Raw genomic sequence first — 128,398 nt, 5'->3', positions numbered from 1 at the left:
TCATCTTCCTCCTTTCCTACTTCTAGGCCTCCCTGGAGTTTGGCTCATCTGGTCTCTCCAGGGTGGAAACGGGTGTGTGGAAGGAAAATAAAATAAAATAGTAATAATAAAGTTTAAAATAATAAACATAGGTAATAGTCAACATTTAGTATAAGCTAGTTAGAAGTAAGACATAGGCTTAAATTTTAAGCAGCCTCTCCCAGCACTGCTAACAAGTTGCAGATGCAAGCTTATCTCGAAAGCTTATCACCTGCCTCCGGACCCCAGCCTTGTCCAGCTTAGAGGATGACTAGTCAAGATAACTAAATCGCCAATTTCCTCAGAATTGTCACGGGTTAAGTAATTTACTGTCTTTGTCTGAAACCTGTATCCTACCTTGTTTTTCCTGTCTCAAAGGACAAATAAGCAAGCTGCTTTCTTTGTTGGGGTCGGCAATCATTTGGGGCATGAGCCTGCTGTGAGCCCCGGTGCCTGAATTAAAAGTTCTCTTTTGGTCTCCAAAGGTCTCTTTGTCTTCCTTGGATAGAGTTTTACTGCAACAAGTGAAAGGGGTTGGGGAGGGCTGAGTCAAGCAGACCCATGGGTGGCCCTCCCTTTGGGAGCTCCCATTCCCGGCTAACTGGCTGTTGAGTGGGAGATGGCATTTCCCTTTGGGAGCGGTTGGCATCCCACCTCCATTCTCCTTTGCTCAGCTCAGAGTCCCTTACAAGCCCCCGCTAAAGACTTCCATGATGGGACTTCCTACCCCAGCTTTAGGTCCTGGGGTCAGGGGCAACCTGGATGGAATCAAATTCAATACTGCTGTACCTACAAGTGGGGGAGGAGCCCCCCAGCCCGCTCCCTGTGCTGAAGTCTATTTTGCTTTGCAGGATCCACTCCTAGGGCTGGGCAACCCCATTCAAGGGGTTCTTCATCCAAGGGGTTCATCCAAGGGGAACACAAGTTCTCCCAGGAATCAGCAATGACCTCACCTCAACACACACACACACACACTCATCCTCTCTAGGCCTGTTACTTCCTGTTCAAGAACCCAGGCAACAGCACATCCTGGGGGGCTGTGAGCAGGCTGGGCTGATGCTTTCTGAAGCAGGAACAGTGCCTTGGGAATGCAGGGTAGGTGTGAGCAGAGCTGGCACTCGTGAACAGACATTTAGTGATGCTGCTGCCGCCTCCAACAGTGGGAAGCTTCCCTCAGGGCCCTTGTTCACAAACAAAATCAGTAAGAGCTGCAGGCAACTGAAAATCAGATAGAGGCACAGCTTCAGCCAGGGCAGGACGCGGAAGGGCAGTGAGGCACCTTGCCCAGGAAAGAGCACACATAGCTCACTCCCAGTTGGTGCAATGCCTCCTTAAGTTTTAACGCCCTAGGCACTTCCCTTGACCACCCCAGTCCCTCCCTGGCCTTAGATTTTGGTGCTTCATTGCCTCTAATATGCATATGATATGGCAGGGCCCTGGGGAGCACAGGTGATTGTTTTGGGGTGTAATTCAGCAGTCATACAATAATAGCTCATGTCTACTGAGCATGTAGTATGTGTTGGGTGTCAGAGAGAGACAGGACTAGCTGGATTTCCTAGGCCAACTAAGAATCCCTAAGCCTAGCTGGGAAAGTGACCATGTCCACCTTTAAACACGGGGCTTGCAACTTAGCCCACACCCAACCAATCAGGTAGTAAAGAGAGTTCACTAAAATGCTAATTAGGCAAAAACAGGAGGTAAAGAAAGAGCCAATCATCTATTGCCTGAGAGCACAGGGGGAGGGACAGTGATCGGGATATAAACCCAGGCATTTGAGCTGGCAATAGCAACCCCCTTTGGGTCCCCTCCCATTTTACGGGAGCTCTGTTTTCACTCTATTAAATCTTGCAACTGCAGTCTTTTGGTCATGTTTGTTATGGCTCGAGCTAAGCTTTCGCTTGCCGTCCACCACTGCTGTTTGCCGCCACCCCTCCAGATCCAGCAGAGTGTCCCCTGTGCTCCTGATCCAGAGAGGCGCCCATTGCTGCTCCTAGTCGGGCTAAAGGCTCGCCATTGTTCCTGCATGGCTAAGTGCCCCGGCTGGTCCTAATCGAGAACACTCACCGCATGCCCCAAGATTCCATTCCTTGGAATCTGTGAGGCCAAGAACCCCAGGTCAGAGAACAAGAGGCTTGCCGCCATCTTAGAAGCGGCCCGCCATCATCTTGGGAGCTCTAAAAACAAGGACCACCGGGTAATATCAGCTAGAGGGACTCGTGTGCACTCACTCACCTTAACAGCCACCCTCCCAGAGGAGTAGGATTATCACACCATGTTCTCCATGAGAAGACTGAGGCCTAAGGAGCTGGGTTCTATACTGGTAGAGCTATGGTTCCAATCCAGGTGATTATTCTCCAAACCTGTGCTCTTCAGCACCTCCTCGCTGTGCTGAAATCAAGAGGCAGCTTCTGTACTTAGGAAGCTCACAACCTCCCACCTGAATTGCAGGGGGTGTGCGCTCTACTAAACAAACAACAGTTACTCTTTTTTTTTTTTTTTTTTTTTTTTTTCCTACCAGCTAAGTTTCACACTCTTATACTTTGAGAATGGCCCTCTGTTCTTCCAGGCAACTTCTGATCCAGTCTCAGTCCTCCCTTGCCATCCCTGAACTCAGCACCCAGGTCACACTCAGAGGCTTTGTTGATGCCCGTCCCTCTGCCAGGCTGCCCTCTGTCCACAGGCTCAAAGGGAAATTTCTCTCCCTTGCCTGAAGTAGAGGAGTAAGAGAATGGCTACTCCACAAAGCAACCCTGAAGGCTGCTGGTTGACCATTTTTATGGTTATTCTTGATTATATGCTAAGCAAGGGGTGGATTATTCATGCCTTCCCTTTTTAGACCATATAGGGTAACTTCCTGATGTTGTCATGGCATTTGTAAACTGTCATGACGCTGGTGGGAGTGTAAAGATGAGCACCACCACCGGTCACTCTTGTGGCCATCTTGGTTGGGGTGAGTTTTTGACCAGCTTCTTTATTGCAACCTGTTTTATGACCAAGGTCCTTATGACCTTTATGACCTTGTGCTGACCTCCTATCTCACCCAGTGACTCAGAATGCCTTACCCGTCTGGGAATGCAGCCCAGTAGGTATCAGCCTCGTTTTACTAGCTCCTATTTAAGATGGAGTTGCTCTGGATGCGCCTCTGACAACAGGGATCTGTTTGGGAAAAAGAATGGCAGTGTTGATGGCTCAGTTCCCAGGCTTGATGTTTCCCTTGGCATAAGGGGTTTGGGGGTCCTGAGATGTTATTTTCTTTTGCACACCTGTCCTCCTCCAGGCCCAGGTGGACTTACATGCCTGACACCACAGGCTCCTGGGCGGGCAGGGCCCAGTGGAGCCTGGCCTTGTGGCACCGGCCTGGCCTTTGCTACCAGGCTGAGGACCGGGTCAACCGGCAGCCCCAGGCCCACGCTGGGTGCCACTGCACTTGGGATCCAGGCACAGCATGGTTTGGTGCTCCTGGAATGAATGAATGGGGAATCGGAAGGCCGGCCCTGGTCCTGCAAAACGGGCCTCAGGGTTCTCCACTGGGCTGGCTTCTCCCTGCGCTCCCTGCCCCCATCGCGAATTTCCCAGACAATTCAGTTTCGGTTTCATTTCTGCTCCCTGGTTTCCAGAAAAGAAAAGTCAAATTGTATGACTTCAGGCTTCAGAATCCAGGGGGCGGGGAAGAAGGGGGCGGTGCCACGAGGAGGGGGTGGTGTTGCTCACAAACGCCACTGGCACCTCCCCCAGCTTGGACTCTGTTGTGCTGGGCCGAGGAGGGGGGCGGTCGCGGAACGGTGGAGCATCCCATAACCTGCCAACCTGCCCATCCTCCTGGCTGCATTGCCTGCAAGTCCGTCCGCCTGCCAGCACCCCCGGCCCCGCCTCTGCCCCCACCCCTGCCCGCTTTGTCCTGCCTGGGCGCGAGTACAGGGACTGGTTTCCTTTGCCTCGTTTCGTTTCCTCTTCTGTGCGTGTGGTATAGATCCGTGCTTCTCAAAGGGTGGCTCCTGGAACAGTAGCATTGGCTTCACCTGGGAAATTATTAGAAATGAAGGGTCCGGGGCCATCCCAAGACCCCTGCATTAGCACCCGTATTTTAAGGGCCTGCCTCAGGTGACCCCTTGGCAACTGGGCATGAGACCGCTGGCGTCTGCTGCGGTTGCTCTTGGCCCTTAAGGTCAAGGTGGGACTGTTTCTTCATGTCTGCCTGGGGCCCACCAGAGAGCCCTGCCGGGAGGAGCAGAGGCTGAAATCCTTTCATACTGGTGAGCTTTAGAGAGCCGAGCTGGGGGCAGCAGGACCTGGGTTCAGGCATTGTGTACAAGTGGCCCAGCTACTGAAGGAAAGTAAAATATTTTATCCCAAAATCTTTAAAAAAAATTTTTTTTTTTTTTATTTTGAGATGGAGTCTCACTCTGTCATCTAGGCTGGAGTGCAGTGGGGGTGATCTCGGCTCACTGCAATCTTGACGTCCTGGGTTCAAGCGATTCTCCTGCCTCAGCCTCCGGAGTAGCTGGGACTACAGGTCTGCGCCACCACTCCTGGCTAGTTTTTGTATTTTTAGTAGAGACAGGGTTTCACCATGTTGGCCAGGCTGGCCTCTAACTCCTGACTTCAGCTGATCCACACGCCTCCTAAAGTGCTGGGATTACAGGCATGAGCCACCATGCCTGGCCCAAAAGCTATTTCTTTCACATATTTTGAGATGGCTGCTCAGAAAGCCAGCCCACAGAAGCACCCCTGCGGAACTGTCTTGCCTGGGGAAGATTTGCATCTTAGAGGGTCTGCACTGAGGTGGCCAGGCTTGCTTTCCTTTCCCTTATCGGGATCTAGGAAGGGAGAACTGAAAGCCTGACCCCTTTAAAGGTCTGATAGAGGCTGGACATGGTGGCTTACCCCTGTAATCCCAGCACTTTGGTAGGCCAAGGTGGGTAGATCATGAGGTCAGGAGTTCAAGACCAGTCTGGCCAACATAGTGAAACCCTGTCTCTACTAAAAATACAAAAATTAGCCAGGTGTGCACCTGTAATCCCAGCTACTCGGGAGGCTGAGGCAGGAGAATCATGTGAACCAGGGAGGCAGAGGTTGCAGTGAGCTGAGATCACACCATTGCACTCAAGCCTGGGCGACAGTGCGAGACTCCGTCTCAAAAAAAAAAAAAAAAGAAAAGGTCTAATAGAAACAGTCACCATCTATTCTCCCTGAGGGTTGTTCCCTGGTGGGTTTCTCCTAGGTAACAAGACCACCTTTGCCAGCCAGGCCTCCTCTTCTCCCTCTCCCTTAGACTGTTTTGCCACCATCCAGGCACATTCTTTTTTCTTCTTTTTTTAAGGATTTTTTTTTAAACTTATTTTATTCAAGGGCACATGTGAAAGTTTGTTATATTGGTAAACTTGTGTAAGAGGGTTTGTTATACATATTTCATCAACCAGGTATAAATTGTTCCTCTTTCCACTCCCACCTCCACCCTCAAGCCGACCTCAGTGTCTGTTGTTCCCTCTGTGTTCGTGAGTTCTCATTTCACTCCCACTACTAAGTGAGACTGTCTGGAGTTTGTTCCTTCCAGTAGGTTTGTGGTCTCGCTGACTTCAAGAATGGAGCCGCAGACCTTCGTGGTGAGTGTTACAGCTCTTAAAGATGGCACAGACCCAAAGAGTGAGCAGCAGCAAGATTTGTTGTGAACAGCAAAAGAACAAAGCTTCTACAGCATGGAAGGGGAGCAAGTGGGTTGCCGCTGCTGGCTAGCGGGTGGCCAGCTTTTATTCCCTTATTTGTCCCTGCCCATGTCCTGCTGATTGGTCCATTTTACAGAGCACTGATTAATCCATTTTACAAACCTCTAGCTAGCTGCAGAGCACTGACTGGTGCATTTTTACAAAACACTGATTGGTAAATTTTACAAACTTCTAACTAGCTACAGAATGCTGATTGGTGTGTTTTTACAGAGCACTGATTGGTGCATTTTATAAACCTCTTGTAAGACAGAAAAGTTCTCCAAGTCCTCACTGGACCCAGGAAGTCCAGCTGGCTTCACCTCTCAAGACCACGTGGTATTTGGTTTTCTGTTCCTGCATTACTTTCAAGCTACCATTCTTCTGTAACCTCAAGATGGTGTGTAAGCTTCTGCACGCCATGGCTGGAGAGGTAGCTGGCGGGGAGGTGGCAGGGCGAGGTGGAGATAATCAATTTGTGGTTCTCCCCTGTGAGCACCTCCGTAAATGAGTATGCCTTTTCTCCAATTCATCTGCCTTCTCTGTGTTGATGTTTCATGACTCTTCAGAGGGTGGAGGGGGAGTTTTCCCTTGGCCCCTGACCCATCAACACTGGTGTTTACAATACTGGGAAAAGTCTGCTGGCCCTTCCCAAATCATTTTTTTCCCAGATAGGAGCAGCTGTCCACTGGCATTCACGCAAAGGAAAGAAGTAGTGCACTGTGGTAAATCCCATTACATCAGGATTCAGTGAGCACAAAAACATCCCCTCCCTTGCCTTTCTTTCCTTGCTCTGTCTCCTCCCTTCTTCACCTCTTCCCTTTCTTTCTCTACAAACACTTACTGGGCCCCATGCTGGCTTCAAGGCTGGATGTTCATGGTATGCAAATGAGTAAGACAAAGTTACTGCCCCTAAGGAGACAGGTGGGGGGCACGGGTGAGCAAGGAAGGAAGTGAGTTGCTAGGAGCTGGAGCTAAGTACCACTCTTGGGGCTCATTCCAGAAGCTGGGAGCTCAGGAGACAGACTTTGAGGGGGTCCTGGGAGCAGTGGCCAAGAGGAAAGTGTTCAGGAAGGATTCATGGAGGAAGTGAATAGCCCACTTCAAAAGCTCATTTTCCATTTCCTGATACACAGGAGTTACGGTGAAAAGTAGAGCATGTTAATGCTTTCCTTGAGCTGGGCTTCCAGCTACTCTGGAGGCCAAGGTGGGAGGATTCCTTGAGCCCAGGAGGGTGCAATGAGCTATGTTCACACCACTGCACTCTAATTTGGGCTACAGAGTAAGGCCCCAAATTAGAAAAATAAAAAATAAAAATAACAAAAACAAAACTTTCCTTGATCCTTGTTCGTGTCACAGATGTGAGGGCAACTAAGCCCTGAAAGCTCAGCTCTGTGCTCTAGATTTCTGTACCCTGCAGTGCCAGGCACATGCTAGGCACTCAGCAGCATGTTCGAGGGGTGCTCAGGTGAGGTTGAGCTTGAAGGCTCACAGTGATGAGAGAAGAGCTCAGCTAAGGGTCAGGGTCTTGCCCCCAGGGAGATCCAGAACTGATATTTCAGATTGTGGCCATCTCTTCTTTATTCCTGCTCCTTCTACCTGAAATATAAGTGCCTACAGGTGCCATCCCAAGTTTGGTATTTCACAGCATTCTCCAGTACTAATATGGATGAATGCCCATGAAGTTTATCCAGTAGAAATTGGGCTTACCTAACCAGTTTCCAAGCAGCTACAATCAGAGGTGCTGCAGGCACAGGCAGCCAGGCAGCCTTTCTCCGTTGTTCTTGAAAAAAAGAAAAGAACTTGTATCCAAAGAATGCAAGGCTTTTTAAATTGTCAGGCCCAGAGAGACATTAAAATAAGACAGCAACCTCGTCCCTACTCCCCGCTTTCAGCTGTGTGTTCATCTCTTGAAACCTCTTACTATTGCCACAGGTATTAATAGCTATGGATTAACCTAATAATGCCACACTGGACACTGTAACCCACACCCTTTAGCTTAATAACGTATAGCCAATCACTCTAGTATGGTTTGGCTCTGTGTCCCCACCCAAATCTCATCTTGTAACTCCCGTAATTCCCTCTGGTTGTGGGAGGGACCCAGTGGGAGATGATTGAATCTTGGGGGCGGGTCTTTCTGAAGGGGTGGCCTGCCCCTCCACACCTTTGGGTGCTTCTCGTTAGGTGGAACGAGAGACTTGAGAAAAGAAATAAGACACAGAGACAAAGTATAGAGAAAGAAAAGTGGGGCCCAGGGGACCGGTGCTGTGCTTACAGAGGACCCACACCGGCACCGGTCTCTGAGTTCCCTCAGTATTTATTGCTCAAAAGATAAGGGAGTAAATCAGCAGTAAGACATACAGATACACGGAGATGTTCCATTTCCCAGGGACGGGCAGGAGACAGATGTTTTTCTTTTACTGAGATTTAAGAGAATGGTGATGGCCTTTAACCACAAGCAGCCTTTAGGCATTTGTTTAACAAAGCACATTCCTTACAGCCCAAAATCCTTTAAACCTTAAATCACCACAGCGATGTCTCTTGCAAGGACAAGGTTGGGGGTGGAGTCACAGATTAACAGCATCTCAAATACAGAGCCAAATGGAGTCTCTTAAATTTACTTCTTTCTATATAAACACAGTAACAGGCTGACCTCTCTTTTCCCCACACTTTCCTGTGCTGTTCTCATGATTGTGAATGGGTCTCACAAGATCTGATGGTTTTAAAAAAAGGAGTTTCTCTGCACAAGCTCTTTTTACCTGCTGCCATCTGTGTAAGATGTGACTTGTTCCTCCTTGCCTTCCACCATGATTGTGAGGCCTCCTCAGCCATGTGGAACTGTAGGTCCAATAAACCTTTTGCTTTTATAAATTGCCCAGTCTCAGGTATGTCTTTATCAGCAGCATGAAAACGGACTAATTCACACTCATCAATGTTATTCCTGTAAGCCAATGAGAATTCCTGACAAACAGCTTTGTATCAACCCTCTCCGTCTCCCCTTTTTGCCTTTAAAAATCCACTTATAAATGCCACTTATCACAGTGTAGATTCAGGGCAACTTAAATCTGTGCTCCAACGTTGCAATCCTCAAGCTTGACCCAAATGCACTCCCTACTTAATTTAACCTTAACTTTTATTTATTTTTTATTTCAATAGTTTTTGAGGAACAGGTGGTGTTTGGTTACATTGACCAGTTCTTTAATTGTGATTTCTGGGATTTTGGTGTACCCATCACCCAAGCAGTGTATACTGTACCCAGTGTCTAGTCTTTTATCCCTCACCCCGTCATCACCCTTCCCCTTGAGTTCCCAATGTTTATTGTATCATTCTTACGACTTTGCATCCTCATGGCTTTGCTCCTGCTTATGAGTGAGAACATACAATGTTTGGTTTTTTATTTCCGAGTTAATTCACTTAGAATAATGGTCTCCAACTCCATCCAGGTTGCTGTGAATGCCATTATTTCATTCCTTTTTATGGTTGAGTAGTAGTAGTCATATATATATATATATATATCACATCACATTTTCTTTATCCACTTGTTGATTGGTAGGCACTTGGGGAATTGTGCTGCTATAAAGGTGTGTGTGCAAGTGTCTTTTTCATATAATGACTTATTTTCCACTGGCTAAATACCCACTAGTGGGATTGTTGGATCAAATGGTAGATCTACCTTTAGTTATTTAAGGAAACTCTACTGTTTTCCATTGGTTTTACTGGTTTACATTCCCATCCAGCAGTGTAAAAGTGATCCCTTTCACCACATTAATGCCAACATCTATTATCTTTTGATTGTGGTCCTTCTTGCAGGAGTAAGGTGGTATCCCATTGTGATTTTGATTTGCATTTTCCTAATAATTAGTGATGTTGAATTTTTTTTTATATGTTGGCCATTTGTATATCTTCTTTTGAGAATTGTCTATTCATGTTCTTAGCCCACTTTGTGAGGGAGTATTTGTTTTCTTCTTGCTGATTTGTTTGAGTTCGTTATAGATTCTGGATATTAGTCCTTTGTTGGCTGCATAGTTTGCGAAAATTTTCTCCCACTCTGTGGGTTGTCTGTTTACTCTGCTGATTATTTCTTTTGCTGTGCAGAAGCTTTTCAGCTTAATTAAGTCGATCCATTTGTCTTTGTTTTTGTTGCATTTGCTTTTGGGTCCTTGGTCATGAAGTCTTTGCCTAAGCCAATGTCTACAAGGGTTTTTCCAACGTTATCTTCTAGAATTTTTATGATTTTAGGTCCTAGATTTAAGTCTTTGATCCATCTTGAGTTGATTTTTGTATAAGGCAAGAGATGAGGATCCAGTTTCATTCTCCTACATGTAGCTTGCTAATTATCCCAGCAGCATGTGTTGAATAGCGTGTCCTTTCCCCACTTTATGTTTTTGTTTGCTTTATCAAAGATCAGTTGGCTGTAAGTATTTGGCTTTATTTCTGGGTTACGTATTCTGTTCCATTTGTCTATGTGCATATTTTTATCCCAGTACCATGCTTGTTTTGGGGACTATAGCCTTTTAGTATAGTTTGAAGTTGGGTAATATGATGCCTCCAGTTTTATTCTTTTAGCTTAGTCTTGCTTTGGCTATGCGGGCTCCTTTGTTGGTTCCATATGAATGTTAGGATTGTTTTTTCTAGTTCTGTGAAGAATGATGGTGGTGTTTTCATGGGAATTGCATTGAATTTGTAGATTGCTTTTGGCAATGTGTTCATATTCACAATATTGATTCTATCCATCCATGTGCATGGGATACGTTTCCATTTGTTTGTGACATCTATGATTTCGTTCAGCAGGATTTTGTAGTTTTCCTTGTTAGAGGTCTTTCACTTCCTTGGTTAAGTAATTCCTAAGTTTGTTGTTTGTTTGTTTTTGCAGCTGTTGTGAAAGGGGTTGAGTTCTTGATTTCACTCTCAGCTCTCAGCTTGGTCGCTGTTGGTGTATAGAAGTGCTACTGATTTGTGTACATTGATTTTGTATCCTCAAACTTTATTGAATTCATTTGTCAGATCTAAGAGCTTTTTGGACAAGTATTGTAAGGTTTTCTAGGTATATAATCATATCATTGGTGAACAGTGACAATTTGACTTACTCTTTACTAATTTGGATGCCTTTTATTTCTTTCTCTTGTCTGATTGCTTGGGCTAGGACTGCCAGTACCATGTTGAATAGATAGAAGTGGTGAAAGTGAGCATCCTTATCTTGCTCCAGGGGGAATGCTTTCAACTTTTCCCCATTCAGTATAATGTTGACTGTGGGTTTGTCATGGATAGCTTTTATTACCTTAAGGTACGTCCTTTCTATGCTGATTTTGCTGAGGGTTTTAATCATAAAGGGATGTTGGATTTTGTCAAACGCTTTTTCTTCATCTATTGAGATGCTTATGTGATTTTTGTTTTTAATTCTGTTTATGTGGTGTGTCACATTTATTGACTTGTGTATGTTAAAACATCCCTGCATACATGGTATAAAACCCACTTGACCATGGTGGATTCTTTTCGATATACTGTTGGATTTGGTTACCTCGTATTTTGTTGAGGATTTTTACATATTTCATCAGGGATATTGGTCTATAGTTTTCTTTTTTTGGTATGTCCTTTCCTGGTTTTGGTATGAGTAATACTGGCTTCATAGAATGATTTAGGGAGGATTCCCTCTTTCTCTGTGTTTTAGAATAGTTTCAAGTTTTTAAATTGCCAACATTTCAATCTCGCTACTTGTTATTAGTTTGTTCAGTTTCTATTTCCTCCTGGTTTAATCTAGGAGGGTTGTATATTTCCAGTAACTTATCCATCTCCTCTAACTTTTCTAGTTTGTGTGGATAAAGGTGTTCATAGTATCCTTGAATGATCTTTTGTATTTCTGTGCTATATCGGTTGTATTATCTCCTATTTCATTTCTGATTGAGCTTATTTTGATACTCTCTCTTCCTTTCTTGGTTAATCTTGCTAATGGTCTATGAATATTGTTTATTTTTTCAAAGAACCAGCTTTTTGCTTCATTTATCTTTTGTATTTTTTTGTTTCAGTTTCATTTAGTTCTGCTCTGATCTTTGTTATTTCTTTTCTTCTGCTGGGTTTGGGTTTGTTTTGTTCTTGTTTCTCTAGTTCCTTAAGGTGGGACTTAAGATTGTCCATTTGTGCTTGTCTATTTTTGATGTAGGCATTTAATGCTATGGACTTTCATCTTAGCACCACTTTTGCTGTATCCCAGAGGTTTTGACAGGTTGTGTCACTATTATTATCATTCGGTTCAAATAATCTTTTAATTTCCATCCTGATTTCATGCTTCACCCAACAATCATTCAGGAGCAGATTATTTAATTTCCATGTGTTTGCATGATTTTGAGGGTTCCTTTTGGAGTTGATTTCCAATTTTATTCCACTGTGGTCTGAGAGAGTGCATGATATAATTTCAGTTTTCTTAAATTTATTGAGACTTGCTTTGTGACTGTCATATGGTCTACCTTGGAGAATGTTGCATGTGCTAATGAATATAATGTATATTCTGCAATTGTTGGTTAGAATATTCTGTACGTATTTAAGTTCATTTGTTCTAGGGTATAGTTTAAGTCCATTGTTTCTTTGTTGACTTTCTGTCTTAATGACCTGTCTAGTGCTGTCAGTGGAGTATTGAAATCTCCCACTATTATTGTGTTGCTGTCTATCTCGTTTCTTAGGTCTAGTAGTAATTGTTTTACAAATTTGGGAGCTCCAGTGTTATGTGCATATATACTTAGGACTGCGGTATTTTCCTGTTGGGCTAGTCCTTTTATCATTATATAATGTCCCTCTTTGCTTTTTGTTTTTTTAAAACTGTTGTTGCTTTAAAATCTGTTTTGTCTGATATAAGAATAGCTACTCCTGCTTGCTTTTGATGTCTATTTGCATGGAATATCTTTTTCTACCCCTTTACCTTAAGTTTGTATGAGTTTTTATGAGTTAGGTGTTTCTTTTGAAGATAGCAGATACTTGGCTGGTGAATTCTTATCCATTCTGCAATTCTGTATCTTTTAAATGAAGCATTTAGGCCATTTACATTCAACATTAGTGTTGAGATGTGAGATACTATTCTATTTATTGTGCTAGTTGTTGTCTTGAATACCTTGTTTGTTTTTTCCATTGTGTTGCTGTTTTATAGGCCATGTGAGATTTATAATAAGGAGGTATTATTTTGGTGTATTTCCATGTCTTGTTTCAAGATTTAGAATTCCTTTTAGCAGTTCTTGTAGTGCTGACTTGGTAATGGTGAATTCTCTCAGCATTTGTCTGTCTGAAAAAGACTATTTCTCCTTCATTTATGAAGCTTAGTTTTGCTGGATACAAAATTCTTGGCTGATAATTATTTTGTTTCAGGAGGCTACAGATAGGACCCCATTCCTTTCTAGCTTGTAGTCATTTCTGCTGAGAAATCTACTGTTAATCTGATAGGTTTTTCTTTCACCCTAATGCTTTTGCCTTATAGCTCTTAAGATTCTTTCCATTGTCTTAACTTTAGATAACCTGGTGACTATGTGCCCAAGTGATTATCTATTTGCAATGAATTTCCCAGGTGTTCTTTGAGCTTCTTGTATTTGTATGTCTAGATCTTTAGCAATGTCAGGTAATTGTTTCTCAGTTATTTCCTCAAATACGTTTTTCAAACATTATATTTTTCTTCTTACTCAGGAACACTAATTATTCTTAAGTTTGATTGTTTAACATAACCCAAACTTCTTTGAGGCTTTTTTCATTACAATTATTTTTTTCTTTGTCTTTGTCAGATTGGGTTGATTTGAAAGCCTTGTGTGTGAGCTCTGAAGTTTTCTTCTGCCTGTTTCATTCCGTTGTTGAAACTTTTTCCAGTATATTTCCCATTTCTCTTTAAGTGTGTCTTTAACTTCTAGAAGTTGTGATTGTTTTTATTGATGCTATCTAGTTCTCTGAAGATTTTTTCATTCATATCCTGTATTCTTTTGTAAATTTCTTTCAGTTGGTATTTACCTTTCTCGTGCCTCCTTGAGTAGCTTAATAATCAACCTTCTAAACTATTTTTCTAGGAATTCAGAGATTTATTCTTGGTTTGGATCCATTGCTGGTAATCTGGTGTGATCTTTTGAGGGTGTTAAAGAGCCTTGTTTTGTCATATTACCAGAATTGTTTTTCTGGGTTCCTTCTTATTTGGGCAGACTATGTCAGAGGAAAGACCTGGGACTCGAGGGCCACTGTTCAGATTATTTTGTCCGAAAAGGTGATCCTTTGATGTGGTGTTCTCTGCCTTCCCCTAGGAATGGGGCTTCCTGAGAACTAGACAGCAGTGATTGTTATTGTTCTTCAGGGTCTAGCCATCCAGCAGAGCTACCAGGCTCTGGGCTGGTACAGAGAGTGTCTGAAAAAAGCCCTGTGATGTGATACGTCTGTAGGTCTCTCAGCCACGGACACCAGCATCTGCCCTGGTGTAGGTAGCAGGGGAGTAAAGTGGACTCTATGAGCGTCCTTGCTTGTAGTTTTGTTTAGTGTGCTGGTTTTCTCAAATGCTGGTTATGCTAGCAGTGAAGTTGTCATGGGGACAGACTCAGGACCTCTGGCTAGCCAGGATATTACAGGCAGTGGAATTAGCTGTTGTTTTCTTTTTCTCTTGGGGCAGGATTGTTCTGAGTTGCTGTAATGGCTTGAGTGGGTTGGCCTCCAGCCAAGAGGTGGTGCTACAAAGAGGGCAATAGCTGCCATAGTATAGGAAGGATATAAACTTGCCCTAAGGTGGCCTGGATTAAGTATTTCTGTTTCTTAAGTGATGGGTGGGGCCATAGAGCTCCCAGGAGATTATGTCTTTTGTCTTTGAATACCAGGGCAGGTAAAGAAAGACCATCAGGTGGGGGCAGGGTTAGGCTTGTCTGAGCTCAGACTCTCCTCGGGCAGAGCTTGCTATGGCTGCTGTGGGTGATGGGGGTGTGCTTCTCAGGCTTATGGAGATATATTCCCAGGGGGATTATGTCTGCCTCTGCTGTGTCATACAGGACACCAGGAAGGTGAGGGAAAGCTGGCAGTGACAGGCCTCATCCAGCTTCCATGCAGCCAAGAAGGCCAGTCTGGCTCCCACCATGCTCCCCCAACATCCAACAGAGCCGAATTTATATCCAGGCCTCTAGTGCACAGGACTGAGATCTTGCCCCAGGCTACAGCCTCCCTGCTGAGAAAGCAAGCTGGGCTTTCAGGCCACATCCCTCCCTGCCTGTCATGGCTTCTGTGCTCCTGGCTGTACTTCCCATTTCCCCTTCTCCCTGCCCTGGATGCTGCCCAGGCAAATTCATGATCAGTCAGAATTATTACAAAGTTCAGCTGGAAGTCTCCTCCCTGTGGCCCTTCCCCACTTCCACTGGCTGCCCTCCCCAGGGACCCCTTTGAGATTAAAGTCAGAAACGGCTTCCCTGGGTTTCCCTGGGGACCAGGAGTGCCTGGAGGGCTCTTCCCACTGCTTCTACTCCTTTTTTTTTTCTTTTTTTTTGAGACAGAGTCTCATTCTGTTGCCCAGGCTGGAGTGCAGTGGCACGATCTCGGCTCACTGCAAGCTCCGCCTCCCGGGTTCACACCATTCTCCTGCCTCAGCCTCCTGTGTAGCTGGGACTACAGGCGCCCACCACCGTGCTCAGCTAATTTTTTTTGTATTTTTAGTAGAGACGGGGTTTCACGGTGTTAGCCAGGATGGTCTCGATCTCCTGACCTCGTGATCCGCCTGCCTCAGCGTCCCAAAGTGCTGGGATTACAGGCATGAGCCACTGCACCCGGCTGCTTCTATTACTTTTATATTTCACTCAGCTCTCTAAATTTATTTCACCTCTAGGTACTGTTAAATCCTTCCCACATGATCTGGGATTTTGGGTTCCCCAGTGAGGATGTGTGTTTGGAGGTGCTTTCCCCTCTTACATCTCGGGCGCTCACAGTTTCTCGGCTGTCTCACAGTGTTTGCAGTGACAAGCCACTTCTTTCAAAGGGTCTGTGAATTTCTTTGGTTTTCCTGCTGTGTTCTTGAGGTAGTTCTTGGAGAAAAAGCTCACAATGTGAGTCTCCACATGCTGTTCTGTCCATCCAAGTGGGAAATGTACATGAGTCCTGCCTCTTAACCACCATTTTCCCTCTGGAAAAAAAAAAAAAAAAGCCAGCTTCTTCCTTTTAGGTTGACATTCTTAATTTTGGAAATCAGAAATCAGTGCTAATGAAACCCAAGTGTTCCTTATGGAAATGTAGTTTGAAGAGTGAGGCTCCCTTGGACCTCCCAGCCTCATCTAGCTTCTGTGTGACTATGATGCACAGGTGAGACAAGCAGAGGAACAACACAGACTTCCCACAGAATCCAGAGAAAGATACATCTGCTGTTTTAAGCCACTAAGTTTTGGGGTGATTGTTACACAGCAATAGATAACTGGAACATATCCCCGAATTCCATGTTTGGAAGATTGCAAGTAATCGATCAATGTCAGTCTTTCCAAATCATTTGGTTTGCTTCAGGCCAGATCTGCTGCCTTTTGAATTAGAGATACCATTTTCCAAGTTTTTGGTCATTGCTCGAGTTTTGTGTTCAGAATGCACATGTCTATTTTCTTACTTGCTGTAATGGACCAAATTATGCATCCCCCGCCCACCCCCCACCGGCGCCACACAAATTCATATGTTGAGGTCTTAACTCTCAATGTGACTGCATTTGGAAGTAGGGTCTTTAAAGAGGTGATCAAGCTTAAATGAAGCCCTGAGGGTGGGGACCTGATTCAAGAGGACTGGTGTCCTTGTAAGATAAAAGAAAGATGCCAAGCATAGACCTCGTGAAAAGGTGGCAGTCTGTAAGCCAAGGAGAGAAACCTCAGGAGAAACCAAACCTAGCAACACTTTGATCTCAGACTTCCAGCCTCTGGAGGTGGGAGGAAATAAATTTCTGTAGCTTAAGCCACCCAGCATGTGATATTTGTTATGGCAGCTATAGCAGACTAATACACTAACATTTGAACACAAATCAAAGAGACATCTGCAAGAGACCTCTTGGGGATGCTGGTCAAGCTGTGATTTTTGACTTGAACTTTCTTTTCCAATATCTTTTACAGCAAATGAAGAAAGAAATTCATATAATCTTTCTAAAATTACCCGTAATGATGATCACTGGTGTGAAGTTCTCTGTGTGTGTGTGTGTGTGTGTGTGTGTGTGTGTGTGTATTCAGAGACAGTCCGCTCTCACTCTGTCACCCAGGTTGTAGTGAATGGTGCAGTCATGGCTCACTGCAGCCTCAAAGTCCTGGGCTCAAGGGATCCTCCTGCTTCAGCCACCTGAGTAGCTGGGACTACAGGTGTGCACCACCATGTCTGGCTACTTACAAACAAATTTTTTTAGAGACAGGGTCTCACTATGTTGCCCAGTCTGGTCTTGAACTCCTGGGCTCAAGCAATCCTCCTGCTTCAGTCTCCAGAGTCACTGGGATTATAGGTATGAGTCACTGAACCTGCCTACATTTTTAAAAAGTTTCTTTGCTTTATTAAAATCCTCTTCAAGACTTAATAGAGCAATGGTAGCTCATCATAATCAGGGAAACAAGAAGAAAAGAGAATCACTCAGGCTCCTTTATAGGGGGGAGTGGAGAAGCCGGGAAACACAATGACAGTGACCCATGGGAAGCAGGGGGCATGGCCAGTGGATCTGAAAGGGACCAGCTAACGGTCACTAAATGTCCAAGGCCTGGGCTTCAGCAATAGCCTCAGGTATCTCTGTCACTCCACGGCACTCATTCGTTCAGTGAGATGTCATTTATTAAGCAGTTACAACGTTGCAGGTGCTGTGCAAAAGACTGGACATACAAAAGAATTTGACCTGGACCTTCCCACTCTGGGGTCTATAATCTTGTAGGGGGAAGGGAACACAAATGCAAATTAGTAAAGAATGAGAGCAGTAGCTTAGGACACTGCAACTGTGTGCTACAGGGCCCAAGGACTGGAGACCCACCCCTTCATGAAGGTCAGGGAAGAGCTGGGTGGTGGAGAGAGCTGAGCCTGTGTAGAGCCCTGATGTATGCTCTGATGCTGAGGGAGCACGGTAGAGATGGACACAGATAGTAACAGAAGACTGTGGCCCCGAAAGCAGAAGCAGCACCCTGCACCATCTCCCCTTAGAATGAATATGTACAAGAAAACAAGCACAGGCACCGCCGCCCTTCAGTGGCTCTCTTTGCTGGAGAACTGACAGAGCGCGTGCCGTGCCTGAGTGAGCCGGTAAATTCTCTCCTTAAGGATTTTTCTCTTGGTGGCGGTCTCACTGTGCTCTTGAAGCAGCCAGGAATAGCGGTTTTTTTCCTGTAGTATCTGCATCATGGCTTTCTGCAAGGAGTCACCATTCTCTCGGAGCATAAAATACTGAATTATAAATGGGATCTGGTTGGCGAGACGTTGGCTGGTTTCCTGGAAGAGGGAGAAAGAAGGGTTTGCTGGAGTGGTCTCAGCCCAAGGCCTGTGGTTGCAGAGAGAAGGCCTGGAGTTCTTGGATGGGCATATGGTTGCCTTACGAAGCTCTGGTGGGCCCGCCCACCTCCACTCCAGTGGTCAGCATCAAGCCCACGAAGGTTCCATCTGCACTGACCCCTCTTTACTTCCAGGCATCCCCTCTAGCACTAAGAATCCCCCTGCTAGGCTAGCAAGCCCATACCACCGCCGGGCATCCCCACAGCTCCTCCCTGCTAGAGAGAACCCCCGGCCCAGGACTCCCCTGGCTCCCTTCTGGGTATGCATCAGGGCCATTTCGAATCCTCCCCTCATTCCATCTTCATAGATGCAGCCAGTGTGTCTGGCAGCCAGGTGCCCATGGCTGGGAAACCACTCTATTCTGATTGAGAAAGGGCTTCGGGAGGTGGGTGTCTTTGCAGTTTAAAAGCTATTTTTCCTTCCTGGGCACAGTGATACTTGCATACTGGATAGAAAGTCAGAGGCCAAAAAGTTCATTGGGTCACAAAATCTAGGGAAAGGAAATTTCATTCCTATCTTGTGGGGCTGGCGAGTGTGGCACGTTAGTGCCTTCTGAACACCAAAGAAAGCTGATTCATAGCCATTATCACTGACGTTTGTTGTATTTTGCTGTATTCTGATCATAGTAATTTTGTAATTCATGGACTGCATATGAAATATAAAGAATTTTGGGGTCGGAATTAATTTTGAGTACACGCTCTGCTCACTTTAAAAACTGATTGTGGGGAAATTAATTAAACATGCCTTCGCAGGGCTCGTGTAAAATTATAAATGAGAAAACACATAAGTAGTTTATCATAGTACAAAAGGGCTTAATACATTGTAGTGGTCCCTCCCTCCTTCCCTCAGCAAAGCCTCTCTAGGTTAGCATAGTCCCTGCTCAACTCCACAAATGCCAGAGAGCACAGATCCTGCCCCCCGGGGAACTCACGGAGAAGTAGGCGTGCAGGTGGACACCTATTTCATTAAAGGAGGAAACTGAAGACTCATTAATGGGAAAATGCGAGTTCAACTTCATATTCTGTGAAGGCTTCGCCACAGGGTTAAAAATATCTTCTCGGACTTTCTTCACAACAACACTGTAAATCTGATCTTGACAAAAAACAATCTGCTCCATTCTGAACTGAAGTTGGATCATGTTTTCTGCCTTTTCTGTGTGTCTCACTTTTATGTCTTCAATCTTGCTCTGGTTAGATAAGAAAGACAAGCACATTACTTCTTTTTCTTCTTTCCTGGTGGCTTAAACACATTTGGAAGTACTATGATGCTGAACTCAGAATTAAAATGAATCTGAGGTCAAAGACGTCCTGAGACTTGAAATGGTGATTTTTAGAAAGTCCCACTTCGCCCTTTCTCTCCTTATGAACCTGGCTTCTTCACTCCCCGCTTGCAACATACCTTCTGTCCTGCCCTTTCTTCCTCTACGGCCATCCCCAGTCCCTCCCACACCACCAGCTTTCTGCTCCTTCATCAGGAACAGGCTTAGTCCATACTGTTGGGACGGTGTCAGTCATTCCTGGAGTTCTACTTCTGCTGGAATGGTTCCAGTGCTGACACTGGGATAACAGTGTGATATACCTGTTTCCCAGGAATCCCAGGGCTCCTACGTCACCCATGCAGTCAAGGAAGAAAGAGGTTGACTGGGCACGATGGCTCACGCCTGTAATCCCAGCACTTTGGGAGGCTGAGGAGGGTGGATCACTTGAGATCAGGAGTTCAAGACCAGCCTGGCCAACATCGTGAAACCTCATCTCTACTAAAAATACAAACTTAGCTGGGTGTGGTGGCGAACGCCTGTAATCCCAGCTACTTGGGAGGCTGAGGCAGGAGAATCACTTGAATCCGGGAGGCAGAGGTTGCAGTGAGCTGTCACACCATTGCACTCCAGCCTGGACAACAAGAGCGAAACTCTATCTCTTTTTTTTTTTTTTTTTTTTTTTTGAGACGGAGTCTCGCTCTGTCGCCCAGGCTGGAGTGCAGTGGCTGGTTCTCAGCTCACTGCAAGCTCCGCCTCCCGGGTTCACGCCATTCTCCTGCCTCAGCCTCCCGAGTAGCTGGGACTACAGGTGCCCACCACCTCGCCCGGCTAGTTTTTTTGTATTTTTTTTTAGTAGAGACGGGGTTTCACCATGTTAGCCAGGATGGTCTCGATCTCCTGACCTCGTGATCCGCCCGTCTCGGCCTCCCAAAGTGCTGGGATTACAGGCTTGAGCCACCGCGCCCGGCCCGAAACTCTATCTCAAAAAGGCTGGGTGCGGCGGCTCACACCTGTAATCCCAGCACTGGGAGACTGAGGCAGGTGGATCACCTGAGGTCAGGAGTTTGAGACCAGCTTGGCCAACATGACAAAACCCCATCTCTACTAAAAATACAAAAATTAGCTGGGATGTGGTGGCAGGCGCTTGTAATCCCAGCTACTTGGGAGGCTGAGGCAAGAGAATCGCTTGAACCCGGGAGGCAGATGTTGCAGTGAGCCGAGATGGCACCACTGCACTCCAGCCTGAGTGACAGAGTGAGACTTCATCTCAAAAACAAAAAAAAAAAAAAAAAGGAAAGAAAAGAGGTGATGTAGCAGAGAACGGGGATCACAGGGTCACTGCTACGGACTGAACATTTGTGTCCCCCACCCCCGAATTTACATGTTGAAAACAAAGTAGAAAGGTAATGGTATTGGGAGGTGGGAGGCAATTAATCATGATGGTAGAGCCTCATGAATGTGACTGAGGCCCTTATAAAGGAACCCCAGAGAGCTCTTTCCACCGTGTGAGGGTACACAAGAAGGTGGTGGCTGTCCGCAACCTGAAAGAGAGCCCTCACTGCCACCTGACCATGCCCATACACTGATCTCAGGCTCCCTGCCTCCAGAACCATGAGAAACAAATTTTTATTGTTAATAAGACACATCCAGTTTGTGGGACTTTGTGATAGAAGCTTGAACTAAGACTGTTATGTCCTGGCTTTGAGTTTCTTTTTCTTTTTTTTGTTTTTGAGATGGAGTCTCGCCCTGTTGCCCAGACTACAGTGCAAGTGGCATAGTCTCGACTCACTGCCACCTCCGCCTCCCAGGTTCAAGTGATTTCCGGCTAATTTTTGTATTTTTAGGAGACACAAGGGTTTCACTGGGTTGGCCAGGCTGGTCTCGAACTCCTGACCTCAAGTGATCTGCCTGCCTCGGCCTCCCAAAGTGCTAGGATTACAGGCGTGGGCCACTATGCCTGGCCTAGGCTTTTGAGTTTCAAACAGACTTTTTAAAACTGAAAGCAGAAGCAGTGGCTTGAGAGTAAGAGGGTGAGTTTCAGAGGTGAAGTTTCACAGGTGCTGGTTCTTTCTCTCTCTCTTTCTTTTCTATTTTTTTAAGTATATGTGACAACTGTGAAAGAAAAGTAGAATCTTGGGGCCACAAACTTACTATACCAAAGGGAAAGTTAACTCTTTCTTTTGTTCCCAAACAGAAGCTGTGATTTCACATGCACACTTTATCCGATGTAAAATGTAGATTTACTGAGCGCAAGATGAATGCATGATTGACTTGCCCTCCACGCCTTTCTTTTCACATATAACGTGTAGATTCATTGAGTGCTGGTCAGAGTCTTACAAGAGTGTGACCTCTGCCTCATTGCCTACCCTCCTTCTTTCTTCCCCGCTTGCTCTTTCCTTTTCAAATACTGAGGTTCCTCTAAAACCCTCGATAGGAAAAGCACAGGTCACAGATCGCACTGGGACTTGTGTTTCTTTTTCCCAGGTACATCCTCGACCTGGGCAAAATAAACCTCGGATCGAGGCAGATCTGCCTCAGTCACTTTTCGGTCTACACAACGATGGACGGTAGACCCTCTGGGAGCAGAAGTGGCCTGTGCTGCACTCCTCAAGATTTGTGACCCAGGAGGCAACGCGCCCCCCAGGCTCTGATGTGGCTCTGGGGAGTGCGCAGGCCATGGCCTTGGAGAGCCCCATAGTCCCTGGTATGGAGCCGGGAGCTGTTGCAAGGCTGTGTCTATCCAAGGGCAGCACAAAAGAGGTGAAGAGCCTTGGTTAATGCCAGAGTTCCCACGGCCCAGAGCAGTTGGACATGCAGCAGAGTGCTTCATGTGTCCCGGTGGGGGTTGGCAGGAGCTCAGGGACCAAGGCACCAAGGCCTGGGAAGGACAATGGACATCTTGGTGACTGGGGACCAGGCAGTTCACCCACCCCATGAGCAGGCACCTGGGACTCAGACACAGCCCCTGAGAAAGTGGGCGAGAGTCAGAACTGAGATTTAATTTTTACCAACAGGCCAAAAGGGTGAAAGAAGAAATTAATTTACATGATGGAAAAATGACAGAAATTGTCCTTCTTGCTTGCCTGTACTATGGAATGAGATTTCAATCCACGAGCCCAGGCCTGGGCAGAAGAGGAATTTTATTTAGAGTCCATGTGGCACATGTCCTCTCTTGCCTTTGCTGAAGGTAACTCAGGGAAGAGTTGCTAAGTAGAAACCCACAGAGCAACATCTTTGAGTCAAACATACAAACTTGGGAGTAGGACTAGTGAACAATGCTGTGCTTTATGCTTGAAAAAGATTCAGCCTACCAGCTCATCCTTGGTGGAGCCCCACGTCCTGCGCGAGGTCATGCAAAACAGATGGCAGGGCACGGGCCTCCTTTCATTTCTCCTGGGGAGTGAAGCCTCCTCCTGAGCAGAAGCCAAGCAGGCAGGTGCTCCTGGAGTCGCCAGCCCCGCCAGCCTGCCATTGCATCCCTGGCCTCATGGTTCCAAACGACAGTGAACATATCCAGCTTCTCTCAAGGTTAAACAGCCAGTGGTCCAGGTGACTAGCAAGTGAACTCTGGGCGCTTACCTGAACAGTATGGTTAAGGTTGAAGAATTCACCAAAATGTTTTTCGGCCATGTTAATGAAAGCTTGCCAGATAATTTCTGACCAAAAAAAAAAAAAAAAAAGAAAAGAAAAGAAAACATCAGTAAAACACAAGCAGAAATAAAATGGTTAAAGACACAGGGAGGATGACTGATGATACCCTGACCCATTCCAGGAGACTGAGTTTCCTAGGCCGGCAGACCAAGATAGGAGAGGGTAGGACGTCATTCCAGGGACATGCAATCCAGCCCTCGTGCAGCCTGGGCAGGTCCCATCCACTTCCCGTGCCTGTGTGCATGTTAACCTCTGACTATTCTTTACATCATCAGGGGTCCGCAACTTCCGGGCTGGACCAATTCCAGTCCACGTCCGGCAGATGTGCAGTGAGCTAGTGAGCATTGCTGCCTGAGCCCCACCTCCTTTCACATCTGCGGTGGCACTAGATTCTCACAGGTGCACAAACCCTGTTGAGAACTGCACATGCGAGGGATCTAGGTTGCATGTTCCTCATGAGAAACTCATGCCTGAAGATCTGTCACTGTCTCCCATCACTTCCCCGGTGGGACCGTCTAGTTGCAGGAAGACAAGCTGAGGGCTCCCACCATGATGAGGATTCTACATTATGATGAGCTGTGTAATTATTTCATTATATATTACAGTGTAATAATCATATAAATAAAGTGCACAATAAATACAATGCAGTTGAATCATCCCAGAGCCATCCCTCTCACCCCTCACCGGGCCTGTGGAAAAATTGTCTTCCATGAAAGCAGTCTCTGGTGCCGTAAAGACTGGGGACCGCTGCCTTACACAGCTGTGTTGGGGACTGCGTATGATACAGATGAAGCACGTGTGCACCCTCTGCCTGCCCCCTAAAGACAAGAGAAACCATCTTCCCCGCCTCCTCCGTGTGTTTGAAGGACAGTGATGGAAAGCGCCTACAGCACTCAGCATGCTTCCCCATCTCCTCAAAACCTCAGTACGAGTTCTCAGGCAGAAGGGCAGAATCTGCAGCTCTGACCGGCTCCCAGGCCTTGCCAGTGCTGCTGGCTCACAGACCACACCAAGTAGCAATCTAGCACACCAGTGAGCTGGTCTGCAGGCTGTGTTTGGTAACTCCATTCCAATCTCTTCCTCCAAGGCATTGGGGTCTATGGAAGGTACGAGAGTGATGGTTTGGGAGTCCTGCATGAAAGTCCTCACCTACGGCTTTCTGGAGCATGCTAAGGGCGGGCTCCACCAGCTGCTGGATGTACTGATGCACGATGGTCTCAAATGTCTTGTAGTTGACAAATCCCAGAAGCTCCTTGCCTCGATACTGCTTTTCATATTTTTCAACTTCTTCGTGGATAATATTTTTAACTGCAACATTGAACAGACCTCCATGGTGAATTCTAATAATTCTGCAGACGTTGTAAAGCTAGCAACAGTTTTTTAAAGTCTTGCTCCCCACTGTACGCAGAGGCAGTGTTGCAAAGTGGAGTTTTGTTCACAATGAGAAAAATATTCATGGTCTAATAACAGGAGTTTAAGAAATACTGACTTTTGGGAAACAAAAATCTTATTCTATGAAAATGTGTTTCAATTGAAAGTCATCACCCCAAGAGAGAAGTTACTATTTCTAAATGGTAGGAAAACAAAAACAAAAACAAAAACAAAACAAACAAACAAAAACCTGATCAGAGGCCAGGTGTGGTGGCTCACACCTGTAATATCATCACTTTGGGAGGTCGAGGTGGGAGGATCACTTGAGGCTAGGAGTTTCGAGACCAGCCTGGGCAACATAACAAGATCCTGTCTCTACAAAAATAAAAAAAGATTAGCCCGGCATGGTGGTGTGTGCCTCTAGTCCCAGCTATGTGAGTGATCGCACCACTGCACTCCAGCCTGGGTGACAGCAAGAGCCTGTCTCTGAAAAATAAAAACAAAACTAAACACAAAAATCTGATCAGTTAAATGAATATGGAAAATTAATCTTGTACCCCTCACCTCCTAAGCATATAGCCACAGATTACAGTTGGAGGGATCTTACCACAGAGGTAAATAGTGCTGTTTTCTCCAAGTGCCAGAACAAAAACACAACAGCATACACACAATGAGATGGTTTGGCTCTGTGTGCCCACCCAAATCTCATCTCAAATTGTGTTTGGCTTTGTGTCCCCACCCAAATCTCATCCCAAATTATAATCCCCATGTGTCAAGAGAGCAGGTGAAGACACCTTGGGGAGCAGTGACCCCAGGTCCTGCCCTGGTGGACGAGGATGCTGCAGCCCCTGGGCAGGGGGAGCTCCCTGGGACTTGGAGGTGGTTTGTGGGTTAGCATGTCAAGGCAAGATAGGTCACGCCAGGAAATTGATAAGGTCTCCTGGTGGGAGGTGACTGGATCATGGGGGTGGTTTTTCTCATGCTGCCCTCATGATAGTGAGTTCTCACGGGATCTGATAGTTTAAAAGTGTTCAGGGGCTGGGAGCGGTGGCTCATGCGTGTAATCCCAGCCCTTTGGGAGGTGGAGGAGGGCAGATCACCTGAGGTCAGGAGTTCGAGACCAGCCTGGTCAACGTGGTGAAACCCCATCTCTACTAAAAGTATAAAAACCAGCTGGGCGTGGTGGCACGCAACTGTAATCACAGCTACTTGGAAGGCTGAGGCAGGAGAATTACTTGAACCTGGGAGGCTGAGGTTGCAGTAAGCTGAGATCACACCACTGCACTCCAGCCTGGGCAACAAGAGTGAAACTCCGTCTCAAAATAAATAAATAAATAAAGTGTTTGGCAGCTCTCCCCTTGCTCTCTCTCCTGCCACCTTGTAAAGAAAGTGCTTGCTTCTCCTTTGCTTTCTGCTATAATTGTAAGTTTTCTGAGGCCTCCCCAGCCATGTGGAACTGTGAGTCCATTAAACCTCCTTTCTTTATAAATTGTCCAGTCTTAGGTAGTTTTTTATAGCAGTGTGAAAATGAACACACACACACATGCCCTACTGGCACCTGGGCTGGAGCACATGGGAAATGAAACTTTGCCAGGTGAAGCCAGCAGGCTCTTGTCAAACCAGGGATCTCCCTGGTCTTGAATTAGGGGCAAAGAGAAGGAGGATTGGGATGAGTGGAATTGTTTGGGTGACCTGAGCACATTTTAGCACTTAAAAAACTGCTACTTCATCTAGTCTTTACTTATTGTTGAAACCAGATCATCACACCCTAGACCTTCCAGAGGGGGAGATGGTAAACGATTTCATGTAGACTCCCCCCTCCCACGGTCCCCTGGCACCCACGCTGAGCTCTGTCTTAATACCACCAAAATAAATAAGTATCCCAGGTCACTTTTTCTACCAGGCTGAGGTTTAGCTGCTACTAACGAAGGCTTCGTGTCTGGTGTGTCCACAACAGGCACCATGGCCAGCCAGCAGTTGTGCACTCAACTCAGTGGCTGGAGAGCCTTCATGTGGGGCTGGCCCCCAGAGTCATCTGGACCTCTGCTTTGGGCACAGGCTTCCCTCCAGGCACTCAGAATAGCGGCCCTGAGGTACCCTGGGCTGCTCTGCGAATTCCTCAGATGGGCATGGAATACCATTTAGCCTCAAAACTAAGAAGCAAGGCCAGGCACAGTGGCTGACATCTATAATCCCAGCACTTTGGGAGGCTGAGGCAGGTGGATTGCTTGAGCCCACGAGTTCAAGAGCAGCCTGAGCAATGGTGGTGAAAACCTGTCTCTACCAAAAAGTACAAAAATTATCTGGGTATGGTGGTTCACACCTGTGGTCCCAACTACTCGGGAGGCTGAGGTGGGAGGATCACGTGAACCCGGGAGGTTGAGGCTGCAGTGAGCCATGATTGCGCCACTACACTGCAGCCTAGGCAACAGAGGGAGACCCTGTCTCAACAAAACAAAACAAAACCAAGATGCAAGAGGACGTCAGAGGCAGTGGAATTGCCCTGTGTTGAGTTGCTGAGGTCAGTGCCCCATATTTCTGGGTCTTGGTCCTTGAGGGACAGTTGCTGATTACCAAGCGTTCCAGGGTCTTGGATGGGCGTGTTCTGCTCTGGGCACACTTATGTGCTGGACATAGCCTCCAGTCTAGGTAAATACCACCCTGTTTTGCGGGCAGCCCTGCCCAGAACTTACCTTTTTGGGTATTAGTTGTAAGTATGACTACCCAGTTTTTAAAATCCTCTCTGATTTTGTTGTATAAACGGGTCTCATTCTCCCTTACAACTTCTTCTCCTTCTACTAACTTTTCGATGTCCTGATTAAACATCTTGATTTTCTGAAAATGATATAAAGTCAACAGTCTGTGCTGAAATCATATGAAAGAACTGGGACCGGCGTTGCAAGGAGATGTCCACCCACATGCCTCATCTCATGGGTGAGGAGGGGGAAGGACGCAGTGTCACGTGGAGGCCCGCGGAAATCCTCACCTCAATCAGAAAGAACATCTTGTCGGCCTCCTGGCTGGGGATGTCAGCCCCGCAACGTCGCAGCTCCTCGGTCGCCTTCTGGTGGCTCTCCCTTATTTGTTCTTCTAACAACGGGAGCGATTTCTAAACAAAACAATTGCAAACAATCAAACTACGGTTTAAGAGATTGGCCAACATATTTCTTTGGTATATGGGTAGGAACCCTTTAAAGCATGCAGGAAGATCTGGAATTTTTGTTATTTTGTGAATCCCAGTGAGATAGAAACTGGCCAAGGAGCCCAAAGAGAGTTTTGCATGCAACAGGCACGTCCCACAGCTTGGATGGCTTGGCTCGGAATTTTGCATTCTGCTGTGCAATTGTGGAGTGGTGAGGAATCGGGTGGTGGACAGTTTTTACTTTTGTTTTGTGGTGGTTGTTTGATTTGGCTTGGTGCCTTGTAATTCCAGAATAAGAACACTTGAATATAATGTGCAATGTCTTAGTAAAATGGGATTTTTGGTGACAATGTGAGTGTTATAAACTGATAAATACTGTGTCTTGGGGTTGGCAACACACTCCACACCTCATTTAATCCCCACACTGTCGTATGCTGCCAGTTTTTTTGTCAGAGAAGTAACTCAGGCTCAGAGAGTCCAATTACTTGCTATCTTCACAGACCTAGTGAGTAGCAGTGCCCATTCGCACCCTGCCTACCAACTCCCCAACCCTGCTCGTAAACACTGCAGGTGAAGACACCTTGGGGAGCAGTGACCCCAGGTCCTGCCCTGGTGGACGAGGATGCTACAGCCCCTGGGCAGGGGGAGCTCCCTGGGACTTGGAGGTGGTTTGTGGGTTAGCATGCCAAGGCAAGACAGGTGATGCCCAGAAACTGATAAGGTCTCCTAGGCTCTTTTTTGGGAGATAGTTTTTATCTGTAGGCAAAGTGTATTACCTTCTGATATTTCAAATTGTCATTGTTTTAATTCAGTCGATTTAACATTTAAAAATTAATTTAAAATATTATAAATTTTAAATTAAAATATTTGTGTTGAAAAAAGTTATAAAAATACAACATTTTTATGTTTGCAAAAACCAGATGTTTTTCTCAATTAGACACGGATATAGCTTTCAGAAACCTCTTCTGCAAACTTAGTGAATTCCACTGGAATCAGTGATTCTCAAAGTTTGTTTCCAGGAAGACCTGGGAACGTAGAAATGCAAATCCACGGGTCTTACTTCTAAGTCAGAAACTCTGGGTCTGGGACCCAGGAATCTAAATTTTTTTTTTTTTTTTTTTTTTGAGACAGAGCCTCACTCTGTCGCCCAGGCTGGAATGCAATGGCGTGATCTCAGATCACTGCAACCTCCCCCTTCTGGGTTCAAGCCATTCTCCTGCCTCAGCCTCCCGAGTAGCTGGGACTACAGGTGCACAACAGCACGCTGACTAATTTTTGTATTTTTAGTAGAGACGGGGTTTCACCATGTTGGCCAGGCTGGCCTCGAACTCCTGACCTCAGGTGACCCACCCGCCTCAGCCTCCCCAATTGCTGGGATTACATATGTAAGCCACCGTGCCCGGTGTGCCCAGCAGAATCTAAATTGTAACAAACATTCCAGGTAATTCTTGTGTGCCTTAAAGTTGGAGAACCACTGGCTCCTTCCAACCAAATTTTCTTTGAGTATGTGCTTCCTGGCTCAAGTAAGTCATTGCTTTTGTTTAATACACAATTTAGCATGGGCCAAGTCCTAGGATCTGGAATAATCTTTGCTCAAAGGGTAAACTTCAATCTTCCCATGTTGCTTGGCCTCATTTGTGAAGGTTTAGGCAAGCACTAAAAATATTCAATTTCTCAATAACCACCAGACCAAAGTTTTTCTATAATTGATGATGTCATGAGGCCCTTGTCTGTAGTTGTCTGCTTTTGAGAATCCATAAAAATGGATTTATTTCTTACAAACCAATTATTTCTTAGAAGTTTGAGGCTAGAAGAATTTTTTTTTTTTTTTTTTTTTTTTTTTTTTTTTTAAGACAGAATTTCGCTCTTGTTGCCCAGGCTGGAGTGCAATGGCACGATCTCGGCTCACTGCAACCTCCACCTTCCGGGTTCAAGTGATTCTCCTGCCTCAGCCTCCTGAGTAGCTGGGATTACAGGCATGTGCCGCCATGCCCAGCTAATTTTGTATTTTTAGTAGAGATGGAGTTTCTCCATGTTGGTCAGGCTGGTCTTGAACTCCCGACCTCAGGTGATCCACCGGCCTCAGCCTCCCAAAGTGCTGGGATTACAGGCATGAGCCACCATGTCTAGCAATAAAAATTTTTTTTTACCAGGAAGTATTAACAACATTGAAAAAAGAGAACTTGCTCGCTCAGTGGTCAGTCCTTTTTATATTGCTCAACTGGTATTACAGTTTGTTGCCTTCTCTTCCCCCTCCCCACCTCTGTTGACCAATTCAACCCTTTGTTTTAACACTATGTACTTGTTGCTTCCCCAGTTTGGAAGTTCTTCCTGTGAGCCTATGACGGTGAGTGAGACAGTTTTCAGAGGGTACTTGTTTGCTTGTTTGGACAGAACAGTGGGGCATCTTAGCCAATTCCAGAGCAAGAGAGTGACTTGGGCATGCTGTATTGATCACTTGTCACCCAGCCCACGTGGCTCACTTGGATGTGCGTGATGAGTTCAGCGGTAAGTCTTTCTGCCAGTCGGGGAACCGTGGCTGATCCCTCCTCCAGGAGAACTCTGAAACGAGACAGACACTCATGCATTCAGGAAGGACTTGTGTACCATCTTGCTAGCACCGGGCTTTGTATGTGGTAGGTGAGCCCAGCTCCCTGGGGCAACACATGCCATCAGAAAAGCCAGGTGGTGCATGAGCAAGACGCTTGCCACCAGCCTGTACCCAAGCAAGTGTGGGCCAGGAAGCTTCCTTCCCTTCTCCCTTTCTATCATCCCCACAAACCCATGAGGTAGGTCATCTTAGCTACAGGAAAACAAACCCAGCCTCATAGAGATTAACTGAGTTGCCCAGATTAGTATTTTATTTCTCATCACAAAAGTACAGTGCTTACTAAGTGCCGGGCACCAATCTAAGGGCTTTATAAATATTAACACATTTAGTCATTTAACAACCCACTTTAGAGCAAGAAAGACTGAGACACAGAAAGATTAAGCAGCTTGCTGCATTTGCTTGCTGCAGCCACACAGCAGGCAGCGTGGCTGCAGCGTGTTTGCCAATAGCAGGAATTTAGGATGAAGCACACAGGATTATCCCCTAGCACTGCAGGTGCCTCTCACTGCAAGGGCCAGCTCTCAGCAAGTAGGCACTCAAGGATTTCAGATTTCCCAAAGACCTTGAGAAGTGGTTCGCAAAGGGAGGTCCCTGGACTGGCAACATTAGCCTCAACCAGGAAGAACCTGTTAGAAGCAGAAAGTCTTGAGCCCCTCCCCAGACCTCAGAGCAGGGCAGAGCTAGCGCTATTTTAAGGAACTCTCCAGAGAGTCTGCTGCTTACTCAGTATGGAGAACCGTGGGCCTGATTATTTTGAAATCTCCCAGCTAGGGGAGGAGAGTTTTCTTCTCATGTCCTCTAGTGCTATTGAAAACAGTATGTTTAATCCACTCAGAGCAGGAGCAGAGAGGAAGAAAGAAGGAACCGGGTGGTATTTACTGAGTGCTGGCTGCTGGCGCTCAAGACCTTTGTGTGTGTCGTGTTATTTAATCCTAATCACATCTTGGAGAAGATGGGAAAGACAAAATTCAGAGAAGGCGGCCCGTATTGTAAGATCACATAGTTAGCAAGCAGCAGACCTGCTCCGTCCAAATTCACTGTTTTCCCATTAGCTCTCCTTCAAGCAGGAGTGACCCGTGTGCTACTGGATCATTCAGGAATAACAAGTTCCAGAATGAAGGGGAAAAGAGCTCCATTCAATGGGGGAAATCCCAGCGTCCTACAAACTACAGCGTCTCTATAGGATAATTTCTATTTAATAAAACCAGTTATTATTAAATTTCTGTGTAATAAAAACAAGTGATGTGCTGGCGAATGACTGTGGGCACTGGAGGCTCTGAAAACGTGGAGACTTCCATAGAGCAGGTTTTCCTGTGTGCCGCTTACAGTGGTAAACATGGGTTTCTGGAAGTTAGGAGCTCTGTGTTCAGTCCTGCTCCCATTCACTGTTGGACCTCATTATTCTTATCTATGAAAATGGGGGAAACGTCACCTGCCTTATGTATCTCTTAATAAAAGGACTCAAATCAGAAAGCAAGTGAAAACATTTTGGAAAACCAAAGTGTTCTATGCTTTACGTCATGATACATTCCAGTTTTTAATCAGCACCATCATTAGAATCTAAAAAACAATAATGTGTCTAAATAAGCCAAGAAATTTAATACCAAAATAAGGTGAGGCTAGGTTATACTACTTTGTGTAATTTGTGCATATACTTTGGTCATCATCCGGTCAACTCTGGCAGACGGGCTGGCTTTTCATGGAGACTAATTCCAGGGCTTTCCTGAAGAGTCTCACCTGAAACATGGATGTGTTTGGAAGAATGTAATCTCTTTCTTGGTTGCCTCTGCCAAACTCAGTCTGTTCATGATCTCCTGCTGGCCCCGGCACTTCACGATCATGTAGCCCTTCTTGAGGGGGTATGTGAGGTTTCGTACCACATTAATGATGCTTTTCTCGGTGCCCTTGTCCATTAGATCTGGTTTGGTCAGGATCCCTGTGAGATGGTTAAAGAAGGGAAATGAAAAGGTCATTGATCCCCTCAAATAGATTTGACTCCTACTGGGCTATGGGCTCCTTTTTTGGCCAGCAAGGTCTTCTGCAGTCTTGATCCTCCAGTGCCTCGTTCCCTCCTCATTCTCTCATCGCCCCTCTTCTTTGCATTTCTTTTGGCTCAGTATCTCACCCTCTCACTCAGTTCATTCGTCCTGGATAGTTGACTTAACAAATAGTTCTTGGATGCCTACTGGGTGCCCAGCACTAAGGCAGCACACATGGTTAGAATGAACTGGCTCCACGCACCATGTTTCCAAGAACGCCTCATTCCCTACTGAGGGGAGTCCCTCTCTAGTGTCTCCTGAACCGACTCTCTGGGCTCCTTCTTGTGGGTACCGCCTCTGATCTCCTCCTCCCCATTTTCCTCTCCCCCTCCTCTGTCCCCACTCCTTCCTGCTTACACTGGATTGAAAACTTTGAATTCCAAGTGCTTTTTTTTTTTTTGTTTATGTTGCTTGAGTGTCAAATAACCACTGCATTTCTTGTTTGTGTGTGTTGAAAAGCCCCTTCCTTCCCTCCTTCCTTCCTTCCTTCCTTCCTTCCTTCCTTCCTTCCTTCCTTCCTTCCTTCCCTCCCTCCCTCCCTCCCTCCCTCCCTCCTTCCTTCCTTCCTTCCTTCCTTCCTTCCTTCCTTCCTTCCTTCCCTCCCTCCCTCCCTCCCTCCCTCCCTCCCTCCTTCCTTCCTTCCTTCCTTCCTGTCTTTCTGACAGAGTCTTGCTCTGTCACCCAGGCTGGAGTGCAGTGGCTCGCTGCAACCTCCACCTCCCTGGTTCAAGCGATTCCCCTGCCTCAGCCTCCTGAGTAGCTGGGCACAAGCGTGTGCCACCACGCCCAGCTAATTTTTGTATTTTTAGTAGAGATGAGGTTTCACCATGTTGGCCAGGCTGGTCTTAAACTCCTGACCTCATGATCCACCCACCTCAGCCTCCCAAAGTGCTGGGATTACAGGCATGAGCCACCGTGCCTGGCCTTATTTTCTGCTATTTTGTCCTTCGTTTTAATTTGTGGGTAAGTCTGGCTATCTGGTCTACTATTCCTGAACCTCTCTCTCTCCAGATAAATTAATCTAGTAATATACAAGAAATAAAGAAGAGTGGATATTGATAAGGGCTACACAGAGAGTTAAATAAAGTGATGTGCTAGCAAATGACTGTGGGCAGAGATGCATGGCGCAGTCTCAGGTTGGGTGGACAGGGAGGGCCTCTCTCAGAAGGCAACATTTGGACTGAGATCTGAATGAAGGAAGGAGTCAGCCTAGTGGAGATGGAGAAGGAGCACTCCAGACCCTGGGTGAGAGGGAGCAGGGATGGCAGAGCCATACTGAACCGTCATGAGCAAGGCAGAGAGCGTGGGAACTGAGATCAGAGAGGCAGGCACCTGGGGCTCTGCTTTCTAAATAAAGGAGTCCGGGGTTCATATGCATATGAAACAGCAGCAGGAGAGAATGTAAACAGGGAAGGGCATGACTTGATTGACATGTTTGAAGGCCAGTGGAGAGGGCACTGCCGTGGGCAAGGTGAGTGCTAGAACAGCAGGAGAATGTTTGAGCAGTACAGGCAGGAGACCATGGTGGCTTGGTCCAGGCAGTGACAGTGGGGATGGAGAGGAGTGGATGGATTTGGCACCCGTTTTGGAGGCAGAGTCACCAGGACTTCAGATACATTGGACTTGGAGGCAAGGGGAGGGAGGACTCAAATGGGACTCTTTGATTTGGCTTTAGAACTGGGTGGGTGGATGGGTTCTGTGAATGAGGTGGGGAAGCCTTGGGGAGGAGGAGAATCAGGATGGAGTATGAAACCAAGAGTTCTGTTTTGGTCATGTTTAACTGGAGACATCGGCCAGACAGCCAAATGGAGTTGTCCAGTTAAGCAAGGTCAAGGTTATAGATACAGCTTTGGGAATCACTGGCATGTAGATGGGATTACAAACCACAGCCAGATAAGATCACTGAATGTGATGATGTGTTGATAGAAGGAGAGCTCAAACCAAGTTTTCCATACTTAGAGGCCTGAGAATTGAAGAGCCATGAAAACAAGGAGTCTAAGAATGTGACTTCTAGCTGGCCAGTGATGGAAGCGACCTGAGAGAGAGAATGGTGAAGGAAGGAGGGAGGTTCAGGAAGGAGGGAGTGGGCAACTGGGGTGACTGCTGCTGAGAAAGGAAAGGCGAGGACAGAGATGTGACCATGTGCTCCTCAGTGCAGAGGGTGTGGGTGACCTCGACAGAAGCAGTCTCTGTCCCAAGAGGGGACAGGAGCTCGGCTGAAGCTGAGGGAGTAGACAGCATCCATCTAGCAATGGATGGGTGGGGAACCAGCTTAGTGAGGGCCTGAAAGTATTGACCCACTGTTCTTTTTGAAACTTGATATTCTCTAAGCCACTGTTATCTTATCATCAAATTTGCTCTATTCTCATCCTTTGGGAGTATTGTGTAGATAGTCATTCAATTTTCTTTTTTCTTTTCTTTTCTTTTCTTTTTTTTGAGACAGAGTCTTGCTGTTTCACCAGGCTGGAGTGCAGTGGCATGATCTGGGCTCACTGTAACCTCCGTCTCTCAGGTTCAAGTGATTCTCGTGCCTCAGCCTCCCGAGTAGCTGGGATTACAGGCATGCGCCACCACGACTGGCTAATTTTTTGTATTTTTAGTAGAGATGGGGTTTCACTGTGTTGGCCAGGGTGGTCTCAAACTCCTGACCTCAGTTGATCCGCCCGCCTTGGCCCCCCAAAGTGCTGGGATTACAGACATGAGCCACCGCTCCCGGCCTCAATTTCCTTTTTAAAAGAATTGTAAAATACATGTAACTCAAGTCTGCAAGGGAATAATTCAACTAATAAAAATAGGATGTTCCCCCCTACTCTGTCTTTAGCTACCCTGTTTTTTTTTTTTTTTAAATGTTCTTTAAAAAATGGTAATAAAATGTACATAAAGTGAATTTTCCTATTTAGCCAGTTTATAGTTAGGTATAATTAAGTACATTTACATTGTTGTGTAACCATCACCACCGTCCATCTCCAGAACTTTTCCATCTTCCCAAACTGAAGCTCTTCACCCGTTAAACAACAATTTCCCACTTCCCCTCCCTCCAGTCTTGGGCAACCACCATTCTACTTTGTCTGTATGAGTCTGACTACTCTAGGGACCTCAAATAAGGTAGAATCATCCTGTGATTGTTCTTTACTTAGTGGAATTTCACTTAGCATAATGTCCTTGAAGTTCACTCATGTTGTTGTGTGTTTCAGAATTTCCCTCCTTTTTAAGGCTAAATAATACTGGTTTACGTATATGCCACGCTTTATTGATCCATTCATCCCTCTGTAAACACTTGGGTTGCTCCCACCTTTGGGCTGTTGTGAACAATGCTGCTATGAACATGAGTCTCTTTCTCTTTTAAGCCTAGCACACTTTTCTCTATTTCTATGCTCGAGCTAGAATGCACAGAAAATTTGCATTTCTGTGGGATGGAGCTGGAGGCCATTATCCTTAGTAAACTAACCCAGGAACAGAAAACCAAATGCCACAAGTTCTCACTTATAAGTGGGCGCTAAATGATGAGAACACATGGACACGCAGAGGGGGGCAACAGACACTAGGGCCTGTCAGAAGGTGGAGGAGGGAGAAGATCAGGAAAAATAACTAATGGGTACTAGGCTTAATACCTGGGTGATGAAATCATCTGTACAACAAACTCCCATAACACGTTTCCCTGTGTAACAAACCTGCACATCCTGCACATGTACCCCTGAACCTAAAACAAAAGTTGACAATAAAATAAAATACCCCAACTTAAAAAAAAAAAAAAGAAAACTGTGCATTTATTTTACAATATAGTTTTGGGCTATACTAAGAGCAGATCGTGTATATCCCATGACTATAGTGATGACTGAATTTATAATCATAACAGCTGGCTGGGGGCTGTGTTTCACACCTGTAATCCCAGCACTTTGGGAGGCTGAGGCAGGTGGATCACCTGAGATTGGGAATTTGACACCTGCCTGGCCAAGACAGTGAAACTCCATCCCTACTAAAAATACAAAAATTAGCCAGGCGTGATGGCATGTGCGTGTAGTCCCAGCTACTTGGGAGGCTGAGGCAGGAGAATCGAACCTGGGAGGCAGAGGTTACAGTGAACCTAGATCATGTCACTCCACTCCAGCCTGGGGGGCAGAGCGAAACTCTGCCTCAAAATAATAATAATAGCTAATATTTATTGATAACTATTGATTATCTGAGTTTGTGGCAATGAGAGGACCAGAAAACTGACTATTAAAAAGTAGTACTAAGTTTCCTTGGAGATGTTAATATTCAAATAGATCCTTTTTTTTTTTTTTTAACTTTTATTCTTTTCTTTCTTTTCTTCAGCGTTAACTTTGTTGACATGCTCAGGTCCATCTACTGAGTAGATGGTATTATATACTTCAGCCCTCAATAAGCCATTCCTAAGGAACAAGCACAGTAGCCTTGTATTCAGCACAGGACACACGGCATATGATACGTTCCAGGATCTTCCAAAGACATGCGGCAACCCTCCCTCCCTTCTCATCCATGCCCTGGAAGCTTGGTTCTTTTTTTTTTTTTTTTGAGATAATCTTGCTCTGTTGCCCAGGCTGGAGTGCAGTGGTGTGATCTTGGCTCACTGCAAGCTCTGCCTCCCGGGTTCATGCCATTCTCCTGCCTCAGCCTCCCGAGTAGTTGGGACTACAGGTGCTCGCCACCACACCCGGCTAATTTTTTTTGTATTTTTAGTAGAGACCAGGTTTCACCATGTTAGCCAGGATGGTCTCAATCTCCTGACCTCATGATCCACCCGCCTCGGCCTCCCAGAGTGCTGGGATTACAGGCTTGAGCCACCGCGCCCGGCCGCTTGGTTCTTTTCTCTTACCGATGGTCCTGTCCCCTTCCGGGTCCACCTCGTGAGCCATACTCAGTGCCTCCGTGGTGGCAATGTCCACGTTACAGGGAACCACCACCAAGTTGATCGTCTGCTGCCTCTGGATGTACCTCTTGATGAGAGCCTTGATCTGATGCCAAAGAATCACACAAAAAAAGAGCACACGTCTCACTTCTGGTCACCCAGCCACACGGCCAGGCAGACAGGCATGATGGCGCAAAGGCAACATTGTCCCACAGCGTGACTCTGGGCTTTGCTGGGCCGAACCCCATCCTGGGAACACCTGCCCCAGTGGCCCTGCCCTGGTCTCTGATGATCTCCCACTTGTCCTTCAAGGCCCATGGCTGGCGTATCTTCTTTCCTGAAGACCCCCTGCATTGAGCATACGCCCCCAGAGCCTTACAGCCCAGGAGGTGAGATAAGCCATAAACACAATGGAGACATATCAGGGAGGGCAAGTGGAATGGAAAGGGCCAGGCACCCCTGGTAGGGCAGCCCTGCAGCAGAAACCTGGGAGGAATGAGGGATGCCTTCTTCAGAGAGCCAGGTGCACAGAGCCCTGGGCAGTGGGAAGCGTGTGTGCACATGCAGGAGTCCGGGCAAAAGTGGGCCGGAGGGACCAAGGGCCGCAGAACCAGATGTGGTGGGGTGGAGTGAGGGGCCATGGTGCAGTGACATGAAATGTGGTCCATGAAGTAGGGGCCTTGGATCGCATGGGACCTTGGAACTTTTACACTGATTGACATGGGAGCCACTGGGGAACTTTAAGGAGTGACAGCATCGGACTTGAGCCTTAAAACACAAGAGCTATGTGGGGAACACTCTTGGGAAGGGTGCTGCCCAGAAGGGCAGAGGCAGAGAAACCCAGCAGGAGGCCAGCAGAGGCAATAACCCAGGTCTGAGATGGCAGCAGCTTGGGTGAGGGTGCTGGTGGAAGTGGGAGGAGACGTGGGCCTGGGCGTGTTATTTGAAGCAGGCTTTGGACTGGACGTGTCACGTGAGAGGAGGAGAGAAGGGAGGCTGACCCCAGTGGTCATGGCCTGAGCCACTGTGAGGCTGGAGGTGCCACTGTCGGAGATGGGGATGTCTATGGGGCAGGCAGATGTCGGGGGGAAGATTGGATGTTGCTTGGACTCACTGAGTTTGTGTACCGATTAGATGCTCAAAGGATGAGGGTGAATCAGCAGCTGGAGATAGGAGCCTGGATTTCAGGGGACAGAGCTGGGCTTGAAATAATGATTTAGGAATTGCTGAAGTGGTATTTACAGTCATGAGACTGGACTGTAACCCAGGAACATAGCAGGGAGAGTTTTCAATGGGAAGAAGGGATCTCTAGGGCATTGCACCATTTGGAGGTCAGGGAAGTGAGGAAGAATTCACTTAAGGAGAGACCAACAGGAGGGAGAGAAAGAACCAGGGTCAATGTGCCCAGATGCCAGCGAAGAAGACTTTCAAGAAGGAGGGAGTGATCAATTGAGTTTGAAAACTAACACATTTGGTGGGTGAACACTGCCAAGCGCTTGTTGCCGGGAAAGTGAAGCTGTACAATAAGGCCATGAATACAGAAAGACCTTTCACAGGGACAGTCTAGGGAGACAAATCAGGCCAAGAATAGAACCTGCCCCCTTCCTTATGAGCATTAATCAGCTTTCACATGGAAGAGAGGCATGAATCTTTCAAATGAAAGACACATGTGTTCTTGCTGGAGGAGCTAAGATTTCCATGAGTTCTCAGGAAGACGGGGAGGGGAGGAAGACAGGGCACACAAGACCAGCAGTCTGACCCTGGCAGTGCCTCTGGAAATCAAAGACGATGAAGAATCTGAGAAGAGACACAACAGTATGATGGGAAAGGGTGGTGGGACTCCAGAAAGGCCCATGATTGTGTGCGGGAAGCTTTGACTATGTGACGAAGCTTGTCCAACCTGCCTTATTTTGTTGTTGTTGTTGTTCTGTTTTGTTTTAGGTTTTTAGCAGCCTGAAGCCATAGTTTTTGGTTTCTGTCTTTAGTAATAAGTGGCAAAGAGGGATGAGGAAGGGGCTTTACTGGCCCAACCAGAAACAGAAACTAAGAACCCGTGACTGTATTCTCTCCTTCTGACACCCCTGGACATCCTGAGGAGTTAAGACTCCTGAGCCAAGTAAGGGCTGAAGTGCCAGGAACGTGGGGGAGGGTGTTCCTTCACAGGCCCAGGAACGTGGAGGACAATGTCAAAGAATCGAGGAATTCCCCAACAGTGGCTTCCTGGTGCTCAAACAGGCCACTTGGAGGCCTCAGCCAGGTTGGTTAGGGCAGGCCCTAGGGCTCCAAGGAGCTTGTGGGACCTGGAGGCCCCGATCTGCAGGAGAGAGGTCTAAGACAAACTAGAGGGGGCCAAGGAGGGTGGGAAGGTGGTGGAGAAGGAGATGTTTAGGGATGGATTTCCAGGCTGGTCTTGATCCAAATTCTCCCTCTGCCATTAACAGTTCTTATCCCCTACTCCTTCACACTCCCAGCCTCTCACAGCCACAGTGACAATTTTCATTGCTCCCTCTAAACTCCTGTGACCCTGTTCTCTCATGCAATTTACTCTAAGAAAACAATTTTTTTTCTCTCTTGAAGGCAGCACTTATACCTGAGAAGGCTCAGATGTGGAGGGACTGTGCACGGGCAAACCTTCTTTTCTTGTGCTTTGCTGATTTTATTTATTTATTTATTTATTTATTTATTTATTTATTTATTTATTTATTTATTTATTTTTGAGATGGAGTCTCACTCTGTTGCCCAGGCTGTATTGCAGTGGCGTGATCTCAGCTCACTGCAAGCTCTGTCTCCCGGGTTCGAGTGATTTTCCTGCCTCAGCCTCCTGGGATTACAGGCACAAACTCCTGACCTCAGGTGATCTACGTGCCTCGGCCTCTCAAAGTGCCGAGATTACAGGCACAGTGAGCCACTGTGACCAGCTTTTTTTTTTTTTTTTTAAACAAATCAAAGGTTTGTGGGAGTTGACCAAGCCTATTGGTGCCACTTTTCTCAATAGCATGTATTCACTTTCTGCCTCTGTGTCTGGTAATTTTTGTGCTATTTCCAACTTTTTCATTATTATTCTATCTGTTATGGTGATGTGTGATCATCGATTTTGGATGTTTTTATTATAATTGTTTTGGGGTGCTATGGACCAGACCCATATAAGATAGAGAACTTAATAAATGTTGCCTGTGTTATGATGGCTCCCCAATCTCTCTCCCGCTCTCTATTCCCTGAGGCACCACAATATTGAAATTAGGCCAATTAATAGCTCTATAGTGGCCTCTAAGTAGAGTGGCTGCATTAGTCTGTTCTCACACTGCTCATAAAGACATATCAGAGACAGCGAAATTTATACAGAAAAAGAGGTCGAATGAACTCATGGTTCCACATGACTGGGGAGGCCTCAGAAGCATGATGGAAGGGAGGAGCAAAGGCACATCTTACATAGCAGCAGGCAAGAGAGCGTGTACAGGGAAACTGCCCTTCATAAAACCATCAGATGTCATGAGACGTATTCATTAATACGAGAACAGCACAGGAAAGACCTGCCCCCATGATTCAGTTACCTCCCACCAGGTCCCAAAAACCAAGATTTTGCCCCAAACAGCAGAGCTAGTGAAGACCCCACCCAGGAGGCTCTTGGGGCTGCCACCCCTTAATTTGGTTGTGGTTGGGTTCTCAACACTGCCAGTGTCTCCCACAAAATGGAAGAAGCCAGGAAAGTGGCCTCAGTTCTAGTAGAGGAGGGCCTCATCTCCCCAGCCTTCTCCTGCCCTGGCGTCCACTCTGTCTCCTTCATTTTCGCACGAGCTGGCTTGCCAAAGTATGACAGGGCTGGTCTAGGGACTGGCCTAACCCAAACAGGGTGTGCACAAGTCTTCCTGGACCACATCTGATTCAGGTACCTGAGCCAGGACTATGTTTTCAGGCAATCTCAGGTTTATTTGTTTATTTATTTATTTATTTTTGAGACAGAGTCTCTCTCTGTCACTGAGGCTGGAGTGCAGTGGCACAACCATGGCTCACTGCAGCCTTGACTTCCTAGGCTTGGGTGATCCTAGCACCTCAGCCTCCCAAGTAGCTGGAATCCCAGGCATGCACCAACACACCCGGCTAATTGTGTTTATATTTTGCAGAGACAGGGTCTTACTATGTTGCCCAGGCTGGTCTAGGACTTCTGGCCTCAAGTGATCCTCCTGCCTTGGCCTCCCAAAGTGTTGGGATTACAGGCGTGTGCCACCATGCCTGGCCTTATGTTTAGATGGGTAGGTTGTTGGCAGAGAAGCCACAGCCCTGCTGTTGGCTGACGTGTGTCCTTGTTGCCTGGTTGCCCTCCCTCTCCCCTGTGCCTCTCCTGCCCCAACCAGGACCACAGTCCACGTTCTGACTTATGTAACATTCATTTTCTAAAATATTGCCAAAATGGACAGATTTCATGTAAAAATCCAAATTTCTGCCCTCTTTTGACTATCAGCACAGCTGGTCACACTGGGCTCACATTCTCGAATGACTGGGCAGGGCGTGCACTGTCCCATATGCCTGCCAGTCCCCCAGAGTCCACCTCTCTTTTTTCTGTGACTTGTCAAGCCCGAGTCAGAACCTGGGCATGAGGCCCCCACCTGGGCGGGTCTTACCTGAGACTCCATCCTCATCCCTCAGTGTAAAGGCTCCAGGAGGTGCACCAGGACCCTGGGGACCTCGGACCCTTTCCCCACTTCAGCTGAGCTCAATCCCAAATTCCAGAAGCACTCACCTGCAGTCCGATGTCCCGGGGCTGGTTGCCCACAGCCACCCTGGCGATGCCGGGAAGGTCAATGATGGTCAGGTCTGGAACCTCAGGGGAGGTGATCTCCAGGCTGATGAGCTCATGGCTGATGCCCAGGCCATTCCCAGCCATGATGTTCTGGGCTATGGAGGCCAGGAGGGGAGAAACCAGAGCCCTCAATGACCCCTGTGAGGAAGCAGTTCCTGAAGGTAATGACTGCTTTTTTTCCAGGGTATGAGAGCTTCAGTGGGTCCCTGGTGTTTAGAAAACATTTCAGAGAAGCCTGCAGAGGGATCTCAGAAGCCACCAAGATGGCTGTTTAATATGTAGGTGCACAGACCTACACTTCCCAAAAGATGAGAAGGAAAGATTCTGGTATGTTAGCTATGGGAGTGTGGATGGGTTCTGTTCTCTTTCTTCATGCTTTTCAGCATTTTCCAGTGAGCGCTGTGGTGGTTTTAAAATATGTCCACAAATCCTTCAACGTTCCTCCCTCCAAAAAGTGGAGACATTAGCATGGGCTGAACACAGGGGCTTGTTTCTAATGAATACATGCAGTGGAGGTGATGGTGTGTGACCAGTTCCTAAATGGATCATGACTTCCTCCTTGATTCCTTTTGGATGGCCAGCCCTAGGGGAAGCTGGCTGCCATGTCACAGGGATACTAAGTAACTATGGATAGAAGTTCACAAGATAAGGAAGTGTGGCCTCCTGCCAACTGCTTTAGTGGAGATTGCCAGATGGTTTTCCAAAGTGGTTGCACCAACTTGCATTCCGACTAGCAGTGGAGGGGGTTCCAAGATGCTATTCTAAAGATGTCTTGGCTTAGGTTTGCTCACTACTCATTCTTACCCAAAACTTTGACCAAACCTACACATATGGTGTGCTGTTGGTCTGCTAGACAGCTCTACTGGCCCTGCCCCACAGAGCTCACAGCTGGAGAGACTCCAGACAGATGTCAACGAACATTGCAGGATGTACTGGGAGCACCATGGTAGTTGTGGTGGGCACAGCTGGGGTTCAGACCTTTTGCAATTTGAAGTTCGGAAACTTGCTAATTGAGGGTATTCAGCAGCTTCTGTCTTAGAGGTGAACACTGAAATTGGGGTGAAGACTTCTCTATTTGGGAAGGGAGCCCTCTAGAGAGTCATTTGATCCAGGCAGACAGGGGTTCTCTGGGAAAGGGCTGAGCCCGTGGGGTCATCTAAAGGGCTCCCGCTCAGGCACTGAGTTTGCTATCCAGTAATGCAAAAGGCCTTCCTTAGACTTAGTTCCTCACTGCAGGGAGTCTTAGTACATTCAGGGTTGTTTTTCCATCTATCCTGGCTGAGTCCAGGATGGGCCGTGCAAGTAGGATAGGGGAGAAGCCTTTAGGGAGAGTGAGAGGCTCCAGTGCCTGGGGCAGGCAGGGCTGTGTGCTCCAAGGGACATAACCACCAGGGCCCATCGGGGTACAAGGCTGTGGACTGCAGGAGCAACTGAGCATTTTTTTGATCAGCCATGGCCAAGAACAAGTATTGGGAAACTTGTCCCACAGCTGGGTGAGCGGGGTCTGCGTTTGGAGGGGGTGCTGGGAGGAAAGGTGTCCACAAGGTGGCTGGCCAGGGTTAGAGCTGAGCTTCAGGAAGACAAGCCATGGTTGTGACAGCTGGGGTGGGACCAGGGGCCTTGCAGGCGCAGGTGACCTGAGAGCCAAAGATAGAGTAGGGATTGGGCAGGTGAAGAGGAGAAGCCTGGAAGGAAGAGAGGGCGAGTACCCTGTGGAGTGGAGAAAGCCTGGGCTGGGGGAGGAGAGGACAGGCAAGGTCAGCCACGTGGGCTGCTAAGGGAAGCCACCAGAGGGTCCTCAGCATGGGATGGCTCAATGAGCGGGGACCTGGACAAGGACCTGGAGGGATGGTGGAGGTGACAGCAATGGGAGCAGCCCCATGTGGGAGCACATGGAGCTAGGAGGTAAGTGGTCACTGTGGGGGTGATTTGAGGAAGAAAAGGAATCGAGGAAGTGAGAGGAGCAGCTGTCAGATCTGAACCTTGGAATGATGTGGGCCCACCTTTGTGTATCTCCTTCTCCACCTGGCCAGGGTCCTGCAGCTCTATCTCGGTGTTCTGGTAGCTGATCCTTCCGGCCCACGCCTTGTAGGGCTGCTTTTTCAGTTTCAGCACCAGCGGACACCTGGTTACGATTCCTGGGCGAGAGGTTCCCCAAACATCCTCAGTTTCCTTTAAAAGAAGTGGCGCTGGGCCCTTTGCTCCCAGGACCTGCCCCGCTGTCCCCAAAGGCCTCGTCTGAGCTTTCTGGCTGTCCCTGGGGCCTGGTAGTAGGTGAGGGGTTCTGGATTGAGCAGGTGCAAAGGGGCACAGGTCCCCGGGAGGTGCTACTGTCCTTGGGAAGTGTTCGCTACCAGACTAAGCACCCTGAGCTCTGATGGACATGAGCAAACGGCTGTAGCCACAGTCCCCACCACAGCTGCAGCCCCCACCACACTGCCCTGGAAGTGATGGAGGCGGACGCTGGGGCTCTGGCACAAGTCCAGGCTCCCCGTCTTCCTGCAACTGGAGTCAGCATGTCGGGTGTCTGCCCCAGGCCCTGTAATTGTCCCGGTGGGCAGCCCTGGTTAGGGTGGGGGGTGGGGGACAGCAGGAATGTGGAGCAGTGAGACCATCCAGGGGCCATGGAACCCCTCTCAAGGAGTGGGAAGAAGGTGGCGAGAGCCTGGAGGAGAAGGCGGACATCCCGAAGGAGGGGCAAGGGGAATCCTGACGGTGCCCTTTGAGGCAGGGTCCTCCGATGCCGCTGAACCCAGGAAAGGTGGGAGCGGTGCTGAGTTCCTTGGGGTGGGGGCCCTCACACTCCTGCCGTGAAGCCCTGAGAACCCGTGTCCTTTGTCCCGTGCCGTATAGGGAGGTATTGTCCCGTCTTCCAACTAGGGGACTCGCCCAGGGTCCTATGCTTGCCCTCTGGCATTCAGAATCTCCACTCTGGAGTCTCGCTGCCCCAAATGCTGAACCAAGAGCACGGAGGAGGACTGGCCATCCCACACCCTTACTCTCTCCTGCCTTGTGCCCAGGCTGATGGGCATCTTACGGGACACACTGGGTAAAGGACCAGGTTGCAGATGGCAGCAGGGAGGCCAGGGGAGGGGCACTCTCCCAGGCTCACTGAGGCTTTGCGGTTGCTGCAGGGGGGTGTGGAGGATCCGGGCAGCCCTCCAGCAGCCCCACCTTGCTCTGGGCAGCCCTGGAGAAACCATCAGATGCCTCCCGCCTGCCCCAGGGTTCTGGTTGGTTTAAGAAGTAAGCAGCAGCAGCAGGAGAGTGGAGCCAGGGAGGAGAAGGAGCTGGGTGCTCTCTGCTGCCGCTGCACCTGCCAGGGCCCCTGCACACTGCTCCTTCTCGGGTTCTGGAAGCTGCTCCCCTTCCTGTCCCACCTCCTTCTTGCTGGCTTCCCCACGCCCTGCTTACCCCATTGTAAAAACTCCTTTCTAAACACTCTCCAGTACCCACTCTGAGGGTAGCGCCTTTATAATTTTCCTTTATAATTATTTTATTAAATTATAAATGTACAACAGCTTCTTCACTGTACACAGACATTTAAAAGTTTTTGTCCAAAGCAAAGGTGTCTTATATCACGATCCTCAATAAGAGATTTTCAAAACATTGAGAAAATTCTTTAAGAAGGCTTCACCTGTCACCCAAAGCATCAATTTAACCCTATCAAAGAAATGCTTCTACATTCTTACAAAGACCACTAGGAAGGAGTGGCAAGGTCCCTGGACCTGACTGACACACAGGCAGTGAGAGCTATTTAAACATGTATGGGGAATCCGGGCCCCTTCCACCAAGCCTGAGAAGCTGACCTCCTAGGGCCCTCCCAGCGGCCTGTCTCTCCCAGTTTCCTGTCTCTCCCAGTAGTCTGTCTCTCCCAGTAGCCTGTCTCCCAGCAGCCTGTCTCCCAGTGGCCTGTCTCTCCCAGTGACCTGTCTCCCCCAGCGGCCTGTCTCTCCCAGCAGTCTGTCTCTCCCAGCAGTCTGTCTCCCAGCGGCCTCCCAGTGGTCTGTCTCTCCCAGCGGCCTGTCTCTCCCAGAGGCGTGTCTCTCTCAGGGGCCTGTCTCTCCCGGTGGCCTATCTCTCCCAGTTTCCCATCTCTCCCAGTGGCCTGTCTCTCCCAGCAGCCTGTATCTCCCAGAGGTCTGTCTCTTCCAGAGGCTGTGTCTCCCAGCAGCCTGTCTCTGAAACCTCTTGGTGCCTGGGGAAGCTTTGTGGCTTACAGGTGGCGCTGCTTGCTGCAGAGGGAAGGTGGTCCATTGGAACTTACCGCTGCCTCTGGGAAGGGCAACTCCTGACAATGCCTCCAGCACGGAGCTCTTGCCTGAGCTCTGGTCCCCAATGACGGCGATGGCTGGCAAGGCCAGGTCCTGCTCCACACCCAGAGCCCGCAGGGAGTCAATGAGGTCAATGTAGGGGCGCACCTTCTGCTCGTACTGGCTGTGCAGGTTGTTCTCGGGCCCCTGGAGAAGGCAGAACAGATGCTACTGCCTTGACCCCTGGTAGGGTCCCTGGTGTCATGGGGGTGTGTGGCAGAGTTTGTGCAGCTATGATGTTAGGTGGGGTTGCAGACAGGAGGTGAGAAGGTGGATGGAAGGGTGCCGCTGCATGCAGGGGCCCTTCTGTTCTGTTCCTATTGAGGCCTCACTGGGGCAGATGCTGGGAGGATTTGGCTGCAGGTGTGCAGGGTGTGCCTGCCGGGAAAGGGCTGGGAGCACTGAGCCAGGAGGACGTTCCAAGGAGGCAGAGGCTCCAGTCAGAGGGAGAAGAGGCTCTGCGCCAGGGCACTGCAGAGCTGGGAAGGCTGGTGAGTGGGTAAGGTGGCAATGTGATGGGTGCAGGGGAAGCTGGAAGAAAAGCTCCAGGAAGGGGTCCCCCACATACAGAAGCCCCCAGACCCACGTCACAGCAGCCTATTGCTGCAGGAGTCTGTGTATGTTTCTGGTACTTGTTGGATGTGACCAGGAGAGCTGGAGACACCAGCTGTGCTGGAGGAGCAGACTGGCTGGTTCTATTGTCGTGGTGGGCTTACATGACAGCCCTCTGCACCAGCAGCCAGAATGCACCCTTTCCAAATGCCCCTCCACCGGGCTTACCTTTGCCTTTGGCTGGCTCTTGTTTCCTGGTGGTGGCTGATTGTTCAAAGTGAGCAAGTTGAAGTCCTTGGTGAGGAAAGCAGGGTCCTTCTCTATCCCCTGCCAGTTTGGGGGAAACATCATTTGTGGTGGCACTGTGCCGAATGGCGGTGGCTGTTGCTGGAAGAAATTCATTTCTTTTTTTGGGTAGCGTTGGGAGGAAAACTGATTTCTTCTCCGGTGGGGCCAAGACTTGTGGGCCTTAGACATGTGCTCTCTCCCCGTCACAGTTGGCGAATGCTTTCTCTGCTACTTGGCACCTCCAATCTTCCTGACAAGCTCTGCAAAGACACAAGAGGGAAAGTGGCCCACAGGTCACCAGAAGTCCTCCCTACCACCTCCCTAAGGTGGTACTTTTGCCAACCCCTCCTCACCCCACCCTACAACCTACCCTCTACACACGATGCAGAGACCAGGGGTCCAGTGCACCCTGTCTGCCGAAGGGGCTCTTGGCAGCCAGAGAGCACAAGTGGATTTCTACCGGCCTGGGCTTGGGGAACAGGGGGCAGTGGACTCCATATTCCCAGTAGAGTCTCAGTGTTCCTTTGTTACTTGTTGTCGTTGTCGTTGTTGTTTTTGAGACAGGGTCTCACTCTGTCACCTAGTGGGGACTGTAGTGGTGCAATCAGGTCTCACTGCAGCCTCAACCTCCCTGGACTCAAGCAATCCCCCAACCTCAGCTTACCGAGCAGTTGGGACTAGAGGCATGCACCACCATGCCCAACAAGTTTTATTTATTTATTTATTTATTTTTGTATTTTTTATAGAGATGGGTTTTTGCCATGTTACTCGGGCTGGTCTCAAACTCCTGAGTTCAAGCAATCCGTCCGCCTCAGCATCCCAAAGTGCTGGAAATACAGCCGTGAGTCATCACACCCAGCCTCCTTTGTAACCTCTGATGGTCAGTGTCATCTACGGCATCAGGCCTCTGTGGCTCAGGACCAGGCAGGAGAACCATTAGGTGTGCACAGATGACAGGCAACACCTCCTGGGCCTGCTGGAAGCCAGACCTGGCCTCACACCTAGGCTTGGCCAGGCACTGGGGGAGTGTGGGAGAAGCTGGTGTTCAGCCCCAGTTCTTAGGCTGTGGCCTCCACTCAGATGAGGGCAGCACCGTGATGAGACACACATTTAAGTTTCACAACAAGTCTATGCATTTGGCCCTTATCTGGTTTTTCAGGATCAAGAAACTGACATCTGGGAGGGCCAGTGACGTCTAAGCCAGGACTCAGAGCTGGGCCTGTGCTCCGGGGAGGAGCCCTCCACACTCTGGCTCGCACTGTATCCCCCTTTCCTCTAGTAGTAAGGTAGATCCAGGAGGCTGAATGGTGTCCCCACAGTCCCCCCAAAATTTATGTTCACCTGGAACCTGGGAACATGACTTTTTTTGGAAAAAGACTCTGCAGATATAATTAAGGTGAAGATTTTTGAGATGAGATCATCCTGGATTTAGAATGGGCCCTAAATCTCATCGCAGGTGTCCTTATCAGAGACAGGCGGAGGGAGATTTGGGACACAGAGACACACAGGGAGAAGAACCTGTGAAGACAGAGGCAGAGACTGCAGGGCTGCAGCCCAGGCCAGGGAATGCCAAGGCCTCTGCCATAGCCACCAGGAGCTGGAAGGAGAGCACAGATTCCCCCAGGAACTCCAGAAGGAACCAGCTCTGCCAACACGACACCTTGATCTGGGACTTCCAGCCTCCAGGGCTGTGAGAGAACCAATGTGTGTTGTCTAAGCCACCCCATCTGTGGTCTTTTGCCATGGCAGCCTGAGCAGACTCATACGAGGGTATGAGTCTGAATGTGCCAGGCACTTTCCACCTCGTGGATATCATGGTGATCAAGTCAGACCAAGCCCTCACTCCAGGCACACCATCCTAGCAGGGAAATGCCAAAACAAATACACCAACCAACAAGGGACTCCAGGTGATGATGGAGTGTCTGGAGAAAGACAGGTGGTGGGTTTGAGATTCTGGGGTGAGGGTAACTTGGGTGCCCACTGGAGGGTGTGCCCGGGAATGGGCAGAGGAACAAGGCTTGGAGGAACTGGGGACCAGTCTCCCCAACAGAGGAAATGCACGTGCAAAAGTCCTGAGGTCGGAATGAGCTCAGTGAATAGGAAGATGGTCAGTGTGACTGGGGAAAAAGATGGAGGATCAAAGCTTGCAAGATGTGGGCAGAGGCCTTGCATTGCATGTGGGTGTGAGGGAGGCCTTTGGAGGGTTCTGAGCTGGAGAGTGGCGTGATGGGCATCCTTGAGGATAAGGAGACCAAGTACAATAAAGGACACAACCCTGGACCAGGGAGGGCATGAAGAAGAGATAAGGTTTACACATGGTCAGAGTCCTGGGGCTTTGGGACAGTTGGGCCAGGCCACAGGACTCAGGCTCTGTACTACTGGATCTCATGCGTCCAGAGTTTCTCCCTCGAGCAACCTGCACATCTGCTACCTGAGACACCTGCTGGCTTTCAGCATGGCAGCCTGGGGGAGTGGGAAGCTAGCCCCGGGGCAACCCCCGACCTGGAGGGACCTGCAGACAGCTCCCTCCTTTTCCAACCTCTCAGATGGACGTGCTTCCATGTGGCTCTTACAAGGTGCACGTAGGATGGAGCCCAGTCATCATCGTGGGGTCTGCTGTCCGGTCCTTTGCTGTCCCTGTTCAGCAGCCCAGACCTGTCCTGCTGCCCGGAATCCCAAAGCCAGGCACGAGCCTCTAAGGAGGCTCCACCCAGCGAGGGGCAGGGTGGGGCTAGACCGAGGCAGACTGTCCTTCACAGGCAGGGTACAGCACCATCTCCCTAAGATAAGGCCTGCAACCTGGATTTAGGATAAAGAATTAGAAAGCAGGGTTGGGGCCATCCAGCACAAGGGCTGTGCATGGGACCCGGAGCATGTGCTGAAATCTCTCTGGGTGTCAGTTTCCACATCTAGAAAATGGGGCTGACCGTTCCTCCTGAGGATATGGGAGGGTTCCATACAATTACTTATATAAAGGCTCAGCAGCGTGCCAGACACTTGTGGCTCAAAGACTGGGTGCTGGTACCAACACTGTCATGTGTGGTGCTGGTCTCTGCGGAGGGGACGCTCGGCTTCTCACCACCCCCTTTCTTGGGAGGGCAGGGCTGCTGGGCCTGCTCAGGCTGAGAGCAGGGACTGGGCTGTGCAGGAGGTGGTGCTTAGTGAGTGTGTGGAGCCTGTCCCAGGGCTGGCTCCTGCCTGCTGTTGAGGAGGGGCTGCGGCACAGCCACCGAGGCCCGGCTGGGAGGATGCCTGCCTGCCTCTGTGTGTGTGTGTGTTTTTTTTTTTTTAAGTTCGAGAGTCTGGGAAAGCAAGGCCTGCTTGAGGTTTGGTGCCTTGCTCTCTTTCTGTCTTTAAAGTCCTCTTTTCTCCTGGGGGGCTCTAAAAGACAAGCCTGGGGACAACACCCTTTGGGAAACAATGGCAGTGGGGGTGGTGAGAGCCGAATGGATTCTGGATGCTTTGAAGTCATGGTCAACAAGTCAGCTAATGGCTGGCTGTGGACTGAGGGACAGAGGGGAGCTGGAGAGAGCAGGAAGATCTGTGGCCAGAGCAGCTAGAGGGGAAGCTGCAGAATTCCAAAGGGCCTCGGGCTGCCTGGAGCCTGGAAGGCCATGGCCCGTATGGGCTTCAGCTTCCAGGACACGGTCATCCTAATGACCCCTCCCACCACTGCTTTCCAGCACCTACTCCCAACAAGGCACAGAGAGGGTGTGGCTCACCCAAAGTCACATCGTGCATTGGTGACAGCCAGGGCTCCTGGGCCTGGCAGACACCCCTCTTGCCACACCCAATTTATCTGCCTAAGCTCCATGGCTCCCCTGGTTGGGTCCCTTGCCCTCTCTGAGCCACAGTTCCTGAGTCAGTGTAAGTCTTCCTCCACTCTGTAAACATTCATTGAGTGCCTGCTGTGTGCTGGGCTCTGGATACCCAGCCAGGAGACATTGCCACCATTTGTAGAGCTGAGGATCTGATGGGGAAGGCAACAGTCAAAAGCTGCATTCCCAACATCTGCACGATACCTTTCCTGATGGATTCTGCCTGTTTCGTCTCTCCCCGGCTGCAATAAGGCCCCCAGGGGGGCAGGGATTTTTACCTGTTTTTTTCACAGCTGTACCTGCAGCTCAAAGTACCTGGCATAGAGTAGGAGCTTAATAAAGGCTGTGGAGGAAAAAACCATAAAAATGGCAAAAGCATTTCCTGTATAGGAAACTGTCATTCACCCATCAAAATGTTTTATCTCCTAATGTGAGATATAACCCAGTGGATAAGCTGTAGTCCTGACTCCAAGTCACATTATTTTAAGAGATAAAAAAATAAACATTTATACCAAGAATAGATGAGATGGGCATTTGGAGCTGCTTATGATTTGGGGATGCTATGGAAGCATCCACATCAAAAGTAAGGGGTACTTTGTCCACATCAAAGTAAGGGATCAGTAACTTATTAGAAGCTACCCAGTATCCAGAGGAGGTACCAGATACTAAAGTAGAAGCTTTTAGTTGAGAAGCCATCCCAGAAGTCAAGAGCAATGTCCTTATTGACTTCATATTAAAAAGTAGCTTTAAATACTATATTATAGTTCTAAAATAGTAATTGATATCTACCATCAAACTTTCAGAAAAAAAAATTGGATCCATTTATAATTGACTCATAATAATGCAAACTTCTGGCAAGTAATGTTGGCAATCTCAAAAATGCTTTCTCGATAAAGGTGGAATCTGGTCATCTCAGGACACCTGCCCGTGAGTGCCATGAGCCTTCCTAGCTAAATTACTCCATAATTGTTTGCATCATGGAAAAGGTAAATTAAATGTTACATGCAATGCATATTGGTCAGGAAATTTTCTGGAATTGGCCTAGGAAGTGGTAGAGTCATATCTCATCTGCAACCAATATAACCCAGGCAAGACTGTGAAGGTGAGACAGGATTCAGAGCCATGGGTTCACGATTGCAAGTCTACCTCTTGCTAGACTTTCTGTTCTCAGCATGGATAATACCTATCTTCCTGTCAAAAGATTGTGGAATTACTGTCCTGGAGGGTCCTTATTCCAATACAGACACTTCACTGTGTCTGAATCGCCCTCAGTGTTCGCAAAATACAAAATCAATCACAAAACGAAACTGAAATTCCCTAACTATAAAAAGCCCTCCATCTCCCTGGGCCTTGAGTTTTGCCACCAGCTTTATTGGCCATGCAGTCTTGTATGGCCAAACTCTATCTGTAAGCAGAAGATTACTCCTTAACTCCTAGGTCGAGGATACAATAGGCTATTGGCGTGACCGTCTCTGAGTGCTCACTTAGTCCGGCGCCCCATGAGATCATAACGGGATGCTGTACATGACCAGGAGTAACTTCAGCAAGGCCTGGCTCTGCTCCATTTCATGTACACAGTAAAGCATTGTCAAGGATTAGCCTCACACATGAAGTCTTGTGCTGAAAGGAAATGGCAGTCAGAGGAAATGCCAGCCAAACTTTTTCTGACCTCCAGCTTGGTCTGGGTACGCTGGAAGAGACTTCAAGGCAAAAACTCTTCAGACCTCTTTGGAAGGAGCCATTTCAGGTCCTCCAAACAAATGCCAGGATGGTCAAGATCCAAGGTGTGGACCCAAGTGCTCACGAGTCAGTAGAAACAGGCAACAAACCCAGACCAACGGTACGGCTCCAATGACCTCAAACCAGGACTAACCACAAAACCTACAGATGCAAAAACTAAGAGCTGTGGAGCAAGCAGACAGCTTCTGGAGTGGGCAGCTTCCACTCCCGACGATGAGACCAGATAATGATTGAACTTCTTGTGACTCCCACTACAGTGGTTTTCTTTGTGTGCATTTTAAAACATTATACTCATGGCTGTCCTCTCCTTTTAAGGATCAGATTTCAATCCTGCAACCACGTTTTGTAATTTACTTGTTTTTGACTTCTTCCTCCCTCCTTTAGACCAAAACACATTTTCTCCTAACCCACCCTAAGAATGACTCAGCAGTCCATTTGGAAATCTTGCCTCTTGCTGGATCTGCCACCCATTTCTAACTCCAGGAACCACACAAACCGTGGGCATTCCCTTACTGAATTCCACGCCATACATTTTCCAACACATAGTTACCTTAAGATCCATAGAATAAGTATTCTTATGCCCACACACACATAGGCTGCCATAATCACTCCTACCATAAAACACAACCGGCATGGCCGGGGTCTAGGGGGAACGATCCTGCCTCCTATATGACCATTCTGATGCTTTTCACATCCCTTTAAATCTGCTCTTGATTTCACTAAAGGCAGTATTACCACAGACTTACATTTCTCATGAACAGTCATGATTTTTGCTTCCAACTCTTCTCCACTCACGAAATACAATTAAACAAACAATGGAACAATTTGCAAGAGGCACATGCATGAAGAAAAATGTCCACGTGCAGGAAGGCAAGATTGTGCAGTTGCCAAAGTGGTCATCGCTATTTGCTGAAACAGAGCTCACGGGAAACTTTTATCTCTGAACATCCCCACACTGCCCCATCCCAACTGTGCCATGTGAAGGCCCCTTTCCTTACATGGTGCCAATGCACCCCCATGCTAGCCCGAGGACCATCATCGTACTTTGGGGGCTCCTAGCGATACAATTGCAGGATTCAGCTCCTCTCCTGTCCCATTTCCTCTGCTCTTCACAGCTTTCACAGAAGTAGCTTTGCTGGAAGAGTTAGAGCCGCAGGTTCCAACAATTAATTTGGGGGTCTTTGACCTTGGTAGTGATTCCTGACTTACGGCTATCACAGGCTTATCCCTTGCTCTGGCTGGAATGGCATAGTCCAGGAAAAGAACCTGTATCCACCCGCCATAGTGGGATGGACGACCACCCAGCTTTGAGCCACGCAAGTCGGCGCCTGAGTTCTGGGGAACACTTCCTGTTGCTTTGTTACCCTTGTTGAGTCTAGCAACACAATCTCCAAATACAAACATTGGCTTTCCAAATTAGAGAGCAGAGCTTGGAATATTTTCTGGCTAAAGGCAGGCTGAGGGGGATGCGGGCTCCCTGGAAGTTCCCAGACTTTGCTGATGGTACTGTCCCCTGCTAGATGCACAGCCACGGTGGGGGCGGGGGCGGGGTGGGGGTGGTGGGCAGGGAGGTACTTGCAGTTGTGGAGAGAGGAGAGTGACTGACTACAAGGCTCTGTGCTGGGTGCAGCATCATCCCCCATGCAGGGTGATCCTGGCTTCTACCAAAGGTGGCTGCTGAGAGTGCCCTGCAGGAAAGGCCCCTGGGCACCACAGTCCCAGAGCAGCACCTCACTTCTCGGGAATACCCCTTCCAGAAGCCCTGAGGCCAGCCCCACACTCCCACCTGCTGGCCCAGCAGCTCTCAGCAGCTTTCCTCCCTTGGGACAGAGACTGCTTACACTGCTGGGCTCAAAAACCTGCTTCATGCCCCGGCCAGCCTCACCCCCGCATGTCACCCTGTGCTGACCTGGACTGCTCCCTCTGAGTGGAATCTTCATTCGGGCCCTCTGTCTCAACCTTTCCTGATGAGCTTCTGCCCTGTCTTGCATCCTCCCCCCGCAGCCTCAGATGGGCGGATCTTCCAGCAGAGCCAGCCGTTCCTGGGCTCAGCAGCCCCACCTGGGGCCCCCACTCACTCGCAGGAAAGACCATGGTTGTGTGAATGGCCCCGCGGCCACTCAGCCTTCAGTCCCTGTTCTCCAGCCTGGCTCCCAGAGGTCCAGCTCCACAGGCCTCCTGCACCCCCCTCCTCCCACGAGGGCTGAAAGCACTTCCTGTTTTCAGAACTAGCCCTGGGTTCATAGAAAGTTTTCTGATGTGAAATCTGTGAAACCAGAAGGGCTAGGCAGCAATTTTATGGGATCACTGAGAGATGGCACAAACAGCTCCCAGCCCTGTGGAGACTTTCTCAGGGGGTACAGGAGGGCCTGGCCAGGACCCAGCAGCACAGTGTGCCTGGTGGCACGCACCCTAGCAGCTGAGATCTCAGGTGGCCTCACTACCTGTCTGTGTGGGAGGGAGCCTGGGACTCTGAATCCCCAGTCACAATATGCTTCAAAGGCTGAGAGCTGGAGCCAGCTGCCTTTGGTGACGAAGTCAGGGGTCCAGGAACAAAACTGAGTACTGATGGGAGGTGATAACTCAGCCTCAACTTCTTCCTCTCCATGGGAAGAAAGAACAAGGGAAAGGAGGATCCTTTTGTGAAGTCCAATATTCTTTATCTCATGTTCTTTTTAAAACATGTTTAAAACCGTCGCCACCCTCACCGTCATTTTCATGAAGGGCAGGTCTTGCTAAGCATATCATGAGCTGATTATTAAGTTTGAGAGGACAGGAGCTGGACACAGATTGTTCTGCAAAATAAAGGGGTGAAAAGTTGCAGGAGTGACCATGTGTGAAGGTCGGAGGCAGGAGTGAGCAGTGGGGTGACATGTAGGGGATGAGAAGTGCCTCAGTCTCCCTCCCCATTGCAGTTTAGGGAGGATTTTCTGACACAGGCCTGTAGAAAAAGGAATGTAGGTTTCAGGTTGTGTGGTGTGTGCCTGGTGAACCATCTGTCTCCCCTACGCAATCTTCAGAAATGGCTACAGTGTGTCTGCGCAAGTGGACTGTCTCGGGAGCCCGTGGGCTGGCTGGGTGCCCCTGCAGGCTCACGGAGATGACACAGAAGAGCCAGGTGACACATGGACAGGCGGAACTCGGACTATGCACACAGGCAGGAAAGAATGGAAGTGGGGGGCTAAGGAGGCTTGGGGATGCAGGCCTCTGCTTTCAGCAGCCACTGCACTGTGGTTTCCTCTCCAGGGCTCGGTCACCACGTGGGAGCTTCCAGAGCCTGGTACAAATGCAGAGCACGGGAGCTGTGGACCTTGACTTGAAGAGAAAGTGCAGGTCTTGAGAGAGAGGAACCGAAAAACCAAGAAGACAGCTGGTGAGAGAAGAGGAGAAGGGAGAAGACGACGTGGCTGTCAGGGTGCAGGGGACACCCAAATTAAGAGTTAAGACAAAGATGAGGAATGAGGTGAGGCCAGAATCCAGGAGGGAGCTACCGAGGGCCAGGTTGGGGGTGACAGATCCAAGGAAGGACAGCAAGGCCTTGATAAGATGCGGTGGACCCAGAGGAGAGGCGAGGTCAGGTGAGTTGGAATGGTCAGCTCTTCGTGGAACGAATGACTCTGTACTGCTGAGCCGCAAGATTTGGAGTTGCTGTCAACTTCGAGGCAACTGTTAAACCAGGGAGCTGCCAAATATTTTCAAGGGGTGACCAGGCCAGGAGTCTGAAGACTGAGAAGTATGCATTCTGGATACATTGAACATTGGTAAGAAAATAGGCGGGGATCCTGTTTTCTTAGAGGATCAAGCTTGGAAAGTCCCTCCTTCTGACTGAGAAGAAAAGAAGGGATTTGGTTTATTGCAGCTCCCACACTAGCAGGCTGCTTTGCGCCTTCCAGTTTTAGCCATTGACAGGTTCTGAACCAGACACCTTCCTACAACATTACCATCTTATTCGGGTCCCCATAGAATCATTCACTGCAAAACAGCACTTCACATGGTCCTGCCTGCCTCCCAGGGGTGTCAAAAGAAAATATGATCCCATGGAAAAGGTCTCCGCTGTTTTTGTTTTTGTTTTTTTTTTAAATAAAATTTCACTCAAGAACATATCCATGGATTTATTTAACCTCCTTAATATAAATAAATTATGTTAAGATTGTATTAGTCTTGTGAATATGCAATCACAACAAATTACCTTGCAGAAGTCCAAGCTAGTCAAATTTGCTCTCCTGGTGAATCCAGGAGCTCTCTCTTGTTCAAGAGTGAGAGAGACAATTGTCCTGTCCTCCCTTAGCCTTGGCCTTGGCCTTGGGAGGCTGAGACTCTGGCCAGCTTGAGCCATGTGGATCCTGAGAGCGCTCCTGGGTAGGCATTTGCCCCGGTGGAACGCCTCGTCAGAGCAGTGCACAGCAGGCCCCCGTGGAGGATCAACACAGTGGCTGAACACCGGGAAGGAGCTGGCGCTGTAAGTCCGGACGTCTGAAACTTGGTAAGACTGGTCTTTGGAACTTGCTCACTCCATTTGAGTGGAAGCGTGGCCTGATCACCCATGGCGTGCCTGTACCGGCACTTTGGCTTTTTTTTTGACTTGACTTGAATTAATTGCTTGGTATTTTGGTTTAGTTTTGTTTTTGACTTGAATTGCCTGATAAACAGGTGTGCCTTTATTGGCACTTTGGTTTTGGTTCTGATTTTGACTTGGCTTAAATTGCTTGACGAACAGGTGTGCCTTTAACAACACTTTGGTTTTAGTTTTGATTCTGATTTAGTGTAAATTAGATGAGTGAGTGATCTTTTACTCTGTCCTTCTTGTAGTGTGAATGTTGTTTTGTCTCAAGAGAAAAATAGGTCAGCCACAAAGTAAGCCCACTCCGCTAGGAACTCTGTTAAAACATTTCAAAAAGAAAAATTTCAAAAAGAAAAAAGGAAAGTCATCAAATCATCAAAACTTACTCTATTAAAATGCATGTTACAGAACCTTAAGAAAGGTTTTGCAGGAGATTATAGAGTTAAGTTAACCCCTTAGAGGTTAAGATCTCTGTGTGAATTAGAACTGCCCTCTTTTGGTGTTGGATGGCCCACCGAAGGAACTATAGACAGAGAACAATTGGCCATGTATTTAAGGTGGTGACGGGTCGGAGGACAGCCAGTGTACCTAGATCAATTCCTTTATATTGACTCATGGTTAAATATAGTATAGACAAAATCAGCATAAATTTGGCCCTGTTTAACAGCTTATTGCAGAAAAAGCCAAAAGGAAAAGTAAGAGCAGCTTCACCAGCAGACACAGAGTTAAAAAAGGGAGTCCCAGAAAAAGCAAGAGAAGCCAGTTTTGCAGGAGCTGCCAGAGATAATAGAAATTCTTTCTCCATGTGTCCTAGCCTACCCCGCTTTACTGAGGCCAACAGCCCCCTCAGAAACGAGATTCAGGAGCTAACACGCCCCAGGTCTCACCTCGAAGGGGAGGATCGGAGCCTCGAGAGGCCAAGGAAGGAAGTCGAGATAGTCAAGTGGGCCATCTCAGATCTGGTCTTGCTCGAGCTATGCAAATGCCTCTCAGGGAGAGGCAAGGACCTGTCTATTATAATGACCAGGCCTACATCCGTGGGAGCAACAGACTTTCATCTATCAGCCCTTTTCAACCATTGATCTACTAAACTGGAAACATCCTGAACCCGCCACCTTGCTCCCGGCAGCTAGAGCCCTGTCGAGCATGACTGTGTAGAGGTGTTGGACTCAAGTTTACTCTAGCAGACCTGACCTCCGGGACCAGCCTTGGGCATCAATAGACTAGGAGCTCTACGTAGACGGGAACAGTTTCATCAACCCACAAGAAGAGAGATGTGCAGAATATGCGGTGGTAACCCTGGACACTGTCGTTAAGCTGAGCTCATTGCTTTAATTCGGGCCTTAGAACTCAGTGAAGGTAAGACTGTAAACATTTACACTGACTCTCGGTATAATGCCTGTTTAACCCTCCAAGTGCATGGAGAATTATATAAAGAAAAGAGCTTGTTAAACTCTAGGAAAAAGGGAAAAAAAACCCAGAGAATGCAACTCAGCTTCAGCGTTTGCAGAGGTACTGAGAAGAACTTCTGCAGAAGCTAAGAGTTGGTAGAAAAAAGCAAGTAATATAAGAAAAGATTTCGGGAATGCTTCAAGGAGCTGACAAAAGCCTGAGTCAGTTTTAAAAGAGCCTCTATAAAGCATTTTGGCTTTACACCCATTTAACCCTGAGGCTGCTGAACATCAGTATATAGTGAATACTTCATTTGCAAAGCAAGCCCAGGGTAACATCAAGCAGAAGCTGCAGGCATGAATACCACCTAGTCTAGAAAAGTGGCCACCAAGGTGTATGTTAACTGTAACCAAGGAACAAAACTGGGAAAGAGCAAAAGAGAAAGAAAGACTAAGTGTTAAAAAAAAAAAAAAAATTAGCAATGTACGGGTTTAACACAGATTTGATCCTAGGTCTTCATTTAGAAAATAGTTTCCAGCTATAAAAATGTAAAACCCTCATTATAAATATATTACTAGGAATAGAAACTTGCTTGCTGCTCCCCTGTGTGTTACGCTTGCTGCTTCAAATGATAAAAGGTTTTGTAGCTATCATGGTTCATCAGAAAACTTCAGCATAAGTGTATTACATAAAACACTATCACTCTGTCTTGCAAAGAGACTCAAAAAGTAAAAATAAAAGTGAGAACTCCCACTAATTAGTGAAAATTCTCAAAGCGGGGGATAAGGGAGGAGACCACTACTACTCCTGCTGCCCTCCTCCCCCCCACCTTGCCTAGTTCACAAGACAGGAGGAAAGAGAGAAAGAAACAAAAGTAAGATAAATAGCCGACAACCTTGACACCACCACCTGGCCCTAGGAGTTAAAAAAAGTAGTAATAATAACATCAACCCCTTACCTAAACTACTTGTGTTATCTGTAGATTCCAGACACTATATGAAGAAAGCATTGTAAAACTTTTTGTTCTGTTAGCTGATGCATGTAGCCCCCAGTCACTGTTTCCCACACTTGCTCGATTTATCACGACCCTTTCATGTGGACCCTTTAAAGTTGTAGGCCTTTAAAAAGGCCAAGTATTTCTTTTTCAAGGAGTTCGGCTCTTATATGCGAGTCTGCCGACGCTCCCGGTCGAATAAAAAACCTCTTCCTTCTTTAATCCTGTTTCTGGGGAGTTTTGTCTGCGGCTTGTCCTGCTACAGTACCATTGCACTCCAGCGTGGGAAACAGAACAGGAAGACCCTGTCTCAAAAAAGAAAAAGAAAAAAAAAAAAGAAAGAAAAAAAATTGCACATCCGAAGGGAGTCAAAAGTGCTTCAGAGGGTGGGATGGGGGTGAGAAGTAGAGCAGAGTAAAAGGAGGAGAGGGTGCGAGGAAAGATAGCTTGGAATGCTGATCTTTTTAAACTGCTACAGACAACATTCTAAATACAAAATAAGAATGAACAGTGTTCAAAAGGTGTCATTAAAGCCGAATGGGGTGGCTCACGCCTGTAATCCTAGTGCTTTGGGAGGTTGAGGCGTTAAGGACTTCTTGAGCAAGTGAGTTTGAGACCAGCCTGGGCAACATAGAGAGCCCTTGTCTCTACAAAAATAAAAAATAAAATAAAATGAACCAGGTGTGGTGGTGCCCACCTGTAGTCCCAGCTACTTGGGAGGCTGAGGTGGGAGGATCCTTTGAGTCCAGGAGCTTGAGACTGCAGTCAGCCATGATCACACCACTGCACTCCAGCCTGGGGAACAGAGCGAGACCTTGTCTCAAAAAAAAAAAAAAAAAAAAAAAGAAAAAAGAAAAAAGGAAAAAAAAGGTGTCATTGATACCATCATGTCTCCTTTCCACTCTGTATCAATTATAAAATGGACTTCAGCCCCCAGAGTGCAGGCGATCCAGGGTGCAGTGGTCCAGAGTACTGGAGTTGGCCCCTACTGGCTGGGAACTGGCCACGGTGGGAACATTCACACCATGAGAACAGAAGAGAATCCGCAAAGTCTAGAAATCAGGCACCACCCTCTGCCCTGCCCCACCCTGCCCCATGACAGCCAATTTCCCAGCATATGATCGTCACCAAGGTCATGTCAGAGCATCACAAATACCACAAAAGAAGGAACACTTGAAGCCCTCCGAGACAGCTTTTGGGGCACAACGCTCCTTATTCAACCCCCAGACTTTGTAGAACGCTGAGCAAAGCTGTCCTAAAAACCACCCTTTTGTGTTCACCCAACTTTTGGCCAGATCAGGATGGAGGCCACCCTGTCCCCAGGACCAGCCACTTCCCCTCCAGAGTCTCTCTGTGTACAGGGCTACTGTGGGCTGGAGGCAACATGGGCCCTTTCTGCGCCTCACACCAGAGGCAGCATCAGAATCTTATCTTTACGGCTCCTGACTCCCAGCACATGCCACGCTCACCAAGCAGATGTCATGTCACTAGGGAAATATTTTTTAAACACGCATCTGCTGTGCATCAGACACAAAGCAGCCCTCCCTGCACTGGCCCCGTTCTTACCGCTGCACGTCCAGGATGGAGAAATGGTCTCTTCCCTTTCCTCTACTTCACTTTTATGTGGCGTGTGAACCACTCCCTCCCCTGCTCCGTCACCAACAAACAGGGAGAGAAATGAAACTGCTTGATCTGGCCACAGAAATGAAACTGAGTTATCAGCGTGCTCTCCAGATGACTCAGAGAGTGGTCCTCAAACTCGAGCTGCATCCAAATCCTGGGAGAGCTGTGGAGACGGGATGGCAGTTCCCTCAACCCTGCCGGAGAGTCTAATCTATCAGGTCTGGGCTGGGCCTGAGAATCAGCATTGCTAACAGATTCCAGGGGAGGCTGGCATGGGGGCAGCTCAGAGCGGCTTGGTCACTGGAAGGCTCTGCCATAACAGTGCCATCCAGTACCACCTGTGTGGCTCTGAAATGTGATTACCGTGACCAAGGGACTGGACTTTGAACTCCATGTAATTTGAATTAATAGCCATGTGTGGTTCGGGTATCAGACCTCACAGATGCACTGCTGTTACAGCCCAGGGACATGCTCTCAGGTACATGATCTGAACGCGCTGAACTGTCCTGCTTAGCTTCATGCCTGAGCCGCACCTGACAAATGTCACGTCTCCCCTCGTTAGGTGCGGAAAACCCAAAGAAGGTCAACAGTTTTCTGCAAGCTCTCCTTTCCACCCGTGATCCTCTCCCAAACAAAAATCGACTTCACGCATTAAAAAAAAAAATCCTGAGCACCTCTTTGCTAAGTCATTGTCATGACTTCCCTTGAGCACAGGCTCAGCTTTACAGAAGATATTTAGAAACTTAAAAATATTTTTCAAAACCTGGGCATTAGAAATATTAATGCCAGATCGTCGTCAGGATCACCTATCCCTGAACCACTTCTCTTCCCAAGAGCCCAGGGACAGATGCTGAGGAGTGAGGGGAGGAATTTGAATCTCACACTCGGCAGCGTGATATGACATTTGGTTTCACTAAGAATGTCTTTCACAACAGGGCCTGGACCGGCCTCCTGCTTCAAGGAAGTCACAAAGAAAGGCCTCAGAGAAGCCGGACAGAGGGACATGAGCAGTTTGGGCCAACTCAGGGGACCCTCCACCCTCTGTCAAAGCAGTATCCCCCGCCTGCACGTCCCTCACCAGCCACCCTGGGAAGGACCAGAGGTGCCTGCGCATGCAAACTTCAAGGACAGGGTTCTTGTGTTCTGAGCGCTAAGCCCTGAGGGTGAATGAATGTCCCACGCAGCATCCAATCACAGAGGCCGAGGCCGGGGCCAGGGCTGGAAAAGATGCTGCTGCTCGGGCCTTGGTCACAGCCGCCGGGTGGAGATCTTTCCTCAGCTGCACATCAGGGAGCGTTACAGTGTGCAGCTTGCTAAAGAGGTGAAGTCCAGAAGCCCCAGTGCCCGCCTCCTGCTCTGGCACACTGACTATATGGAAAGCACCAAGTTTCTGGCCACCTGGAAGCACCTGCAGCACCTGGAGCCGTCTAGGGCCAGCATGCTCTCCCATGGCCTCTGCAGTCACAGTAGGAGAGATCAAGCATTTAAATGCTTCCCTGGATTAACAGGACAAAGGCAATGGTGAAGTGCTGTAGACAAGCAGGTTCTTACCTGGGGTGTGTGCCTCCCAGCAGAGCACAGGAGCAGCAGGTGCACCCTGGAGTGGAACTCCACCCTCTCATTGTCCGTGTGACCTGGCTCTTTGTTTCTTTTTTGTTTGTTTGTGATGGAGTCTCCCTCTGTTGCCAGGGCTGGAGTGCAGTGGTGAGATACCTGCTCACTGCAACCTCGGCCTCCCAGGTTCAAGCGATCCTCCCACCTCAGCCTCCCAAGTAGCTGGTATTACAGCAAGTCCCACCACGCCCAGCTAATTTGTTTTGTATTTTTAGTAGAGATGAGGTTTTACCATGTTGGCCAGGTTGGTCATGAACTCCTGACCTCAAACGATCCGCCCATCTTGGCCCCCCAAAGTGCTGGGAATTTGGTTGTGAGCCACTGCACCCAGCCTGGCTCTTTGGTCCTTAGCCTCTCTGTGCCTCACCAGTTTCATTGGGTTAAATCATCATGATCCTGTCACAGGGTGGGTGTGAGCGGTGACCAGCAGGGTCCATATCGGGCAGGGAATGTGACTCTGACGTGGCCAGCCCCCTTGCATGGTGTCCACTGGTGGGGGACTGGGCTGGGGGCTGGCAGTGCCTAGCACCTTCAGAGATGGAATGACAGTCTCCACACTGAAGACCACATTGTAGGGAAACATCAACAGGATGTGGAAATGAATGGCAATTCACAGTCCTGTGCCCCGGGCGCAGACGCAGCAGTGATCTGCAGGGACAGCAGAGGTCCAAGGGGCCATCACTGGGTAGGAGGGGCTGTAGTCACAAGAAATTCACAGCCCAAAGCTGAATCCCTGGGCGATGCCTGGCCAGGAGTGCCCCTGAGGTCTATTCCATGACAGTGAACTAAGATCAACGATGCTACAAAAATATAGCAATTTAGGCCAGAATAAAAATGTATTGCCCTCCTTTTTTCATACACAAAAATGTCTATGCACACCAAGAGCTTAGCACTTACCAGGGCCTATATTAGGTTTGTGGGGCTGCCATCACGAAGAACCATACCTGAGTAGCCTAAACAGCAGAGGTCTCTGGTCTCACAGCTCTGGAGGCCAGAAGTTCCAAATCGTGGTGTCAGAAGGACTGTGCTCCCTCAGAAGTCTCTAGGGGAGACGCTGTTCCAGGGCTCTCTCCAGCTTCCCATGGTTTGCTGGTGACTTGGGGTGTTGCTTGGCATACAGGTGCATCATCCCAGTCTCTGGGTGGGTGTGTCCAAATTTCTCCTTTTTATAAGAACACCAGTCCTGATAGGTGGGGGCCCGCCCACCCTACTCTAGGACCACTTGATCCTTACTGATGGCATCTGCAGTTAACCTGTTTTCAAATAAGGTTGCATTCTGAGATCCTGGGGGTTAGGACTTCAGCAGATGAAATTTTGGGGGATACAGTTCAGCCCCTACTGGGATCTGAGCCATGACCCCATTCAATGGTTTGCAGCCTTCCTTGCAGACACCAGGCTCCCTGAGGGGCCTCTGGCCAGGGCAGGGCTCGTAGGCTGGGTGATGCTCCTCCCTGAGCTAGAGCACTGCTTGGCTCTCAGCAGTCATCAGGTCATTGCATCTCCACTCACAGTGGCCACCCCCTTCCCTGGAAGAGGGCCATCATGCAGCCCACAGCCACACTGCCCATGGTTTGCTGGGGCCCCTGAGGGAGGGGTTGACATCCTCTGGCCTCACTGACCTGGCGCCTCCCATGTTTGGGGCCTTGGGATGTGAGCAGGTGGGGCTGACACATCAGACCAGGAGCTTGGTGAGGCTTGGAGGCTGGATTTCTGTTCCCTCCCTGGCTTTCATACCTGACAGGGGACACCCCTTCAGCTTGGCTTTTCACACCTAGGGCTCAGCCGTGGCTGGCCTGTGGCCACACTAACACAAACAAGAAATCAGTGCTCTTATAAGCCACTGAGACTTGGGGCAGTTTGTTACTGTGAGAATGCTGGAAATCAGGGTGCCATGTAGCACCATGTTTTAAAAAGGAGTCCTGCCAACAAAAATGCTTGGAAACCATTCATCTATCCCAACTCTTTTATTTTACAGATGAGATATAGAGGCTCAGAGAAGCAGTATTAACCTGGCACCAAAGTCTCCTAGCTCTTCTGGGGCCAGGCCCGGGAAAGAGGTGAGAATGGACACCTGGCACCGACTGCTGGCCCCAGTGACTCTATTTTCTTAGCCCCGAATCACACATGTCATCTGACTCACCGTTTCAGCACGTGTGGAACATCCTGGACTCTTGGATGTACTGCTGCATCTTCTAGAGAGTGAGGCATTCGGTTGCCCTCCCGAGAGCTCAACAGCCTGGCATGAAGGCAGGGACTGTGTACTGTACCGCCAGTACCAGAGGTGGGAGGTACCCAGAGTTGTGGAATGAATGAATACATTCACAGGCCCACAGGAAGACTGCAAGAGCTCCACTTGAGTTGAACAAGGACGTTACCTAAGCCCTCAGAACTGCTGCTAATTCTCCCAGCAGAAGGAGGCGACTGTCGGAAACTAGGAGGTGCTTGGTGATAATGGAATAAAGGTTTTCTCTCTGCAGAGCTGTCTGGACCACACAGGGGTCACACTTAGATGTGATCATAACATAGCTCCACCTGGACAAGCTGCTTCTTCCAACCCTCTTTCCAGCTTGAATCACATCATTACCTTTAAGAATTTCCATTCGTTTTAGTTTCCTGCTAACTGACATCTTCACTATATAAAATACTGGTATAAAAATACTGTGTACCAAGATTTGATACAACTAGCAAATGTTCATTGGTTTACAACAAACCCAAAATACTCATCAAATATGGACTGTTGGATTTAGAAAAATAAGATTGTTGAGCGATTCCAGCTGCATTTGTTTATACAGAACACATTTATTAAGGACCCTGCAGTGTCAGCTTGGTTCTTTGGGTACGCAGCCTTCTATCTGGATCTCTGCAGGCCAGCCAGAATATCTGTTGTTCTTAGTATCAGAGTGGTTGATCTGTGTAGAGAAAAGAAGAGTTTTATTTATTCATTAATCTAATAAACAAGTATTTAATCAGTGTCAGCTGTGAGCAGACACAACCACTTCCTAGATGTGAATTTGCTCCAACCAAAAATGGGTGTTTGATTTCCAATACATTTCTTAATAATATATTTTTAAATTTAAATTAATATATAATAGATGTACATATTTTTGGGGTATATGTGATAATGTGATATATCCATATCATGTGTAAAGATGAAATCAGGGTAACTGGGATATCCATCACCTTAAATTACTTTTTCTTTATGAGAGGTACATTCAAATTATTCTCCTCTATTTTGAAATGTACGATAGATGATTTTAAACTATAGGTGCTCTAATGATCTACTGAACACTGTGTCTTATTTCTTCTAACTGTATATTTATACCCTGTTTTTTAATAATATTTGAAGCAGTTGTTAATACAGCTGTAGAACTTTCTGCATGATGGAAATATTCTATAATCTACCTATTTGGTGGAGTAGCCCATAGCCACGGTGGGTTATGGAGTACAGATGGTCCCCAACTCATGGTGGTTTGACTTTACAATGGTGCAAAGGAGGTAATGCATTCAGTAGAAACTATACTCCGAGGACCCACACAACCATTCTGTTTCACTTCCAGTACAGTGTTCAATAATTCCATGAGACACTCAACACTTAATTGTAAAATAGGCTTTGTGTTAGGTGATTTTGCCAACTGCAGTCTACTGTTAAGTGTTTTGAGCATGTTTAAGGTAAGCTAAGCTAAGCTATCATCTTTGATAGGTTAGGTATGCTAAATGCATTTTCTATTTACAATATTTTCAAATACGATGCTTTTATTGGGATGCAAGCTGAAGAGCATCTGTACTTTAAACGTGAATAGTGCAACTGATAAACCAAAAAAGTTTTAATTTGCTGAAGGGCAACTTACCTTTCTTTTTTTTTATTTTATTATACTTTAAGTTCTAGGGTACATGTGCACAACATGCAGGTTTGTTACATATGTATACATGTGCCATGTTGGTGTGCTGCACCCATTAACTCATCATTTACATTAGGTATATCTCCTAATGCTATCCCTCCCCCCTCCCCCTACCCCACGACAGGCCCTGGTGTGTGATGTTCCCCTTCCTGTGTCCAAGTGTTCTCATTGTTCAATTCCCACCTATGAGTGAGAACATGCAGTGTTTGGTTTTCTGTTCTTGTGATAGTTTGCTGAGAATGATGGTTTCCAGCTTCATCCATGTCCCTACAAAGGACATGCACTCATCCTTTTTTATGGCTGCATAGTATTCCATGGTGTATATGTGCCACATTTTCTTAATCCAGTCTATCATTGATAGACATTTGGGTTGGTTCCAAGTCTTCGCTATTGTGAATAGTGCCGTAATAAACATACGTGTGCATGTGTCTTTATAGCAGCATGATTTATAATCCTTTGGGTATATCCCCAGTAATGGGATGGCTGGGTCAAATGGTATTTCTAGTTCTAGATCCTTGAGGAATCACCACACTGTCTTCCACAATAGTTGAACTAGTTTACAGTCCCACCAACAGTGTAAAAGCGTTCCTATTTCTCCACATCCTCTCCAGCACCTGTTTCCTGACTTTTTAATGATTGCCATTCTAATTGGTGTGAGATGGTATCTCATTGTGGTTTTGATTTGCATTTCTCTGATGACCAGTGATAACGAGCATTTTTTCATGTGTCTGTTGGTTGCATAAATGTCTTCTTTTGAGAAGTGTCTGTTCATATCCTTTGCCCACATTTTGATGGGGTCGTTTTTTTCTTGTAAATTTGTTTGAGTTCTTTGTAGATTCTGGATACTAGTCCTTTGTCAGATGAACAGATTGCAAAAATTTTCTTCCATTCTGTAGGTTGCCTGCTCACTCTGATGGTAGTTTCTTTTGCTGTGTAGAAGTTCTTTAGTTTAATTAAATCCCATTTGTCAATTTTGGCTTTTGTTGTCATTGCTTTTGGTGTTTTAGACATGAAGTCCTTGCCCATGCCTATGTCCTGAATGGTAATGCCTAGGTTTTCTTCTAGGGTTTTTATGGCTTTAGGTCTAACATTTAAGTCTTTAATCCATCTTGAATTAATTTTTGTATAAGGTGTAAGGAAGGGATCCACTTTCAGCTTTCTACATATGACTAGCCAGTTTTCCCAGCACCATTTATTAAATAGGGAATCCTTTCCCCATTTCTTGTTTCTCTCAGGTTTGTCAAAGATCAGATGGCTGTAGATGTGTGGTATTATTTCTGAGGGCTCTGTTCTGTTCCATTGGTCTATATGTCTGTTTTGGTACCAGTACCATGCTGTTTTGGTTACTGTAGCCTTGCAGCATAGTTTGAAGTCAGGTAGTGTGATGCCTCCAGCTTTGTTCTTTTGGGTGAGGATTGTCTTGGCAATGTGGGCTCTTTTTTGGTTCCATATGAACTTTAAAGTAGTTGTTTCCAATTCTGCGAAGAAAGTCATTGGTAGCTTAATGGGGATGTCATTGAATCTATAAATGACCTTGGGCAGTATGGCCATTTTCACGATATTGATTCTTTCTATCCATGAGCATGGAATGTTCTTCTATTTGTTTGTATCCTCTTTTATTTCGTTGGGCAGTGGTTTGTAGTTCTCCTTGAAGAGGTCTTTCACATCCCTTGTAAGTTGGATTCCTAGGTATTTTATTCTGTTTGAAGCATTTTATTCTCCTTCTTTTGTTGTTAGTGGTGTCATAACTAAGAAACCATTGCTTAAACCAAAGTCACAAAAATTTATGCCTCTGTTTTCCTCTAAGAGTTTAATAGCGTTAGCCCTTCAATTTACATATTCAATTACTGTTACTTAATTTTTGTAAATAGTGTGAGGTAGGGTCCAAATCTATTCTTTTCCATGTGAATATCCAGCTTTCCCAATACCATTTGTTGAAGAGATGATTCATTCCCCATTAAATAATCTTGGCACTCTTGTCTAAAGTGAATTGATCAAAAATGTGAGAACATGCACATCTGCTGGAGTCTAAATTCTATTTAATTTCTCTGTATGCCTATCTTTATGCCAGAGTGATATGATCTCAATCACAGCAGCTTTGTGTTATGTTCTGAAATTGGGACATGTGAGCCCTGCAACTTTGTTCTTTTTCAAGACTGTTTTTGTTATTTGGGTCTCTTGAATTTCCATATGAATTTTAGGATAAACTTTTCAATTTCTACAAAAGATATCAACTTGGATTCTAGTAGGAATTGTGTTAAATCTGTAGATCAATTAATAAAGTATTGAGATCTTAACAATATTAACATTTCTGACCCATGAACATGGAATATCTTTTTTTTTAGGTCCTCAATTTCTTTCAACGTGTTTTACTGTTTTCAGTGTAGTAGTCTTGCATCTCCTATGTTAAGTTTATTCCTAGGTTTTTTATTTTTTTGATACTGTTATAAATATAATTGCTTTCTGAATTTCATTTTCAGGTTGTTCATTGCGAGTAAAGAGAAGTATAATTGAGTTTTTACATTGATTTTTGTGTCTTGCAACTTCGCTAAACTTGATATAAGTTCAAATAGTATTTTAGTGGACTTCTTAGGATTTCTATTAAGTTGGTGCAATTACTTTTGCATCAGCCTAATATATATAAAAATCATGTCATCTGCAAACAGAAATAGTTTTATTTATTTATTTATTTATTTATGAGATGGAGTTTCACTCATGTTGCCCAGCCTGGAGTGCAGTGGCACTATCTTGGCTCTGCAACCTCTGCTTTCTAGTTTCAAGCGATTCTCCTGCCTCAGCCTCCTGAGTAGCTGGGATTACAGGCGCCCGCCACCATGCCTGGCTAATTTTTTGTATTTTTAGTAGAGATGGGATTTCACCATGTTGGCCAGGCTGGTCTCAAACTCCTGACCTCATGATTCGCCTGCCTTGGCCTCCCAAAGTGCTAGATTACAGGCGTGAGCCACTGCACCCGGTCTACTTCTTCCTTTCTAATGTGACAACAGATCTTTCTTTCCTCCCTCCCTCCCTCCCTTCCTTCCTTCCTTCTTTTCTTCTCTTTCTTTCTTTTTCTTTCTCTTTCCTTCTCCTTCCTTCCTTTCTTTTCTCTTTTCTCCCTTCCCTTCCCTTCCTTCCTTCTGTCCCCTCCCTCCCTCCCTCCCTTCCTTCTTTCCTTCCTTCCTTCCTTCCTTCCCTTCCTTCTGTCTCTCTCTCTTTCCCCTCCCTTCCTTCTTAGAATCTCCACTACAATGTTGAAAAAAGTATCAATGATGAATATCCTTGCCTCATTGCTGATCTTACAGAAAAAACATTCTGGTTTTCACCATCAAGTATGCTATTAGCTAGGAGTAAATTCTCTTTTATGTTTAGTTTGTTGAATGTTCTTTGTCGTAAAGGGGTGTTGAATTTGTCAGATTTTTTTTCTGTGTCTGTTAAGATAGTCATGTCGTTTTGCTTTTCATTCTATTAATGTTGTACACATTACATTGACTGATTTTTGGATGTTAAGCCAACTTTGTATGTCTGGGATAAATCCTACCTGTCTTATATATCCCTTCTTAAAAACACCCTTCAGATTAATGTATTCATTGTTGAGACTTTGGAAATCTTAAAAGGTGGCTCCTGCCTTTAAAAGCTAGCAATCCAAGTATGAAAAGGCAAGTAACAACAATGCAAAGCACTGCATGCCCTCTCAGGGAAGACACAAAATGCCAAGGGCATTACGTGCAGTGGTGGCAGGGCCAGAGAGGCTTCTCAGAAGAAACAGCCTTGAGGTGGATCTTTAAGGCGGCTTTGAGAAGGCACCCTGTGCACGGAGGGAGGCAGGTGCAGAGGTCCACACGTGGAAAGTTATTGCAGGAGTATACAGACGAGACCTGAACAGAGCAAGCATATGAGCTGCAGGGTGTGGGAAGAGCACACAAAGCATGGGAGGAGCTGAGTGGGGCTGAAGACAAGGGTCTGTGCTCCAGTTAGGATCACCAGGGACAAGACTCAGACCATGCTGGAGATGATGAGAATGATGGCTCCTCCTGCTGTGTCATGCTTGTCACGGAGCAAGGCAGGCTCCGCTACCCACAGTTCAGGGTGCAGAAGAGGCTCAGGGCTATGAAGTGCCAGCCTCAGGTCATGCAGTCGGGGTGGCCAAGTCCATATCTGAACCAGGTTATCCTCACTTCCAAGACTCCTGTCCTTATTTATTTCTCAGTTTCCTTCCTCCTATAAAACCAAGAGGTTGGATGGAATAATCTTTGAAGTTCCTTGTACTTTAAAATTCAATTCAGCAGGTAGTGGGGTCATTAAAGGCTCTGCATAAGAGTGGCCCAGGCACTGTGCCTAGAAAGCCGACTCCTGAAATAGCAGGTGGAGTGGGAGTGAACAGGGGGTGGGGAGACCCCTGAGGACTCAGGAGGCCCTCCCAACATGGGTACACCATCCTTAGGGAAATATACCACCTGCAAGTCTGAATAGCCAAAGTAACACAGACACAAATGATTCCTTCAATGGCACTTGTCTCAAGCTCGTGGTAAGACCTGTCTTGAAGCCCTGGCTACCAGTCCAGGCCTCGCCAACATTTGAGCAAACATCCTTTAGCGCCCCTGAACCACAGCAACTCTAGTAACTCTCCAGCACTGACTGCTTGCTATGTTCAGGTCTCGTCTTTATACTCCTGTAGTAACTTGGATAACTTTTAGCTGACACAAGTGGGCAAAACAGGCATTTTCCTGAAATTCACTTGGAGCCGCCATTTCCAAACACATTCCTTCTCTAAACTCAGCCCTGTGACATTCAGTCTTTCTCTTGATTTCTCCCATTCCAGAAACTCTTTCCTATGAAGGAAATCATAAGGAAGAACCACCACTACCTCTGTGCAATTCCAATGAGGTTTTTGTTTTCTATTACTTAGCTAAACATTAATGAAGAACCTGTTTGATGAGATGTTAACATTTGAGTTAAAAAGGATTTCAGCCTCACACCCCAGCCTTTCTGATACAGTCTGGACACTCTCATAAATAAGCTGGAGAACTGCAGCATTGGTAGTAATAATAACCATGGATGCTTGCGTGCACGGGCCAATCCCTGTGTGACACAACGCCCCGGGTGCCAGGAGTACCTGCTCACCGTCACCCTTGCTGGTTAAATAAGCTGGGGTGGTTAGATAAGGTAGGACAAGTCCCCTGGAGATGCTAAAGGGGACTGTGGAGCTGGGAAGGAGGGAAAGAGGAGGAAGAGGAACAGGGTAAAAGTGGGGAAGGAGCAGAGAAGTCGGAGGACACTGTTAAGGGGAAGTGTGGGTATGTATGTGGAACCAGGGCCTCCATTATCTAACCACCCCAGCCGGGGAGCTCCAGGAAGGCCCAGCTGTTCTGCGTTACAGGACTCCACTCTGAGCTTCATGTGTTTTTCTTCTTTCATCTTCAGGAGTCCTTCCGTGACAGGAACTATCTTTATTCACCTCTCACAGGTGATGATTCTGAGCACAAAGGGGTAGATAACCTTCCAAGACCACACAGCCAGGTGGATAAAGCCTGGACGTTCTGAAGATGCCAGCCTGTGGCATGATCACACAAGGGATCGGAGAGAAGAGGGCCGAGTATTCGCTCCCCAGGGTCGGCCTGAGGAAATCCCGGGGAGAATGGGGGGCACACCGCAGCACAGCTGCTGGCCCTGGAGGAGGCAGGAAAGCTGGAGCCCAGAGAGGTGACATGACTTGTTTAAGATCACACGACGTCCCCTCACAAAACTAACACAGGACCCCAAGCCTCTGCTTCCCTGTTGTGTGGCTGGTTCAGCTTGCCCTCAATGTGGGTCCAGGCAGTGGTGGGGCCCAAGGAGCCCCACCAATCAGAGCTCAGAGAGTGCCTCTCTTGTTAGGGCAGACCCATGACAGCTCACTGTACAAGCAAGTGCCCAGGCACGATCATAAGCAAGGAGGGGTCGAGGCCAGGGCCCCGGGAAACATTCCCTACACGTTCTGCAGGGCTGACTTCCTGGCTCTAGAGGAACATGAAGTCACAGGGGCAAAACATGCTTGTTTAGATGCATGCTAAAATAACCATGGTTTCCAGCCTTCAGAACATGAGACTAGAGGGGGTCACAGAAGGTCTAGGGTTTCCTGGGAACCAGTCACAAGTTATCTAGTTGTGTGGCCTGCACTGAAGTTGCACCTTATACAGGCCCCTTCTCCTCCACCTCAGGTGGTCATGGCAACAAGAAGATGCCGAGTTGCTTCTGTTGCTTGTCTTTCTTCCCAGAACTGTATCCACACCAGACAGCACAAGGAGGCAGACTAGGACCAAATGTCAGAGCCTGAAATCAGAAGCAGCCTACTGCACACCCTGGAGATGTAGAAATCTCTGCTTTCTTGGAATTTCTAGCTAAGTGGAAAGGAGGCCCTTATCCTCAAAAGGTATAGTGGGGAGCGCTTGCTCCTTGGCCATGCAGCACAATTTCCTCCTCTTCTGCACTGGTTACCGCAGCATCATTTCCTGGAGAGCAGAACTCTCTGACATTCTCCAGGACATCATGATTATCATCGGATGCTCAGCTTGTTACTCCCACACATTTTGCAAACCCTCAGTTGGAATTTTCACAGGAGACTTAGTGGTTAATAAGTGAGAACGTCATTTTTTGCTCTTTACTTCTCTTTGATAAATAAAAGTCATAAAGGGAGGGACTTAGAATCAATCGTGCACATGTGTGCAGCATTGATTTGGTGTCCAGCCTCTTCTGCATGTTTGGCGTTCACCCTGTCTGTTCATGCTCTCAGCCATCCTAAGAGGTGAGCTCTCTTACTTTCCCCATAGCAGGGGCTTGGGGAGGTATACCTCCTGCCCAAGGAAGAAGAGGTCCAGGACAGATCATGTTGGCTGCAGCATGGTGAAAATTCAATACCAACAGCCCATTCAGAATTTTCTGCTTTGAAAGAGATTGGAGAAGTTTGAAACTTCTGTCCGTATCTAATGCTGATCTCATGGAAACAGTTGACAAAACTCTTATGTTTGGAGACAGGGAGTTATAACATTACCACCAGAATGTTTTCAAGTCACAGCACTTACTATACTCACCACTGGTGGAAAGGGACATTTAAAAACCACTTACCTTTTCTCTCTGAATTTCGGAAGGGAGTTCAAAGCCTTTTGCTGCAAGAAATACCCAGCTAGACCTGAATTTCATGTTCTTGATTTCTTTACTTCCAAGTTCTTCTATGGCATTCTTTGCATCATTATTCAGTCTGCGGGACAAAGGTAAAAGCATGTGAGCATCTCAGGGAGATGTGGAGGGGAGTGGAGCCCTGCTCTGGGTGTACTATGCTGTGCATCCTTGGACGGAGGTTTTTAAACACATTTATCTCCTGCTGCAGTGCATGATACACAGTGGCAGCTAAGAGGCACACGTGCTTCTTGAGGATGTCACATTTCTAGTTAACCATTGGACATCCAGAGCCATTTTAGATCCCAATTTGGGACACAGAATTCTACTTCTCAATTCTGGAAAGCCCTTGTGCTTGGGGGTTCAACCACAGGCCCACTCTCAGCCAACACAATTTTCGGCTATTGCTCTGCCCCTTGTTTACTGACCACAAAATAAGGTGGAGAGAAGCTGCTGAAAGATGAAAGCAAACGGCGAAACTGCCCCCTTTTCATAATCAGAAAAGTCCACATCAAAAAGGAAAAAGAAATGTAAACAATACTGCCACTGCAAACAGTAAGATTTAGAGGAAGTGACAGGAGGGTAGACAGGAAAGGAAACAGTTGAGTTTAGATTGTTGTAAGTGAGTGAAATCAGAGTTTTTCAAAGTATGTGCTAAGGAACTTCGGTTTGGTAAGATGCTCCATGAAAAAAGGAATCTGAGGTCAGATACATTTGGGAAATGCTGTGGTCAGTAGCCCTATCTGGGAAATTCACAATGCAAATAAGCACTTTGAAGGTTCTTAGACATTCTGCAGCAAAGACAAAGGTTTGGTTTACTTAGTAAGATATACTCTGAGAAGCATTGACCTATACCCACTTCTAGTACAGTATTGAATGTGTATGTTCATATTTCTTTATTCTCTTCTTGTGTGTTTTTGCTTTTTTGTTTTTTTTGAGTCTCACTCTGTCACCAGGCTGGAGTGCAGTGGTGCGATCTCGGCTCACTGCAACCTGCGCCTCTCGGGTTCAAGTGATTCTCCTGCCTCAGCCTCCCGAGTACCTGGGACTACAGGTGCGTGCCACCATGCCTGGCTAATTTTTTTTATTTTTAGTAGAGATGAGGTTTCACCATGTTTGCCAGGATGGTCTCGAACCCTTGACCTCATGATTTGCCCACCTTGGCCTCCCAAAGTGCTGGGATTACAGGTGTAAGCCACTGCGCCCAGCCTCTTTTCCTCTTTCTACAGGGAAATTATCTCAATTTCCTTTCACATTGCTGTAAGTATTAATGCCACCCTGGGTTTAGGCTTTCTGTCCAGAGGTTAGTTTTTCTGTCCTAATTATGGTCAACAGCGGGTTTGTCTTGATTCCTTGAAATACTCCTTTGATTTAGATTCTAGTACTTCTGTGGTTAGTGATGTGATTTTTTTAAAGAAATGCCATCTATTTTGTCATGACCTTTCACTCTTTTTCCTTAGAGAAGTACTTTGCTCCTGGACTTTCTACTTCTCCCCAGAGGATGTCCCTAAGAGGCCCTGGCAGTCTCTGCCCCAGCTGGCTTCTCTTGCCCACCGCTGTGACACATCTACACCCACTCACCTTGTGCTTCCGTCGTCATAGGTCGCCATGAAGAGCAGGGATTTTGGAGGAGCACTCTGAATAAACTTTATCATCGGTCCAGAGTTATCTATTGGGGGATGCAAGTCAGTTTTAGGGTCTTTGCTATTCACTGAGGCTCTGCCTTGGGTGCTGGGCTTCCTCCTGCACCTGCATTCTGTGTCCATTCTGAATCCTTGGGGTTCTGCTCGCTGCTCAACCCTGCAGATGGTGTGCTAGCTCTGGACATGTGAACATTCACTGGGTACCATGGGGACTATCTGAGGTGAGTGACACAGTGTAGAAGGAAAAGAACTAGGCAGAACACTTGCAATAGGTGTTCAGGGTGGTAGTGAAAGGGGGTCAAGATAAGGAGCTTTTTTTTGACCAACAAACAAGAGAAGTAGAGCCTCTGGTAGAAAAAGAAAAAAAAACCCTCCTTAGAAATGAGATCATAAAGATTATATTAACCAAACTCTTAACAAGCAGCAGCCTGTGTGGCACAGGTGGAGTGTTCTCTGCGGTCACTGATAAAGCACCACACCCACACCATGACCACTGAGCAGAGTAGCCTTGCAATCACACCTCCCTGTGCAGAAGAGAGACTCACACAGAACTCAAACATGAGACGTGTGGAACATGGGCAAGTTTGTGCCAAGAGACTTATCTATGCCTTATAAAATAAAGATAACAAACCCTGTTACTCACCACTGTGGCTCATTATTTACTGTTTTGCTTAGGTTAACTGCAGAGTAAAACTGTGTCCTTCTCATTGGGTGGGTGCAGGCGTTTTCTATTCTTCGTCTTCACTATCTTTATAAAAGCTTGTTTTTGACAGTCTCAGTGATATATAAAAATAAGAGGGGATAGTATATCCTGGCCAACAACTGTAGTCAAGAGTCAGTGCCCAGAAAGGAAAGACCATCGAGAGAGACTGGGCACCCGTGGGTTCCGGGAATTCTTGCGCTGTGTCCAGCAGAGCACTGTGAGTCACCAGGAGTAATTGTGACAGCTTTCAAAGGATGATGATATTTAGGGCTGGATGCTGGTGACTTTATTTTACATATAATGTATGTGTGTTTTTTTTTTTTTTTTTTTGAGATGGAGCCTCACTCTGTCACCCAGGCTGGAGTGCAGTGGCACAATCTCGGCTCACTGCAAGCTCCGCCTCCCGGGTTCACGTCATTCTCCTGCCTCAGCCTCCTGAGTAGCTGGGACTACAGGTGCACGCCACCATGCCTGGCTAATTTTTTGAATTTTTAGTAGCGACGGGGTTTCACCGTGTTGGCCAGGATGGTCTCGATCTCCTAACCTTGCGATCCGCCTGCCTCAGCCTCCCAAAGTGCTGGAATTACAGGTGTGAGCCACCGCGCCTGACCAAGCTTTTTTTTTTTTTTTTTTTTTTTTTTAAGGCTTTTTCTCTTTCTTGTTATATCATGAGAGCTAAAAAGAGAAAGACTGAAGAAAACTAACAGAAGAAAAGACATTTCTAGATGATGCCTTCAAATGTTCTATGAATTCAATTAGAGTTTAAGAGGATCTACATAAGACCACACTAGATTACTCAGGAGAGCTGCTGGCATTTTTCTAGAAGACAAAATAAAAATGGTTGACATTTTTCTTTGTGCTTTTTAATCTTAATTTTATGTTTACAATTCATTTGAATTTTAACAGAAAAAATTTTCTTACCGCCTTCATACATATCAAAATGTTGTGTTGCTGTCACATTCCCAGTTACATCTGAAAATAAAAGAAATAGTATTTTAAAGGAAAGTTCACAGAACTAGGACACACTTGTAACACCAGGGCCTGGGGAAGGAAATATTTCTTCCCCGTCTATCTCCAGGAAACCTCACTGATGTAATGATCCAGCCTGCAGAGACAGTGCTGGCCCTTTGAGGAAAGTCCCCAAAACAAGGTCAGAGAAAAGTGCTGGAAGATGTGCTAGAACTTTCTACCAGTTTGCTTCGCATTACAATTGATGGAACACTAATACGTCCCCCACCCAATTTGTCCCACAGAAACACCAGAGACACCTCATTCAGGCCCACCCACCTCTTCTCAGAGAAACACCAGACATTCCCCTCAAACAGGCCCACCCGCCTCATCCCACAGAAACACCAGCGCCCCCTCAGCCAGGCCTACCTGCCTCATCCCACAGAAACATCAGAGCCCCCTCGGCCAGGCCCAACCGCCTCAGCACACAGAAACACCAGAGTCCCCTCAGCTAGGCCTACCAGCCTCATCCCACAGAAACAGAGTCCTCTAAGCCAGGCCCAACCAGCTCAGCCCACAGAAACACCAGAGTCCCTTTACCCAGGCCCACACGCCTCATCCCACAGAAACACCACAATCCCCTCAGCCAGGCCGAATCACCTTAGTCCACAGAAACACCAGAGCCCCCTCATTCACACCCAACCGCCTCATCCCACAGAAACAGCACAGCCCCTCAGGTAGGCGCACCCGCCTCAGCCCACAGAAACACCAGAGTCCTCTCAGCGAGGCCCAAACAGCTCAGCTCACAGAAACACCAGAGTCCCCTCAGCCAGGCCCACCCGCCTCAGCCAACAGAAACACCAGAGTCCCCTCAGCCAGACCCACCCACCTCATCCAACAGAAACACGAGAGTCCTCTCAGTCAGGCCCAACAAGCTCATCCCACAGAAACACCAGAGCCCCCTCAGCCAGGCCAAACCACCTAGCCCAGAGAAACAACAGAGCCCACTGAGCCAGGCCCACCTGCCTTATTCCACAGAAACACCACAGTCCCCTCAGCCAGGCCCACCCGCCTCAGCCCACAGAAACACTAGATCCCCCTCAGCCAGGCCCAACCAGCTCAGCCCACAGAAACACCAGAGGCCCCTCAGCCAGACCCACCCGCCTCATCCAACAGAAACACGAGAGTCCCCTCAGTCAGGCCCAACAAGCTCATCCCACAGAAACACCAGAGCCCCCTCAGCCAGGCCAAACCACCTAGCCCAGAGAAACAACAGAGCCCACTGAGCCAGGCCCACCTGCCTTATTCCACAGAAACACCACAGTCCCCTCAGCCAGGCCCAATCACCTCAGCCCACAGAAACACCAGAGCCCCATCAGCCACGCCCACCCACCGCATCACACAGAAACACCAGAGACCCCCTAGCCAGGCCCAAATGACTCAGCACACAGAAACACCAGAACCCCCGCAGTCAGGACCAACCACTTCAGCCCACAGAAACACCAGAGTCCCCTCAGCCAAGCACACCCGCCTCAGCGTACAGAAACACCAGAGCCCTCTCAACCAGGCCCAACTGCCTCAGCCCACAGAAATACCAGAGTCCCCTCAGCCAGGCCCAACCGCCTAGGCCACAGAAACAACAGAGCCTCCTCAGCCAGGCCCAACGAGCTCAGTCCACAGAAACAACAGAGTCCTCTCTGTCAGGCCCACCCGCCTCAGCCCGCAGAAACAGAGTCCCCTCAACCAAGCCCAACCAGCTCAGCCCACAGAAACACTAGAGTCCTTTCACGCAGACCCAATGGCCTCAGCCCACGGAAACATCAGAGCCCCCGCAGCCAGGCCCACCCGCCTCATCCCACAGAAACACCACAGCCCCCTCAGCGAGGCCCAACCACCTCAGCCCACAGAAACACTAGACTCCCCTCAGCCACACCCACCGGCCTCAGGCCACAGAAACACCACAGCCCCCTCAGCCAGGGCCAACCGCCTCAGCCCACAGAAACACCAGAGTCCCCTCAGCCAGACGCAATTAGCTCAGCCCACAGAAATACCATAGCCCCTTCAGCCGTGTCCAATCGCCTCAGCCAACAGAATCACCAGAGCCCCCTCAGGCAGGCCTACCCGCCTCATCCCACAGAAACACCAGAGTCCCCTCAGCCAGGCCCAACCACCTCAGCCCACAGAATCCCCAGAGTCCCCTCAGTCAGGCCCACCCGTCTCAGCCCACAGAAACACCAGAGTCCCCTCAGCCAGATCCAACTGCCTCATCCCACAGAAACACCAGAGTCCCCTCAGCTAGGCCCAATCAGCTGAGCCCACAAAAACACCAGAGTCCCTTCAGACAGGCCCACCCACCTTCTCCCAGAGAAACACCAGAGCCCCTCAGCCAGGCCCACCCGCCTCATCCCACAGAAACACCACAGCCCCCTCAGCCAGGCCCACCCACCTAATCCCACAGAAACACCAGATTCCCCTCAGCCAGGCCCAATCGGCTGAGCCCACAGAAACACCAGAGTTCCTTCAGCCAGGTCCACCTGCCTATCCCACTGAAACACCACAGCCCCCTCAGCCAGGCCGAACCGCCTCATCCCACAGAAACACCAGAGTCCCCTCAGCCAGGCCCATCCAGCTCCGCCCAGAGAAATACCATAGTCCCCTCAGCCAGGCCCAACCGCCTCAGCCCACAGAAACACCACAGTCCCCTCAGCCAGGCCCAACCAGCTCAGTCCACAGAAACACCAGAACCCCCTCAGTCAGGCCCAACCGCCTCAGCCCACAGAAACAACAGAGCCCCCTCAGCCAGGCCCAACGAGCTCATTCCACAAAAACCCCACAGTCCTCTCAGTCAGGCCCACCCGCCTCAGCCCAGAGAAACACCAGAGTCCCCAAGCCAGGCCCAACCAGCTCAGCCCACAGAAACACCAGTCCCCTCAGCAGTCCCAACTGCCTCAGCTCACAAAGACACCAGAGCCCCCTCAGCCAGGCCCACCCGCCTCATCCCACAGAAACACCAGATGCCCCCCTCAACCAGGCCCACCTGCCTCAACCCACAGGAACAGCAGAGCCCACTCAGCTTGTTCACTTCCTACTTTACAGTCTCCTTCAGGGCTGTCAGACTAGGAGCATTTTATCTCCATTTCCACAGCCCTCACGTCTCGGGGCTTTATGTCCACTCACTCATAGGGATGTTGTGGGAAACCCTTTCCTTCTCCTCTGGGCCCCTCAGTGGCAACTGTGAGAGAGCTTTTTTCCAGACCTAAGAGAAAGGCCGGGTTTTGTTTCCCATGAGGCTGCAGTGGCTTTTATCACACAGAAGTATGAGATGGTCTGTGGTCTCAGCCCCTAAGCAGACACTGGGACTCTGGGAGCAAACGAGAGGCTCAGTCCAGGACCACAGGTTGCACCCCTTTGGCGGCCCTTCTGGCTTTAACCCTACCTTTGGCCTATCCCTCTGTTTTTTCCTTTTTTAAAAATAAAGTCTATATTTGGTTTTCAGTTGCTTATTTGTTGTTAGAACCACAAATAATCTGTGAAGTGAGACTTGTAAAAATAATTGAATATATAATTTAAAAATGCATTAAAATATAAACCTAGCCTAAATCATGTGCAAAAGTCTTGAAAATCCAAGGTACCTTTGAAAATCTGACCAGAGAGCTTTTAGAGAAGTTTAAAGAAAATACTTAGTAACTTACAGTTGACAATGGCAATGTTTATTCCTCTGGCAACATTTCCCAGCTTTTCTCCCATGAGCCTGAAATGGAGCTAAGCATTAGTCAAGTACCAAGAGGTGTGCGACTCTCCCCACTCCACGAAGTCTTCCCCTGACCAAATGTCAGTCTCATCTGCTGTCCCCTACCTTTTCCTTGAAGGTCTGCACTGGCCTTGGTGCAGCTCCCGAGAACGCCACCCCCATGCTTACCCACACACATCTACTCCCAGTGTCTACAGACTCAGTCCCTCAGGGGACCTGGAATCTCAGGGCACCTGGACACTGCATTCAATCTTATAATTTAGACAAATGGCTAGGGTGAAGAAAAACCAAGATTTATTTAGCTCAGGCTCTTCACAGATGTGCTTTTTTGTTAATGTATTATCTATTTATTGATTGAGGCAGGGTCTCACTCTGTCATCCAGACTGGAGGGCAGTTGTGCGATCTTGGCTTACTGCAACCTCTGCCTCTCAGGCTCAAACAATCCTTCCATCTCAGTCTCCCAAGTAGCTGGAACTACAAGCGTGCATCACTATAACTGGCTAATTTTTTGTAGAGATGGAGTTTTGCCATGAAGCTCAGGGCGGGTCTTGAACTCTTGGACTCAAGTGATCTGCCCGCTTCAGCCTCCCAAAGCACTGGGATTACAGACATGAGCCACTGTGCCCGGCTATGTCACTTAATTTTTAACCTTTAAATTGGAGAATATGAAATGCCAAATTCAAGAGATTGTGCCCTAAAATCAGGAAGACTAAATGACTTTCCTGGAGAGGGTAATTATTGCTGAAGATCACAGAAACTGTGTGTGTGCATGTTGTACATGTGCATGTTCCCATTGTCAAGTGTCAGAATCAATGACGTTAGCTTTATGAAAAGAATTTGGAAGTCTTCCTCCTTTCTCCATGCTTTGGAATAGTGAACACAAAACTTTAATATTCTGTTTTGACACCTTTATCTAAACTCCCCTATGAGTTTTCTAGGCTTAGTGCTTTTTGACAATTTTAGAGAATATTCCGTAATAACTTGAAGCAGAAAGAACTTTCTGATAATAGAAAATTGGCTAATCTAAACCAACTCTCTAATAGAGAAAAACAGAAAACATGAGGCAAGTTTTATTGTTGCTGTTGTTAAAGATCTGGTTGTATACATTAGAGACCAAATAAGGTAGTAAAGAATTTCCCAGGCCAAGATCTGGGAAAAGACTAAATTTCAGGTTGGTAAGTCCAGCATTTAAAACTACTTTTAACCAAGGAGAATTTTCTGATTCCAGAAAAGGTGTGTAAGGATGTGAACAGTTCTTCTGACAACCATGTGAGCCAAGGGAACAGAATTTGGAAGGCAAGGTCAGGGCCATGTTAAATCTCCCACATCTTATTTGGGCTGAGGTCACAAAGGGTTGAATCCTGAAAGTGAGAGCAATCCAGAAATAAATCAGAGCTTGTATAAACTTCAGCCTAGCTTTTAGTCAACTAGGTGGCCCAGAAAATCTTTAACACTTATTCAGGTCATCCTGTTCTGCTAAAGGTTCCAGGTCCCTAGGAGAAGCAAAGACAATTCCTCAGAAGAAGATATCATCCCATGCCTCAATTTTTTTAAAAAAACGGTGCAAGATCATATGAAACCTGACATGTGAGGAAAGAAGCCAATGCACACAAGAGCCGATGGAACCAGCAGAAAACAGTGGATAAGTGACGGACTCCCAGGCACACTAAATGGTTGTATACATTAGAGACCAAATAAAGTCTAAATGCTTAGTCTAAATTAGAGACAAAATGCTAGAGTTATCCAACTCAGACTTTAACCATATGTATTCAAAAACATGGTTGATAAAATTAAAAAATTTCAGAACTGAAAAGTACCAAAACTGACATGCTGATTTAAAAAAGAACCAGAATAAATTTCTAAAACTAAGATAATATAGTAACCTAAGATCAGTAGCGAATGAATGGGTTTGACAGCAGATTAGGCACAGTGGAAGAAAGAATCAGTGAATGGAAAACATCTCTGTCCATGATAAACAGCAGAGAGATAAACAAATGGAAAAGACAAAATAGACTGTAGGCTATAGAGAATATAGTAGTGATAAGGTCTAACACATGTTTCATTAAGAATCTCAGAAGAAGAGGAGAAAGTGAATGGGCAGAAGATACAAGAGCAGATAATTTGTTAAATTTGATGGACTTCAATATCTGCATATTTAAGAAACTCAAAAAAACTCCAAAGAAGATAAAACAACAAAAGACACACTGGGGTGCAAATGTTGAAAACCAAAGACAAGGAATCTCAAAGGTGACAGGGATGAGGGGAATAGGCAGTTACTTTCACAGTCGCAACAATAAGACTGTCAGCTGACTTCTCAAAAGGAAAATATAGAACCCAGAAGACAGTGGAATAGTACCTTGAATGTGCTGAAATAAAATAATGGCCAACACAGCCTGCAAAAGTATTTTTCAGGCCGGGCGCGGGGGCTCAAGCCTGTAATCCCAGCACTTTGGGAGGCCGAGGCGGGTGGATCACAAGGTCAGGAGATTGAGACCATCCTGGCTAACACGGTGAAACCCCGTCTCTACTAAAAAATACAAAAAACTAGCCGGGCGAGGTGGCGGGCGCCTGTAGTCCCAGCTACTCGGGAGGCTGAGGCAGGAGAATGGCCGTGAACCCGGGAGGCGGAGCTTGCAGTGAGCTGAGATCTGGCCAGTGCACTCCAGCTTGGGTGACAGAGCGAGACTCCGTCTCAAAAAAAAAAAAAAAAAAAAAAAAAAAAAAAAGTATTTTTCAGGAACAAAGATGAAATAAAGATATTTCAAAGAAACATTAACTGGAAGGATTCACCATCAGCAGACCATGCTATTTTTCAGGAATGAAGATGAAATAAAGATACTTCAGAGAAACATAAACTGGAAGAATTCACCATCAGCAGAACATGCAGCAGCGTTTGCTCTGTGTCTTTTGCTGTAATAAACCTTACCTATAAGTGTAACATGTTATTGGGTCTTAGGAGTTTTTCTAGAGTATCACCGAATTTGAGGCTAGTTGTGAGAATCCTTCTGCAAAAAAACACTCAACAGAAATGTATGTGCATGTGCACCAAGAGACATAAACAGTACTGGGCATAATAACCCCAAACTGGGGAAAACTCAAATGTCATTCAACCATAGAGTGGATAACTGTAACATATTCATGCAATGCAATATGAGACAGCAATGAACATCTAAGAACAATAGCTACATCCAACAAGAAGGATAAATCTCAGACACAAAAGAGTATTTGGTTTACGATTCCATTTATACAAAGTCCAAAACAGACATTAAACAAATGTCTAATTAAATAACAGTATTTTGCAATGCATGCTAAGGCAGTAAAACTACCAAGCAAAGTGAGGAAATCAATCGACATCAAAAAAATCCAGGTTACCACTGGGCAGGAAGGAAAGAGGAAGTTGCGTTTGGGAAGGGGTACACAGAGGGCTTATGGAGAGATAAGTGATAGTCTATTTCTTAGCCAGGATGGTGGTTACACAAGTGTTCACCTTATCATAATTTATTACAAAATGATATATTCATCATAAGGTTATTCATTGCAGCATTATTGGTAATACCAAAATATATCAAACATCAGAAATGCCTATCAGCGCAGAACTAGTTGAATAAACTATGCCACATCCATGCTATGGAATACCACATATCAATAAAGAAAATGAGGAAAAGCCTTATGTACTGATATGGAGTAATCTCTATTAACTGTTAAGTGAAGAAAGCCGAAGTCAAAACAGTGTATAGAGTTTACCACCTTTTATGTAAGAAAGGATATATATGTGTGTGTACATATGAGTGTATATGTGTATACATGTGTATATATACATATATGTGCACATATTCATACACACATATACATATATATTCACATGTATACATGCACATATATACATGTATACAAAACATACATAGATATGTATTAATTATATATAGAGAGAGCTTATTTTTTGCCATTAAAAAATACTGGAAGAATAAATCAAAAACTAATTTAAAAATTAATGGAGATGGGAACAGGAGGTGGGGAGAAAAGGTGGAGAATACAGGGAAGATTTCTCTGAACCTCCCTTTTTGGAACTGTAATGTTCAAACATAATGCTGATTTCTGAACGACATAAATACATACACAAAAATTAAATGAAACCCAAAGAAAAACAGAAAAACCTAGCATTGAAAGCAAATGGAAATTAATCCAATGTAAAATCACTACAAGGAAAGTAATTATTTCATATGACTGTGGCCATTGCTATGAGTTGAATGTTTGTCACCTCTCAAAGCCATGTGGAAATTTCATTGCTGTTGCAACAATATTAAGAGGTGGGACATTTAGGAAGTGATTAGGCCATGACGACTCTGCCCTCCTGAATGGATTAATGCTGTTATCACAGGAGTGGGTGGGTTCCTTATAAAAGGACAACTTTGGCTGGGCATGGTGGCTCACACCTGTGATCCCAGCACTTTGGGAGGCTGAGGCAGGCGGATCACAAGGTCAAGAGATCAAGACCATCCTGGCCAACATGGTGAAACTCTGTCCCTACTAAAAATACAAAAATTAGCTGGACATGGTGGTGTGCGCCTGTAGTCCCAGCTACTCGGGAGGCTGAAGCAGGAGAACTGCTTAACCTGGGAGGCAGAGGTTGCATTGAGCCGAGATGGCACCACTGTACTCCAGCCTGGTGACAGAGAGAGACTCCGTCTCAAAAAAAAAAAAAAAAAAAAAAAGACAACTTCAATCCCCTTTTGTCTCTCTCTCTCTCTCTCTCTCTCTGTCTGCTGGAGCTGGGACACCCTTCTACTTCTCCTACCTTGAACATGAGAACTCCAGGCTCTCCAGCCTTTAGACTCCAAGACTGACACCAGCAGACCCCCCATCTCCTATTGATTTTCAAACTAAGAATTACACCATCTGCCTCTCTGGTTCTGAGGCTTTGGTACTTGGACTCAGCCAAGTTACCAGCATCCCAGGGTCTCCAGCTTGCAGATGGCCTGTCATGGGACCTCTTGGCCTCCATAATTGCATAAGCCAATTTCCCTAATAAATAAATCCACTTTCCTTTCTCTTCCTACCTCCCACCACCATTGGCTCTGTCTCTCTGGAGAGCCTTGATTAATATAGACATCTGACTCTTTATACCCTTTATAAAATATTTTTAAACCTGTAAGGAACTGCAAACAACACTGTTTAACTTCGCTCAGTAGTTGTATTGTTAGTGGTCCTGGTACTGTAATTTGAAGGCAAAGGTTAATAGTACTAGGAACCAAGATTCTCAGTGTAAGGGAAGAGTTAAAATGTAAAATCAAAGAACTTAAGGGGGTAAGACTCCTGCACTGTTGAATTTGAATTGTAAATGCTAATATAAATTTATGATTTAGAAACAAATGCATTGCTTGGTTCTGTCCACTAAAAGTGCCCATGGGTGTCTAGATCTCAGTTTCTAAATACCATGTCCCATTAAGGAACTGTCCTTTTAGAGAAATGGCTGATTTCAGTCTGAACAAAGAAAGACTCGGCTGAGCTTAGCTGTGCTATACATTAAGGAAGCATTAAAAAAACAAAAAACAAAAAACAAACAAACAAAAAAAAGGCCCACTCAAGAAGAAACAGATAACTTAAGTAGTGCTGTACTTATTACATCAATTAAATTTGCAGTTAAAAACCTCAAAACAAACCCCTCCAGGCCTGGATGACTTTGTTGGGAAATCACACCAAATATTTAACGAAGAAATAATACCAATCCTATATGGATTTTCCCAAAATATTGAAGAAGTGTGAAGTATGGACTGCAAACAGAAACAATACCTACTTTAATCCAGGAGGGTGAGGATCATAAAATAAAACTAAGAAACTATCAGCTGAATTTTCATATTCCCATGACTTTGAAGGACTCTGCCACATATTCAAAGTAAAGTAGTCTAACTTTGCTTTTTAAAGTAGTCTAACTTTGTTCAGAGCCCACCTGGCCCTGAACACCCCTGAAGCTCCCATGCCCCTACGTCCCCCACATGCCTTTCACTGCATCACTACTGATCCCTACTCAGATCCCAGAGTAGTTGTCTATCATCACCCACAGAACCCTCAGGGCTGTGCTCACTTCAGATTTAAATCCTAAGTATAACTGCAGTCAAATGAAACAGTAAAACCATTCAACACAGGACACATACAGCCATTAGAGACAATCAGCTCCTTCCCTGATGAATACAGCAGAGCTTTCTCATTTCCACTTGGATGCTCTCAGCCTTTTGCCTGAGACCAACGACATATGGTTCTCTCCTATGGGCAGAAATGCTGCTTGGTCAGCCTCAGAGAAGGTGGAAGAATCAGTAGGATAGCTTTATTTTCCTTCTAAACACTGGTACTTACAGGTTATCCTCAAAGCAGATTTTGGCGTACTTGTTTATCCCACCTCCGCTGAGTAACCTGTAGGCATAGGTGTCAGATGGGCAGGGAGTCCAGTGGTCACATTTTTGCCTTTTGGGGACTGGGACTGTAATGAATAAGAAAGTATATAGCCGTTAACATCCCACAGTAATTTGCAGATGCACCTGCTGCTTGGTGGAGAGCACCAGCACTTCATACCAGAAACTCCAAGCAGCAGTGGGAAAACCTGAGGGGAAGGGTTTCCAGACTTCACTGAGAATTCCCCTAAAGACACAAAGCTCACTGAATCTGATTTTATTTTAAAGTGACAAATAAGCAAAGAGAGAGAGGGATACGGAGTAGCGTAAAAATTTCAAAAGGGCTGGGAATCACTGCCCATGGCTGCCCATTGTGACATTCTTGGTGGGCAACGTAATTTGCAGTACAATAAAAGAAAGATTACAGGGGTCTAAGAGAGCTGGTGAGCAAAGACAGTCCTCTGTGGAGCATCTATAAAGCGTCCACATCTACACAGCCTTAGACACCTTAAACACACACATCACACAACACGCCACAGACACTATAAATACACACACCATACATAACATACAACACATCACATACTCAACACACTGACACACACAACACACATGCATACACACACACACATGATGTATCACACACACACACCACACCATACACAGCACACATTCACACACATCATACAACATACTGCACATCTCACACACCATGTACTCACCACACACATATGCACACCATACCATATAGACACACACACTGTACATGTACACACACACACCACACCACTCCCACACACATTCCCCCCCAACACACACCATATCACACACAGACACACACACACTCTATACCACACACCTACACCTGACCACCACAGCTGACCCACTCTCCTTTCACTTGAGTGTGAGGAACTGAGCTTTTTGCCCAGGATGCTATGATGTCAGATCTTGGCATCAGCATCCTTATTTCACAGTTGTCAGAAATTTGGGAGGATTGAGGGACCTGAGGCTGGAATGCGAGGAGCCCACCTGGCCCCGAACACCCCTGAGGCTCCCATGTCCCAACAGCCCCCACACATCGTTCACTGCATCACTACTGATCCCACTCAGATCCCAGAATAGTTGTCTATCATCGCCCACAGAACCCACAGGGCTGTACTCACTTCAGATTTAAATCCTAAGTCTGCAGAAAGGAATTCAGAAAGAACTCTCTCACCTTAAGTTTGAGTAGAGACTTGGCTCTATTTTATGAATTACTGTACTCTTAGCACCTTAAACTAAGAAGTATAGTCAGCAAAATGGTAGATTATACATAAAAGATCACAAGTAAAGAATCAAAGTATACCACTATAGAAAACCATATAATCAGAAACAAAGACAGTAAGACAGGAAGAAAGGAAAAAAGGATCTACAAAACAACCAGGAAACAATAAACAAAATGGAAGCAGTAAAGCCTTATCTATCAATAATTACCTCAAATGTAAATGGATTAAATTCTCAAAAGATATAGATTAGCTTGATGGATTTAAAAACAAACACAAAAACAAGACCCAACTATATGTTGCCTACAGGAGACTCACTTCACCTTTAAAAAATGTATAGATTGAAAATGAAAGGATGGAAAAAATATTCCATGCAAATGGAAACCAAAAGAGAGCAGGGATAGCTATATTTACATCAGTTTAAACAGATTTTAAGTCAAACTTTGAAAAAAGGCAAAGATAGTAATTATATGATAATAAAGGAGTGAATTCATCAAGAAGACATAATTGTGTGTGTGTACGTGTGTGTGTATATATATATATATATATGCACCAAACATCAGAGCATCTAAATGCAAAAATTAAGAGAGCTGAAGGCAGAGATAAACTGTAATACAATAATAGTAGTGGATGTCAATATCCCATTTTCAACAATAGATCAGCCAGGCAGAAAATTATTTAAAAATTAAATTTTGTCTTAGTCTGTTCAGGCTGTTTTAAAAAAATACCTTAGGCTAGGTAATTTGTAAATAACACAAATTTGTTTCTTAAACTTCTTGTTGTTTTTGAGATGGGAGTCTCACTCTGTTGCCCAGGCTGGAGTGTGGTGGCATGATCTCAGCTCACTGCAACCTCTGCCTCTCAGGTTCAAGCGATTCTCCTGCCTCACCCTCCCAAGTAGCTGAGACTACAGGCACGCACCACCACATCTGGCTAATTTTTGTCTTTTTAGTAGAGATGGGGTTTTGCCATGTTGGCCAGGCTGGTCTTGAACTCCTGACCTCAGGTGATCTACCCACCTCAGCCTCCCAAAGTGCTGGAATTACAGATGTGAGCCACCATGCCTGGCCTATTTCTTAAACTTCCAGAGGCTGGGAAATCCAAGGTCAGTGTGCTAGCAGATACAATGTCTGATGAGGGCCCATTTTTCATAGATTGCACCTTGTTGCTGTGTCCTGACATGGTGGAAAGGGGCAAACATACCCCCTTCAATCTCTTTTATAAGGGTGTTAATACCATTACTAGGGGCTCTAATCCCATTCATAAGTCTTCATATCTTACTTTCCACAAGGCCCTACCTCTTAATACTATCAGATGAGTGATGAGGTTTCAACATATACATACTGATGGGGCATCAACACTCAGCATAGAAGACTTGAATTGCTCTTTACACCAAATGCATCTAATAGACATATACAGAGCATTCCATTCAGCAGCAACAAAATATCCATGATTCTCAAGCACACATGGAATATCTTCCGGGACAGACCATATATTAGGTCACAAAACAAAGCTTAACAAATGTAAGAAAACTGAAACAGCATCAAGTATCTTTTCCTACTACCATGGCATGAAACTAGAAATCAATAATAGGAGTATATTAGGCCATTATCCCATTGCTATAAAGAAATACCTGAGACTGAGTAATTTATAAAGAAAAGAGATTTAATTGGCTCATGGTTCTGCAGGTTGTACAGGAAGCATGGTGCTAGTATCTGCTTAGCTTCTGGGGAGGCCTCAGGAAACTTAAATCATGGTGGAAGGCAAAGTGGGAGCATGGCCAGAGCAGGAGCAATAGAGAAGGAGGGTGGGAAGGAGGTGCCACACACTTTTAAACAACTGGATCTCATGAAAATTCACTATCATGAGCACTGCATCAAGGGGATGGTGCTAAACCATTCATGAGGCATCCACTCCTATGATCCAAACACCTCCCACCATGCCCCACCTCCAATAACAGGGATTAAAATTTGACATGAGATTTGTTGGGGACATAAATCCAAATCATATCATTTTGCCCCTGGTCCCCCAAACATCTTGTCCTTCTCACATTGCAAAATACAATTATGCCTTCTCAATAGTCCCCCAAAGTCCAAAATCATTCCAGCATTAACTCAAAAGTCCAAAATCCCAAGTCTCATCTGAGATAAGGCAAATCTCTTCCACCTACAAGCCTGTAAAAATCAAAAGTTATTTACTTCCAAGACACAATGGAGGTACAAGCATTGGGTAAAATATTCCCATCTTAAAAGGGAAAAATCAGCCAAAAGAAAGAGGCTACAGGCCCCACACGAGTCCAAAACCCAGCAGGGCAGTTATCAAATCTTAAAGCTCCAAAACAATCTCCTTTTACTCCATGTCTCACATCCAGGGTATGCTGGGGTGACGGGTGGACTCTCAAGGCCCTGGGCAACCAGTCTCACCCCAGTGGCTTTGCAAGGCTCAGTCCCCGAGGCTGCTCTCACAAACTGGCATTAAGTTTCTGTGGCTTTTCCATGCTGAGGGTGCAAGCTGCCAGGATCTGCCACTCTGGGGTCTGGAGGATGGTAGCCCTCTTCTCACAGCTCCACTAGGCAGTGCTCCAGTGGGAACTAGTGTGGGGGCTCAAACCCCACATTTCCCCTTTGCACTATTCTAGTAGAGGTTCTGCTCCTGCAGCGGCTTCTGCTTGAGCACTCAGGATTTCCCATATATTCTCTGAAATCTAGGTAGAGGCTCCCAAGGATTAACTCTTGCATTCTGTGCACCTGCAGCCTTAATATCATGTGAACGCCCCCCAGGCTTATGGCCTGAACCCTCTGAAGCAGCAGCTTCAGCCGTACCTGGGCCCCTTTGAGCCATGGCTGAAACTAGAGCTGCTGAGATGCAGGGAACAGTGTCTAGAAGCTGAACAGGTTAGTGGGGCCCTGGGGCTGACCCATGAAACCATGCTGTATTCTTAAACTTCTGGGCCTGTGTGACAAGAGGGGCTGCTGCAAAGGCCTTTGGGGCCTTTTTCCCATTGTCTTGGTTAATAGCACTAGGCTTCTTTTTACTTATGTAAATTTCTGCAGCCTGCTTGAATTCCTCCTGTGAAAATAGGCTTTTCTCTTTTACCACATGGCCAGGCTGTACATTTTCTGCACTTTTATGCTCTGCTTCCCCTTTAAATATAAGTTCCAACTTTAGGTCACTTCTTTGCTCACACTTATGAGCACAGGTTACTAGAAGCAGCCAGGTCATATCTTAAATGCTTTGCTGCTTAGAAATTTATTCCATCAGATACCCTAAATCATCAGTCTCAAGTTCAGAGTTCCACAGATCCCTAGGTCAGGCGCACAATGCAGCCAAGCTCTTTGCTAAGGCACAATAAAAGTGACCTTTGCTCCATTTCCCAATAAGTTCCTCATTTCCATCTGAGACTTCTTCAACCTGGCCTTCACCATCCACCTCATTATCAGCATTTTGGTCACAACCATTCAACTAGTCTCTAGGAAGTTCCAAACTTTCACTCATCTTCTTGTCTTCTGAGCCTCCAAAGTTGTCCAATCTCTGCCTGTTATCCAGTTCCAAAGTTGCTTCCTCATTTTCATATATCTTTACAGCAATGCTCCACTCCTATGTACCAATGTTCTGTATTAGTCCATTCTTGCACTGCTATAAAGAAATATCTGAGATTGGGTAATTTAGAAAGAAAAGGGTTTTAATTGGCTCACAGTTCCACAGCCTGTACAGGAAGTATAATGCTAGCATCTTCTCAGCTTCTGGGGAGGCCCCAGGAAACTTATAATCATGGCAGAAGCCAAAGGGGTAGCAGGCATATCACATGGCCAGAGCAGAAGCAAGAGAGAGAAGAGGGAGGTACCACACATTTTTGAACAACCAGATCTCGTGAGAACTCACTCATTATCATGAGAACAGTACCAAGAAGATGGTGCTAAACCATTCATAAGAAATCCACTCCCATGAGCCAATCACATTTCACCAGGCCCCATCTCCAACACTGAGGATTACAATTCAACATGAGATTTGGTGAGGACATGGATTCAAGCCATATCAGAAAGTAATTTCAGAAAATTCACAAATATGTAGAAATTAAATAACATTGGCTTCTGAACAGCCAATGGATCAAAGAAGAAATTAAAAGGGAGATTAAAAACTATCTTGAGACAAAAAAAATAAAAAAATAAAACCAGAAACACAACAAATCAAAACTTATGAGATACAGTAAAACAGTTCTAAGAGGAGTTTATAGTAATAAATGCATACATTAAAAAAAGGTCTCACATAAACAACCTAAGGTTATACATCAAGAAACTAGAAAATGAAGAACAAAGTAAGCCCAAAGTTAGCAGAAGGAAAAAAATGACAACAATCATAACAAATACATGAAATGGAGCCTAGAAAAACAATAGAAAAGGTCACAAAAACAGACTTGGTTTTTTGAAAAGAGATAAAATCGACAAACCTTTAGCTAGACTAAGAAAAAAAGAAAGAGAAGACTCAAATAAAATCAGTAATGAAAGAGCAGACATTACCACTGATACCACAGAAACACTGAAGTATCATAAGAGACTATTGTGAACAATTACACACCAAAAAAAGGAATAGACCAATAAATGTAAGGAGACTAAGTCAGTAATAGAAAGTCTTCATAAAAAAAAAAAAAAAAAAAAAAAAAAATTCCCAGGACCAGATGGCTTCATGGCTGAATTTTACCAACCAATTCAAGAACTAATACCAACTAATTTCAAACTCTTCCAAAAAACTGAAGAGGAGGGAATGCTTTCAAATTCATTTTATGAGGCCAGTATTATCCTGATACCAAAGCCAGACAAGGGCACTACAGGAAAATAAAAGTGTAGGTCAATATCCCGGATGAACATAGATGCCAAATTCCTCAACAAAATATTAATACTAGCAAATTGAATTCAACAAGACATTAAAAAAATCATTCACCATGTGTATTAGTCCATTCTTGCATTGCTATAAAGAAATGTCTAAGATTGTGTAATTTATAAAGAGGTTTAATTGGCTCATGGTCCTGCAGGCTTTACAGAAAGCTTGGTGCTGGCATCTGCTTAGCTTCTAGGGAGGCCTCAGGAAGCTTACAATCACAATCATGGTGGAAGGTGAAGGGGAGCAGGCATGTCACATGGTGAAAGTAGGAGTAAGTGAGATAGAGTGGCGGGGGGGAGGTGCCACACACTTAAATTACCAGATCTCACAAGAACTCACTATCGCAAAGGCAGCACCAAGCTGTAAAGGATGCACCCTCATGATCCAAATATCTCCCCCTCCAGGCTCCACCTCCAGCATTGGGAATTACAATTCCAAATGAGATTTGGGCAGGGCCAAATATCCGAACTAAATCACCATGACCAAGAGGGACCTATCCTTGCAAGGACAGATGCAAGGATGATTCAACATACACAAATCAATAATGTGATATACCACATCAACAGAATGGACAAAAGCTGTATAAGAATGTCACATGGTTTAGACAGTAAGTAGAAGAAAAGAATTTGACAAAATTGAAATCCTTTCATGATAATGTTCCTTAACACAATAAAGACCACATATGAAAAGCCCACAGTGAACATCATAATATCAACTCAAGTTAGTGGGGAAAGGACGGTCCCTTCCATAAATGATATTGGGACAACTGGATCTCCACATGCAGAAGAATGAAATTAGAACCTCATCTCATACCACATAAAAAAGTCAACTCAAAATAAATTGGCAACTTAAACATCAGACCTGAAAATATGAAATCACTAGATAAAATATAAGGGAAAAGCTCCATGATGTTGGTTTGGGCAATGATTTGGGGAATATGCCCTAAAAATATAGGCAACACAAGCAAAAATTGGCAAAGGGAATTACATCAAACCAAAAAGTTTCTGCACAGCAAAGGAAACGATCAACGGAGTGAAGAGACAACCTACAAAATGGGGGAGAATATTTGCAAAGTGTAAATCTGGTAAGTGATTAATATTCAAAACATATAAGGAACCCAAACAACCAGTAACAAGAAAACAAATAAAAAACCTGATTGAAAAATGGGTAAAGAACTTGAATAAAGATTTTTCCAAATAAGACATACAAATAACTAAAATGTATATGAAAACATGTTCAATATTACTAATAATCAGGGCAATGCAAATGCATGATGAGACACCAGCTCACACCGGTTAGAATGGCTATTCCTAATAACAGGAAAGATAACGAGTGTTGGTGAAGATGTGGAGCAAAGAAAACCCTATATGCTATTGGCGGGAATGTAGGTTAGTATAACCATTATGGAAAAACAGTATGGAGATTCCTCAAATAATTAAAAGTAGAATATATGATTCAGCAATCTCACATCTGAGCATACATCCAAAGGATATGAAATCAGTATGTCAAAGAGAGATCTGCACTCCCAGGTTCACTGCAGCATTATTCACAATAGCCAAATACGGAACCAACCTACGTGCCCATGGATGAAAGAATGAATAAGGAAAATGTGGTATAACAGAGTGCACGATAGAATGCTATTCAGCCTAAAAGAGAAGGAAATCCTGCCATTTGTGACAATGTAGATGAATGTGGAGGACAGTATGCTAAGAGAAACAACACACCCACAGAAAGACAAACACCACATGTTCTCACCTACATGTGGAATCTAAACAAGTTGAACTCATAGAAGCAGAGTAGGATGGTGAGAGGAGGATGGTACTTACCAGAGGCCAGAGGTTCAGGGTTTGGGAAGATGTTGGTCGAAATGCACAAAGTTTCAGCTACACAGGAGGAATAAGTTCAACAGATCTATTGCACATCATAGTGACTACAGTTAATAACAATATACAGTGGTCTTCCTGTCATTCACAAAGGGTACATTCCAAGATGCCAAGTGGATGCATGAAGCCACAAATAGTACAGAACCCTATATATACCAGTTGGGTATCCCTTCTCCAAAATGCTTGGGACCAGCAGTGTTTCAAATTTTTTTGGATTTTGGAATGTTTGCATTATGCTTACCAGTTGAACATCCCAAATCTGAAAATCCCAAATCCAAAACCCTCCGATGAATATTTCTTTGGAGTGTCATGTCGCTGCTCAAAAAGTTTTAGATTTTGAAGCATTTCAGGTTGTGTGTTTTCAAATTTGGGATGCTCTACCTATATTATTATTATTTTTTTCCTATACAGACATACCTGTGATAAAGTTTAGTTTACAAATTAGGCAGAGTAAGAGATTAACAACAATTAACAATACAGTTTAATTTATAAATTAGTTGGAGCAAGAGATTAACAACTAACTCTAATAAAGTTACATGAATGTGGTCTCTCGCAAAACATCTTACTGTATTTACTGAAATTCTTAGCAAATTCAGCAAATGATTTTTTTCTTTCCTTATGAAATCGAGAGCTTTCACCTTTTCACTTAAAGAAAGTACTTTCCAGCTGGGCGTGGTGGTTCATGCCTGTAATCCCACACTTTGGGAGGCTGAGATGGGCAGATCACCTGAGCTCAGGAGTTCGAGACCAGCCTGGCCAACATGGCAAAACCCTGTCTCTGCTAAAAATACAAATATTAGCCATGCATGGTGGTGAGCACCTGTAATCCCAGCTACTTGGGAGGCTGAGGCAGGAGAATCACTCGAACTCGGGAGGCGGAGGTTGCAGTGAGCCAAGATGGCGCGACTGCACTCCAGCTTGGGTGACAGAGCACGACTTCATCTCAAAAAAAAAGGAAGAAAGCAAGCAAGCAAGCACTTTCCGGCTTCTCTTTGGCATATCCAAGTTGCCAGCACCTCTACTCCTGCTCTGTGGAGCTATTATTCGGTAAAATAAAGGTGACTTGAACACAGATACTCTGACAGTCAATCCGATGACCAGGCTGGCTCCTAAGTGACTAATAGGCAGGGAGTGTGTACAGCACCCAGATGCTGGACAAAGGGAGGATTCACGTCCCCCGTGGGACAAGGCAGGACAAGGAGAGAAGGCGTGAGATTACAACACACTAATCAAAATGGCACACAATTTAAAACATATACATTGCTTTTTTCTGGGGTTTTCCATTTAGTACATTTGCACTGTGAATGACCAAGGGTAAGTGAAATCACAGAAAGCAAAACCACAGATAAGTAGGGGGAACTACTGCATTGTATACACGAACATCACCATTAGAGTAGATTTTAAGTGTTTCATCACATAAAAATGTTAAATATGTGAGGTGATGCATGTTAAGTGGCTTGATTGGGCCATTCCACAATGTATACGTATATCAACACATGCTGTCAATGAATTAATTAAAGATAAAAGCTATCATGACCAGGGCAAACAGCACTGGTGCTGGAAGGGCCTGCTGGAGAAAACTGGGCACAGAGAGGTGCTGTGACATCAGAGCAAGCTGTCAGGGTCGAGCCGGACGTGGTCTGGGTTTCTTGGTGACCACAGTCCTCCATCCCCAGTAGGTGAAAACACAGAGCTCTCCCGTGAGTGCTCACACCAATCCTGAAGGCTGGCTCCCTCCTTCAGATCTTTTTCCTCGCCGACCCCATCTCATCTCAACACTCCAGCCCACCCCAGTACCACCCAGCCCCACTCCCTGTTTTATTTTATTCTTCTTAGCAGTTAACACTCAATAGCCTACAGTTTCTTTTCCCTTTTTAAAAATACTCAGCTGGGCACGGTGGCTCAGGCCTGTAATTCCAGCACTTTGTGAGGCCAAAGCGGGTGGATCTCCTGAGGTCAGGAGTTTGAGACCAGCCTGGCCAATGTGGTTAAACTTTGCAAACAATTAACTTAATGTTTTTGTTTTGTTTTGTTTTTTGTCAATTTCCAGATACCTAAATTTAAAGCAAGTGTCCAATTGCTCACATGAAAACGTGCTATAAATAGACTATTTTTCCACTGTTTCTAGAGTTTTAGACACTCTGCATTTTCTTTTTTCAATTTAATAATTACACTCATTACTTAGGTATTCGCCTGAAAATAACACTGAATACAGCATTTGAAAACGTAACTAACAGTTTAAAAATAGGTGTGTCCTGGTTCCCAACTTTGCAGACATCCTGTGTATGCAAATTCATGTATTCTCTCAATTCAGAGAGAATACACGAATGGGAATACTCAGGAATCCTCCCTGGAGCCCGTGCTCCCCTTTAGCGTCAGCGACCTGTTCCCTTCACAAGCGCACAGACCTGTCCGCTTTCCCGTGGGCAGTGCTGTTCTCAGCACGGCAGCTCCACGGTTTGTTTAACCAGGACCTGCTCTCAGAGACTTATGAACTGTGTCTCAGAAACACTTCCAGGTCTTTTTGTCATCATCAGGATGCTGCAGGGAGTAAACTCGATACAGAATCCTCTCAGCTGGAGGATGAAGAGGACGCGCGCCTCTAAACAGACACGCTGTGCATGCTGACAGGTGTGGTACGCTTACTCACAGAGGTGGATGGCATGCCACATCCATGGCCCTGATGGTTCCTAAAAGATAAAACCACCTCTGCATCCTGGAGGGTATGGTCATTAGGACAACAGTATGGCAGCAGCTTAGCACAAGAGGTAGCAAGGGGAGATGGAAAAGGTAGTTTTACTTTGTGGTGAAGCCAGCTGAACCATTATAAGTGGGCAAACAGGATCTGAAGACACCGCAAAGGAGGCAAAGAGAAGATCCCCACCATGAGGGTATGAAACTAGAAATTAATCACAGGAGTAATTTCAGGAAATCTACAAATACGTAGACATTTAACAACATGTTCCTGAACAACCAATGGATCAGAGAAGAAATTAAAATGGATCAGAGAAGAAATTAAAAGGGAAATTAAAAAATATCTTAAGACAAACAGAAATGGGAACACAAGATGAATAAGGCAGCGTCTCTTTGCAACTAAACTGGTGTAAATATCTGGTCCTCATATTTCTCCAGTCTCTACTAACCTTTGGGATGATTCTGGCTCCTGTGCAAGTCACATGTTCTGGTCAATAAATCTCAAAAGCAATATAGGAAGCAGAGAGAAGTTAAGCCTAAATAACAAAGTTAAACCTTTAACTAACGAGGGAGGAGAGGATAACAAAGCCAAGGAGTACTTCTTTCCAGAAATGGTGGAAAGATTTATAAAATAATCCGTGTTTTGTGATTTAGCTAAGGGTTGTGCCTGCAAACGTATCGAATAACAGTTTTGACCTAAAAATACATTTTTCATTCTGAAACCAGCAGTAAATGCTTTCCAGGTAAAGTTGATTTCAGATGCATTAAATATTTCTTTTATAAGCACCCTGGGAGGCTGAAGGGCCACAGGGTACCTGGGCCTTCCTCCCACCTGACATCTGCATTCTTTGTTTCCTAGCTTTCCATGGCTCTGGCACCAACAGGCACTGGGAGCCTTTGCAATGATCAAACGGCACCAGGCCTGGCCTCAATCCCATGACAGGTTCCCAAGGCAGGAGCAGCAGCTTCTAAACTTAGGTGGAGGGAAAGGAGAAGCTTGGGTGAGAAGAGTCCCAACTGGAGAACAGTGGGCTGAGTTCTAGCCTAACTTGTTCCTGTCCCTCCTCCTGCCTCAGGGGCTGGGGCTTAGGGTGCACAGGCCTACACAGGCCTGCCCAGTACTCCACCCTTGGACCCAGGACACTCACCCAAAGGGCTGGTGCTGGAGTCTCCAGCAGGGCCATTGTGGGGGTCCCATAGGGATGCTCTCCCCAGGGACTCCTCCTATGGGATCAGCAGCAGAACGAGCAGGTCCCCACTACAGGGCCTGGCAGCCCAGCAGCTAGGAGCATGGCCTCCTCCCCAGCTTCCAGACTTGCAGCCCCTGGAGCTCTGCAAAGTGAGAGTCCTGTTTCGTGCGGACATGTGCAGGCGTGCTTTCCAGAAGGGAGGCGTTTGATGTGCCTCATATCCTCCAGGGAGTATGCGGCTTTAGTGACTAAGGATGACACCCAGATGGGCCTTTGTGTTTCCTCACAGGGCCTGGGAGTGGGCAGGGAACCCATGTGTCATTAAAAAAAAGAGTCAGTAGGCTTTCCGAGTCCTTCATCCATTTCCCAGAAGCACAAAGTATCACCACGTGAATGAAGAAAGACGATCATGTTCCTAACTCAGTGTGGGGTTGGAGGGTGGGCGCAGCTCCTGGGAAAACACAGTTCGTTCCAAACCCCGCCTGGAGAACCACATCAAGGTCTTCCGTGTTTTTCCTGGAATTCCTTCCCGCAAACACTCAAAAGGTAAAGTTCCTGTGGCTAACGTAGAAGCCAGTGTCCCAGCCAGGGAGAACAGTGGACCTTCTATTTAGTCTCCTGTTTTTTATGCCTCATGAAAAGCTGGCTTGTTTAAGAGTGAAAGCCTCCAGCAGCGACACCATTCCCTAAGATGCAGTCGGCCTTCTGCTGTCAGTTTCAGTCTAAGAAATTATTCTCTTGCTGAGGAAAATCCACCTGATTCCTCATCCTTATGGGCAACTCCTGGTTTATAATACGATAGCTACTTTACCCAGCTCTGAAAGGAGCGACAGCAATGAGAACCTAGCTATGGAGCTTGCGCAGCCTTGCGTCTGGACTCTCCTGGTGGCTTTCCCCAGATGTGCTGTAACCACAGGAATGTGTAGACTGGGACTTGGAAGAGTGGAGAGGAGGTTTTATGAAATTCAGATACAAATCACAAAGAACCTTAGATTTAAAGGAAACCATAACGACTGCTTAGTTCCAGGACGATCAAATTTGGCTCTGTATGAAGCCAAGTTTAAAACATTAAAATAAATACAGGTTCTTAGTGTCCACCCTGGACCTAGGGAGCTTTGAATTTCCCAGAGTGGGGTCCAGGAATCTGTCTTTTAAAAATACTTCCTGATTTGGGAACAATGATATTTTAACTCCTGTAAACGAGGAAGATTATTCCAGAGGGTAGGAGATCCATGCAAAGTCACTAGAAATATCGAGTCATGAAATAAGATCCTGTCAATATAGACCAGGCAAACAAAGGAGGTGGCTGTTTGCATACGGCATTTTGACCATTTCAATTACCTCATTGTTCTATAGGAGATTAAAAGTCCAGTCTGCAAAAACCAAAGACCAGAAGCCATCAAAGAGTGTCTGTTTCTCTGCTAATCAATGCTGATTATTTATTAGGTGCTGCTGAGTCCAGCGAAGGCGGTATGGCTGGGTGTGCATTTGGCTAAGGGAAGCCACTGTCAAAAGCTGCTGAACTCCCCCTGCCCCGGGTTGGTGGCCACTCCCAGCACTGTGTCACCTTTATTAAGCCTTAAGCTTTTGCCACCAAGTGAGAGTAGCATTGCTCCTATATGACTTCAGCCAGAGGGCACTGCAGTGAATCCCACACAATGTGCTTCCAGGGTAATCCTGGGTTTTACTAAGGAGAGCAATATTTCAGAGGACATGGCACCATTGGAGGTAGATGTCATCTCAGGACTGGAAAGAGCCTTAAGTACAGGTGGCATCTGCTATGCACCCTCACTGACAGATAAGGAACAACTCCAAGATGTTAACAGCGAGTTAGTGGCAAGATTAGCATTACATGTTAGTTTTCCTGACTTGAATTTCAGTGTTACCTCAACTATGGCCATTTAAGAGCTGTCAGTTCATTTTGTCTTGGTTGAGAGTCTAGGGAGGTGACTGAACACAGCTGATGTGTTTGGTTTAGTTCTGTTTTACAAGACTTTCTGAGAAAATGATGGCCCTCCCTAAGATCTGACTATATGCAAGACAAAGTCAACAGGGTGCTGTTTCTAGTGACTCTCCCCTGAAGCTCACCTGTACAGCCTGGGGCTGTGAGCTGTGTGTGGGGTACACATGGCTCTAAACTAGATTCACTCCTTTACTCACTCACAAACATTTATTAAACACCAGAAACTGGCCTAGATTCTACAGGTATAGCATGAATAGAATAGCTCACACACAAATAGAAGAGAAAGAGTAAAGTCAAAGAATATATATATACACACATATATATGTGTGTGTGTGTGTATGTATACATATATATATATATATATATATATTTTTTTTTTTTTTTTTTTTTTTGAGACAGTCTCACTCTGTCACCCAGGCTGGAGTACAGTGGTATCATCTCAGCTCACTGCAACCTCCACTTCCTGGGTTCAAGTGATTCTCCTGCCTCAGCCTCCCAAGTAGCTGGGACTACAGATGCCCACCACCATGCCTGGTTAATTTTTGTATTTTTAGTACAGACAGAGTTTCACCATGTTGGCCAGGCTGGTCTTGAACAACTGACCTCAAGTGATCCACCTACCTTGGCCTCCCAAAGTGCTGGGATTACAGGCATGAGCCACGACACTTGGCCAAAGAAGATCTTTTCAGATGATGATATGTGCTATGTACAAAGTAGGCATTAATCTAATCGCTCAATATAGATAAGAAACTCCCTGCAAATAAAGTAGGAAAAGAGAACAGTCCAATAGAAAAGCCAGTGAAGTGGGAATTTGTGATTTACAGAATGGGGCGATGGGGACAAAGTCTTCATAAACGTGCCGCGTGGTCACAGCCTGCCCGGAGCAGCCCTTGGCCCTGGCTGCTGTGGGAAGAGCTCAGTACCCTCTTGCATGGGCCCTCCGGCATTGGCACTCTGCATCCGGTGTGCACTCACCGGGGTTCTAGTGAGCTCGGGTTTTTCTCCTAAGCTGTTTCTCATTCCTCCTCCTGTCTGTCAGAAAGAAATAGCAGCCTCAAGCTCAACTTGGTGTTCATAAACTCATTAGTAACCTGAGAACTGCCTGTTGGTGCAGTGAGGTCCCCGGAGCACCTCCCAGGATGGGCCAACTCAGGAAGCTGGTTCCTGAAGCCTGCAGGTGAATATGGGGAGGAGGGAGCCCCATGCACCACGTGTTGGAGGAAGTCCTCTGGCTTGGCTCAGTCAAATTAAGGGCATCACGGGCATAATGTCTCCAGCTTCCCTATGGCCAAATAGTTCCACTCCTAGGTAGATATATCCCAAAGGAAATTTCACCCAAGTCTATCCCTGCAGCAGAACAGCAAGGAGGTGAGGAGCTGGAGGCCCGTCCGGGCTTGACCTCAAGTGCACAGAGTGGGAAATGGGCCTAGGCGGGACGGTGTGGGGCATGGCCCTCCAAGAGACCTACATGAAGATGTGCCCTCAAGGCTTGGTCCTGAAGGACAAAGGAGTACTAGGATGGGGTCTACAAAATGACACTGAAGGACACGCCTGCCAAACACAGTAGCCCATTCTGCAGTCAGATATTCAAACAAAAAGGCATCCCTAAACACCTCAGGGGTGTGGGGAACTGGAGCCGGAAGTGGGAATAAAAGGGAATCAGTATACAAAACCAAGGAGGCCCTACACACTGTGATAAAAACTTTTAACTCGATCCTTGGTTCATTGGTTAAAAGGAAAATGAGGGGTGGGGGTAGGGGGGTGGGGTAGAGACAGAGAGATGGAGAGGAAGGGAGGAGGGCGATCCAGGCAACTGGGCTTCACAGGATGAGAAGGAGCCAGGTAAGAGCCAGGGTTCTGTGCCTTGCTGGGTGAGCACAGTCTTTCACACCACAGATGAACCCAGTGTGAGCCTCAATCCTCCCAGTAATAAGAGGACTAGAGAAACACCGAGAGAGGCCCTAGCAGGAGCAGCTGGTGCTCAAACAGATTTCCAGCAACCACAGGGATCACATGAGGAGCAGAAGAGGCCGTGTCTAGAAAGGAAATCCAATTCAGCGAGACCCACTGATGAGCTCAGATTCAGCCTATGTAGAAATGACAGGGAGGCAATCTCCATGGCATGAACACAAGGAGAGTGCAGACCTGCAAGGATAAGGAGGTTGGGGTCCAAGACCAGAACCAAAGGCCCTCTGCAGCTGCACTTAGGAAAGGATAGGTAAGCAAGTGGACAAAGCAGGGTGCACACGAATAAAGGAAAGCCTGAAAGCCGCCAGGGGCGAGACGCTACAGCTGCAGCATGGCAGTAAGGCCTCGAGACTCAGGGGGTCTTACTCCCCATAATCTTGGCCAAGAAGCTGGTGAAGTGCCTGGTGCCTCAGTTTCCTCAGGAGTCAAGCACTGATGTTCAGGGCTACAGTGATTGTCCAGTGACACAATAAAGGTGCTCAGAGCAACAAGTGGATACCGGGAGCTCTCTCCTGGTCCTTGCTGTTGAAAAGAAAGGCTGCAAGTTCTTATTTTCCAGGTGGGGGTACCTTGGCATCAAATGAGCTCCCACGTGGGCCCGAGGACTCTTGATCCTTCATCTCTGGGGAATGATGGAGGCCAAGGGCATCATGGGAATGGCAATAAATGTCTCCAGGTGCCAGAAAGCTGGATTCTAGAACCCAAAGGTCAATGAGCTCAATGTCAATGCCAGTTCTAGAACAAGTGGCTGGAAGCTCCAATATGAATGAAAGTGAGCAGGGACCAGCAGTGCCACTCCAAGAACCAGCTGCATGGACTGAACCTCACTGTTCCTGTCCTTAAAACAGGGTCACTGTATTGCAAAGCTCCTTCCTTAACTAATGAAGCCACTCAGTCAACGTATACTTATTGAGGGACTCCTTTGTTTTTGGTAGGCAGTTTGGGGATGGAGCTGTTTAAAATCTCTCCAGCCAGCTGCAGTGAGCCAGGATCCCGTCACTGCACTCCAGCCTGGGCAACAGAGCAAGACCCAGTCTGTATCAGTTCATTCTCATGCTGCTATGAACAAATACCCAAGACTGGGTAATTCATAAAGGAAAGAAGTTTAATCGACTAGCAGTTCTTCACGGCTGGGGAGGCCTCAGGAAACTTACAATCACGGCAGAAGAGGAAGGAAACATGTCTCTCTTCACATGGTGGCAGCAAGGAGAAGAATGAGAATTGAGCAAAGGGGGAGCCCCTTATGAAACCATCAAATCTTGTGAGAACTCACTCACTATTATGAGAACAGCAGCGTGGGGGTAACTGCCCCCATGATTCAATTACTTCCCACTGGGTCCCTCCCATGAACCGTGCAGATTATGAGAACTACAATTCAAAATGAGATTTGGGTGGTATGCCAAACCATATCACTGTCTCAATACAAAATGTAAATAAATAAAAAATAAAATCTTACCAGCCTCAGGCTACACAGATCAGGAAACTGAGGGCAGGGAGGAGTTGCTTACTGGGTCTTCTGGGCCCTGGGTGTGAAGAAAACATGATGCAGTGGCTGGTGTTTGGCCAGCCTGAGCGGGCAAGCTGGAAGAGAAGGAGGCACAGGAGAAGGAGGACAATGGAGGCGGGGAGGGGATGGAGGATGAGGTAGAAGAGAAGATGAGGAGGAGTGGGGAGAGAAGGAAAGAAGGTGGGGATATGAGGAAGGAGGAGAGAAATAACAAGAGGAAGAGAAGGCAGGAAGGGAGAGAAGGAGGAGAAAGAGGGGCTAGAGGAGGAAAAGGGGCAGAAGGGGGAAGAGGGGGAGGAGGATAGAGGGAGGAGGATGGGGAGGAGGATAGAGGGAGGAGGATGGGGAGGAGGATAGAGGGAGGAGGATGGGGAGGAGGATAGAGGGAGGAGGATGGGGAGGAGGAGGATGAGGAGGAGGAGAAGGGAAAGGAGGATGAGGAGGAGGAGAAGGGAAAGGAGGATGAGGAAGAGGACAAAGAAGAGGAGGAGGAGGGAGATGAGGGGAGATCCAAGAAGAGGAGAAGAGAAAGGGAGGAGGGGAAGGAGTAGCAGCAGCAACAGCCCAAGGGGGCCTGGGCAGGAACAGCACAAACATGCCACCCTGAGGATAATATGGGGGAAAGGTGGTGGGAAAGCTGGGGCTGCCAGCATCTAGCAGCTCTGGGTTTGGCGATGTGGTAGTCTGGAAAGCAGTTCCAGAACACTGGTGCTGACAGACTGAATGACCAAGGGTTATGGGTGAGAGGAAGGACAGAAAGTGGCGTGTAGGTCAGTCCTCTCAGGGTCTGAATCGTTTGCCCTCGAGCCATCTTGCTGTGCACTAGTGCCGTGCTGCAGCCCTTAGAGGGTCCTGATTCCACACATTTCTTCTCAGACACTGTGTCTACCTAATCTCCAGAGGTGAAATTTATAAAAGGTAGTTTGGGACGAAGATTATATGCTTTCTTGCTTTTAGATTTATAAAGCACTATAAATACATATATTTTATTATTCTTTGAGATACAAGAAGTTACAGTTCAGAATTTCCTAACACAGAAGACTCCATGGTTATGTTCTAATAGGACCCAAATCAGAAAACTTGGATTTGCCCACAGATGTGTATGGCATGCTTCGTGCTGCATATGTCTAAGAAACTCCTGTGTATCACTGTGTTGATGACCACATAGCATACTATAATTAAAAGATCGATTTTGAGAAAAAAGACTCAAATGTGGTATTGAGAAGCACCTCAGGGTCACTTTCCTTGGAACTCTGGGCACAGGATGAGGGGTGGGCAAGGGGTGACTTCGAGCTCCCAAGTTTCCTGGGCAGCTGGATCTGCTCTTCAAAATCCTAATTACTAAAAATTCTAGCTCCCAATCTGTGCCCTGCAGCTTCGTCCTCTAGCTAGCTGTGGAAGCTGGTGGGCTCAGCGCTGTCTTCTTAGAACAAGGAGGAAAACATGGTTCATTCACTTCTGCAGCGATGCCCATTCAGACATGGAAAGGCTGTATTAGCCATCCTTCTGTGTTGTCATACTCTGCCAAGTGTGTCTCGTTTCTGCCACAGCCTCTCTAGGCAGTCCCCTCGAACAGCAATGCTTGGATTAATGTGCTAACTGACACTGGAGAGGTGACAGGGTGTTGAAGCTCAGCAGCCGCCTTCCCATCAGCCTGAGAGATGACCCTCCCCTGCTCCCCCCACACCACTTACACAGCAAGCCTGAGGCAGGCTGGGCCGTCTTTGCTCCTTTGCATCTGCTCACATTCACCTAAACGGGTGGCCATTACATCTACAAATGGGTTCAGTGGTGCGAACCCCTGCAATGCCTGCTTAGCACTTCTGTACAAAATCACCATCCACAGGCACCTCTCTGCCTCGGTCAGCAGAGCACCTTTTTTCAATCTAAGGTAGTATTGCATTGAGACGCTTCTAGCCTTCTTCCACATGCACTTGTAGTTACAGCATGTCTGAGAGAGAGACAGGAGTAGCTGGAACTGGGGTGAGGCCAGTGAGGTGCTGGCTTCAGGTGTGAAGCTTAAGGGGGTACCCAAAAGCTCAAGAATCAAAATAAGTAATAGATGAAGGCAATAATTGTTAAAAAAAAATCAACATGAATGCAAAATAACCCATGATGAACAAATATCAAAATTTTAAAGGAAGACAGGATTAAATGAATTTAAATTAAGTATAAGTGCTGAGCCCTACACTTGTGTGACTCGAGAATGCCTCTCTGGCTTGCCCAGACCTAGACTGGCTGGAAAGAGCTCCTGAACAGAACAGCAATGTCTGTGCTTTGCAGACACGCAGGAAAGGCAGTTCCCTTGATGCTTCTGGTTTATAGACCAAGCCCCGGCCCAACCTAACCATAAGGCTGAACACCCAATCTTTAAAGGCAAGAAATGAATGCACCACCCTTCATTGCCCTACGGTCTTTAACATGCTGATGGCCACACATGGAAGTCACTCAGATCCCAGGAGCCCTCCTCCCAGGGTTACTCTCCTCCTGCAGAGCTTGTCCTTCCCACTTAGCTTGTAGGTCCTATCAGCCCAGCCCAAAGCACCTCTCTACCTTGGTAGCTAGCCCAGTGCAGAGCCACCAGGCCTTGCTCTAGTTAAGGAACACCAATGTCTTCCACCAGACCATAGGCTCAAGGAACACAGGTTCCTCATCTGTGTTGGAGGAACTCCATGAGTCCTTTCAAGGATGGATAATCATCCATGTGCTCCTGGATTCCTAGTTTCCATCCATTTCTAGCAACTGTGTTGAGTTCTTCATTTTCTAGCTTCTCAGTGGCTTCTCCCAGTACCCAGTACCAATCTCAAGTCTGAATGTGTCTGTTCCTGTGCTTCAGATTCGGATGCAGCATGTTGGTCACTAGGTAAATGCATGGGGGCACCTGTGGACATCTAAGATGAACATCCTGCAGGACAGTGACAGAGTTTCCCTGCATGAGCAAAGTATAACTGAGAAATCCCAGAACCTGCACTGATACCAGGACCTGAGCCTTAATCCTTGAAGTTGTTCTGAAGCTGGGGAAAACACCATCTTTCCTAACAATTCAGCAACATCAACCTAGAAGGAGCTTGAAGGAGCAGCCCTAAGAGGCTGTACATGCAGCACGTGGACAGGAAGGCACCTGTGTTTTGGGTGAGGTTGTTCCTTGAAAGCATCGCACCAGCCATGTTGGTGCTGCCAACACCAAATAAGCCTTGCTGCAAAGCAGCATTCCCCACCTGGATCTCTCAGCAGGGTTAGCCCCAAAACGCTGAGCCCAGCAGGCCCCAAGCAGTCCCATATCCCTCCAAAGTGGAGCTTTCAAGTCACAGGAGCCAGGACATGAACATCACGGCCACTTGCCACCCCTCTCCCACCACCTTTGGGACCTCAGCCCTCCTTCAGTCACAAGAAGAAGGTGGGGACATCCCTGGCCCACCCTGTTAATGAGCCCTTCTAAAAAGACTGGTTTCAGAGGCACCATTGCCTGGACAAACTTTAAATTGTGTGTAAAAATGCACGTGTATGTTTACTGCAGCACAATTCACAACTGCAAACATATGGAACCAATCTAAGTGCCTATCAACTGAAGAGTAGATGTGGTATATATATGCCATGGAATACCACTCAGCTATAAAAAAGAACAAAATAATGTCTTTTGCAGCAACTTGGATGGAACTGGAGACCATTATTCTAAGTGTAGTAATTCAGGAGTGGAAAGCTAGATATTGCATGTTCTTACTTGTAAGTGGGAGCCAAGCCACAGGCATGCAAAGGCATAAGAATGATATCACGGACACTAGAGACTCAGAAGTGGGGGTAAGAGGGGGATGAGGGATAACAAACTACATATTGGGTATGATGTATACCACTCAGTAATGGGTACACTGAAATCATAGCCTTCACGTATACAATTCATCCATGTAACCAAAAACCACTGGTACCCCTAAAGCTATTGAAATAAAAATGAATGAATGAATGATATGTAAAAAATTACTGAAAGAGAAAGTAATCCCTTTGAGGGCGTCTTCCATGCCCTCGACACACATATCCTTCACCCATAGCCTAGATGTAATAAGCAAGTGTGATGACAGGCAAGTTCAAGGCAAAAATCTTTTGAAAAATAAAAACATCCAGTCATAGTCAATTCCTATGAAGTTATTTTTTCTCCTTTTTTTGGTCATAAAAGGTAATTAATCTGAAAAGAAATGTTTTTTATAGAAGTATTTTACCATTACCCAGTTTTTTGTATTTGTGCAAATTGATTTTTTATACTTTATTTTTGTATTAAAAATATACCAACATATCTATTTGCAGTGAAATTTTGAAAAGGGAGCAGTCTACTATCAGAGTGTTCCACAGTTTTCCAACATAATTTTAAATAAATCCTTTGAAATTTCACCCCTTCCCAACAGCTAACATTATGATTTGGCTTTTCAGTTCTTCTCTAGTAGACTCCGAGGTTCTTAGAAGTAAAGGATGAACCTTAAAACACGTGCACTCAGACCATGGCCCAGAGAGGGAGGCTGTTACTAAGTATACCTGCTGAATTAATAAATAAATGGACTTTGACAGTAGGCATTTCCTTCCGCAATAATTCAGTCTTTCCCAGAATGTGTATTGTAAAATAAGATTGAAACCAGGGTAAAGAACACAGTCATCAGTGCTACTTGTAGGTACTCTTTCTATGTATAAAGCACATGGACCTCATTTTCCTTGTTCCTTCCCTGTTCCTGTGACTTTACAACTGGGCCACTGGATGAATGCCTTTGGTCCTGGCCAGAATCTGGCCCTTGTGTAACCACAGCCTGCCCATCTGTGGCTGATCGTGGCCTTGCAGGAATGAGGGCCTGGGGTACAAGAGCTTCTACTGTTTCAAGAGATGCTATAAACATGGAGTTTTATGGGAAATCTCTTGATTTTAAAATATTTGTCCATATTTCATTTGTTTTGCTTTTAGACAAATCTTGTCTCAGGTCTGTCTCTGGGCCCCCAATTTGCAATTCGGATGCTATAGACTGAATAGGTCCCCCCAAAATTCATATGTTGGAACCTAACCCCCAGTGTGCTGGCGTTAGGAGGTGGGGCCTTTGGCAGGTGAAGCCTTCAGGAATGGGAGTAGTGCCCTTATGAAAGGGGCCTCAGAGACCTTGTTTGGCAGAAGGAGCCGTCTTAGAAGCAGAATGCAGGTACCCCCCAGACAAGAAATCTGTAGGTACCTTGATCTTGAACTTCCCAGCCTCCAACACCGTGAGAAATAAATGTGTTGTTTATAAAGCCCCCAGTCTATGGTATTCTCTTACAGTAACCTGCGTGGACTAAGCCATGATGCTCCCAACCAAACTGGCACACAGCCCTCAGAACCAAGCACAGTCTACTCCCTTGCTTCACTGAGATCGCTTCTCAATTTTCACCTCCTTCTCAGAGGCTTTCCCTGCCCATCCTCCAAATGTGATTGAACAAATGATCAAATCACATTTGTTCATGTGTTAAGCTGTCACCTCCCCTCACTAGGGTCTCAGTGCCAAAGGGATAGGGACCTCCTGTGCTTGTCCTCTGTCTCTCCTTAGCTCCTGGACATGCCCAGCACACAGCAGGCTCTCAGAAAAACCCACCTTGATTGTGGGGAAGGACAGAAAGCAGCCACCCTACAGAGAGCTGGGCCTTTCCTAAGGTGATGGTTGAGGGCCTCTGTTCACCGACATACAATGTCTGACCTTTCTTTCACATCTACTCAATTACTCGCTTTTGCTTCCCAAGACATTACAGAAGACTTTCCAACAGCTATTCAGTCTGATAGAAACCTTAAAATGATTCTGGAGTGCAGAACCTGGACTCTCCTGTGCTTCCCATGGGAGGAAGCCAAGATCTGGGCCGAAAGAGCACAGTTCAAGGTCAGGCTGCAGGTTTGTGCTGGTAACCAGAGGCCACACTGTTCTAGTCTCACATGGGGTCAGCAGCGGCGCATGCCTTGGAATGGTCTAGGACCTAAATGAATAACTGCAAAATACTTCTCTCCTCCTCCTTCCTGATATAAAGCCATCAGGGCCCCCCAGGCCGCAAGCTGGGGCAGAAACCACCACTCCTCCCTCTGCACACAAGCCATGAAGGCAGCCGTCCGCCCCAAGCACGGCACTCACCTTTGAGGACAGGCCTCTCCCCGATGCTGTGGATGCTATAGGCAGCACTGGACAGGGGTGCATCTGGAATGAGCTCTGCGAGTAGGTACCCCGAATACCAGGCACACAAGGAGGCAAGGACCAGGAACACCACCTTGAGCGGGCCTGTAGAGAGGACACCAAGCAGCTGCTGTGAAGGACTTGGTGGTGGCCCCGGCCCTTGGCTCTCCCCATCCCTCCTGTGGCTTTTCATCCCAGCCCAGTGTCAGGGGACTGAGCTACAGGCAAGGTGGGACGCGGTGTCAGGGCCTTCGAAGTAGACAGTATCAGAGAATACAAACAAGACAGGAATGCTTTCAAGGGCAAGTTGTATTTGTTGTTGGTTTGGGTCTTAAGTGCTTCCTTGAATGTTAATGCCAAAACAGCTAATCAAGCACCTTGTGAACCAGCATGCCCAACGTGAACCTGAAAAAACAAAGTGGCTCATTCCCCTTGTGAGACACAACTGGATTTGAGCATGCTCCTGCAATTACACTGAAACTTCAGGGGTAAAGCTCTGTCTCTTTTGTTTATTTCCATATCACCAGCAGTGGGAATAGTAGCTGACGCCAGCAAGCATGCAACGGATTCCTGCTGGATCGAGGCCTGGTCATGTAACACTGGGGAAAAGTCCCCAAAACTGTTCTATCATTGCGGATGTGCCTGCTGGGCCAGTCAAGGTTCCCAATGACAGAAAGTCCCTGGAGATATATTTCCAGTTCATTGGCAACAATATCTTACTTCTCTTGTTTGATGTGAGCAGCACAATTTCCAAGGAAAAGACATTGATCTCCTCCTGGGTCACCAGAGGCCTGGGGGGCAGCTCTCTGTCTTTTCATAGGCAACCCATGGCCTAGGCTTTTAGAATTTGCTCCCTAAATACAGCATAGATCAGAACTCATTCCGCAGTTCACTTACCCGGATTGCTACCATGCAGGGATGACCACAGGCCCTGAGTAGGATGGGTCATGGTGTATGTGCCTAATGCATTTAAGTATGTGCTAATAGGTACAGTCCTAAGAAGTAAGAGAAGGAAGGAAGAAGGGAGAGAGACAGGGAGGAAAGAAGAAAGGAAGTGAAGGGGAAATGAGGAAAGGAGGAAAAAGGAAAGGAAGAGAAGAGAATGTCGGGTCTGAAGGGCCCAACAATGGGCCCCACCCCTCCACCCACCCAGGGTGCAGCTCTAGACCTCAGCTGGACTTCCAGCACCTAGAGATCGTCCTTTCCTTCTCAGGAACGCAGCTGTCCCCAGCCCATGCACTGGCTGTACTGCACCAAGGCAGCGTGTGCTTGTGCTCGGAGCCCCAGCGCTTCGGCAGAGGGAGCCATGGGGATGGAACGAGATGTTCCTGGTTAGCCTTGGGGTTTTGCTTTATTTTGCTTTTTCGAGTGCATATTTCAACACCATTTTTAAATTTTGAATTTCCAAACTGCTAAGATTGTTAGACTAGTAAGCATAGGTGGTTTCCTCTGGGGAGAGGCCCAAGGCAGTGTGATCAGTGCAGTTTCTAGGACTGGAGGGGCATCTCAAAGTAGTTAAACCAGACACAGAAAACAAAATGAGACAGGTGTGAGCTTGCAGGTCCCTCTCCTGCAGCAGCGCCAACGGCTGTGCTCAGCCACCTGTGGGTGCTACATTCCCGGCTTACTCCTCTGCAACAGTGGTCTCTGCCTAGAGGGTGCTCTTCCCTATGCAGCCCAGCCACAGCGCCCACACAGATGCCACAGACGCCTCCCTCCAGGGCCACGCAGCATGCCTGGGACACTGTGTGGGTCACTGATGTTCCAGAAAATTCTGTTGGATGAACACAGAGTGCAGAGTGGGCTATGACAACAGCTGTGACAAAGGCAAGGGCCGTCCCCTGTATCCTGTGCATGTGGGTCACAGCTGGACTATTTCATCCAAGTGTTGTATTTGAAGAAGGAAACTGGCTAACCAGACAATGTTCAGGAGCTCCTCTAGACAACATGCCACACCTGAGATCCTGAGCAACAAGCTGCTGTTTAGCTTGCAGCAGGTTGAAAAGGAACATTATCTACCTTTTGAATGTGTAACAAGCAGCTACACAAAGGAAGAGGTAACTATGGCCTCAGCGGAACAAAAACAAATAGGTGGACATGACAGAGAAGAAAATGGAGAATAAATAAGCCAAGTGTCCTCACAAGAAGAAGGGTAGCTAGCCCATGGCGGGTCCTGGTGTGGCAGGGAGCTCTCTTCCGGGACACTTTTCGGGACTCCCAGGAAGACTAGAGAGTATCTGTGCTTTGGGTGAGGGGCGCATCCAATGGCCTCTAGGTTGGGGACAGTCTAGATTACAACATGCACCTGGCTGGGAGAAGCCATGACCTAGAGTCCTAGAGTCTGGAGGCAGATCCAGCCACTGGCACTAGGATCGGCACATCATCAGAAGATGGGTGATAAGCTGGACCAGCAGCCTGTACTCAGGTCTAGCACAAAGTCACAGAAGTATCCCAGCCACGAGAGAGAGGGCAGGACGTAGTAGCCAGGAGGTGACAGACAAAATCCATGCAGGCAGCATCATTTCCTCAGGCTGCTGTAACAAACTAACACAAACTGGGAGGCTTCAACAATAGACATTTAGGCTGGGCTCAATGGCTCACGCCTGTAATCCCAGCACTTTGGGAGGCCAAGGTGGAGGGATGGCTTGATCTCAGGAGTTTGAGACCATCCTGGGCAACATAATGAGACCCCATGTCTACAGAAAAATTTTAAAAGAATAGTCAGGTGTGGTGGTGCAGACCTATAGTCCCAATTACTCAGGAGGCTGAGGCAGGATTGCCTGAGCCCAGAACTTTGAGGTTGCAGGGAGCTACAACTGCAATATTGCACTCCAGCCTGGGTGACAGCAAGACATCATCTCTTACAAAAAAAAAAAAAAAAAATTGAAATTGAAATTTATTTTCTCAAGATTCTGGAGGCTGGAAGTCCAAGATCAAGGTTCCTCTCAGCCTCTCTCCTTGGACTGTGGATGGTGTCTTCTCTCTGTGTCCTCACAGGGCCTCTGTGTGTCCTCATCTCCTCCTTATAAGGTCACCAATCAGATTGGATCAAGGCTCACCCTGATGATCTCATTATACCTGAAATACCTCTTTAATGACCCTATCTCCAGATCCAGTTGCATTCTGAGATACTGGGCAGGGATTAGGACGACAACATGTAAATGGGGTTGGGGAGTTGTGCGGGGAGGCACAATTCAGCCCCAACACAGCACCGGGTGAGCTGTGGCACAGCCTCTCTGTGGGTTGAACACTAGCAATCAGAGCTCAGTCCTGGGGGTGAAAGCAGGATGGGCAGGAGACAAGGCAGCCTGTCAAGACAGAGGCTCAGACACCGAGCAGCAGGGAGGAATCAGCCCCTAAGCTGGGACACACTTGGGAAGAAGAAAGCTTGGGAGCCCAGGGCCTCCACTAAGACAACTCCCGGAGCCCCAGTGGGCCTGCCCCAATGGGAGGAGACCCAGCAGCTTCAGAGGCGGGGCAGGAAATACAGAGTCCAGGAACACTTCTGTAATTTTGTAACCAGGATCTTGCCTTTCCAGGTAAGGTAATAAAGTCATCACTGGCTCATGGAAATGTCTTCCACTGTGCTTGCTGAGCAGCAGACAGGATGAGTGTTAGAGCAAAGGCTGTTCTTAGCACAGGAGGAAAGCCAGTGAACTTTCTCCTAAGAGACTCACCTCTAGTGTGTCTGCCTCTGTGAATGTGTGTGGGTGCACGTGCACGTGTCCCAGCCAATCCCCACTCTCAGATCCACAGGGGTCTCAGGAGCGCCCTGTCTGCTTCACTTAAGAGCCAGAAACTGGGGGCAGTGGCTCATACCTGTTACCTCAGCATTTTGGAAAGCCGAGGAGCCCAGGAGTTCAACTTGAGGCCAGGAGTTCAAGACCAGCCTAGGCAACATAGCAAGACCCCATCTCTACAAAAAGTTTTAAAAAATTAGCTGGGCATGGTGGCATGTGCCTGTACTCTCAGCTACTCAGGAGGCTGAGTGAGGCAGGAGGATCACTTGAACCTACGAGTTCAAGGCTGCAGTAAGCTATGATTGCTCCATTGCACTTCAGTCTGGGCTACAGAGCAAGACCCTGTCTGTAAACAATAAACATCTAAAAAGTGCCAGAAAGAAAGTAATCCTGAAACCAAACGGATATGACACCGGGTTACAGGTAGGAGGATTTTAGGGCTCTCTCCCTCCCTCCAATCCAAGGGCCACCTAAAAAGGACAATCTCAGGCCCTAGGACCCACTTCTATTGATGGGATTTCCTTCAACCTGTATGAGGACAGGGAAGCTGCTGTCACTGCTCCCTTGCCAACATGTATTCAGATCACCTCACCATGAAGGCCACACCCACACCTTTTGTACTTGAGAGGCCAGGATTGCTGAGGGTGGATGGTCCGTATTTTGGGACTCACTGTCTTTGGGATCCCAGGCTTTGCTGGCCTCAGTGTCCACTGTCATCACTGTCCTGGGCACTGGGCAGGAGGGCTTTTTGGCAGAAGGGCTAGGAAGGGCCACTCTGAAACACCACAGCAGGTGTGCAGCATAACCCGCCTTGACTGTCCATACGCCAATGCCCATTTCAAGGCATTAAGATACCCACTACCAGGCCCTGCAGGTGAAGGCATGGTGGCAGCTCAACTTGCTCCTTCCATTCAGTCTGAATGTCCCTCCGGGGAACGTCGCCTGGAGCAAACCTAGCAGTGGACAGAAGCATCCAGGACAACGCCCACCCCAAGAATGTCTCCTGATCTTTAGTTCATAAAATCAAAAGTGGGGGAAAGCAATGTAATCATATTCAGTATTGTCTGTAAGTCACCAGGAAATAATAATTATACAATACAGAAATAATGGAAAACACTCTTCCAGAATAGCTATAATGAAAGCTGGTGCCCTAAGGAAGGAGATACATACCTCTCCTACAATCCACACAAGTTATCAAAAACAGTGTCATTCATAGTTTTTAAGCAAAATATGAATATTTTACACAAAGCAAAAACCTTAAAATGCGGCTTTCCTACATTTGGGAATGGTGCAGAAAAGACAGCATTTAGAACTTGCTGGAGTGTGATCACCACCAGAATGCCGGTGCTGGCAGGAATGGCGATGGTTTAGTCCAACACCCTCACCAGAGGACCTGAGATCCTTGACCAGGAAGTGATCTACCCAAGAGGCCCAGAGAACTTCCCACTTCTGAACCTTCCATTTCACACAGCCAGGCTGCGTCACTCCAGGAGGAATCCATATTCTTCAGATTATAGGAGGAGACCCGCAAAACCAATTAGAAAGGGCATGTGTGACAGAGGCCAGGGCAGTGGACACCAGGACCCGAGATGGCCTGTGACAGGAAAGTGACAGAGGACTGAGGCACAGCTAAGACAGACTGCAAGAAACGGCGATGACTGGTCAAAATAATGGGTTTCTCCTTTCCTTTTTCCTATTTTTCCAAATCGTCTACAGTGTCAAGTCGTTTGAAAAATGGGGGAAAAAAAACAGCTTTATCAACTGGCAGCGGCCAGCCCCTACCTGGCGTGCGAGGTCAGGGGCGCAGGCAGGCATGTACCCTCTCCAGAAAGGAGAAGCGTGGGGAGCCCGGGAGGGGTGCGGGGCTGTGCCTGGGCTCCCCTCCAACTTACTTTCCAAGTAAAATGTTACAGTGTTATATTCCAGGTTCCTCTCCTACCCCATGCACCCCGGCTGGGGCGGCAGCAACAGGCCGGGCGAGCGCGGGGAAACAAGGTCGGGGAACCCTGCTAGAAACCACCGCTGTTCGGGAGTCCCCTCTAGAATCGCTTCCCGTGTTCCTGGTCCCAGGTCTAAGACTAGCCTCGGCGCCAAGCGCCAGCTCTCACCCTTTTGCTCAGTTTGGAGGGTCCCAGGCAGGGCCAGGAAGCGACCCTTCCCCCGGTGTCCTCCTTCCCGCCCCTATCCCCGCCCTGAGGCGGGGGCGCACTCACCGCTGACCAACGGGCGCATTTTCCAGGTACCGCTCCACTCCTGGCCCTGGCGGCAGCTCCCAGGCGACAGCAGCCAGCGGAGCCCCGGGTCAGGAAGGCAAGGGGCGGGCAGCGGTCGTGTCAGGCAGGGGCGGGCCAGCTGGGTGCGCGGCCAGTCGGGCAAATGGCAGGTGCAGGTGCGGACCCGGCAGGTGCGCGGGGCGGGCGTGGGAGGGGCAGGTGCGCGGGGCTGTGCCCGGGAGCTCTGAGGTCGCCGGCGGAGGGGGGCTGCTTTCCTGGCCGGGCTGACCCCGGGCCAGGGCTGATCTGACCCAAGAAGCCCAGCAGGGTTGGCTCTGAAGGGAGGAAACGGCGCCACTTGATGCTTCCGCCCCCTAGGCTCCCATTTAATGTCTCCCAAGAGGAAAGGAAAGCATGACCCAAACGACAAAGCAGAGGCCCAGCCAAGTTCGCAGTCCATGTCCACTGTCTGAGGCCATCGGACTTCTTCCCTTCCTCCAGAACAGTCGCAGCCTCGCCCAGCCCAGCCCAGCCCAGCAGGCGCCCCACCTCTTTTCTCTTACTGCCAGGATGATGAATTCATTCTGGGAAAGTGAAGCAAGGGCCATGTCCAGCCCCTCTGGCCATAGCACAGGTCTGCAAGTCCTCCTTTATATGATATGATGACCAAGGAGCTTCAGGAGTGGGGATCAGGCAGGTGTATGAAGACATCAGGATCCCGGAACAGGAATAGCTCCTCTCTCCCCATCCACCAGTACACCTTCATTTCAAACACTCATCAGGTTTTTATAGCACTTCTGGCCCATGACAGTCACAGTGGCCTCAGGCTACCAAGGGCAAGTTAAAACTCTGAGCCCAGTTGGTCACTTTTACAGAGAGCTCCATGGAAGCAGGGTCTGCGAAAGACCCAGTCCCCACCCCAGGGTCCGGGTGGTTCTTGGTATTCTACTCTGCTCCTGCCTCTCCTCTCTCAAGAAGCCCAAGGTGCCCTGCCTTCCCAGGGACATCATTCACCCTGTGGGTCACCCTGGCGGGCTTGGCCCCGAGTCTCCCTCCACCATTGTCTTTGCTCCTGGGAAGTTCTAGGGACACATGTCCTGTGGACAATGTGGCTTTATTCCTCCAGTTCATCCCCACCTGCAAACCAGAGGGACCAGAAGACAGGGGTCTCCATAGTAAGGAATCCTTCCTAATGACTCAAGAATCATGCCAGCGTTGGGCCTGAGCATGGCCCATTTGAGTCTGGATGCCACTCGGATGTGTTTTGCAAGAATACTAAGAAGCCACTCTCCAGCTAGTTCGAACAATTCCCTTAAACATATGAACTGACCACTAATCTTACCTTCATCGTTAGCTCACCTGATTTCAGAGGTAAGGCTTTTATCTCTGGGTTTGTTTTCAATTTTTTAAAAAATGTGATTTAAAAATGCCATCTTGAAGTGTAAAGTTCAATAGTGTTAAATAAATTCACATTACTGATCTCCAGAACTTTTTCATCTTGCAAAACTAAAATTCCGTACCCATTGCACAACTCACCATTTACCCCTGCCCCAGTCCCTGGAAACCACCATTCTACTTTTTCTATGAATTTGAGTACTCTAGATACTTCATATAAGCGGAATCGTACAGTATTTGTCTTTTTTGACTGGTTTATTTCACTTAGCATCATGTCCTCAAAGTTCATCCATGCTATATAGCATGTGTTAAAATTTCTTTTCAAGACTAAATAAAATTCCATTGTACGTAGGTACCACGTTTTGTTTATTCATTCATCCCTCCATGGACACTTGGGTTTCTTCTACCTCTTAACTACTGTGAATAATACTGCTATGAACATGGGTGTGCAAATATCTCTTCTGGATCCTGCTTTCAATTCTTTTGGATACATACTCAGAAGTGGAATTGCTGGATCATATGGCAATTCTATTCTTAATTTTTTGAGGAATCACCATACTGTTTTCCATAGCTGCACAATTTTATAATTCCACTCACAGTGCACAGGGGATCAAATTTCTCTATATCTTCACCAACGCACGTTGTTTTCTCATTTTTTTTCCCTTAATAATAGCCTTCCTAATGGGTATGAAGTGATATCTAATTGTGGTTTTGGTTTGCATTGCCCTGATGGCTAGCAGTGTTGAGTATCTTTTCACACTTTTATGGGCTATTTGTACATCATCTTTGGAGAAATGTCCACTTAAGTCCTTTGTCCAGTGGACCGTTGTGCATCACATTTCCTTAAATTACTTAAATTGCATATTTCCTTTTAAAATAAAACATCATCAATAACAAGGAGTACTGTTTTTAAAAATATTTTCATTGTACCTTTTTCCCTCTAGATTGTCATTTGATGTTGACATTGCCTTTGAAATAGACACAGATCAAATGAAATCAAATTAACAAATACTTGTTATATAAACACCAAGGCACCTGCCATGTGTCTTAGTCTCCTTAGGCAAGACTTAGTCTGTTTGCTGTAACGGACACCGCACACTGGGGACTTCACAGCAGACACTTATTTCTCACAGTTATGGAGGCTGGAAAGTCTAAGGTCAAGGTACTGGCTGATTCAACTCCTGGTGTCTTTCCCTGGCTTGCAGACTTCTCGCTGTCTTCTCGCTGTGTCCTCACACGGCGAAGATTCCCCGGCTTGCAGACTTCTCGCTGTCTTCTCGCTGTGTCCTCACACGGCGAAGATTCCCCGGCTTGCGGACTTCTCGCTGTCTTCTCGCTGTGTCCTCACACGGCGAAGATCCCCCGGCTTGCGGACTTCTCGCTGTCTTCTCGCTGTGTCCTCACACGGCGAAGATCCCCCGGCTTGCGGACTTCTCGCTGTCTTCTCGCTGTGTCCTCACACGGCGAAGATCCCCCGGCTTGCGGACTTCTCGCTGTCTTCTCGCTGTGTCCTCACACGGCGAAGATCCCCCGGCTTGCGGACTTCTCGCTGTCTTCTCGCTGTGTCCTCACACGGCGAAGATCCCCCGGCTTGCGGACTTCTCGCTGTCTTCTCGCTGTGTCCTCACACGGCGAAGATCCCCCGGCTTGCAGACTTCTCGCTGTCTTCTCGCTGTGTCCTCACACGGCGAAGATCCCCCGGCTTGCAGACTTCTCGCTGTCTTCTCGCTGTGTCCTCACACGGCGAAGATTCCCCGGCTTGCAGACTTCTCGCTGTCTTCTCGCTGTGTCCTCACACGGCGAAGAAGCAGAGAGGAAGTGGGGGCTTTGGTGTTTCCTCTTCGGCACTAATTCTATCATGAGGGCCACACTCGTGGCCTCATCCGAGCCTAATCACCTCCCAAAGGCCCTATCTCCAACCACCCCAAAGCGATCTCATTGGAAGATTAGGGCTTCAACTTATGAATGTTTCCATTTTTGCTTTGGTGGGGGTGGATGCAATTCAGCTATGGCAGTTAGATCCTAGAGAAAAAAAATGCATACCCTCTGTCCACAGTATCTACATATGATGATAGCAGCAAACCATATACAACCCAACATTCCATCTACAGGAAAATGGAGGAACAAACTTTGGTCTATTCATGTGGAGTGCAACTCAGCAAACAAACAAAAAACCATGCCCCACTGACATGCCCCACTCCTCTAAGCCTTGCTTCTTCTCTGCCCCACTCCCATTGGCCAACACAGGCCTCTGGTTATTCCAAACTCTCCAGCCACCCCTCAGCTCCTGAGAGGCTGGCACCATGTGCCTCTGTGGCTTGGGAACATGATGACTCTCAAATGCGACATGCATACATACTGTATGATGAGGTTGAAGAATGGATCAAATTCATCTGTGGTGACAGAAGTCAGAACAGTGGTTTCCCCTGAGTGCAGAGGCACAGTGGTGTTGAGTAAGGTGGAGCAAGGGAAACTTTCTGGAGCAACAGAAAGTTGTGTCTGTCTTGGTGAATATCCAAGAATCCTACATTAAAAAGTTACAGAGCTATATACATCAAGGATTTGTGTATTTTACTGCATATAAATTACACTTCAATAAAACATGTTATCTAAAAAAGAAAAAACAAATGGTTCAAGATGACAGAGCCAATCAGGGGAGTGGACCTTTGCACGTCATTGTCACTTGAAGGTACATTCATAGCTCTGGTCAACATGGTCAACTGCCATTTCAGGCCTAGTGGCCTCGGGAAGCCTGCTTTCAGCTCTGATTTGCTGAGCATACTTCAGGCTGTCCCCACCTCCTTCAGAAGGACTAGGATGAACAATCTGTGGTTCCAACAGTGTGGGGTTTGCACTTCCCCACTACACTCTGTCCTGCCCTTCCTTAAAGGCCTCCTCTAAGCCTTGCTTCTTCTCTGCCCCACTCCCATTGGCCAACACAGGCCTCTGGTTATTCCAAACTCTCCAGCCACCCCTCAGCTCCTGAGAGGCTGGCACCATGTGCCTCTGTGGCTTGGGAACATCGAGTCATCACAATGTAGATGCGGCACAGTTAGATGTAGACATCATACACACACACGCACACTCTCACACACACAGTGAGACCCAGAATGGCTTTTTCTGCTTCATAATTTATATGTTCCGGTCTTCATTTGCCTTTCCTCAGACTCACATACCGAATTGCACGTGCTTTTCTTTTTAAATGTTAAGATATTGGGCTTAATGTTTTATTTCTTTCATATCCTCTCATAGGGCTTTGCATTCAGTGATCATTCAATTTATACTACAGCCCAGCAGGTCTCAAGGTGCAGCTCAGGGACTCCTGGGATCCATGAGACCCTAGAGGGAGTTTGAAAGGTCAAAACTTAATACGAAGACCCCAGCTGCACTTTTTGTTCTCATCCTTTCAGAATTCTACAGTGCAGCATTCAGCTGTGCATGGGGAAGGTCTGTGTGACTCAGTGAACCAGCACTTTCCAAATGATGGATGTATAATAATCATTATACAAAAGTATATACATATATACAATCATTAGAGCGGGAAAGATTCATTCAAAGTGCCAGATAGAGCAATTAATTTTAACATGACAGTGTAAAACTACCATGCATCAAGTTTTGGTACAGTATCAAATAATAATATCCACAATGACATGGTTTGGCTGTGTCCCCACCCAAATCTCACCTTGTAGCTCCCATAATTCCCACATGTTGCGGGAGGGACTCAGTGAAAGACTGAATCGTAGGGGCGGGTCTTCCCTGTGCTGTTCTCATGCTAGTGAATGGGTCTCAAGAGATCTGATGGTTTTAAAAATGGGAGTTCCTCTGCACAAGCCCTCTCTTTGCCTGCTGCCACCTACATAAGATGTGACTTGCTCCTCCTTGTCTTCCACCATGATTGTGAGGCCTCCCCAGCCATGTGAAACTGCAAATCCAATAAACCTCTTTCTTTTGTAAATTGCCCAATCTCAGGTATGTCTTTATCAGCAGTGTGAAAATGGACTAATACACACAATTATCTGAAAAGGGTATTAAGATACTCCTCACTGTTTCAACTATGTATCTGCGTGAAACTAGGTTTTTCTCCACACCTACAATGAAAACAACATATTGCAACAGACTGAATGCAAAAGAAGCCCTGAGAATCCAGCTGTCTTCTCTTAAGGACATTAAAGAGATTTGCAAAAATGTAAAACAATGACATTCTTCTCACTAGATATTTTGTTTTGGAAAATAAAACTGTTCTTCATAAAACTATTAACGTTAACAGGCAATGGTTGTATTGTTTTTATTTCTAAGTGAATTAATAAATTAAAAATTTGTCGCTTTTTTTTTTTTTTTTAATACAGGGTCTCACTCTGTCACCCAGGCTGGAGTGAGGTGACATTGATCATAGTTCACTGCAGCTTCAACCTCCCAGGCTCAATGCGATCCTCCCACCTCAGCCTCCTGAGTAGCTGGAATCACAGGTGTGTGCCACCACATCCAACTACTTTGTGTGTGTGTGTGTATGTGTATATATATATATATATTTGTAGAAACAGGGTTTTGTCATATTGCTCCTCACTTTTAACTTTGAATGCAGTAAATATCAATAGCAGAACCTTCATAAACAAAAGCTCTTTGGGCTCCTCTGTCACTTTTAAGTGTATAAAGGGGTCCTGAGAAAAAAATGTTTGAGAACCACTGCTTTAGACTGCCTGGCTGAAACACTGAGCAGGTCCATTAGAAACTAAAGGGACAAATAACCTAGGTTTAGAGTCAGACTTGGGTGTCAATCAAGGTTCCTCACCAAACTAGCAGATTTGGAACAACTTATTTAATACTTTTTAAACTCAGATTTTTTAAAAACTATGTGAAATGGGGAAAATAATATCCTTTTAGGAACTGTTGAGATTAAATGGGATAACACAAACATGCCAGCAGGCACTTACGCAGCCACCATTACTTATGCAGCTGCCCTTCAACCTGCAGGGCTGGGAGCAGCCAGGCTTGCTGAGCCAGGGGTGACATTATCCAGAATCAGGGCCAGCTGACCAACTACGTGGAAAGCAAGAGGCTCTCTGTGTCCCAGCATGCACCCTGGGAGAGCCAGAGGATGGTGCAGGGCTGATTCTTCAGAGCTCTTCCAACCTGGGAGAAGGGCATGCTCATTTTGGAAGGGCCAGAAACCCAGACAGAGCACCTTAGTGGAAGTACAGGTCCTAGTTCAATTCAATTCAATCAGCCAGATGTGGATGAAGCACCTACTAGATCTCAGGCAATGTGTAAGCTTCAGAGATGCATCAGTGCGCAAAAGTGACACAGATGTGGAACTTGTGCCACTCACATTTTAGTACAAAGATCCAGAAAATGAGGCAGCAGCTCACAGGGTCCCTAGGGAGGACTGACCTGAGGATGGGAGCAGTAAGAGTGGAAAACCCACAAAGGGCAGAGGACAGACAGTGACCCTACAGGCTCTTGTGCGTGACCAAAAGAGTGTGCATGGTCATGTGGTGCCACCAAGAGAAACTGGTGATATGGGACTGGGGTGGGGTGAGGCTCATTGTGAACACAGCCATGGAGAGCCAGGGTCATGACTGGCAGGGCAGTGGAGAGACCACAGGCTTCTCCTGGAGCAAGAGGACCAAGAGACAAGGAAGATGCTGAGGCTGAACAAGGCTGACTTTGGGTAGAAACTCCCACCCACCTTTCTGAATCATAGCTTTGCTGGTCGCTTCCCTGCAGCACCAGGTTGGGAGGATGAGAAACCGAGAGACCTGTGAACTCTGGCTTGGCAGAAGGCTTAGCCTAGATAAAAATTTCTGACTATGAACGGGGTCAGAGAAGGCAGGCAAAGGTGGACTGAGCTCTCCTGAAAGAGGGAAAGCCACCATTTTGGGTTGCTTCCCTTTTGTTCTGGGGAACAAAAGAAAGAGGGAGGGCCACCATTTGGGGTTGCTCCCCTTTTGTTCTGGGAAACAATCTGGGTGGACCCGGTGGTAACGCAAAGGTCCAGTTCCCAAGCCTGATGGTAGCTGGCACTGGGGTGTGACTATTGCCCTCAGGAAGGACAGCCATTAAATGTTCAGGGCAATGTGTCCAAGCTTCTAAACTGTTTTTGTTGGTTCTGCTGGTAAAACTGCTACTTACAGACTGTTTCCCCTGTGAATCTCCTGAAGGTGCCAGATGTGTCTGTGCAGAAAATCCATGGCCCTCATTTGGAAAGGTGTGAGTTCACACTCTTAGCTGCAGCAATGCACCCTGAAACATACACTGCAGGTTTTGGGAAGAATCCAAAGTTTTAGATGGTTTGATCTGCAACTGTGACTGGGGATGTGTATATCCTGCAGTTCCATGTGTCCCTTAGTTCCAAGTGTCCCTTACGGGTTTTCTGCATCATTGTGTTGCTCGTAGCCAGCATGGGAGGACAGGAAGAAGCGGAAGCAGAACTCAAGCCTAGCAAGGAAGAGACCCTGGCACATGGGTGACCCACTGTGGGAAGGAAAGGCAACCAACTCTCATGAACTTGAGTGACACGGAAGTAAGAAAACAGCTCCAAGGGGAGGCTGAAGCTATTATTGTCCATTTGTCAGAAAAGGAGATTCCAGTAAGAGTCCAGCTGGAAAAGAGGTTTTGACCAAAATAAGAATATAAATCAGTACTATAGTTTACAGGATCATCTAAGTAGCTAGTCCTGAGGGTGGATGATGCTATGTGCTCACTTGAGCAGTATGGAAATCCCTGGCCACCCTGTCTTTTACCCATTAGGCTACTGAAGTGCACACAGTCTGTGAGCAGCCCAAAGCCACTCAGCTAGAGCCTGGGTCTCCTAAGTTGAGACCCTGCATCAGAGTCTTCTTGGTCCCAGTAACACATCCCATGCTTCCTCTTGTGAAGATGAATCCAAACTGAGAGGTCACCAGGTCAAGGGCAAGGGAAGATCCACATGCTTGTGCTGACCTCCCAGAGTCTGTGTGATCCTGCCACCACTTCTCTTCCTCCTTGTCCCAATCCTACGCCTGTGACCTGATGACCATTTCACTGTTTATTTATACCTTGCCTGGACTGTAAGACTATGTGAAAAACCGAGGCGGGAGGATCACCTAAGGTCAGGAGTTTAAGACCAGCCTGACCAGCATGGAGAAACCCGTCTCTACTAAAAATACAAAATTAGCAAGGCTTGGGGGTGCATGCCTGTAATCCCAGCTACTCGGGAGGCTGGGGCAGGAGAATCGCTTGAACCCAGGAGGTGGAGGTTGCAGTGAGCCAAGATCGTGCCATTGCACTCCAGCCTGGGCAACAAGAGCGAAACTCCATCTCAAAAAAAAAAAAAAGAAAAAGAAAGAAAGAAAGAAAAGAAAAGAAAAACAAAAACCAACACTCAAAAGACCGGCACCCAAACTTGTTGCTTTTGCTCCTGCTTTTCACTCTTGATAAAGCCATTTCCGCTGGTGGCAGCTGCACAGTTTGGAGGAAGAGCATGGAAATTGGATGAGCCCAACCCAGAACCTCTACTTCTGCCCTCAGTGGCTGGGTGGTTTGGGGCATGCCATTTAACCTCTCTGAGCCTGGCTTCTTCATCTACACAACAGGGACAGTGACACCCATCTCATAGGGTGGTTGTGGGGATTCAGTGAGAAAATGGAGAGAAGGTGACTTGAATAATCCTGGATGCAAGTGAGGCATCCCGTAAGTGGTCACTATGGTTGTTATATTAATGGGTTCTTTTACCTTTCACTGTCATAAGACATCAAGAGAGAAACTAGCTAAATTTCAGTGTTGATTTAGAAACAACTTATGTAAGGGATTCCAAAAAAAAAAAAAAAAAAAAAAAGAACTATATGACATGCATCCTGAAATACAGGCAAACCTCACTTTATTGTGCTTCACTTCATATGCAGATACTGCATCTTTTACAAAATGAGGATTCTTGGCAACCCTGCCTACAGTAAGTCTACTGGCGCCATTTTTTTCCAACAGCATGTGCTTACTCCCTGTCTCTGTGGAACATTTTGGTAATTCTGGCAATACTTCAAACGTTCTCAGCATTATCAGATATGGTATGGGGATCTGTGATCAGCCATCTTTGAGGTTACTATTGTGACTATTTTTGGGGTGCCATGATCAGTGTCCACAGAAGACAGTGAACTTCATCTATGCATGTGTGTGTGCTTTGGCTGCTCCACTAACCAGCTGTTCCCCATCTCTCTCCCTCTCCTTGAGCCTCTCTGTTCCCTGAGATACAACAATATTGAATTAGATCAATTAATAACACTACAATGGCCTCTAATCATTCAAGTGAAACAGTCGCACATATTTCTCTTTAAATCAAAAGTTAGAAATGATTAAGCTTAGTGAGGAAGGCATATTAAAAGCCAATAGAGGCCACAAGCCAGGCCTCTTGTGCCAAACAGTTAGCAAAGTTATAAACACAAAGGAAAGTTTTTAAAGGATATGATAAGTGCCACCCCAGTGAGAAAAGAAATCATCAGAAAGTGAAATAGCCCTATTGATATGGATAAAGTTTTATTGCTCTGGGTAAAATATCAAACAAACCACAATATTCCCTCAAGACAAAGCTTAATCCACAGCAGGGTCCTAACATTCTTCAATTCTGTGAAGGCTGAAAGGTGCAGAAGCTGCAAAAGAAAACTTGCGGAGCTGGGAGGGGCTGGTTCATGAGGTTGAAGAAAATAAGCCATCTCCCTAACATTAAAAGTGAAAGGTAAGGCAGCAAGTGCCAATGCAGAAGATGCAGAATGTCTTCCAGAAGATCTAGCTAAGATCACTGGTAAAGGCGGTTACACTAACAAACTTTCAGTGTAGACAAACAGTCTTATATTGGAAGAAGGTGCCTTCTGGGACTTTCATAGTTAGAGAAAAGTCCATGACTGGTTCGAAGTTTCAAAGACAGGCTAACTCTTTTGTTAGGGGCTAATGTAGCTGGTGACTTTAAGTTGACACCAATGCTTACTTTTCCAAAAAGCTTAGGGCCCTTAAGAAGTATGTCAAATGGGAAGGAGGAAGGGGGTGAGGGATGAAATACTACCTATTGCATACAATGTACACTATTCAGATGATGAATACACTAAAATCCCAGACTTCCCCACTATGCAATATAACATCCAGGTAACACAATTGCACTTGTACCCCGTAAATCTATAAAAATTACAAAAGAAGTATGCTAAATCTATTGTCTGTGTTCCAGAAATGGAAAAACAAAGCCTGGATGACAGCACATCTGTTTACAGCATGGTTTACTGAATATCTCAAGCCCACTGTTGAGATCTACTGCTTAGAAAAAAAATTTTATTTGAAAACGTTCATTAATACAATGCACCTGGTCACCCAAGAGCTCTGATGGAGACATACAAGGAAATTAATGTCATTTCTGCATCTGCTAACACAACATTCATTCTGCAGCCCTTGGATCAAAGAGTAATTTTGACTTTCAAGTCTTATATTTTAAGAAATACATTTGTAAGAATACAGCCACCATAAAGGGTGATTCCTCTGATGGATCTGGGCAAAGTCAATTGAAAACCTTCTGGAAGGGATTCTGCATTTAAGACATCATTAAGAACATTTGTGATTCATTGGAGGAGGTCAAAATAAAACATTAAGAGGAGTTTGGAAGAAATTGATTCCAACCCTCATGGATAAGTTTGATGGCTTCAAGACTTCAGTGTAACTTCAGTTAAAGCAGATGTGATGGAAATAAGAGAACTAGCATTAGAAATGGAGCCTGAAGATGTGACTGAATTGCTGCAATCTCATGAGAAAATTTGAACAGATGAGGAGTTGCTTCTTATGATTGAGGGAAATGGGTGGTTTCTTGATATGGAATCTACTCTTGTGAAGATACTGTGAATATTGTTGAAATGACAACAAAGGATTGAGAATACTACATAAACTTCGTTGATAGAGTAGTGGCAGAGTTTGGGAGGACTGACTTCAATTTTGAAAGAATTTACACTATGGGTCAAACATTATCAAACAACATTGCATGCTACAGAGAAACCTTTTGTCAATTGATGTGGCAAACTTCATTGTTGTCTTCTTTTAAGAAACTGCCACAGGCACTCTAATCTTCAGCAACCACCACCCTGATCAGTCAGCAGCCATCCACACTGAGGTAAGGCCCTCCACTAGCAAAAAGATTATGATTCTTTGAAGTCTCAGATGAATGTTGGCATTTTTAGCAATAAAGTATTTTAAAATTAAGGTACACATACTGGTTTTTAGACATAATACTATTGCACACTTAA

At 46.7% G+C, this 128,398-nt stretch overlaps 2 protein-coding genes across 9 annotated transcripts; both read right to left on the bottom strand.

Moving 5' to 3' along the window:
• Positions 1 to 17,181: 17,181 nt before the first annotated feature.
• Positions 17,182 to 61,292, bottom strand: MX2 (MX dynamin like GTPase 2). 7 transcript variants are annotated; one of them, XM_010354512.2, is made up of 14 exons: positions 61,147 to 61,292; positions 47,016 to 47,335; positions 46,190 to 46,382; positions 43,926 to 44,060; positions 41,863 to 42,017; positions 37,092 to 37,230; positions 31,956 to 32,154; positions 30,091 to 30,169; positions 27,452 to 27,574; positions 27,159 to 27,300; positions 24,244 to 24,402; positions 23,023 to 23,099; positions 19,117 to 19,371; positions 17,182 to 18,125 (listed from the first exon to the last, which is right to left on the bottom strand). In XM_010354512.2, the coding sequence occupies exons 2-14, from the start codon at positions 47,262 to 47,264 to the stop codon at positions 17,883 to 17,885; spliced, it is 2,148 nt and encodes a 715-aa protein (XP_010352814.2). In that variant the 5' UTR covers positions 47,265 to 47,335; positions 61,147 to 61,292; the 3' UTR covers positions 17,182 to 17,882. The 7 variants fall into 7 exon arrangements, with proteins under 7 accessions (XP_010352814.2, XP_030770457.1, XP_030770462.1 ...); XM_030914597.1 differs by lacking the exon at positions 61,147 to 61,292 and adding an exon at positions 60,278 to 60,340; XM_030914602.1 differs by lacking the exon at positions 61,147 to 61,292 and adding an exon at positions 59,849 to 59,867.
• A 4,113-nt stretch (positions 61,293 to 65,405) lies between these two features.
• FAM3B (FAM3 metabolism regulating signaling molecule B) lies at positions 65,406 to 117,260 on the bottom strand. Of its 2 annotated transcripts, XM_010354513.2 has the most exons (8): positions 116,757 to 117,260; positions 110,765 to 110,908; positions 87,266 to 87,389; positions 80,855 to 80,913; positions 77,136 to 77,186; positions 75,450 to 75,537; positions 73,818 to 73,950; positions 65,406 to 65,726 (listed from the first exon to the last, which is right to left on the bottom strand). In XM_010354513.2, exons 1-8 carry the CDS (start codon positions 117,214 to 117,216, stop codon positions 65,637 to 65,639), a joined length of 1,149 nt encoding a protein of 382 aa, XP_010352815.2. In that variant the 5' UTR covers positions 117,217 to 117,260; the 3' UTR covers positions 65,406 to 65,636. The 2 variants fall into 2 exon arrangements, with proteins under 2 accessions (XP_010352815.2, XP_010352818.2); XM_010354516.2 differs by lacking the exon at positions 110,765 to 110,908.
• Between the last annotated feature and the right edge of the window lie 11,138 nt (positions 117,261 to 128,398).

The sequence above is a fragment of the Rhinopithecus roxellana genome, chromosome 13 (assembly GCF_007565055.1).
Source record: "Rhinopithecus roxellana isolate Shanxi Qingling chromosome 13, ASM756505v1, whole genome shotgun sequence".
In the NCBI taxonomy this organism is placed as follows: Eukaryota; Metazoa; Chordata; class Mammalia; order Primates; family Cercopithecidae; genus Rhinopithecus; species Rhinopithecus roxellana.
The sequence above is the reverse complement of the archived record's forward strand: the minus strand, read 5'-3'. Positions and strand labels throughout refer to the sequence as shown.

Excerpts from the sequence above, each read along its gene's own strand:
- MX2 (XM_010354512.2), bottom strand. The coding sequence starts at position 47,264 with ATGTCTAAGGCCCACAAGTCTTGGCCCCACCGGAGAAGAAATCAGTTT. Across the intron at positions 27,301-27,451 it reads AGATGTTCTTTCTGATTGAG|AAAATCAAGATGTTTAATCA; the intron begins GTGAGGATTTCC and ends TATCATTTTCAG. Across the intron at positions 24,403-27,158 it reads TACAACTAATACCCAAAAAG|TTAAAAATATTATCCACGAA; the intron begins GTAAGTTCTGGG and ends TCAATGTTGCAG.
- FAM3B (XM_010354513.2), bottom strand. The coding sequence starts at position 117,216 with ATGGACTGCGAACTTGGCTGGGCCTCTGCTTTGTCGTTTGGGTCATGC. Across the intron at positions 87,390-110,764 it reads GGAGAGGCCTGTCCTCAAAG|TCCCAGTCCCCAAAAGGCAA; the intron begins GTGAGTGCCGTG and ends TATTCATTACAG. Across the intron at positions 75,538-77,135 it reads TTTTGATATGTATGAAGGCG|ATAACTCTGGACCGATGATA; the intron begins GTAAGAAAATTT and ends ATCCCCCAATAG.